At 32.7% G+C, this 130,323-nt stretch overlaps 18 protein-coding genes across 49 annotated transcripts; 9 read left to right on the top strand and 9 right to left on the bottom strand.

Annotated features, from left to right (window-relative positions):
* Positions 1–2,110: 2,110 nt before the first annotated feature.
* Positions 2,111–9,369, bottom strand: LOC103488115 (GATA transcription factor 24-like). 11 transcript variants are annotated; one of them, XM_051082317.1, is made up of 12 exons: positions 9,243–9,369; positions 8,781–9,076; positions 7,611–7,697; positions 7,402–7,535; positions 6,720–6,827; positions 6,464–6,578; positions 6,008–6,067; positions 5,248–5,313; positions 5,092–5,163; positions 4,839–4,982; positions 4,395–4,475; positions 2,111–2,721 (listed from the first exon to the last, which is right to left on the bottom strand). In XM_051082317.1, exons 2-12 carry the CDS (start codon positions 9,054–9,056, stop codon positions 2,656–2,658), a joined length of 1,209 nt encoding a protein of 402 aa, XP_050938274.1. In that variant the 5' UTR covers positions 9,057–9,076; positions 9,243–9,369; the 3' UTR covers positions 2,111–2,655. The 11 variants fall into 11 exon arrangements, 10 of the variants coding, with proteins under 10 accessions (XP_050938274.1, XP_008444909.2, XP_050938275.1 ...); XM_008446687.2 differs by lacking the exon at positions 4,839–4,982 and having other exon boundaries at positions 2,111–2,565; positions 2,652–2,721; XM_051082318.1 differs by lacking the exon at positions 9,243–9,369 and having other exon boundaries at positions 2,111–2,565; positions 2,652–2,721; positions 8,781–9,236.
* A 1,455-nt stretch (positions 9,370–10,824) lies between these two features.
* LOC103488116 (GATA transcription factor 25) lies at positions 10,825–16,473 on the bottom strand. Of its 2 annotated transcripts, none has more exons than XM_008446689.2 (7): positions 15,900–16,473; positions 15,604–15,687; positions 15,388–15,521; positions 15,055–15,162; positions 14,770–14,875; positions 11,216–11,275; positions 10,825–11,109 (listed from the first exon to the last, which is right to left on the bottom strand). In XM_008446689.2, the coding sequence occupies exons 1-7, from the start codon at positions 16,176–16,178 to the stop codon at positions 10,999–11,001; spliced, it is 882 nt and encodes a 293-aa protein (XP_008444911.1). In that variant the 5' UTR covers positions 16,179–16,473; the 3' UTR covers positions 10,825–10,998. The 2 variants fall into 2 exon arrangements, with proteins under 2 accessions (XP_008444911.1, XP_050938281.1); XM_051082324.1 differs by having other exon boundaries at positions 15,622–15,687; positions 15,900–16,467.
* A 4,582-nt stretch (positions 16,474–21,055) lies between these two features.
* Positions 21,056–24,470, top strand: LOC103488117 (VIN3-like protein 2). 3 transcript variants are annotated; one of them, XM_051082316.1, is made up of 4 exons: positions 21,056–21,314; positions 21,924–22,469; positions 22,730–23,049; positions 23,270–24,470. In XM_051082316.1, exons 2-4 carry the CDS (start codon positions 21,952–21,954, stop codon positions 24,079–24,081), a joined length of 1,650 nt encoding a protein of 549 aa, XP_050938273.1. In that variant the 5' UTR covers positions 21,056–21,314; positions 21,924–21,951; the 3' UTR covers positions 24,082–24,470. The 3 variants fall into 3 exon arrangements, with proteins under 3 accessions (XP_050938273.1, XP_008444912.2, XP_016899948.2); XM_008446690.3 differs by having other exon boundaries at positions 21,800–22,469; XM_017044459.2 differs by having other exon boundaries at positions 21,771–22,469.
* Positions 24,471–26,541: 2,071 nt separating this feature from the next.
* Positions 26,542–29,659, top strand: LOC103488118 (double-stranded RNA-binding protein 1). The gene is made up of 3 exons (XM_008446694.3): positions 26,542–26,762; positions 27,244–27,506; positions 28,525–29,659. The coding sequence occupies exons 1-3, from the start codon at positions 26,738–26,740 to the stop codon at positions 29,281–29,283; spliced, it is 1,047 nt and encodes a 348-aa protein (XP_008444916.2). The 5' UTR covers positions 26,542–26,737; the 3' UTR covers positions 29,284–29,659.
* Positions 29,660–30,379: 720 nt separating this feature from the next.
* LOC103488119 (uncharacterized) lies at positions 30,380–31,776 on the bottom strand. The gene has a single exon (XM_008446696.3). It carries the CDS (start codon positions 31,397–31,399, stop codon positions 30,764–30,766), a length of 636 nt encoding a protein of 211 aa, XP_008444918.1. The 5' UTR covers positions 31,400–31,776; the 3' UTR covers positions 30,380–30,763.
* Positions 31,777–33,772: 1,996 nt separating this feature from the next.
* On the top strand, positions 33,773–39,896 carry LOC103488120 (endochitinase A). 4 transcript variants are annotated; one of them, XR_537382.3, is made up of 7 exons: positions 33,819–34,226; positions 34,387–34,579; positions 34,672–34,758; positions 35,235–35,621; positions 37,644–37,803; positions 38,337–39,446; positions 39,539–39,896. XR_537382.3 is itself a non-coding variant. In XM_008446697.3 (6 exons), the coding sequence occupies exons 1-6, from the start codon at positions 34,171–34,173 to the stop codon at positions 39,392–39,394; spliced, it is 1,941 nt and encodes a 646-aa protein (XP_008444919.2). In that variant the 5' UTR covers positions 33,773–34,170; the 3' UTR covers positions 39,395–39,896. The 4 variants fall into 4 exon arrangements, 2 of the variants coding, with proteins under 2 accessions (XP_008444919.2, XP_050938272.1); XR_537381.3 differs by having other exon boundaries at positions 39,536–39,896; XM_008446697.3 differs by having other exon boundaries at positions 33,773–34,226; positions 38,337–39,896.
* A 302-nt stretch (positions 39,897–40,198) lies between these two features.
* LOC103488121 (uncharacterized) lies at positions 40,199–43,431 on the bottom strand. 3 transcript variants are annotated; one of them, XM_008446698.3, is made up of 3 exons: positions 43,190–43,431; positions 41,610–42,184; positions 40,199–40,941 (listed from the first exon to the last, which is right to left on the bottom strand). In XM_008446698.3, exons 2-3 carry the CDS (start codon positions 42,073–42,075, stop codon positions 40,892–40,894), a joined length of 516 nt encoding a protein of 171 aa, XP_008444920.2. In that variant the 5' UTR covers positions 42,076–42,184; positions 43,190–43,431; the 3' UTR covers positions 40,199–40,891. The 3 variants fall into 3 exon arrangements, with proteins under 3 accessions (XP_008444920.2, XP_008444921.2, XP_016900065.2); XM_008446699.3 differs by lacking the exon at positions 43,190–43,431 and adding an exon at positions 42,415–43,047; XM_017044576.2 differs by lacking the exon at positions 43,190–43,431 and having other exon boundaries at positions 41,610–43,047.
* An 8,930-nt stretch (positions 43,432–52,361) lies between these two features.
* On the top strand, positions 52,362–57,288 carry LOC103488122 (argininosuccinate lyase, chloroplastic-like). Of its 2 annotated transcripts, none has more exons than XM_008446700.3 (6): positions 52,362–52,836; positions 53,060–53,440; positions 54,167–54,315; positions 54,810–55,101; positions 55,190–55,354; positions 56,866–57,288. In XM_008446700.3, the coding sequence occupies exons 1-6, from the start codon at positions 52,615–52,617 to the stop codon at positions 57,112–57,114; spliced, it is 1,458 nt and encodes a 485-aa protein (XP_008444922.2). In that variant the 5' UTR covers positions 52,362–52,614; the 3' UTR covers positions 57,115–57,288. The 2 variants fall into 2 exon arrangements, with proteins under 2 accessions (XP_008444922.2, XP_050938271.1); XM_051082314.1 differs by having other exon boundaries at positions 52,412–52,836; positions 55,190–55,358.
* Positions 57,289–57,389: 101 nt separating this feature from the next.
* Positions 57,390–62,894, bottom strand: LOC103488124 (kinesin-like protein KIN-4C). Its single transcript, XM_008446701.3, has 12 exons — positions 62,524–62,894; positions 61,777–61,890; positions 61,584–61,700; positions 61,406–61,486; positions 61,145–61,216; positions 60,952–61,045; positions 60,827–60,858; positions 59,919–59,992; positions 59,191–59,253; positions 58,940–59,084; positions 58,463–58,762; positions 57,390–57,855 (listed from the first exon to the last, which is right to left on the bottom strand). Exons 1-12 carry the CDS (start codon positions 62,656–62,658, stop codon positions 57,847–57,849), a joined length of 1,236 nt encoding a protein of 411 aa, XP_008444923.1. The 5' UTR covers positions 62,659–62,894; the 3' UTR covers positions 57,390–57,846.
* Positions 62,895–67,882: 4,988 nt separating this feature from the next.
* On the top strand, positions 67,883–74,611 carry LOC103488126 (mechanosensitive ion channel protein 3, chloroplastic-like). The gene is made up of 14 exons (XM_008446703.3): positions 67,883–68,109; positions 68,796–69,025; positions 69,121–69,180; positions 69,409–69,566; positions 69,898–70,021; positions 70,110–70,207; positions 70,302–70,415; positions 70,697–70,757; positions 71,028–71,177; positions 71,355–71,465; positions 71,605–71,772; positions 71,860–71,973; positions 72,801–72,857; positions 73,482–74,611. The coding sequence occupies exons 2-14, from the start codon at positions 68,948–68,950 to the stop codon at positions 74,298–74,300; spliced, it is 2,112 nt and encodes a 703-aa protein (XP_008444925.1). The 5' UTR covers positions 67,883–68,109; positions 68,796–68,947; the 3' UTR covers positions 74,301–74,611.
* A 381-nt stretch (positions 74,612–74,992) lies between these two features.
* Positions 74,993–80,388, bottom strand: LOC103488125 (O-fucosyltransferase 31-like). 2 transcript variants are annotated; one of them, XM_051082313.1, is made up of 11 exons: positions 80,115–80,263; positions 79,825–79,878; positions 79,628–79,690; positions 78,810–78,891; positions 78,585–78,655; positions 78,341–78,429; positions 78,019–78,222; positions 76,974–77,238; positions 76,305–76,532; positions 75,959–76,156; positions 74,993–75,356 (listed from the first exon to the last, which is right to left on the bottom strand). In XM_051082313.1, exons 2-11 carry the CDS (start codon positions 79,843–79,845, stop codon positions 75,144–75,146), a joined length of 1,434 nt encoding a protein of 477 aa, XP_050938270.1. In that variant the 5' UTR covers positions 79,846–79,878; positions 80,115–80,263; the 3' UTR covers positions 74,993–75,143. The 2 variants fall into 2 exon arrangements, with proteins under 2 accessions (XP_050938270.1, XP_008444924.1); XM_008446702.3 differs by lacking the exon at positions 79,825–79,878 and having other exon boundaries at positions 80,115–80,388.
* Positions 80,389–81,283: 895 nt separating this feature from the next.
* LOC103488127 (probable ubiquitin-like-specific protease 2B) lies at positions 81,284–91,052 on the bottom strand. Of its 3 annotated transcripts, none has more exons than XM_008446706.3 (16): positions 90,679–91,052; positions 89,497–89,795; positions 89,313–89,403; positions 88,764–88,813; positions 87,401–87,598; positions 87,240–87,315; positions 86,903–87,011; positions 86,580–86,636; positions 86,139–86,270; positions 85,708–85,908; positions 85,551–85,606; positions 85,391–85,484; positions 84,608–84,698; positions 84,027–84,146; positions 82,710–83,129; positions 81,284–82,089 (listed from the first exon to the last, which is right to left on the bottom strand). In XM_008446706.3, exons 1-16 carry the CDS (start codon positions 90,827–90,829, stop codon positions 81,460–81,462), a joined length of 2,775 nt encoding a protein of 924 aa, XP_008444928.1. In that variant the 5' UTR covers positions 90,830–91,052; the 3' UTR covers positions 81,284–81,459. The 3 variants fall into 3 exon arrangements, with proteins under 3 accessions (XP_008444928.1, XP_050938268.1, XP_008444929.1); XM_051082311.1 differs by having other exon boundaries at positions 89,313–89,400; XM_008446707.3 differs by lacking the exon at positions 84,027–84,146.
* Positions 91,053–95,339: 4,287 nt separating this feature from the next.
* LOC103488128 (MADS-box protein SVP) lies at positions 95,340–102,111 on the bottom strand. Of its 5 annotated transcripts, none has more exons than XM_008446708.2 (9): positions 101,953–102,111; positions 101,480–101,674; positions 99,947–100,025; positions 99,231–99,292; positions 99,015–99,114; positions 98,325–98,366; positions 97,179–97,220; positions 96,916–97,082; positions 95,340–95,486 (listed from the first exon to the last, which is right to left on the bottom strand). In XM_008446708.2, the coding sequence occupies exons 2-9, from the start codon at positions 101,659–101,661 to the stop codon at positions 95,468–95,470; spliced, it is 693 nt and encodes a 230-aa protein (XP_008444930.1). In that variant the 5' UTR covers positions 101,662–101,674; positions 101,953–102,111; the 3' UTR covers positions 95,340–95,467. The 5 variants fall into 5 exon arrangements, with proteins under 5 accessions (XP_008444930.1, XP_050938266.1, XP_050938265.1 ...); XM_051082309.1 differs by having other exon boundaries at positions 96,916–97,018; XM_051082308.1 differs by having other exon boundaries at positions 101,480–101,690; positions 101,953–102,075.
* A 5,268-nt stretch (positions 102,112–107,379) lies between these two features.
* Positions 107,380–108,981, top strand: LOC127148487 (uncharacterized). Its single transcript, XM_051082307.1, has 2 exons — positions 107,380–108,472; positions 108,736–108,981. Exons 1-2 carry the CDS (start codon positions 107,759–107,761, stop codon positions 108,895–108,897), a joined length of 876 nt encoding a protein of 291 aa, XP_050938264.1. The 5' UTR covers positions 107,380–107,758; the 3' UTR covers positions 108,898–108,981.
* Positions 108,977–110,781, top strand: LOC127148486 (uncharacterized). The gene is made up of 5 exons (XM_051082306.1): positions 108,977–109,298; positions 109,387–109,452; positions 109,531–109,920; positions 110,008–110,103; positions 110,195–110,781. Exons 1-5 carry the CDS (start codon positions 108,996–108,998, stop codon positions 110,750–110,752), a joined length of 1,413 nt encoding a protein of 470 aa, XP_050938263.1. The 5' UTR covers positions 108,977–108,995; the 3' UTR covers positions 110,753–110,781.
* A 543-nt stretch (positions 110,782–111,324) lies between these two features.
* On the bottom strand, positions 111,325–115,206 carry LOC127148485 (uncharacterized). Of its 2 annotated transcripts, XM_051082304.1 has the most exons (9): positions 115,065–115,206; positions 114,199–114,895; positions 113,973–114,119; positions 113,475–113,906; positions 113,150–113,277; positions 112,833–113,058; positions 112,352–112,759; positions 112,055–112,150; positions 111,325–111,967 (listed from the first exon to the last, which is right to left on the bottom strand). In XM_051082304.1, the coding sequence occupies exons 2-9, from the start codon at positions 114,892–114,894 to the stop codon at positions 111,377–111,379; spliced, it is 2,724 nt and encodes a 907-aa protein (XP_050938261.1). In that variant the 5' UTR covers position 114,895; positions 115,065–115,206; the 3' UTR covers positions 111,325–111,376. The 2 variants fall into 2 exon arrangements, with proteins under 2 accessions (XP_050938261.1, XP_050938262.1); XM_051082305.1 differs by lacking the exon at positions 115,065–115,206 and having other exon boundaries at positions 112,352–112,741; positions 114,199–114,896.
* Positions 115,207–123,192: 7,986 nt separating this feature from the next.
* On the top strand, positions 123,193–124,496 carry LOC103488129 (transcription factor bHLH30-like). The gene is made up of 2 exons (XM_008446711.3): positions 123,193–123,579; positions 123,692–124,496. The coding sequence occupies exons 1-2, from the start codon at positions 123,334–123,336 to the stop codon at positions 124,160–124,162; spliced, it is 717 nt and encodes a 238-aa protein (XP_008444933.2). The 5' UTR covers positions 123,193–123,333; the 3' UTR covers positions 124,163–124,496.
* Positions 124,497–126,440: 1,944 nt separating this feature from the next.
* On the top strand, positions 126,441–129,256 carry LOC103488130 (beta carbonic anhydrase 5, chloroplastic-like). Of its 5 annotated transcripts, none has more exons than XM_051082302.1 (10): positions 126,443–126,655; positions 126,816–126,931; positions 127,009–127,064; positions 127,178–127,273; positions 127,418–127,466; positions 127,630–127,743; positions 127,860–127,913; positions 128,028–128,113; positions 128,194–128,314; positions 128,824–129,256. In XM_051082302.1, the coding sequence occupies exons 2-10, from the start codon at positions 126,851–126,853 to the stop codon at positions 129,034–129,036; spliced, it is 870 nt and encodes a 289-aa protein (XP_050938259.1). In that variant the 5' UTR covers positions 126,443–126,655; positions 126,816–126,850; the 3' UTR covers positions 129,037–129,256. The 5 variants fall into 5 exon arrangements, with proteins under 5 accessions (XP_008444937.1, XP_050938259.1, XP_008444934.1 ...); XM_008446712.3 differs by having other exon boundaries at positions 126,443–126,688; XM_051082301.1 differs by having other exon boundaries at positions 126,443–126,688; positions 126,760–126,931.
* Positions 129,257–130,323: the final 1,067 nt, after the last annotated feature.

Raw genomic sequence — 130,323 nt, 5'->3', positions numbered from 1 at the left:
CTCGGCTATGTGCACTATACCTTGTTTGATAAACCATATATCTTCAGTTAGAAGGTCTGAAGTTTAAATTTTTCACAATGTATCCCTCCATTGTGATGCATTGATACATAATAGAGTCGCACAATAAAAATTGAGCCTTGCAAGATGGAAAAACCTACACCTTGTTCCAAGAACAATCATCTAAAGAGTTACGTGCTGAAGATGTCTTTTAAGGCCACATTTACTTTCCCAAAATCTTTCACAATGTTCACTTTTGATGTTTACTGTCAACATTTACAGTTGATTTGATCCATGAGTAGAGTTAATATATTAAAGTAAGAAACTACAAATTTTGTGTTTGAATGTGGAGAAGTAAGATAAAATTACTCAATAAATTTAAACTTTAATAAATGTTTATTGAGTTGTTTAATACAAACTTAAGCATGTTGGGTCAAACAGTCAAGTCATCTAAACTTACGGGCAAATAGAAGTCAACATCTCAAATAAAATTAGGTAGGACAGTTTCCTCTAACCAATTACCTGTTGCCTTCTCCAATCTTTCATCACTCCGTTTCCCTCTCCTTCCTTTGCAACGATTTCTGGGTGTTTTAGCTTTTTCTCCCTTGAGTCCAGTCAAATTTCAACAAAATGGATGAAAATTGAAAATCTTAAATCTGAATTTATCGTTCAAAATACGAAAAAGTAAAGAGCGAACCCTAACAAGGAAATCAGACTTGAGTCTTTTTACAATCCAAGTCCCGCCGTACAATAATGTAATCATTTGGAGTCGTTTTAAGATTTAAATCATTATAGGCTAAACTTTTAAGACTTGTGCCCATGCGTCAAAGGATTATTGGATCAAGTACACAATTACCTAATCCGATTTCCATGGTTGAAAGGTTTTCTTTCTTTTTAAGTGAGTATCAAATATTATGTGTCATACTTATCAGCATTTGTTTATTTAACTTTGATGAAGTTGAAAGTTTGTGATAAAAATTAATAATGCTAAGTTTGTAGTAATATTGACTATTTTTTAGCTTAACTCTGTAAATAGGACTCGAAATCATAATATTTGTGGATTTGTTATGTTTTCTGTTTTTTTTATGGAATCAGTGGAATAACGTTCAGTTTGATTTTATCAATCAAATTCGTAAATTTGAATAAAGGTTTGCACCCAATACTTGCTCGACTAGATTTGAAAATGGTTTAAGATACAACAAGGCAAAATTCAACTAACAAAACACTCACAATCGTGTCTAAGGATGTATCTAAACCCATAGAGCATAACAAATTTATATATATAAGAACAAATCTTCTTACCTCTAGTACAAGTTTTAAGTCAATTCATTTGGCCCTTGTCAACATTTCAATTACATATTAAAGGCTTAGTTTGGAGTTGAAGCTTTCAAAATATTGGTCACTAGTGAAATCAACACTAAAATAAAGTAAATTAGTTTTTAAAATGAAAGTTATATGTTTTAATAAACGATTAACAATTATAACTAAATACTGTATAATTTTATTTATTGACCATTAAATATACAAATCAATCATGATTTAAAAAGAATAAATTTGACATTTTGGAGAATGAAGATTTATTAGAAAACAACTATTGATTTTAAAAGAACCTGACAAATACCCTGAATTTAGTTAGTTCATTCATAGACCAAATAGACACTAAACTAAAAGTATATTTTACTCAATAATCTACTTTTGTAGGAAATAGGTTTTAAAAATAGATGTGTGATTAAGAACATGATTTTAACGACTTCAGTAATATCAATCCTAGGCACTTAATAGGTCAAAAAATTTTACATGGTAAAGAATCCATTACATTGATATATAAACATTGCATTTAAAAATGTTCCATTAAACCATGAGGCATAGTTCGAGTTCAATAAACTTCATTCGTCAAAATCCAAAATTACGAGTAGCATACAAATTCAAATTTGCAAGTAGCATCTACGCCCATGATGATGAAAAAAATAGAAAAAAGAAAATGTATCGTAAATTTTCCTTTCAATTTATTTATATACATGACCAAACATAAGGGTACAAACTTTCCAATTTTGCTATTGGCAATACTTCATAGCCTACACTAAAAAGGTCTCTGAAGGGAAGTGGTCGTCACTAAAATTACAATTCGTAATGTGCAAATTTATTCTATTAGCAACTGCTCAGGTCATTGTATATAATACTGTCAATTAGAAGCAAAACAAAAGGTCTATCTTAAGATACAAACACCACAAGCATTTGATCCCTTCATCATTATGACAGATAAATTATGGAAGCAGACCTTCCAATAAAATTGAATCAAGAGTAACCCTACCAAATGAATCACTCAGATCATACACTGATGGAAGAACTCAACCTGTATCCCCTAACAACTTGACTCGACAGTGAATACAAACAGTTTTGAGCTGCAATATCAACATCGTTAGAAGTTCTAACGTCAGCTGAGACCAGCATGCGACGTCCCGGTAAAAGATGACCACTGTGCACACTTGAATCTTATGTCATGGACATTTTTTGTAATTATACAAGTCCTAACTGCCACTCCATTGTTGATAGTAATTGTTTTGACATCTAGGATTTATGCGGGCACAAGAAATTATTAACAGCCGAAGTATTATTTGAAATCTCCGAGACCCATTGCCTAAGCAAACGATTACCTTTCTAATCAAAGTTAGTGGGGATGTCTATATCGGTATCCGAAGGATTAGCAAGTTCAACAAGAGGTTCCTGAAGATAAAAGCTAGTATAAGTAATTGAATATCAACCCAAAAAATGCAGCAAATGAAATATTAGAAAGGCTTCTCCATGAAGCCACTTGTTAATGCAATCAAGGTCCTTCGTCTACATCTATCAGCACCAAATCTAAAAAAGTTAGGGATTGGCTGAGCCGCCATCAGATCGTTTATACAAGCAATCTCCTTGGAGAATCATTGGAGAACAACAAATAAGAGTAACAACTAATAGCTTAGTCTAATCTTGTACCAACATCTTTTCAATGGGTTTCAATTCAATTAATACGAGGCTTGCAAGAATTTTTAACACCTGATGTAAAGGTCAGCTGAGCGCCTTGGGATTTACTTTATTTGATTTCCATATACCTGTTATCAGTCATGAAGGTTTTCCTCACGAAAAGACTCTAATCAGAGGCCTCAAGTCACATTGTCTATGAAATGAAAGGGAAGGGGAGCAGCCATGGTACTAAGGTTGAATATTTAACTATTGGGACAAGGATTATTTTGTACCAGAGCGTTGAGTTTCGCTTGTAATAAACTGAATAACACAATAGAGAAGAAAACTGTAATCCATGCTGGAAGAATAATTTCTACATGGGTAATCCATTGGTGATTGGGTTTTGTTAAACAGAGATTGTTAATATCTAGAACTCCATTTTGGACTAATTTCTCTATCTAAATAGACAATGTCTCGACCTCCATTTTGGATTGATTTCTCTGCCTAAGCCCATTGGTGACCTAAAATTCAGAGAAATTCCATTTTGGACTAATTTCTGCATTGTATCATTTCACTTCCAAAAGGAACAGAAAATTTGGAAGAAAAGAAAGATCAAGCATATTCTCTTTATCCGAGGAGGCAGTTCTGAGGCCTCTAGCCTGTCTTAGCTTCCCTTGAATCAAACTTAGTTTCTTCTTACTAATGCATACTACAGTCATTGACTTTGAGAGAACAAGAAATGTAGATGATTAACCTTGCTTAAAAGGAATGGCTCTCGCTTTTCTTTGACATAATGGATTGTTATAGATTCAATGATCCAAGCATACTACAGTCATTGACTTTGTTAAATAGCTTCGTTCCTTTGGTTTAAAATTCTCAAGGATTGCGGAGTTTTCCGGTGATATTGAAACCAAAAATCCATCAACTCAGTATGATATTAGAGGAAATCTTGAATTCAAGCCCTTTAATCTCGTTTCCACTCAAATCCAAGCTCAAGTGAGGGGAGTATTAAAGTTTTGATATAAACAATAATGTATCATGGCCTACATGCGCTTGGGAGTTGATCAGATATTTCATAATTTGAATTTCTTTTATTGTGTATAAATTTAGCTTCTTTTCAGACTATTATTTTGACATTATCTATATATGCCGTTTTCTTAACATAAGAAGAACTGTTTAAGGGTGATGTTTAGAATTTATACAGATGACAAAAGATTTCCAATTCCAAACATGCAAGCAACCCGGATGAGATATCTAAAGCGTTAGAATTGGGTTTGAGAAAGTGTTTCAAGTTAATACACAATTAAAAATAAATAAAAAATAAAAACCAAATAAAAAAATCAAATCATATCCCAAGGAAAAATTAAAATATTTTTGCCCTTGCCAACAGAAAGTCATTAAAATAAATGAGAATTCTTTTTTTTCTTTTTTTGAAATAAAAAAGGCAATACCTGCTCATCATCGTTTGATGAATGATTGACAATTCGCATGGGCAACGAATTTGTAAGGTCTCCAGTGGTTTCATTTATGTCCTGCGCGACAAGGAAAATCAAGTTACTTTGGAATTCCACACTTTTTCAAGTATGAAACAAACTGCTCAAGGATTTATTTTGGTTTCAACTCTGTAGCCCTTCAGATCACTACAAAAACTAAACTCGGAGAGAAACCACTGCCAGGTTTCAAGAACAGCAAATGAACAGAATAATGAAAATATAACATATGTGCAGGTTAACAAGATTCTCATCAATTAAACATCCTCAGTTTATTGATTGAGCGTTCATTTCAAGAGCAAACTAGCTTATGAAATTATGCTATAGAGCGACTAATATAAACAAACAAACTGCAAATCTAGGATAAACTTTTTCAAGTAAGGAGGAATGCATCTGCATAGGAACCTTTGTTGACAAAAGTACAGAGAACAAGATACCAGAGCACCAATCCGGTATGAACCAATTTGTCGACATGAGTAACTGGGTGAAAGGGCTGATTTTCGTAACGGGGATTTGGTAATTTATATCTTGGTGAATGAACGGAGTTACCTACTCCAAGGTAAGGATACATAAAGATCCAACAGAAGAACTTTCAACTGCAGGTAAAAAAAAGGTCATACAAATATGAGGCTTAAAATCCACTAAGATATGGGCATACTTCTTCATCCAGGTCAATGGAAGGATTACTGGAGCCTTCAGTCATGGTTTTACTAGGATCCTCTGGAGTTCCCTGCATGCATATTGTATGCATTGGCTTCCAGATAACACAAGCTGGAAAATGGAAATTATTTAAATGGGGGGAAAGAAGTAGTACATGTTCATCCTGGATGCCTGAAAATTCTCCCTCCATGATTACAGGCTTGACATCCATTGGAGTTTCCTGCAAACCATTGAAGTCATCGGAAAAAACAATGTAGGTCAATACATCAACAAGGAAAAAACACGCATATAAGCTTTCCATGAATCATAATGTACTGAAATTTCAATTATTGGGAAAGAAGAAAAATTAGGCATGCAAAGAAAAGACGTTAAATGAAAATAGTTCTTTTTTATGGGAAATATATGTATCGTTGATAAATAACTAAAAAGTGTGCACACAGACTGCCAGACATGCAAGACTTCAAGCACTAACAAATTGATGAGGGAGTAGAAGATCATGTAGTGAACACGTTCACATTTCACACAATATCGAGAAACACCCTATCAAAAAATCAGTATGTTTCATATTCAGTTTCTAGGAAATATTTACTGTGAAAAGATACTGGCAATGAACAGAAGCTATAGGAATATAATATTAAAAAGCAGCCTTAATAAAAGGCCTTGTGTGCCATCTGCCCCTCAGTACATGGACCTCTTATAAAGCCGGAATCCTAAGCCAAATTAGGAAGAAGCATTTTAACAAGGAAAGAAAGAAAGCAGGAATTCTAAGCCAGTACCCACCAGAAGAAGCCTTTTAACAAGGAAAGTTCGAATTTTGATCAATATCAGACTATAGTAAGTCTTAAACAATGAGACAAACGTTTTCAAAATGAAAAAGGTTGCTTTCTTTAATATCTTTCTTTAATATTACGTACAGGTTCCATATGATCCAGGGACACATTTCTCCCTCCCTTGCTGAGATCTCTCAACGTGCCCTGTACGACCAATAAGCCAGTAAAAAATCAAAAAAGGCAAAATGCCAAAGAAGATATTGCAGAAGAAAAATACCGACAAATACTGCATGAGGAAATAGAATATCTAAAGAATTTTAACCCATAAAGTATTCATGAATTTAACACTGGTACCAGTAACCTACTCCATGTTTCTTATTAAAATACCTTCTCTTCAGACAGAAACATTATTTAAAGGGAATATATATCTTTTGGGAGGCTGCTCCTTGTTTTCCAATTCTTTTTTAACAAGAAACAAAAACTCTCGTTAAAGTAATGAAAAATAGACCAATGCTCAATTTTGGGAGGCAGCTCTGCAGGAATAGGTTTCCCGTTGGAGCAAAATGAAAAAATTAAATCAATAATTCTTAGCATAAAAACCTTGTTTGCCCACATCAAACCACATGCATTGCATAAGGTCCTTGGTCCAGCAGGGCCACGACGCATTGCAGGAGTATTGTTCTCACTAACACCACAGTGTTGACATTTCCGCAAACTGAAAAATATTTATAGGAAACAAATATTGATAGAGGTTTACAACAGCAATAATAAAATGAAAATATACATATCCAAACAATATATTGTCGAGAAAGAATTTCAAATACTCAATGACAACAGACTAAAACCATGAACTCACACAGTTTCTGAACGAGTACCATCTTGGAGGCAACTATGTGCTGACTCCCAACTTGAAGCACCTGAACTTTCTTTTAAGGATGCAAATTGGCCATTTTTACGGTGCATCCTAAAACAACAATGGAAAATAAAATTAATAATTAAACATGTAAATCTATTAAAACTATTTACATAAAGAGGTGAGATATGCTTTTATTATCCCAAAAGAAAAGAGTAATATTAGTTTCTCAAAATAAATAAATGATATAACATAACCCTGGTTAATGTATGCTACAAAAAAAATTACTTCATAGTTATCAAGTTTTGTTCAATGAGAGACACAATTCTAAAAGAAGCAGGACAAAACCCAGGGCATTAAAAGATCCTACTAAATAGGTGGATGTGTTCGCACCCAAGACAAACTCAAATATTGCATGACAAATTTATGATCATTCAGCAGAATTGAAATAAAGATAGTGTCTTAGCTATTACTATCTAGAGGCAAAATTGGTTGCCTTAATAGTAAGAGCTAAGTCCTTCTGTAGTAGAGATCTAGAATTTTGTATTCATAAGCATCTTGTACCAAACATTAGAGAATATGAGAATCGAAACAACCACAGATGCTAATCAATGCTAATGTGCAAAGTAAAATATTCTCACTAAACTTTTGATTCCATGTCATAGTAGCCTATAAGTAATCTTACCTCTGTGCAACCTCTTTCCGTACAGTGTACCTAATTTTCTTGTCGAAACATCTCTCTTTCCGTTTTTCACGAAACCTAACCAGGGAGGCTATTCTCCGTGATAAGTTGGAGCGCTTTGGGGTGTCAACCATACCCTGAAGATGGATGCAAGATCTAACATATGAACAAACCCACATAATATGGAGTAAAATTTCCATGATTTGCATTACCCTGTTATTATGATCATATGGTACTTCCATTGTAGGTACACCTGCTGGCACATCACGCCCTCCAAGAAGTAAGAGCACAGCTTGTACCTGTCACATCAAAACCCAGTCATTCTTCCAAAGAAAACAGACTCCAAAGTATACTGGATTCCAAAAGTAATAATCCCTCCTCAAAGAAACGCAAGCATTCCTTATCTTAACCAAATTGTTTTCTTTAAGATGGAAAACAAACAGTTATAATGAAAAATGTACAGATCAGCTGCTCTTATACAACAGTCAGGTAAAGAGAGATAGATGCATGCATGAGACAAGTCCCAATAAGAAAGTAATACCAAAACACACCATTACTGTTGATCTTAGTCAAAAAAACAAAAAGATTGAAGGCTATTTCAAAAGGAATCTAGGAAATCAAACATACTCAACTAGACCTAGAGAGGAAACCCAATCTTCTCCACATCAAATGGAAGGAAATAGACACAATTGAGTAATTGACAACGGTATGGTAGTTATCTCATTTCTAGGTGCAATAGGTGTTGATCATGTGATTGAGAAGGCAGCCCACAAGTGGGTGGTTATCTCATTTCTAGGTCACCAGATGTGCATGTTCACCTTTCGTTAAATATCCCAATGAAATACAAGAGCGGCTGCGCTTAAAAATTGAGAATTATTATGAAAAGTATCTAAATGCCACAGCATAAAGCTCGTCTGACAACAGAACTTCATCCTACAACGCAATGATATAAAAAACATGACATAACCAGGAAGAGAGAGAGAGAGAGAGAGAGAGAGAGAGAGAAACTAAATCCTGATATCTGCCCATGAATGTACTATATGCCCATTGAAAAAAGTACGAATATTCTAACTGGTCAAACAATTTGAACCTAAAAACATTAACGGATGTCTACCCAAAGTGTCTGTCTCTCTGTCTCTCTTTCTCTCTCAAAGAAAAATATAAACAAAAAGAAATCCATTCAAACACTCATCCAGAAGATTAAGATTGAGACTTATTTTTAACTACTAGGACCTGTTTTGAATAAATTCAGGCACTCAAAGGAGCATAAAGACACGGGTTCGTGTGTTCATGAAAATCTCAACAACTCCAGCTTGTTCAAATTGAACATAACAACGAGAATAAGAGCATATATACGTATAGCAAAAATGCAAATAAGGTACCTTTTCGGGAGTAACTGCGGGGAACACATAAACCTCGCCCTCAAAAGAAAGCGTAAGTTCACTAGTTCTAGACGCCATGACCAACCCCCCATGATTCGCTACGCTCACTGAAGTCATATGAGCTTCTTCGACATCATCCATAACATCGCCGCCGCCGCCGCCGCCGCCGCCGCCACCATCTTCATATTCACCGTCGTCATCCCCCATCATTGAGGGAACTTGGACATGTTCCTGGAAGGGACGCGCTTGCAAAGGCTGAGGATTTGCAGCCGCCATGAATTTGTCCGAAGCCCTAACTGCAACAGAAACCAAGCCCTAACCGTCAACCAGCTTCATGAGACAAAGATGGAGAATTCCATGAAATCTCGAAAATCCATAGTCAATTGAAAATTTGAGCTCGAACAAAGCTTCAGAAACCAAGAAGATAGAAAATTAAGATTAGAAAGAAGAAAAAAAGGCTACCAGAAATGGTTAAAGGATTTGCAAGATATGCCCTTGTGTTTCCTTGGAGAGACTCAAACGGGTAATTTTCAAATTTTCAGTCTTTTATTTGTTTTTCTTTTTCAAAAAAAGAAAAACAATATTAATAATGACGGCGACGGAGATTTTTCAAGTTTATAACATAAATACTGGAGGTGTTATTGTCTACGACGCATACATACGAAATTCTATGGCGCGTTAATCTCCAGCCGTTTGTTAGAGTACGGAATGTGATGTAGAATGGGATCTACGTGATTTGACGGTTGATATTGGTCAGCGGGTGTCAAGGTCGATGGACTTACGCGCCGGCAAAGTGGAATCGTATCGAAGGATTGGCCTATCTATACTCAGATCCAACGGCTGGTAACAAGTACTGAAGACATGGGATAATGTTTTCTGAAATTATTTAGGATATACAAGTGGGCCCTGTTCTTTGATAAATAACGACTTTGCTATGTTTGGTTATCGTTGACTACACTTTGCCCTTTTTTCTTTTTTTCTTTTTCTTTTCTTTTTAGGATAATATTTTGCCATTTTCACTTTTAAGTAATATTTATTTTTGATTCACGAATTTTGCGCCCTCCAACTCTTTTTGTCTTTTGTTCAAATGGCACTTTTTATGTTCCTTTTCGGTGTAGTGTGGCTACCGTCTAATTTTATATTTTTTAAAATAAAAATGTACATGACATATTTTTATTGATCACTAGTTACGTTACATAAATGATAGAAACTACATTTATATTTTTTACCTAAAAGTAGCATGGTGATAATTATTATCACCAAAGAAAATTTCATTTGAATTTTAGTTTTTTATTAATATTGTTATTTTTAAAAGATATTTAAAAATATTATTGTCATGTTACATACAAAAGTAGAGCTCCAAACCAATCTCATACAGGTATAATTGTAAATTTAATGGACACCTTTTTTCTAACTCAAAATTTAGGGGAGTTTAGTATCAATTTAATGAATTTGTGTTTGTAATGTAAAATTATAATGTAAAATTCTACAATAATGGTAAAAATTAAAGAAAAAATATAACATATAATTCATTGATAAATGAAGTAAAAAAACACGAATCAGCTTAGATATCAACATGTTTATATACCACTTAACATTTTTTAAATGATGTTGAGCAACCAAGAAAAAGAATCCATCAACCAGTTTGAAGTTCCTTCGTAAAAAATCAAAATGATTACTTGAAAAGAAAACAATCCAGAAAAATCTTGTTAATTTTATATGTACGAGCACCCTTTACTTGATCGAATTAAGTATATGTTTGGTAGTTTCCACTCTCCTTTATTAGCCACATAATAATCTTAAAAGTGAATATAAATGTTATTAAAACCGCAACTGAATTCATGCTGAAACTTAGCAAATAATAATGATAATAACCTCCCTGTCTTCACCTTAAAACCCTTTGAAAGAAATTATATGGTCAAGTAACAAATTAGTAAACCAAAAGAAAACATAACTCAACGATACTTTGAATAGAGATTCACTTCCCTGAGGTCGGAGGTTTAAATCCACAAATATTAGCATAATTGTAAAAAAAATAGAGCAATTAGTAGTAATGAGGAGACGATCTCTTTCTCGTATTTAATAGAAGGCAATGCTATATCTGTACATTCTTCTACAACCCACGTAGTAAAATTGCCAGAACGAGGGCCTGCTTGAATGAAGCCAGAAACAGCCATAATGGCCTTTTTTATATATATCTGTATTGACAAACGTAATTCTAATGCTCAGCCATTAAAGCAGAGTTATCACCGTTGGAGAAAGAAACGAGATTGCTTGGCGCATGGTTACCATGTCTGCAGTCTAAGTCCTTGCCACCATCACTTTCACACTAAAATGATGAAATTAATTGAGTTGGAACATGGACTACATGCATAACCAGAAAGAATTCTTAAATAATTAAACAAAGATAATGAATTTCTATAGAAGGCAAATACCTGCTCTGCTGGGGTCACCGGATGGTCCTGACTTCTCTTTGGAAGATCCCTTAAAGTTCCCTGCAAGGTTTGCATACACGAAACAATTTAAATTTTGATGATTAAACAGCAGCAGCCAGCGTTGTTAAATAGAAAATTGAATTCTTAGCAGTAGTGATGCTTGGCTCAAACTGTAAAATGAAATTGCCAAATTAACGAGAAAAATGTAGGTCAAGCATTCACAATCCCCGGGGATTTAGCCAGAAATGTTCTTATGGTAGGTAGAGTTTAATATTCTGGCTCCATTAGTAAATTACCTTTAAGAACAAATTAATGGAAAACTATAAAATATCAGCTATTATATATGAATATTGAAATCTACCATAAGATAACAGGGTTTCACTCCGCCCCCGCTCACCTTGTAAGTGCAAATAAAAGAATCACAATTAAATATAAACAATCTCACAATGACTGTAACATTGAAGTGACAATTTAACATAATACATGCATAATCATGTATAAAATATAACCTCAAGATGCATATCAACTTATACACATTTATGTATTAGTGTATTTTTACAAGACCGTAACGTAATAGCAATAATCATAATGACTATTACCATCACATGCCACCGCATAATCTACATGCACATCTGCATGCTATATTAGAAGTATACAGAAGCACAAGAACAGGTCTTTTCAACCTGAGGGTGTTTTGGGTTAAGTTCCCTGACAATAGACCACTTTCAACTGAATCCACCACACAGCACACATTTCCAAATTTTGTGTCTACCAAGACCAATCAGCAGTAATGCAGTAGTTAAGAAACCACTGTCGTGTCTCAACCAAATATACTCAGTTTGAGAATTGGTTCGAACTCTTAATAATCCATTACAAAAACACACTGACAGTTCTCTTATATTATATATGTATAGAAGAGAAATGTATTCAAACACTAGACAGTTCTCAACCGAATGGAAAGCCATGTCTTGGGGGGGGGGGGGGGGGGGGGGAGACAATTTCATTAATAGAATAGAAAGAAAAATAAGTGTATAAAAGGAAACCAATCAAATGGTAAACAAAAGATGTTTCCAGAAGGCAGAAATTGTACACGGCTGAATCCAGCCAGAGTTCTATGCTCAAAACTGAAGTCAAAACCAATCGGGTGAACCCTAGAAAAATTGTATAGAGAGGCCCTCCGAAGAAAGAAGATATGGGCTGTGATAAGGACATCAACAGCGTGAAAAATGGACTTTGCTCCGAAATTCTTTTAAAAAGACTGGAACATCTGGATGCGCTTAAGGTGTTATAAGATTTTGTTCAGAAGGCTCTCATTATGTTCCTTTTTTGTCGCAGGTTGTTTTTGCCTTTTCGGCAGGTGGGGTGTGTTCTGGGTCTTTTGAGGGAGAGGAATAATAGAGTGAAGGCCACAAGAAAATGTAGAACCTAACTGAAGGCCACACCTCACTCAAGACCTCTCCTATCCTTTACAAAAAGTTCCTTTCTCTCCAAACACCCAAACAATGGCATACACCCCAATTCCCCACAAAAACCTTCCTTTCTTAAAAAATAAAGATGAATAATAATAGAAACGTCAGAGCCATGACTTTATAGCTTTTATGTATTTTTCTCTTCTTTCTGGACATGATGAAGGTGTTAAGGGAGTGTCAATCTAGTTGAGGGATGCATATCTCCTAATCCTAGCTACCTATACTATGAGAATTTGTCTCTTTTCATTATTTCAATGAAAAATGTGTTTCCCTTACCAAAAGATAAAGAAGAAAGAAAAAGAAACTTTAGAGGTAAAGAGATTTCTTTTAGTGATGTACAGTCCTTGTTAGAATTTTTTTTTTTTTTTTTTTTTTGGGAATAGATTGAGAGTCTATTATACTTTTTTCACTTCGATCACGAGGTCCTTCCATAAATACCCTCTAGAGCACCCTTTTGTAGTTTGGCTACCTTTCATGGGATTTATTTTTGCATTTTGTTTTTCAATTTTCATTTTTTCTTGATAAAAGTTTTGTTACCCATCCAACAAAAAAAATCATAAACTTATGTTGTCTTTGTTTAATCCTAGAAAGGGATTTATTTTTGCATTTTCTTTCATTTGATTTCAATGTTAGTTCAATTCCCCCCCCCCCCCCCACACACACACACACAAAAAAAAGAAGAAAAAAGAAAAAACCACGGTGAGACACATTGCACATAAGAGTGAGGTAAAGGGTCAAAGTGTAGGATTCTGTAATGGAATGTTATATATAACTCGTCTCCGTTGAAGTAGGAGATGAATTTCTTAAATTGTAACTTGCAAGAAAATATCCAATATCTTTCATCATGCCTCCCATGTGTCCATAAATCAATAAATTTCAGTAAATTCTTTAGCCACTAAAACCTAAAAGCTTTACAGAGAGGATCCCAACAAATTTTTATGCAATTTTGGGAAGTTGCATTTGCTTTAACTTGGGCTTCCTCTCAAGATTTCTCCTCATTTCGACAACTTCTTTTTCTACCCAGTTAAGGAGGAGGCAGCAATAAACTTCAGTAAATTTCTTTTTGCCAAACTTCAAACAGCTATTTATGCAAGTTCAAAATCAATGTAGAAAGTTGCCAGGAAATCAAAATAAGAATTGGAGATTTTATTGGGATAGTGCTAAAATGTGACAACCACGAAATGGAATTGAATTGGGCATCCTTCCACTATTTAGGATGCAAGGAGGAAGGTCTAGGGAAGAAAAGAATTTCCATAACTCAAGGAACATCTAAAGAAACTGCGTGTAAGAAATGAACATTAGAAAGAAAAAAATGGATAGGAGGACTAAACAAGAGAAAACCATGGATAGAGAGAGAAATTATTGTCGAACAATGAAATTGAAACAATGAGCACAGAAGGTAAGGCAATCAAGAAACAAGGGAGAAAATATCTCAAAGAACTTTTAACTAAACCTCTACTAATTATTAAAAGTTCATCAGCTCTTATAGCCCAACAATCCAAATAAACTAACTATCTAACTGGAAAAAAATGATTAACTCAAATAGTACCAAAGAACACCACAACAAGAAGCATCAAAATGGAAGAAGGAAATGGCGAAGAAAGTGATATTCACATAAGGTGGTTAGTAAGGTCATGGAGAAATAGAAAATTAGTGTGAATTAGAAGATTAGAGATGCAAAAACTGGTGCGAGACTGATATAGAAATTGCTAACAACGTCAGCAGTTTTCCTTATGACCAATTACTACTACCAAAAAGGCCCAAAGTAACCTAGACACTGAGCATCATCCCCTTTTCTATTCCCACTCGTCCTAAGTGCAGCTAGAGCCTAGAATCATTGTGCCCCCCATAGAGATCAATAAAAATGGTAAATCTTTAACTCAAAACATCCAAGCAAACAAGCACTTAAAAACAAAACTTCACACGCAAGTAAAAAAAGGTTATAAAGATGACACATCTTACATCATAAGATGCCAATAAGTTCCATGCAAAGGTCTGGCAAATCCATTGCCCAGACCATCTAGGGAAAGTGAAGCTTTCCTTAAAATATAAGTATAAGAAGCAGTATGAAATAAGCATACTTACCCTGTTTGCCCAAAAGAGCCCGCATGCATTGCAAAGTGATCTAGGCCCAGATGGTCCTCGCCGCATCATTGGGGTTGACATTGAACTTATGCCACAATTTGTGCATCTAAAGAAAGCACAAAATTCCATGGGTATAAATAAAGATGTAAATGTGAGGTCTAACATAAAACAAAGAGTACAAATTCTGATACGGAAATGAAATTTCATATTCTACAGAACAGACAGCATTGAAGTGTTAAATGATTGTTTCAGATTGCTATAATTCACAAAACTATGAAAACTCACGAAGTTTCTGGTGGACTTTCATCTTGACCTAACTCTGAGACATTGCCATGGCTATACGAACCATCCGACTTTTTGGAAGAAGTAAACTGTCCTTTGTTGCGTTGCATCCTGCAAGTATGTTGTGAATTTAAATAAGAGATCAAAAACCCAGAGGTCTTTAGAAAACGAAATCTGGGTGAACAAACAACATGCACAAACCAAAAAACTGCTAATGTACAACAGAGAGTTAGATCTAATTGAAAATGTGAAATAGAATGAAAAAGTGAAATCAAAGAATGTGCAAACAGGAAAATACAAAATCCAGCCAGTAACTTAACATGTTCATCGCCAGACCTGAGAGCAACCTCCTGACGGACACCGTATCTAACTTTCTTTTCGAAACATCGTTCCTTCCTTTTCTGTCGAAACCGATTTAACGAGGCTGCTCTCTGAGGTTGACTACTCCGTCCAGGGAAGTCCAAAGCATTCTACAAATTATGAAAGAAAATAAATTGAAAAGAAAAACATAAGTTCCACCGAGAACAATGTGATACAAGTTTCCAGCAGTACCCTCTGGTTTGGATTTACCAAATCCACGCTTTGCTGACCAGAAGATAATTCGCAACCACCCAACAACAGCAAAACTGCTTGAACCTACAAAGGGTAAGGAATGCTATTACTTTACAATTAATCAAACCTCGTGTTCAATTCTCCCACCCCTCGCCGCCGCCACGGAAATCAATGTATTCCGTTCTGAAAACTCAAAACTTCCAGAAATTTTAAGTTTTATAAACGTCCCATAACACCGAAAAGGAAGAACAACAAAATTGAAAACCCAAAAACCCTAAATCTCGTAAACACTATACCTTCTCAGGGGAGACAGCGTCGAAAAGATAAACCTGACCACGGAATGAAAGTGTGAGCTGATTCGAACCATCACTACGCTGAACAGCCAAGTCCGACCCATCACCGGCGGGAACATAAACAGCATCGGGGTTGAGAACCTCGACCATGCCGCCTACTCCACCACCGTCTTCAAGAGAGTGAGCTCCATATCTAACGAGACGATTATCCAAGGGTTCGCCGCTGTCGCCACAGTCGGCGATCTGGTCGCCCATGGTCAACGGTTGAGCGCGTGCGTACATTAACTCTGGCAGAAGAAAATCAACTGGGTTTGGAGCATTGCAAGAATGTGGAAAGAAGGGATGGTCTGAGAGAGAATTTAGATAATATACAGATGGAAATCGAATCCAAAGGAGGAATATGAGAAGAGATAAGAGAAGATTTGTGAGAATGTGAAGAAGACGAGAAGTTTGTAGTTACTGTAGGAGTTGCTGTGTTGGTGTGAAGTGTGGAGTGGAGAAACGAGAGAATGGAGGGATTCGACTAAGGACAAGGGACTGTGGACTGAAGCAAGAAAGAGGATCCTAAATGGTGGCGGAATTTACGAAATATGCCCCCGAATATTGGTGGGTCGTAACGTAATTGACCTTATGATTTATTATTTATTGGTTAAATTATACAAATATCACTCAATTTTGAACTACTTCTCTTTTTTCTTTTTCTTTTTTTAATATAATTTTCGTCTAGAACTTTTCTTTTGACCTTATAGTATATGTTGAGAATTTTATTTTTTTTTCCTTAGAAATATGAACGAATTAGAAATAAGTAAAAAAAAAAAAAAAAAGTGAGTAGGGAGGGCTCAATTTTATCCTAAATTTTTCTGTTTTGTTTTGTATATTTTAAAAATAAAAACTATTTTTTATTGTTTTTAAATAGATAGAAACTGACCAAAATAATAATAGAGATCAATCGATATTTATACGTTTTAACATCAAGAGGTTGCTGATTTAAATTTTTTACTCTCATCTTTATGTCAATATAGATTTTGAGTGTATTATTAGACGTGTACTTCAACCAATATATTTACCATTCTCGATATTTTATGTTATCTTAACTATTTAATATAAAAATTTTATTAATAATTATTAGTATCCTAATTAATTTAATTGTTTGCAGTAATTCATTCATTTATGTTTTATTAAAAAATATGGTCATTCATTTTTTGTTTTATTGATTAAATGAACTATCAATACAACAATAAATAAATTGATGTCAAATTTATTTGATATATTGCATTTAATTAAGTAATTATTTCATCTTAGTTTCTTTATACAAATTATTGAATTGAATAAAAACATTTTATATTAATTTAAACACATACACGTATTTTTAGACCTCTAAATTTTAGATATTCAAAATAATATATGTGTATGTATATATGTATCATTAAACTATATACGAGATATAAGACAACTTCCAAATAACATTTTCTTTTTTAATAGTGGATATGATTACGAGAAACCTAAAAACGATACGGAGAGAATGAGAGATGAGCATGTACAAAATATTAATCGCTTTGGTACAAATTTATAATAAAACAAAAAAAAAATTGTAATGAACCGTGAGAAACTTAAAGAATGACTTGAGGTAAATGTTGTACATACATGTATAAGATGTTAAATATATAATTGCATGTGCATAAAATGTTTTACACGAAGTAAAGAGTATAAAATAATATTTTAGCTGCTTTTTTTTTCTTCTACATAAGTTTTAAATTTTGTTTTTTTTTCTTTTCTTTTAGAGTATGTCATGATTAGTTCTGGATTTTTTTTTTTTTTTTGTGTTATGTTAAACTCAACGGGATAACTTTAAAGAATAAATGAAACTTATTGTAAAACAATACATTAGAATTTAAGGTAAAACTTGGATTGACTGCGTGCACACTGTTTTCATTTTTTATAGCTTAAAAAATATAGTTTGATCTAAATAGTTCAGCCCCTAAATAGATCATATAATCTACTATTCGGGAGACAACTACTTCGTTCACCAATTTGTTTGGGATGAAAAATTGAATATTTTAATGTTTGTTTGATAGGTAATATCCAAAAAAATTACTCTATAAAGATGAAAATCAATAAAAATATATTACAATCATTGCATGACATATTTGTAGATAGTGATTGGTGACATATTCATAAAATTAAATTACAATACAAACAATAATTTCAAAACGTGGTTGATAATAATTTTATAACCATAAAATAATTACAAACACTTTCGAACTTGTCTTTAGGTATAAATTGCGTATGGTCATTGCTTTGTAATGTCATGTCATGTACATAATATACCGTACAATATATATTTTAATCAACAACAAAATTTTAATTTATAATTCTGTAAACCGCAATATGATTTTGTATGGGTATTTCTATTTTTAATACCTTTACAACTTCAAATTTAAAACCCATATGTATTGAACACATAAAAATATTGTTTTTTCTTTTTATATATATATAACTCCAGGATTTGGGTCGTAATATAACATTCGAAAATAATTTTAGAAAACATAATTTAGATTGATCGTCAAATATATTCGTTTGATTTTGTGAACTAAACAATATAAAACGACATAATTTCACTTATGAATCACTGTCAGTGTCTTTGTTACCAGTGAGTCAACGCGACTAAACTTTATATCGACCACATGGAAAACAAAGCCACAAAAACCTTAGCACAAGCTGGTTTTAGAACATATTAACAACTACGAAACTTGTTATTCAAATATTCTTATCCTAATTGTTGTACTAAAAAAAATCATGTCGAATAAAAAGATTTGTGCTAGAGAACAACCATTTAACTATTAAAATCACACTTGTTGTTTGTAAATTTGATATTATACAGATATACATATACTAAAAATCCTATTATTGATATCCTGCCACATCTGCCCCTTTATACAAACTAATATGGGAATATCTACTCTTCAAGTTATGTTTACTAGTTGAACAAACAAACTAGACCGCATTAAATATTTATTTAACTCGACTAAAAACCAAAAATGTAAATTATTTAAAATAAAGTAAAAAAGTTTAGAAGTTGTTTTGGACCGTTGTAGCATACTTCTATTTGTTTTTTTTTTTTAATGAATTGTTTTAAAAATTAAATAATTAAAAAATTAATTCAAACACACTCTAACCCACTTTCTTCTATAAATTGTTATGTTTTTTCACACAATATTCCATCAAAATTGGAAATAATAATTCCAAAAGAGGTTTAATCTATAAATGTATATAGCGTTATCATAAAACAACTTATGTCTATCATCCTTCGAAATAAATAAAGTCAACAATCCCACGTATAATTCTCTCAAGCAACTAATAAATTTTGAATGAGTTTACTTTGACGACTTATTTTAGATGAAATTTCTCAAACACAAAGATATATTCGATAAGATCCAATGATTAAAATGCTAGCATCAACAAAAATATCGATATTTTAATTTTAAGAAACTTGCTAATATGTCATAAATATTATAAAACAAAGAAACATTTATCGCATTTTAAACTAATCCAACTTATTATCAATTATATCACACTATATTTTAAACATATTTTATAAACTTTTTTTTTATTATAAAACAGTAACGTTGACTCATATTTTATATCAATCCAACAACTACATACATTTACAAAAACATGTCCATTTTGTACCAATACTTTTTATAATTATCTATTGATAAAACAACCTAAACTAGAGTTGAAATTAAACTCGATATTATTACTTAACAAGATCCAAATTTGATACCTCAATAATCACTCAGTTCAAATATATTTTATAGTTGTTGCTTTTTTCATCACGTATAACATTTGTTTTTTTAAAAAAGGGTAAGATATAGGAGGGCCATGAAATGGCTGTTGGGTAACTGCATCCACCTAAGAAACGACCTAAATGCCCATACTATAAACCCTAATATTTTGCATGGAAAGTTGAAATGGTAGATGATGCTTATAGGCTACCTACAAGTGGGTCCCCACTCTCAAAAATTAAAGCACTCATCTCCCACACTCCGATCTTAAATGCACGGCAATGATTTCATGACCCACACAGTACCAGCCATATGTAATGCCGCACCATAGCAAGTCACTCCCTCCAGAGAAAAAAAATAATATATTATTCTTTTATTAAAAGAAAAAACCGAAGCCGAAATCCTCGATCACGTCAAATCGTACTACATGGCGCGTGTTTCACCATTCCCTCTTAACAAATAATTAACAAATAAATCAAATAATAAAATTTAGTTTTGAAAAATTACATTTTTAGTTACTTATATCAAATATTATATAGGAATATAATAATTATATATTTTGATACCATATACACTGGTTAAAAACTCTCGATTCAATATATTACTTATCGTAGCTTTTATGTCCACCAAACACATACTATTATAACGAAATTAAAATAATCTATATCCAAATACAAATTATACTATAATAACTCACTACTTGTTCAACATATCCCTTGAATCGAAAAGAAAATACATTTTTGGTTTCAAAACAAGTTGTCATCAATTTTTTTAAAATATACTATTTTGGTTTTTTAATTTTTAAAATAAATTCTAAAAGGTTACTCAAATAACATTGTTTTAAATAATTATATGACATTTTAAAATTTAAAATTAATTTATAAAATCATGTCGTTCCTAAAGCTATTTTTTTAAATTATAAAACGTTTCTTCAAAATATTTCAAAGAGGTATTTTCAAAAAATAGAAAAGTTTGAGAAATTATTTATATTCAATAGAATCACTAAAAATAAAAGTTTTACGTTTTATTTTTATATAAAAGATAAATAAGTTGTCAAATGTTTTATTTTTGATAACTTTTTGTTTTTTAAAATTAAGATAAAAGATAGGTTTCGAGAGTAAAATAGTTTAGAGAGTTTAAGAATGTACACTTTAAAATTCAAATATCAAACACATATGGGAGGATTTTGAAATTTAATTTTCCCTAGTACTTAAAATTCACGGCCATTTCTTCCATGGTATTCACCTATACCAACTCTTGCATTTGTACATTAATGGCAATTTATAATTGTTAGCCCATCTTCTTTTATTTATTTATTTATTTATGTATATTTATTATTCTCTTTCTTACTATTTTATTATTTTCCACTCCGATTCTCTCTCCTTTCCTTTTTTCACACACTCTCTCTCACTTTCAGTTTTCCACTCTCTCTCTCTCTGAAATTCTCCGTCTCCGTTCACTGTGCTTGACGAACTTTATCTTATATCTATTCGCCATTGGAGACCCGTTTACAGTTTTAACTCTACGCAATTTTCATCTTACTTTTCCTAATTTTTCTGTTTCTTCTTCGTATTATTGCGTACAATGAGCGAACCTGAGGAGAGGTTTTCTGGTTTAGATCCAGCTTTCGCGGGTAAGGTCTCTGTTTAAGGTCTCTGCTTCTTTTTCTTTCTTTTTTTTCTTTTCCTTTACAATGGTGCTGATGGATGCTCTCGTTCGTCTTTGCATTTAAACGCTATATTAATATCAATGTCCTTACACCTTCTTGGACAATGTTATTCATGTCGTCTGTCTCTGGCTTTAGCATTTATTTTGTTTTGGCTTTTCTTTTTTTTACTGTCCTTTTGCTTTCGTTTTTTTTTTTTTTGAATTTTTTTAAACCCTTTTTCTCAAACAGTATCTCCATTTTCAATGTGGCTGTTTATCGATATTGTTTTTGATGTGGGGTTTTTCCTTTTTGGCTGTTCTTTATTGTAGGCCATTGCATTACACGATCTATTTTGGTGGATATAATTTAATTCTTTGTTTGGTTGATTTTTGTTCTTTACTTCTGCTTCTGCTATGTGTTTAATTATTCGTCTGTATTCAGTGAACGCATGAGCCATGCTTGTGTTTCAGGTTATGATATTGAGTCTGGAAAAGGAAGCAACAAGATGAGTATGGAAAAGAAAAAGGAAATAATTAATGAGATTGCTCAAAAGTCCAAAGACGCCACTGAAATCCTTAGGTCTTTTACCCGCAGGGAGCTACTTGAGATCATATGTGCTGAAATGGGGAAAGAAAGGAAGTACACAGGATATACAAAATCTCAAATGATAGAGCATCTTTTGAAGTTGGTTTCTCAGAAATCTGAGAATAGTAGTTGTCCTACTCTTGCTTTTTTACGAGACAAAACTCAAACCAGCCACAAGAGACCTCGAAAGGCAGATCAATCATCTGTTGTGCTTTTGAATTCGAATAATAATGCTTCCTTTGAGACCAATGAGGAATGCTCTGAAGTCAAAATTTGTCAGAATGTAGCTTGTAAAGCACCTCTAAATCCAGAGTTTGCTTTTTGCAAAAGATGTTCATGTTGCATTTGCCATTGTTACGATGATAACAAGGATCCAAGTCTTTGGCTGACCTGTTGCTCTGATTCTTCTAATGAGAACGACTCTTGTGGAATGTCATGTCATTTGGAGTGTGCCCTGAAGCATGAAAGATCTGGAATTGTAAAGAATAGTCTCTGTGAAAAATTGGATGGAAGTTTTTACTGCATATCGTGTGGAAAGATCAATGGATTGATGGGGTATGTTATAGTTTGCTTTCTTTTTTTTTTACTGAGTTGATATTTTGAACTGAATTATTGTTTGTCTTGGGTGTATCCTCCAAACGTAACATAAAAGAACCAAATCAATATAATGTAATTTCACATGCAGGCACTATATAAACTGGATCTAATATCTCGAGAAACAGAATTATACTTATAGGTTCACTAGCCATCTTTTGAGCTAATTATATCGATAGTTGGGTTAGTTTATCAACTGATTTGAAAGTTGCTGAATACAGAAGTTGGAGAAGACAATTGTTAAATGCAAAGGAGGCCAGGAGAGTGGATGTACTATGCCTACGACTATCCTTGTGTCACAAGATTCTTATAGGGACAAATTTATACAGAGAACTCCATAAAACAGTAGAATTGGCCGTGAATATGCTGACAAATGAATTGGGGCCCTTAGATGAGGTTTGCTTGAGGACGGCAAGGGGTATTGTCAACCGTTTATCCTGTGGTGCGGAGGTCCAGAAACTGTGTGCTTCTGCAGTGGAGGACTTTGATTCTATATGTCGTGTTCCCTACAGAGATTGTCTGCAAAAGAGAGAAACATTGAGTAAGTATCGTTTCTTTCTCAGAAATAACTGATTTAATCAATTTCTTTTAAATTTGATTCTAAGTCAAATTTGAATTACATGTGATGTCTATTATCAGTGTGATTTTGCCATGATTACCTGGAGCACATACTTAGTCCTTGATTAACGTAGTAATGTCCTATTATCATGTATTAATCTTAAATATACTTTTTCACCATTAATTGCAATTTGCCTTGGCAGACTGCAAGATCCTATTCGAAGATTCTTCCCCTACATCCGTGATGGTTGTGCTGCAGTACGATGATCATTTGGTAAAAGACTTCTTAGGCTGTAGACTTTGGCATCGTAAAGCCAACGTGAAGGATTATCCGGACCAGCCTTCTTTCATTGCATTGAAGGCAGAAAAGAAGTTCAAGATCAATGATCTCTTTCCTTCAACTGAGTACTACTGCAAGGTTTCTCTATTTAGTGGCATACAAGTTTTTGGTGTTTGGGAAGCCAAATGGGTCACGCCCAAATTATCAACGCCATGTCCAACTTTGGGGAAGCATAGAAGTGGAGAAATTAGGACCATTGATCTACTTCATTCTCGGGTGGATTCTAAAGCCAACCTGACGAATCTTCATCCATGGAATGGACTCAACAAGAGCAAATGGGAAAGCCATTACAAAAACTCTTCTCCAAAGAACTCAATTACTCCAATGAAACCGATATCAGTTTGTCCTTCCACGCCCTGTAAAACAAGTGAGACACGCATCCTACTTGGGTTGAATTGCAAAAGGAGAACTGAAGAGTCTGACTACGATTATTCTGTTAGAATAGTGAAGTGGCTAGAACATGATGAGCACATCGATGAAGACTTTCGAGTGAAGTTCCTGACTTGGTTCAGCTTGAAAGCATCAGTAAGAGACAGAAGAGTTGTTAGTGCTTTTATCGATGCATTGATCGACGACCCGCCTAGCTTGGCAGGTCAGCTAAGTCATACCTTCATGGATGAGATCTTCTGTAACCAGAAACCTACTTCTAAGCACGAGTACTGCAATTGGATATAGTATTAAACCTTGTGGGTAGTGTAGGTTCTCTCTTAATAGATTTGAACATAACATAATCTTGAGGTAGTGTGAAGCAAGCAAAGTATGTAGGACTTTTTTTGCGACTAACTGGATGGTTGATTTGGTTAGTCAGTTTGTCTCGAACAATACACGTGAAACTCCTCAGGTTTTAGCTTCAATGTTGTTCTTGGTTTTGGGCTTTTGGAATGTCACATTTAGATGCAATTTATACGGTTCGACATATTGATGAAACAGTTTTTCTGATGTGTCAAACAGGAAATTGTATAGAGTTTTTTCCCCCTCGGAGTTCACGTGGTTAGATTGGTTAGTTTATAACTTGGCTTGCCAAGTGGCATCTTTCTGCCAAATAAATAGCAGGAGTATTTTATGATTATTCTCAGTTGAACTTTGTTTATTTAAAAAAAAAAACAAAATAGTTATTTTCTAATTATGCTCCTCTATGAGTTAGTTTTTTTTTAAAAAAAAAAAAAAATTAAACATTGATCACTGATGACATGTCAATATATATGGCAAATAACTTTTAAAATCAAGTAGTTTTGATATATGATATTTTTTAGTGGAAAATTATTCTCAAGCAGGTTTCCAAGACAGTCTTGGGAAAGCTTACTTTATTTTATTTTATTTTTTTATTTTTTGTATGAGATGAGTTACGTTTGCACATTACTATATTTTACTACCATCATTTACTTTTAGCGATTTAGTCTTGTTGAGAACAATTTTTTATGTGTTTTAAAAATGTGTTTTCAAGTATTTAAAAAATTACTTTTGAATAACCTTTTAGGGACAACTCTCCAAAGGTTCAATGATCATATTATCATATCAGCATGCAGGAGCTTGCTCACGTTTTTTTATGAACAATTTTCCTAGTTGCTTGATCTATAAAGTTATCGTTGTTCCTTTTTGTTTTGGTGTAACTATACTAAATATGCATATACATATATAATTTGAGAGTTAATATGAACGCTACTTAACCATTAAAATATATTGATTTTCATAGTTCCACGATTATTTATATTTAAAATTTAATATTTTATGGTTGAAGATATAATTACGAAATCAAATAGGTCATAGTAGATTAACATTTATCAATAATAGGAAGTCAACTATTCAAGACCGTTGAAAATTTTAGTTTTTTGGATTGTTGTTAGAAATGTATGAAACAAGGTTCTATACATGTACAAATTATTTTAGGGTGATTTTGTATGATTTTAGCGAGTATTAACATGGTAATTATTTTAACGTGTGCTATTTAATAAAATGTTGTTGAGAACTGGGTTTGATTTTTTTTTTTTTTTAATTTTAGAGGGAAAATCTTAAAAAGATGGAGAAATTGCATTGTTTTAATTTACGATCACACTAGTTCAAACTCACATTTTACACCAAACCTATAATTAAAATTAGGCAAAAAAGTCATAATTTATCCATTTCAATAAATAATGGGGAACAACTAATGTCATATTGTATAGGTTTGATTTTAATGATACATTATGTAATATATACCGTAAAATAACACTTTAAAATTAATATTAAAATGTAAGATCCCACAATTTTAGTGGGACACGTGACCCAATTGGTCCTTATGTAGATTTGTTGATTCCTATATTTTCTCACCTTTCTCCAACCTCTCTTCCCTCGAGATCCCTTGCTATGTCTAAAGATTTTTACGCATTGTGCAAGAGACAAAAGGTTTTAGGGGACTTTTGGTTCAAAGTTTTATAAATGCGTAGAAACGAGATGCTTGCAAGTTTGAAAATCAAATGATAAGTGCGTTTGGTTGTACCTATCCAAACTTTATGAAAAAAACTATTTTCTATTTAATTTATAAAACTGGGGTTGACAATCTTATATAATAGTAACAAAATTAATAAAAAAACAAACATTATTAATCTTATATAATAGTAACAAAATTAATAAAAAAACAAACATTATTCAACATATTGATAAAAAATAATTAAAAATCTATTATAATTTTGATCCGTAAATATTTGAAAGTTGCATAATTTATAACTAAAACAAACTGGATAATATAACTAATAGAACATCAAGTGAATTTTATTACAATTTTAATTTTAACTAAATGATACAACATACACTTTTGAATAGTTTATGTTACTAAAAAAATAAAACAAGAAAATGGCAAGTAAGAGAAAAAAAATTAAAATAATAATACTAAAAGAAGAAGTTTGCATGGAGAAAAGATAGTAAGAAGTCCACCATTTTGCAAAGGAAGAGAGAATCCAAGAGTGAAAAGTAACAATAATGGTGCAAAAATAATATTCCGATAAAATCCATCAAACAAACATGGACGTCCAAAAAACTACCACCCAAAGAAACCTCTAACGAAACCACCCCTTATTCTTTTCCTTCAATTCGGGTTATTTTACTGAGGGGCAATATGGGCATTTTATATGAACATTTGTGCCCAAAACTCTTTATCCCATCGAACCCGTCTTATTTTTAGCAATTAGCCCTAGGGCACCATCACCTAGGCTTCGAACTTTGCAGCTCATTTTTTTCGCGTCTACGAACGGAGTGGTTAGCCCAGCCGCACTAATTCCTCTCTGCTCTTCGCCTTTACTAATACTCAATTCTCCTGCTTAGAGAGGATTCTCACCTTTTTCTTCTCCTCAAAGCTATGCCAGCCAAGGACAACTTTCAAGGTATTCCATTTTCCCTTTTCACTTTCCAACAGCTACTTTTCGAACTCGTTTCTGAATTGCAGTATTGATGTTCTTTCAGTTGGATTTCTCAAGAAACTCGGCACTTTTTTCAGATTATTTTTAGAGAATTTTGATAATTTTACGTGGGGGTGATTGATCCTCAATAAGAGAGTATACTGGGCCACTGGGGTAACTGATTGTGTGAGATGGGATGAGAAGTGAAGATCTTGATACAATTATACTACTGTTTTCTTTTTAAAGAATGTGTTCTAAGTTATTTAATTGATTCCTTTGTTTGATGTTTCTGATGTTGTCGTGCCAGTTTTTTTTTTTTTTTTTTTTTTTATAATTTACTTGTTTCTTTTCATCTGTACTGTAACCTAGTTATGAATATAGATTTTCAGGTGAATGATGGGTTATTGTTATCATCGCTATTATTATTTTGATCGCTGATAAGTTGTTGTTCTTTGATGAATATCAGGTGTTTCAAATTGCTATGTTTTCAAAAGCCGACTGCAGGAATATGCACAAAAAGTGGGACTTCCCACACCTGTATACGAGACTATCAAAGAAGGTCCTTCCCATGAGCCAACTTTTCATTCTACGGTGATTGTTAATGATGTTAGATATGATTCTCTACCGGGATTTTCTAATCGCAAGGCAGCAGAGCAGTCAGCTGCTGAAGTAGCTCTTATGGAACTGTCTAAATCCAGTGATCTTAATCCACATGTCTCTCAACCCGTGGTAAGATTTCATATCCTTCACCCCACATCATTTCTTGTTGTTGCTACTGCTGTTTTATTTTTCCTGAACGATCCTATGCAAAGCCCTCTTAATATCTAAATACCAGAGTCCATTGTTTGGACTCATGACTATTTGTTGGATGGTTGTTTTATACTAAGTTTAAATGTCATAAATCGAGGGACAGTTTGGTATTTGACTTTGCATTTATTAAAAGTATTTTAGTATGCAACATATTCAAAATAACAGCGACTATTGTGTGATACAACTTAGATTGCCTTTTAGAACTTGAAGACACATTTGTACAATAGAAAAGATCGTGTTCAAGTATTAAACTTTGATTTCTTCCAAGTCATGGAGAGGGCCTTGGTTGAACTTCTCTGGAGAAGACCTCTCTGCGACTGCTCGTCTTACCTAGACTCAATATCCATACCAAGCTTCTTGGTTATTCGTCCCCATTTAATTCTTATTTAGGGTGCAACATGGTACTTTTGATAGCATTCATTTGGCTTAAAATCAGCCAACCCCTGTAGTCTAGCGATCTTTAACTTCTTTGTGTATCTACTTTTAATGCTTTGAATCCTTTATTAGAGAGGACTTCAAGATCTATTGTGCAAATAGTTTAGTATATCTTTGCTGGATTATATATATAATGAAAATTTGGCTGGTCTTTGGCTGTGTTCTCTTACTATCAGGTTACAGCAGAATTGTATCCTTTTCTTTGGAGTCTCATTTGGCTGAAGTACTTTGATATCGATGACAATATCCCTATTAGTTTAATATTGAAATAATAATAAAGCTTCATTTTTTTTTTGCTACTTCCGATACCCCTAAATAAGGAATTGAGCCTAAATAGTCCCTATTTCCTCTTTTGCTATTGGGCCTTTATTAAACAGATTTCAACAGTCTATAGCTGTGTCTGCTTCTAGCGGGGCAAATGAGAAACTATACTTTCTGTAATAGTAGCATTTCTGCTTTTATTTTATTTTATTTCTTCTTTGACAATTTTGCCTTCTTCCAGCATGAAACAGGACTATGCAAAAATCTGCTTCAGGAGTATGCACAGAAGATGAACTTTGCAATCCCACTATATCAATGCCAAAAAGATGATGGTCCAGGCAGAGGATCCCTTTTCTCTTGTACTGTAGAAATTGGAGGGATCCGCTACATTGGTGCTGTAGCAAAAACAAAGAAAGAAGCAGAAATTAAAGCTGCAAGAACTGCTTTGTTAGCAATCCAATCTTGCCCGAATTCATTGTCTGCAAAATCTGTCAATCAAGTTCAGCTCACTGTGATCCCATCATGCAAGCGAAAAGAAGCAGCAGATTGCTCAGTTACACCAAAGTCCACTGCAGCGCCCAGAGCAAAGAAAGGTCGATTTAAGAGAGGAGTGTTAAGGAAGAGAGGCTTCAGAAATGGATTAGTCAATTTGGACTTTAACAACATTGATAGATCAGCCTTGGAACCTTTTACAACTGAGGCCGTCCAGTTGCCAGGGTATGCGGGACCTGTTGATTTAGCAAAAGATACTTTGCCGAATTCCGAGTCTAGAACGACTGATCTAAGCTCAAGTAACAATGACTTTTTGGTCTCCAACGTCCAAAGTGACATGCCTCCGCACGTAAATAGTAATTTCGGAAATGCTTGTTCGGGTACTCTCAATTCCAATCAAGTAAACTGTGCAACCTCTAACGTTATGAGTTTTCCTCTCACCGATGTTCAACCAACTTGTAGTGAAGTAGGGAATGTGGCTGCTGGAGTAACAGGGGAGCTTCAGTGATTGACAGTGCTATTAAGAGCTAGCTTTGTGTTTAAAGCCACTCCTACTTACTAAATCCGAACGGTGCAATGTGCTTAGCTTGGTTTTGCAGTTTGGGGTAAGTAGTAAAATTGAAGATTCTTGAATAGCTTTACTATTAAAAAGCTTAAGAGGTTGAATTTATTGGACTGAAGATCTGAGATCAGGCATTTAAGTGGCAAATATCCGAGAGCACTTGCTATGATCAGAGCGTTGTGAGATTTAGCTTTTAGTAGAAATCATACTTTGATATTGTCATGGCTGTAGTTTCATGATATCTATCCTTATAATCTATACCTTAACTTCACGACCAGTGTTAATATTATTAATATTATCTAAATCATATCCTGTTTCCAAACCTATTTTTCCTTCCACTTTTGAGTTCAAACAGTTGTGAAGAACGAGTGGTTCGAGCTGTAGAATGTAGAATGGTAATTGGTGTCTTGTTTCTTAGGATATTTTTTACTTCTTCACTTTGAACTATTTGTTTGTGCATTTGGGTGAAAAATCTCTTATTGTTTTTTTAAAACAAAATTTTATTGGTATTTTTAATTTTAATTTGTGGTTACGGAGGACTTGGTGAATGAATGGCGTTGAGTAAAAGCTGAAAAATGAAGGATTGATCTTCATATGACAATAAATTTGAAAAAAAAAAAAAAGAACTATTTTCAAAATATTTTCCAAATATTTCAAACAACCCATAGACAGTGATGTGTTCGAGTAATCATTCTTTTTACTATAGCCTTTATCCTGAAACCCATAATATTTCTTCAAACAGAAATTCGAAAAGATTCTTTGAAGCGGTAATTCAAATTTGGTTGTGTTTGTCAATCAAATGAACCCATGGATGCAAGCATGGCTCATCTTTGAGCATCCAACAATAAATAAAAGTAAAATTTGACCAATACCAAAATTTGATTGGTAATGTTTGGATACTTGAAGTCTCTTCTAATCGAGACAGGTCTTCTAATCGAAAAAGGTGAATCTACTGCAAGCAAAATATTATTTTTCATTACTCATTTGACATTTGAAGCCAAATTTGGGTCGTCTTCCTACAAAAATCAGAATCAGATAAACGTCTTGACAACTTCCGAATTTCATTTCTTGAAGATCAGAGAAGCGAAGCTACATCGAAGATTAACCGTGCTAATTACTAATTTCCTTTCTGGGTTTGTTCCAATCCCTAATTTTGACTAAAACTACGGTAAATCAACAGACTAAATCAAAGACAAGGAAACTAGGCAAATATTAAACCCCATTCAAACGCCTATCATGGAGATGGGAATCGCATCTAGGATTTCATCTCACGAGCCAATTCAGCATCTCAATCGTAATACATCTTAAGGGAAGGCATTAGCAAGAATCAGCGAAAGTGGAGGAGATATTTGGACCTGGAAAAATTGAGAGATGCTCTTATCTTCTAGCGTTGACATTCCATAGATCACAGTAGACATCAGCTTGATTACGACGATGATAGACGTTCCAATGCCTCCCTAGCGTTGGATAATCGTGGTTCGATGTTCAAAGCTTCTTCATATGCTTTCTTGGCCTCTTCTCTCAATTTCTTCATCTCATAGCATTTCCCCAACCAATAGTAGGAATTTGCATTCTGACTCAGTGTCACGGACTCGGTCAAATCAGCCAAAGCCGAGTCAACTAGGGCTCGTCGATTCGTGGACATCTTCAACTCAGCTCGCTTGAACAACGCGTCGCCTCGTTCTTCATCGCTGAGCGACTTAGCGACGAGCGGCGATAGAGCTGTATCGAGCGATTCCAGAGCAGAGGTTTTGAACCCTTGAACGTCGAGAGCCAAAGCTTTGAGGATGTGAGCGGCGGCATCCTTGGGGTCGAGAGCTATGGCCTTATTGGCTTCCGCTACGACTTCTTCTGCTAACGATGTGGCCGAGGAGCGCGACGGAGCAGATCTCGCTCGAGCGAGAAGCTGAGCGCCTCTCACGAAGTGGCGTTTAGATTCGACGTTGGATCGGAAGCGCAATCGGAGCTTGGCGAAGTATCTCTGTGGAATGTTGTGCATAGCGAGGAACATGACAACCATTACGAGGATGAGAGCAATTTGAAGAAGTATGTCGGTCACCATGTTTATCGATCTCTGAACGAACTGCGTGCAGCCAATTCTTTCACTGTGCTTTCGATTAATTCCAGGAATTGGAAGAAACCCGAATCCGATCAAAATTGGATCCGAACGGAGTCAGGGATTGGAGAAGATCGGAGGCTGTACTGCATAGGTCGTCGGTTTAATTTTGCCGTCAACTCTACAGCTACGGTCAGAATAAATAGGAAATTATGATCTCAATCAATTGGGCAAATGTGGCAGTTGCTTCGTTTAAATGATTTTTCTTCTTAAAGTACCGCTTGGGAGATTACTATTAATTGAGGACTAAACTTACAAAATATCACACACTACTAGTTCACAATTAAACAAATAAGAAGTACTATCTCAAACAAATATTAGTTTATTATACTATTCTATTTTTCTAAATTCGTATATACTTTTACAATATCTCATTTAAAATAACTTCTCTTTTGTGTTTCTGTTATATTGTTTTTATAAATGATTTTTAAATTATTATAATATATTTTTACCTTCTTACATATAATTTTGAAAACATGATTTGATTCGATGATATAAAATATATATATATATATATATAAGTGTATTATTGAATCTTTTTTTTAAATAATGTATTTTAAAAAACAAATGTCAAAAATAGGGTGGAAGCCAAACTATTGACAAAAATAGGGTAGTTTTGTGGAAGTCGTGTACCCCGTACACGACTTTGCTTGTGTGGACCCCACTTTCTTTATTTTAAAATTTAAAGATATTGAATATATATATTTTTTTATTTATTTAATATTTAATACGTGGGTCCCACAGGTTTTTAATTTTTAAATTTAAAGATATTATATATGTGGGCCCCACCCTACCCCATCATCTTCTCCACGCCGTCCTCCACGATCTTCTTCTCATCCCTCTCCATTTTTCCACAGCGATCGACTTCTTCTCATCCCTCTCCATTTTTCCACAGCGATCGACGCACGATAGGATGGAGGACGGCGGCGATTGAGGCGAGGAGAAATCGAAAAAATAGAGTGGAGGACGGCGGCGAGCGACGGGGTACACGATTGAGGCGCGCCGCCGTCCTCCACTCTATTTTTTCGATTTCTCCTCGCCTCAATCGCCGCCGTCCTCCATCCTATCGTGCGTCGATCGCTGTGGAAAAATGGAGAGGGATGAGAAGAAGTCGATCGCTGTGGAAAAATGGAGAGGGATGAGAAGAAGATCGTGGAGGACGGCGTGGAGAAGATGATGGGGTAGGGTGGGGCCCACATATATAATATCTTTAAATTTAAAAATTAAAAACCTGTGGGACCCACGTATTAAATATTAAATAAATAAAAAAAAATATATATTCAATATCTTTAAATTTTAAAATAAAGAAAGTGGGGTCCACACAAGCAAAGTCGTGTACGGGGTACACGACTTCCACAAAACTACCCTATTTTTGTCAATAGTTTGGCTTCCACCCTATTTTTGACATTTGTTTTTTAAAATACATTATTTAAAAAAAAGATTCTGTATTATTTATTTATTTTTTTTAAGAATAACCCTTATATTAAATAAATGAAATAGGAGGAGACCCACAACGTCCATGTGTTATTACAAGATAGATCTTTTAACTACAAACTGAATAATATAAAGCCTGAAATATTTAAGAGGGTTCGTATTTTTTTTTTTACCAATACTAATCGGTAGAAAGCTGGGTCCATAAAATCAGAAGCCTAAGTCTCAAAAACTTCTATTTGTGTTTGTCCCATAAACGTCCAAAAGTAAGTTTGCAAAATGGCGAACCAAAAGTACATTAAGTTATTTTTAGTGATAAGATGGTTTATTTCAATGTGAGTTTGAAATAATTTTAAAACCAATCCCAAATATGTCGAAGAATATGCATATAACTATAAAATGTTTAGCTACAATTATTTATAAAAATGTTAAAATGTGGTATTTTCGTAATGAATTATATGATTTGAATCCGACATAAATGGTGAATCGTCATTTATATTATAAAAGTTTAACTATTGATTGAAAATATCAATATTTTTGTTCATGTTTCTATAATTTTGAAACTTTGATTTTTTTCGTTAGTCTTAAAAGAAATTATATATTAGTTTATAACTATTTTATGAATTGTAACTTATATGTTATTAAACTATAAAATTAGTAGATTAAACAATTTCATTTGATGTTCAATTGTCTTTTGTTTTTAATATTTGAATGTATAGTAGGTTTTCCACATTTAAAATTTAAGTCAAGTTTAAAAATAAAATAAAATATTAAAGAATTCCGACCGTAGTTTTGAAGTTTTAGTTTTAGTTTGATCTAAAATAATCTTCGAAAAGTAAATAATAAACATAGCCACGGTTGAAATCATGGAAAAAGAAAAGAAAAAGAGAGAGAAAAAAAAAAAAAAGCAGTGGGAGTTTATTTAATTTTTTAAAAGATGAATATGGAATTAAAACAAAAGAAATAAAACCAAATCTCATAGACTGTCGTGAATGGCATTGCCGCGATTTTGGTTCAATAAACCATATCGGTAGCTGTTGCCGGTTTTTTCGAACGGCGGCGGGAAGACTCAAACTCTAAATTTCGCGCGTGAAACACACGGTCTCCGACGATTGGCCAGGATCTCTCTATCTGTATTCATCGGCCGACGGTGAATATTTACTCTCTGGTCGGACATTTTTCCCTCTTCGACTGAATCCTTTGCTAGGGTTTCGGCCGATTGTCAGAGATAGCGATAAGTAATATTCGGTTGTTGGCTCATTGTACGACATCGCATCTAGCAGATAATGAAGCTCAAGAAGCAATCTGTCACCGAGAAAGACTTTTCCACTCTCTTACGGAGGTTAGTGATTCAATTTCGTTTGTGATGAAAGAAGTCGTGGATCTCACTGACTGTGAAAGGAATCAATAACTATCCCAAATATTGTTGCATGTACCTGTTAATGCGGAGAATAGTCGTGTAACGAGTGATCTGCTTATTTGGGATTCCTCGTGTTGGACAGGTACTCTCCGACGACGGTGCTGGCGTTGTTACAAGAAGTGGCACAAGTTCCAGAAGCGAAAATTGATTGGAACGAGTTGGTTAAAAATACTTCGACTGGGATTTCGAATCCCCGGGAATATCAGATGCTATGGCGGCATTTGGCTTATCGTCATGCGTTGCTTGATGATTTAGAAGATGAGAAAGCACCTTTGGTCAGTGGAAGTTGATTTTCATGTGTTTTGCTTTGTCTTGTCTGTATTTCTGCAATTTTCATTGATACCTGCAATTTCAAAATTGCTTGCAGGAAGATGACAGTGACTTAGAGTGTGATTTGGAGCCGTTTCCATCGGTCAGCTGCGAAACTTTGACAGAGGCTGCGGCGTGTGCAAAGGTAAGTAATTTAAATCAGCCTCATATTTTGGACTTCTTGCTTGGTTTGATGGAAATTTCTTTACCAATGTTTATTTAAATGTCCTGCATATTCGCTCCCAAATATCAATTGTCTGTTTTAATCTTCATCTAGGAAGGCCTTAACTTTGTGAGGGCCAAAAAGGAATGCTTTTAAGAACCTTGGAACCTTTTCTGTGATCAGAACTTGAAAAGGCTGTTCACAATCTCAAATGTATTGATATAGGTGAATACTTGGTGGGGCAGAGCAGATTGGACTCAATTAAAATGGAAAATTTAATTGGCAAAAATATACAATTTAGCAATTTTATCGTGTGTGGATTAACATGGGTGTTCGATGCATCTTAAAAATGGTTATATCATTCATAGAAGCTAATGGTTTGTTAGGTAATTTTGCTTGACAGTTTCAGCTTTTAATGTGCGAGATCAACTGAACGTATGGAAAATGACTTCTGTCAGGTGTTTATCTCTTCTGGTTCTCCAAGTGACTTGAATGTTCCAAACAGTAGCACAATAGAGGCTCCATTAACTATTAGCCTACCTAGAAGTTACACGGATGGAGTTCAGTTTGAAAATGTAGACCCTGCTTGCTCTATAAAAGGTGAAATCATCACGGTTCCTGTTTCTGTTCAAAGACAGCCAGTCCTTGCCCCACCATCTGCCGAAGGATTGAATACAAATGGACCAACTTATGGCAACAATGCTTCTCGAAGGAAAAGAAAACCTTGGTCGGAGGCAGAGGACCTTGAGTTGATGGCTGCAGTGAAGAAATGTGGTGAAGGAAATTGGGCAAACATCATACGTGGAGACTTCTTGAGCGATAGAACTGCTTCACAGCTATCTCAGGTTTTCTTTTGTTTTTCATCTTCATCTATGTTTGATAACAAAGCATGCTTTAGGCAGCATTTACTTATTTATCTCACTTTCTTATTACAGGCCATTATTATCACTTTTTATGCGGATAAATACCTAGTTTGTTATCTACTCGCACAGGCTTCAATTTATAGCATTTTAGGAAAATGTTCAAGTCCCATATTATTTCTATTATTTAGCAGTTTCAACGTTCAACTCTGACTTATGTATTGTAGCTTTCTCTATCCTAATGCCCTGGGTCATCTACCAAAAGTGTCATCATGGTGTTTGCATTTGTCTAACTATATGATGGAAGCTAAATGAATTGTGTTGGTTTGGTTGGTTCTAATACTAAGTGTGCCTGTTAGATTTGTTATTCAATTAGTGAATAATGGGGTTTGTGATGAATGCATTATACTAAGAAACAGAAATGCTTGAACATCTTGAAAATAGGAAGCAACTTAATAAGGTTTTAACTTATTAGGAATGTGTTAATCGATTATTCTCCCTCATTTCTGTGGTTGGTACTTGGTTTATGCTGTTAGTACTTAGGTGTTCCCGGAGGACTTTTTAACACAATGATCCTTACTCGAATTGTTAGTAAAAGAAAATCAAATTGCACCCCTTAAGGATTCTGGTTCTATAATTCCTATTGGAAACTTAGAAATGTCATTCCAATTTCACAATTTTTATTTCTTATTCATTGTTAGCTTATCTGGGCTAGAATTTTATGGTTAAGTTGTGCATATTGCAGCAGTACTATGGTCACACAAATAAAAACTCTTTTAATCATTATTGTAAGGGTCATGAATTGGTTTGTTTTGTTGTATTTTAGAGGAATATTTGAATCATATCCCTTGGTGCCATGAGTTTGTAAATTCTGTTTGGAGTTATCTTTTTAGATGTTTGGTATTTTGTATGCTCTCCATAAGCATATTACTATGATTGAAGATTTTTTGGACAGAAGGTTGCTTTTTATGACTTGCTGGTGCATGCGATCTTATTGAGTTTGTGGGATGATCGCAATGGTAGAGTTTCTAGAGGGGTGGATAGGTATCCTAGCGAGATTTGGTCTCTTGTTTGCTTGCATGTTTTGGTCTTCGATTTCAAAAGGTTTTGTAATCCATATGGGCTATTTTGCATAGCTGTAGTCCCTTTTTGGCCTGGCCTGGCTTTTCATCTGTGAAGCATGTTTCCATTTATTGTAGGGGTCTGACTGTCAAATCATCTAAAAGGGTCTGGTTTTAACATAAACTCAAAATTTTCTTTTCATTCTTTACTAACTCTTATGCAAAGTATTATGTTGACTTTAGGAACCTTATATCACTCAACAAATGAGTGGGAAGTGAAAATGAAACCTCTTGTTAGATCTAGTAGTACTATTATGAGATCTTATTATCTATGGTTGACATGACTCGTCACAACATACACATATTTTCTGAGAGGATACATTATTTATTATCACTGAGTTTGTTTTGTCGAATTTAGTTCAAATAAGCAATTTATTTTGTTGTTGTTGTGTTTGAGTTTTCTTTACAATAAAAAATAACTAAGTATTATTTTGTAAATCGGCCTTGCCAATTTTACCTCATCTTTTTTGTACTTCTCTCTTGGTTAATTGCTCCAGATGTATATGGATGGATGCTCCACAATTTTTTCCATTGCTTAGTAACTAAATGTTTATAAAAATTTTAACATGTTTCCTTATATTCTCGTTAAATCTTAAAGATGTTGCATGCCAATGGTGGTTAACCATGACTTCCAAAACTCATTAAAATGAACCGTCCAACAAAATTGACCATCCGTTGTCATCTAGTCAGGCCAGAATCTGGGTTTGACCCAGTTGTCCCGGGTTCAAATCCCGGCAGCGGAGTCTTTTGTCGAGATATTCTTATAATTCTTACAAATTTCCTATCTGGTTTGTAATGTCTTTGATATAGCAGCCATTTAGCCTATGCTCAAGTCTCCTATTAAAATTTACCTTGTCTCTGAAGTAGTCCAACTCTTTTCCTTTAGAGATGGGCAATTATTAAAAAGAAGCATGGAAATTTGAATGTGGGTCCCAACACAGCTGGTACACAACTATCTGAGGTGCAGCTGGCAGCGCGTCATGCAATGTCCTTGGCTCTTGGCCATGTTGGTAGTCTGAAAGCGGCAGCTCGAATAAATGGCTCAGGTAACTACTGTCTTCCATGTCTCCCATAGGTAACTATCTCCAATAGGTTCCTTGCTTTAAAAGGGGAAATTTAGTTTTCCACTTAAAATTGAGATAAATGGGCTAATCTGGAAAATTTTATTGAATGTTCATGCATTTTATCTAGTTTGTTGTAGATTATTTGTTTGTTCAATGGAACAAGGGTTTATCACATGAACATTTTAGTATGGGAAACTCTAAATTGGCATTTGTTCGTTGGCATTTATTCGTTCAATAGAAACAAAGATGTCTTACCTGGACACTCACGAATATAAAAAAAGAAAAAAAAGAATAGTTCACCTGTTAATGGTCACGTGATCTTTTTTCGTCACTAGACTTTGACGTCGCTGCATATCTGACAATTAATGTTTGTGAAGAGAAGATTCATACTCCTGTTGTTAACACGATAGATTTCTGACTTCTAACGTTCCTCATTTTCACAATTTCAATGTTCTCTTTTCTTTTCTTTTTTTTTATCTCATACTTTTCTATTTTCATTATTTCCTAATGGGCAGCCAGTACAAATACGATTGGTAATGGTAGTTCCCTTACTACTGCCACTCTGGAACAAATGCAAGATAAATTACATCAAAGCCCTACTCATGCTAAACCATCTTCCATTGGATCGTCGAGTCTAACAACTAAAGCTCAAGTTACCACATCCAAGAAGATGATCTCAAAGTCTTCTTTTGATTCAGACTGTATTGTTAGAGCTGCTGCAGTTGCTGCTGGGGCTCGCATCGCTTCACCAGCAGATGCTGCATCTCTACTCAAGGCCGCCCAGTCGAAGAATGCCATCCATATCATGGCCAAAGTCCCTGCTTCAACCAAAACACCCACTCCTGGCAGGGGGCCTAACCATTTAGAAGCTCATCCTAGTATTAAGTTACCCAGCCTCTCTAACACCCCCACAGTTGTGCCATCTCTATCTCGTGGTGGCCCCGTGAAGATCACATCTCCAACTACTGCCAAATTATCAAGTGTGCCAACAGACCAGAATACTGCTGTAGCCTCTATCACTGCAGCTGCTGATTCATTGTCAGAAAAGGAGATCAAGATAGCAGAAGAAATAAGAGGCCGCGGTTTAACTGGTGTGCAGGCCACATCCCAAAAGGCTGAACCTTGTCTTTCCAAACAATCATTATCTGGGAGAGTTCAAGAAGAAAAGCCCGCTGACTTAGGACCACCGTTAAAAAGACAATTATTATCTGGGAGAGTTCAAGAAGAAAAGCCAGCAGACTTGGGACCGCCGTTGAAAAGACAAGCTACTGAGACTAGTAATTGCAGTAGTAGTTCACAAAACATGTCAACAGCTGATGGCGATACTAAAGTTGAAACTTGCAATCAGGTGGAAGAGAGACAAAAAAGCAATGCCAATATGGTTCCCGGTTCCTCAGATCAGCAAGGAATCGTGAATCAGTCACAGGTTGAGAGAGCTGAACCGCAGGACATGGACACTGATAGTAATGGAAAGGATAGACTTAGTACGAAAACAGACAGATGCAGCGAAAATTCAAGGGGCAAGGAGGCTGCAAGTGAGGTTTCGGAAGGAAACACTAAGCTTGAGGGCTAAATTTATCCTACTCCAGATGGTGGGATCAATTTTCCTCAGATACTGCACACAGGTATTCTCGGCAATTTTCCTGTCAAGTTTATCAACAAGCATAGTCAATTAACTGTTTTCGAACTAAACGTGAGGCTTCCTCTTTGCTAGAAGTGCACTTCTGTTCATGTGATATGTTTCTCTACTTGTATGCCCTCGACGAACATGGTGAAGCAGCAGTCATTTGACCTGAAAAGAAAGGAAGAACAGTAACATATAATCAGAAATATCACATGTACCTGTATTTATTTTGATTTGTTATTAAACTCTTGTTTTAAATATGTTTCTAAATTAGCCTTAAAAAAGGTGTAACTTCGAATTCTTCTGCCTCGTGACTGATCCTTGTCAAGGTCTGGACTCAAGGTTTGCTGTTAATATGCTAACATGGCAAACTTGGTATCACTGTTTTGTCTTGAGTTCAAATTATGTACTTAACTGTAAATGCATTACGAAAAAGAAGTGTTTTATACCATTTGTGGAATGAGAGAATCGAACTTATGTCAAAAGTTGATAATACAAATATCGCAGTGAATTGAATTATGCCTACTTTTTTAAGTTAGTATTTAATAACTTTTAACCATTGGGAAGGCTCTTCTTCACTAGTGTTTTTGGGAGGGGTGGTCTCAACCTCTTGCCCTTAAGTTGTTCTTTTGATTTCTGTACATTACATGGTTGTTTCTTATATATGTGTGTGTACTATTTTCTCTTCAAAAGAAATTAAAAGACGTACAATGATAATTACAGAGTTATATTTCTCAATACAAACAACCAATATAAGAAAGGAAAATTAGTTCATAGGTTTTAATGCTATACATATACATATATTATATATTAAAGAATATTACATTGAATGAGGATAGAGATATCTACAATTTTCATGCCTGCACAGCACAACTGTGTTACTATGTACAACAAATTTTACAAATGGGTCCATCCTTTAGAGCAACATTTTAGATGAACCAAACCCACTCATCTCATATTTACATCACTGAACCATACATAAATGGACTCACTATTTACACCAACTTTTCACATGAATTTAACACTTCCCACTTTATACATAAAAACTCCAGAGAATAACAAAAGACCTCCCACTTCCACTTCCACCTCTTCTTTAATATTCTTTTTCTTCAAACCCCATGGCTGGTTGGCTCAACCTTTTTCCTCCTCTGTCTCCCTCTTCCACATTTATAAAGGAGTCTCAAATTATTAACATTCCACTTTTACAAGCTTCATCCCGGGTGAGGTCATATTCTTTTTAAGTCTCTCTTTTTAAGAGCATAATATGGTCAAAAAGAAGATGAGAATCTCCACCCACTGTCCAATTTGCTTCTCAGCAAGTACTGTCAAAAGAAGCCAGAATAGATAGTATTCTATATCTTTTTCTTTTTTCTTTTTTGGATTTTTTTTCAGTTTTTTTAAATGGCTATATATCACAAAATGGTTTTCTTTCTTGGAATCAGAGCATTAGCAGTTCTGAAGAGAGGACAGCCACTGTTCCATATATTTCTTGCTCTCTGTTCCATGGAAAAGTGCAGACATAATCAGCTTAAAACAAATGTACAACAAACCAAAAGGAAATTACAAATGTAGTAACTTATTTTTTAGTATTATTCGCATCGGCTTTAACATTCACTCAATATGAAGCCAATCAGAACAAGGAAACTCCAAATATTGCCGCAAAGGCCCAAAGCAAATAGAATACAATTCTATTAAAGTCCTACTGTGGTTATTTAGAGTGTCTGTAAGGGAGCCAGGAGGTTTATACACTGAAACAAGTTGAGTTTGATTCTATCATTCTACACTACCAGCATATAAACCTATTTGCTTACACAGTTTTAGTACATGATATCTTTTTCTCATGCATTATTATTCTATTGAGAATGTTTCATGTAATATTTCTTAGAGATGAAGTTTCACAACGCCTCCTGATGAGCATGATTCCTAAAAGAAAATAGCCTCATCTTCCTATAAATAAGGGTCTATGAATATGAGACACAATTACATGAAAATTTTTCCTTGGGAATACGTCTATCTGATTTCCAACATTTACAGTATAAGTTGGATTGTGGACAATGAAGTTAACCGTTTACGAAAGAGGACTAGAAGAATCTTTTGGTAGACAAAAGCAATAACTAACACGCAACACCAACTAAGTGCAAGCTTGAGAAGAAACAACTCTTACCAGCAGAAAAGCTGTCGTTGATGTTCCCAACGGCACTTAAGATACTATTCTTAGTCTCGTCCACAAAGTCATTGTAAATGCGTCCATAACATGGAACCAGCACAGCAAAACTGTTATCTGATTCATCATCGCTCTGGAATCCAGGTCCATGGGGCTCCGACCATCCAATTGACCAATCTGAATCATCAGACTCAGACCCTGAAACACATCCTCCATCAGATGGAACAAGAACAATGTCGTATTCCCTATCAACTTTTCTCTCTTCTCGACTATGCCATTTCCTCTTCACCCTTCTAGATGAGGATGATATGTTGGCCCCATTAACTAAAGGAAATTTTAGAGTATCTGTTTCCCGGTTGGCTGTATCTAATGAAGCATTTAAAGCAGACCCACCATTAGAGCTTCGAGGTTCTTTATGCTTCCCACTCCATAACCACCACGAGAGTTGGGGAAATGCCACAGACATGTGTGAGAGCAATTTTCTTTACTAAAAAGTACCAACTTCCTCCAAAGAAATATAAGCTAATCACAGGTGGATTCTAAAGTATGAGAGGTGAAATGGAGCAAGTTTTTCCCTGTTAAGGATAAGATAGCAGGAAGAAACTGAACAATCAAATTGCGAAACGACAACAAATGAGATTGCTGCAATCATAGATCGCCCATATTAACAAAATGAAGAAACAAACAATCGAATTTCATCACATCTAATGTAGCATAATTGACTAAACGCTGGAGTTTTGAATGTATCCAAAGGATCCCACAAGCTCAGGAAGGAAGAAAAAGAAGAGAGATAACTCTGTTTTACCTTACTTCAAGCCTTGAAAATCAGGAATCATCTAAGATTCTTCAAGGCTTTTGACCAAGTTTCCAGATTGTAGAATCAAGACAGAAAAACATGAAAAAATAGCTAATGAAATATACATATATAACTTTTAGGATATGATTACGAATGACAAAAATTTCTAAATCCAGTTGCCCAATCTATATAGAAGCTTTCACAGAATTGGAAAAAGATAAATCAAAACAATAACCACTACCGAGAAACCAACTTGATAAAATCGAGCTGTGTCCAAAAAAGGAAACACGCCTTTACTAAATTTATCTCCCTCAAAATTCACGATTAAAGCCATGAACAATCCTTTTTCCCTTCTTCCATTTCAAGAGATTGCTTCTACTCAAAAAGTCGGCTACATTCAAAGAACCTACAATTTAATATTGTTTCTCCATAAAAAAAAGGACAGAGAAAAAAATTCAAAAAAAGAAACAATCACGTTCTCTTGTTCGATTCAGACTCATTCAAGCACTGAAAATTTAAACAAACCGACAAATACCTCTAAATCATCAAAACTCTCAAATTCCAAACACAAACAAAATCTCAATTCAATTTCTTCATGAAGCAACCTCCTCCTTCTCCCACTAGTAATTGACTTTCCGAAAACTTGCTTTTCAAACATTGCAACCGAAAGTAACCAAAAAAAAAGAAATCCAGGAATCTTAAGCCAAACGCAGAATCAAACCAATAATGATAAAGCAATTAAAAAAAAAAAACTAAAAGCTGAAGAAGAAACACAGAAATCTACCTTAACGGAGAAATTTCGAAGCGAAAGACTGTTGTTGTTCTACAAATTGAGGACTCAAATTCAAATTGAACACCACAAATTTTCAGCCAATGGATCGGGAAAAAAAGAGCCGGGAGTTGCAAAGCTGTAGAAGATTTTGAGAGGAAGGATTTATTATTTTGGCTACAGTTCGGATCCATGGATCGGCTTGGCTTCCTCCACTAATCATTTGACACCAATCAAATTTCCTATATTAAAATATTAAATTGCGTTTACGTGGTGAGAAAGGCTGCAATAAAGGACGTTATCCCCTGCAAGCAATAGCCACCAAAGTCAATATATTGTATACACGTGAACGGATGAGATTCAAAGAATAAAATGTTTCGGAAGAATCCACGTCATGGAGGAGACTACATTTTTAGTACTGTATATTTGGGAGTAGATGAAAAGAAATTGGAGAAAGTTATTGCCAGGTCGGATTTGTGGTGCTGGCTTGCTGGGGCCATATGGTGCCTGCATTACTCTTTTAAATAATGTCTATGTAATAATAATAATAACAACAACAACAAAAACAAAACAAATGTTAAATTACAATTCTAGGTCTATGGTATTTTTTTAGTTCTAAATTTCTAAATTTCTATTAATCTATTTTACTATATTGTATTTGTTGAGAAAATAAGTTCTGAATTTGTTAAAAGTTGAAAGAAAAACTTATTGATAGACATCTTTGAATGTTGAAGAACCAATTTTGGTTTCAAGAACTAAACTTAGACGTTTAAATTATAAATTTTAATTTTATATATTATATTTAATAGATCATTAAACTTTAATGTTTATCTAATAGGTTTTGCGGTTTTAATCTTGTTTTTTATACATTTTTTTAATAAGTTAGGAATGTTTTACCCTTGTTTTTAATAGCTCCGTAAAGATTAAAATTGTCAATTGAGTCTAGAAACTTCATCTTCGTGGTTATCTAATAAGTCACTTTAGTAGATATATAATAAAATTTTGTATCTAAGATATTATTTTTCAAATTCGTGCCAATAATTTTATAAATCTAGAAAGTGTCAAATAAAACATAAATTAAATATACAAAAAATTAAAATTAATTAAATTTTAATTGATTATTTTGCACAAATTTAGAAAAAGATAAGTATTTTCTAAATTCTTATTTTAATAAAATAACAATAATACTAATAAAAAGAATTTAAAAAGAGTTTTATTTTTGAAGAATTTGACCAAAAAAATTGCGTGCCACGTTGGTCAAGTAACATAAATTCGGTGCATAAACTAATAAAGTAATAACTAATAACTATTCCACACGCAGTTCTAAACAACTTGGGGTAAAAAATGTAGTTTAAGGTATTCAGAGTCGTAAAAGATCAACTAAATTGATTCAACAATTGGTTTATAATTATATATTTATTAGTTAATTCAGTTTAATATAATTAAAATTAAATAATAATAATTATTAATCTAATTTGATTCGTTAAATTGGCTGAGAAATTGTGTTTTTCTCTTCTTCTTTTTTTCCCTTCAACCATTTTTTTCAACTTATTTAAACCCGTAGTTTGCGCAATCAGTTTAGCTTATAAAATAAAAGAAACTCGAATCTTACACTAAAAAATAAATTAGTTGGTGTGAGATAAATAACATTTTTTATTAAATTATTTATTAATATTCTTTTCTTTTTTGAGAGATATATTATTTATTAATACTTTTATTGTAAGGTCAGAGAACTTCTCTTTATTGTATAATCTGCTCCATTCTAGGTGATTAGTAATTTTGTTTTGAACTTTTGATCATGTATTGAAATATTTTGTTTAAATACTGTTTTTCAAATAATTTTTTCCTTGAAAGATCAATGGTTGAATTATCATCAAACTCCTTGAAATATACCATGATTAGTGTTATAAGAAACAAGACAGATTTTTGGTTTAGATCCCTTATTTGCATCATTAAGATAGAGATTTGAATAGAGAAAACGTAATAATGATGGTAAATTTGTTTGATATGGAAAATAATATGATGACAAAAATAGGATCAAAGTTTTGTACATCTAGTACAATGTTGCATCTCAAAACTAATTGATAATAATAAAGTTAAGGTTATATGTACTTTTTCCTCGATTCAAGCTAGGTTTTTTTTTTTTAGAACGATTACATTAATGTATATGTAGTTTTACGTTCTTTAAGTTGGTTTAACTCTTGTTGTTTTCTTAATCGTGATAGTTATAATTTTTGTTTCTTTTTGACATCTGGTTATGTTATCTAATCCATAATCATCCCAAACACACATTATACACTAAACTAATATAAGATTAGTGATTTTAGCAACATTTTTAAAACAAGCGTAAACCAAGGTAAGTAGTTGCTAAAGAAAAGAAAAAAAGAGAAAGAAACGTATTACATGGAATTCGTTGTTTTCTTTGAACGTGTCTTTATCCTTGTCCTTTTCATTGATTAGTTTCAAAGGAATGAAGGAGAAAAGGAAATTAAGAAGAAAAGAAAACAAAGGTCCCTTTGCCTCCAACAATATTCCAAAGGGCATTTGATGTATTACATTTGCAAGTGTTAATGAAATAAAGGTAATTATTATAAAAACAATATTCAATAAAATAAGACATTAAAAATTATATTTATTAGATAATATTCTTTTAAGTACTAAAAAATGCAATACTTAAAAGTTGACAATTTAAATTAAATGTTATATGGTTTGACTCTAAAGTTACATGTTGGTCGGATATGGTTATAAAGAGCTGGCTAGTAATAGCCCTTTAAAATAGTTATTCTTTTCTAATCTTAATATTTTTAGAAATTTAACGTTTAAATGTGTTTACATGGAATGGAAGAATATCGAATCTAGAAGACTCTCGAGATGATTCGCATATAAAACGAGTTAAAACAAACCAATTTGGATCAAATGACAGGAAAATGACCAAAACATCCTTAAATGACCTAATGTTGCTTCACCAAGGGTGGTGTGTATAGTAGGCATTTAAAAATGACAGTGTTCCTACACTATCCTATGTTATCATCGTATATATTCATCAGATGTATACATTGATACATTAAATTCCTAAAATCTAGTCTAGTTTGGGTCGAAAAAAATAGATATTTTATGAAGCTATTAGTAACTTTGGTGTCAAAGGGTAAGAAATGAAGTGCGTTAAGGTTCATAAGTCAAAAATCTTCTTCGGATCAAGATTCACAATTACAAAAAACCTGAATCACATAAATAGTTTTTACTAAAAATTACGTGTAATACTTCAAATCAAATTGTTGTATAACCTATTAAATAAATGAGTTGTAAAATAGTCCAATTACTACAATAATTACTCAAAACAATACTTGCAATCACTTCTTAACTCTATATTAATTGAAGTATCGTAAAGTGTATACTAAACTTTCACGTCTCAACTATCGAAAAAAAATAAAAAGAAGGAAAAACCCTTTATTTTTATCATTATTATTTTAAATACGTTAATTCTCAAAAAGACTCTCAATTACATCATAAACCATGGTTTTTGTTCATTCCAATTGCCAACAACTATATACAGAACCTTCCACTTTTTTGGTTTTGACTAAAATAATTATAATCTGATGTGTCCAACAGAAAGAAGCTTATCTTTCTCTCCACTTACATTGGAGATTTGTATAGAAATGGCAAATTGAGCCCATTAGGGCCCATATAACTCTTACAAATCACAAACTGACAACACATAACTCCATTTTTTATTATTTTGTTTTTTTTTCCCAATAAACTTTGTAAGCAAAACCGTCACAAATAAAATAATAAAACAAAAGAGGGAGGAAAATAATAATAATAATAATAATGGAAAAATATGTTTTCGTGGCTAGGTTTTTCGTCGGTTATTTATTTGAGCAGGTTAGTTCATGATCGGTCGTGGAGTGTGTTATTTTATATGTTTGATCTTAGTATTATGACAATAGTATGATTAGGATTTTTCTAATTCTAGTACTATGATAATAATTGCTCTCACTCTTCTTTTTCCTCTTCCTCACACTCTTTTCTCTCGCTAAGTTCCAAATATTTACCAAATAAAAGTAAAAAGTCAAGTTAAATCGTAAATCCTATAGCAGCCACTACAAAAGGAAGCAACATCGACAAAAATTGAGATAATAATTTGCATCCAAATGTACATTATTATTATAATATTATAAATCACTCGTAGTCTCTAAAATGTTTCACTTTTATATTTAGATTTTATTTTAAGTTTAGCTTATTTTTGTCTCAAAATAGTTTAAAACCTTTCAGAAGTAAAATTTAAAAGGTGAAAAAAAAATTAAAAGAAAATCAATCCATTATAGTTCTATTTTAAATAATTAATAATAAGCGAAAAAATAAACATTTTAAAATATACAAACAAAAGACAAATTAAAAATCGTTATATTTTGAAAGTTGGACAAAATTGTACTTTTCTTCTTTCTAAATAAGATTAAAATCTAAGATTTTTTTAGGCCATCCAAAATCCAGAATTTTCAGACAACTACAGGCAGGCGTTAGCTTAGATTTGGACTAATTTTGTATGGTGGCCTTTTAAGGCCCAAAACAGGGGACCCACCCTCCATATGATTAGTTTTTTCTTCATCGCAATCATTCGTCGTGGGCCACCCTTTCTCATGTCTTTACCAATCAACCAATGCCACGCGGTGGTTTTGTTTTTTATTGTACAAATGTTTTGATTTTATTGACGTCCTAAATTGTAGCCCACATGTTTTCTCCTCCACGATAAAATCCTACTCTACATGCCGTAAGTTTGAAATGGAGTGTCTGGAACCTATGACTAGAAATGCGTTTTAGGATGTGCTTTGGCTGTGTGGGTTGGAATGATTTTGGATTAAAAAGGAAATAATCGATATTAAATAAGGAAGAAATAAAATTGATTGACACAACAAAAAAAAGTAACATGCTTGAAGCAAAAATTTAATACCTTACCTTAAGGTATGTTTGTGAATTGTGGTGAGGTTTTAGAAGGAAAAGGACTAGCTGTTTGGCCCAAGGACCATGATAAATGAATATTAGGGTTATCTTAATCTTCAAATAACCCTATCTTTTTCTCTATTTTATTCTTTTACAATCCTACATTACCCTACTCATATAATCCGATCCAAATTATATTATTATTTTTTAAATTACTACAATCATAACTCTTTCCCCAAACACATATTATATAAGACTATGATTATCATAATTCTAAGATTATTATAATCTTTTTTCCCCGTAACTCATTCTCTCCTCCAAATGTATCCTTAGAAACAAGATTGGTACGAAGAAGAGGGTTGGCTTGAGACTTGAGCTTGTGATAATGTGATATGCCTCGACCAAAGAACTTAGCAAGAACAGCCCACACAACCTTAATTGTATTATCTTATAACCGAGTCAATCTTAAATTAATTAAAAGAATTATGTTTCAATATCTTTTAAAAGGTAGTTATTTTAAACTGATCAATAGTTATTAATGTTGAATACTAATAAAAAAATTCAAGTTTTAACTTGTAAATTTTCAAACCTATGTATCAAATTGCCACAAAATCTAAATCTCAAAATCAAGACTATAATATTTTGATTTTGAAATCTATAACTAATTCAAAATCAAATTCAAACTTTAACCTATTACAAATATAACATATTTAAATCGATAAACCAAATAAAAATTAAAACTCAAACCTAACCTTAGTTTAAAAAAAAAAAAACACTCAGACCTAAATGTTATTCCTTTTAATTATTATTCTATTCGAAAGGATGAGGGGGACAGTTTCGTGAAAGTAAATAAAACAAAATATGACCATAGGTATTGGTATATATACTTCTAGTTAGGTACTTTAAAATGTCAGCCCATCATTTTGGGCTTCAACCTAAGGCAAGTTTCTTTAAGTTTGCCACCCTCCAAATATGACCATAGTTTTTATTTTATTTTAGTATTCCAAAGTCCATCACCTCTTTTTTGACTCGTTTTATTCTCTTTTTCTATTTTTTAGGGGTAAATTATTATGATCGTTTTATTTTTATTTTTTTCTTAATTAGCCCATGTGGATGGATTTTATTCTTCTATTTTTCTCATTCACTCGTTTTTAGGAAAACAAATCGGTTGTTTTTAAATCCCTGTTTTTTTTAATGAAATTATATTTACAATATATCGTGTTCTTAACATTTTAAATTTTGTTTCTATTTAATTTTGAATAATGGTATAATTTTATTTTTATATTTGAGTTTTGTTTTAAATTGATGGTAGGTAACATCAATTATTTTTCTTTTTAATACACTTTTATTGAATGGAGTCAATGTGTGTGTTAAAAGGTTATTTAATAAAATGGGATTTTCTTAAAAAAAAAAACTATTTACACTCCATTGAAAAAATTACAAAAAGACAAAATTTATTACACTTCATTTTTTATTAAGTGTAAATATTTTGTCAATTTTTCTATTTTTGACAAAACAACAAAAAGTATATTTTAAAACTTTGTTACATGTTATTCAAAATGTCGATACTAAAAAGTAAACGTTGAAATTATTCAAAATGTTGATACTGAAAAAGTAAATGTTGAATGTATTATAAATATTAGGTAAATAGATGCCTCTTATCCATTAAATTTATTCTCCATATAGTCATGTGTTACTGTATCTCTCATCCAACTCCTATGTCATGTATCTTGAAAATGTCAATTCTTAGTGGTCATGTATTTCATATCTTATTTGTCAAATTAGTTATAAACCGTCACACTAGATGGATTTTGATGAAGTGATACACATTGGCAAACTTTTCAAATAAATGGGAATGAAAATCAAAGAGATTTTTCTAATTTCTTATTTTATTTATCTTATTTATATATTATGTTTTATTTATTTTAATATTATATTTTCTCAATTTTCATATTCTAATTATGTCCGATTCTCACACCACAGTCAAATTTTATACCTTTATAGAAAATTATGGCCATCGCTATTTACTCCTTTGCCTCTTAGGTGGGAAAAGGTTTTGTTTTTCTGAATAAGCACTTTAGCTCAACGGGGGAGACCACAAACACAATAGACAAAAAAAAGACAGAACAAACGAACAATTTCGTAATTTGAAAAAAAAAATATTATTTAAATATAGTAAAACAGTACAAAAATATTTATAAAATATTAACATTTATTTTTAATGGATCATTAATAAACTAAGATCATCAATAAATTATTATATCTTGCTATACTTCAAAATACTTTTAGAAATATCATGATTTAAAATAATTTTTCTATAAAATCTAGACTCTTACACAATTTTTTAAAAAAGCCTTTAAATCAAGGGCAGGAAAAAGAGAGAAATAATGGTACACTGGACATGCACTTCAAAGAAAGAAAATAATCGAAATATAAACTTTAAATTAAATTACAAACTTAATTCTTTTAGCTTTTAAGTTTTCTCTTGAAGTATTTAATAAATTAATACATCTCTGGATTTTTAATTTCATAACTTTTAATTGATTTCTAAAAACTTAGGAAAGTGGAAAAAATGTAAAATGGGTAAGATATATACACATAGTCATTTTTAGCTTTTCTTAATGATATTTTGTTATTTGCCTAAAATATTGTATAGTTTTTAATTATACATGAAAATGTCTCAAATTTGAATCTTTAATTTCATGTTCATTAAGTTTTTTTTTTTCTTTTTTTAACTTTTTTAAATGTTTGATAAGTTTTTAAACTTTAAATTGTATCTCAAATATAACTTTTAATTATCTTTACAAGTATCTACTTTTATTTATTGAGTAGCAGTTTTAAAGATAATAATGATTTGTATAACAATATTTTTAAAAATTACAAATATATCAAAATTTATTAGCGATAGATTTTTATCGTAGATAGATTTTTACATATCTTGTTATATTTACAATTTTATATTTTAAATTTTTTCCCATATATACTAATATTTTGAATGTAATTGTTATATTTGAAACAAATCTATCTATATATTTTTTAAAAATCTAAAGACTAAATAAGGTTTAAAAGTTTGATTGTTTTTCTTTTAAGAAATAGTGGACTAAGTCACACACCACAATATATCAATTGGTCAAGAAATACTCACTTTTTCAAAAGGTTTTTCCTTTGTTCCCTTGTTTTGATAAATGCAGTCAGATTGCAATAAAGAGGTGTAGACTTAAAAAGGACAAACAAATCATAAAATAGAAGATTAAGGACCAACCATCCGAATAATTAATTAGTTAGATTTAAATCTAACACCTGTTGTCTATTTGTATATATACATGTGCGAGCTAAGTTCATGTTGGCCTCTCATACCATATTTCATAAAAGGAAAAAGAAAAAAACAATAACAATCAACCACACGGTACAACTTAAAAAATAAAATGGTTGAACAAAAAAACTCACGTATCAAACCATATATATACCACAAAATTTGATTAAACCACATGGCGAGAGTATAAGAAATTAAAGTCCTACCGTCCAAATTTGTACGTTTGATTCTATTTGTTGTAACTTTTCTTCCCCTTTAGTTGAGGACAAAATAGACATTTACTTCATTCTGTCCTAAACAAATATCTTTAATTTGTTTATGATAAAAAAATTATAACTAGTTAAAAAAAAACAAGGAATAAATGAAAAATCAAAGACGTCTAACTTTAATTATTATTTCTCAATTCAACTTAATTTCTTGACTCTTATGAACATAAATAATTACTTTAAACAATAAAATTTCTAAAGATATTTATAAACATAATAAAGTATCATAATTTTATATATAATAAATTAAGATAAACTACTATTTATATTTATAATAATATTATCCTAGTTCATTTTAAATAGATAGTTAGATAGAGAACAATTCATCTGAAATATTTTCTAACAGTTTTATTATTTAAAATAAATTTTTATTTAACCTAAAAATTTTAAATTTTAAATATTTTATTCATTTTAATATTTTTTTTTTAAATTGTCAAAACTAAAAAAATCGACAAAATATTTATATGTAATAAAATTTTGTTTTATGAGTTTTTTCAAAATAGTAAATTAATAATTTATTTTTATTTTACAGGATAAAATAAAAATAAAAATAATTAGATTTGATTGATCGAAAGTATAAATATTCTATGAAACGTTGTATATTTTTAACATTTACTTTTTTGTCTACCTACCTTGAAAAAAAGAACTTTTTAATTTTTACTATTATCTTGTATATGAAAGGAAAAATGGATTCTGGGAATTTGGGATTATAGATCAGTTAAACGTTAGCTAATTTCATGCTAAAAGGGAATTAAAAGAAGTGAAACGGAATCAGAGATTCAGGACAAATGTACCTAATAACTTTCCGGCAGGTGACCACCGTTAGGCAGACCGCCAGCAGCACTAGGGCTGCAGAACAGAGCCGCCACCTTCTTATAAAAGCCTGACACTATCACTTGATTCTTTGCTCACTTCACTCGGTCATGACAAAACTCGATGTTCAGTCCGCCTCTCAGGCTACTGGAGCATCCTCCGCCGCCTCCAAGCAGCCCGAGGCCAAGGAAATTAAGCTATGGGGAGGCCGCTTCCAGGAGAGCGTAACAGACGCGGTCGAACGCTTTACGGAGTCGATTTCCTATGATAAGGACCTTTACAAGCATGATATCCGTGGCAGTCGTGCTCATGCATCCATGCTCGCTAAGCAGGTTCCGTCACTTCTCAGTTTCGTTTTGTGATTTTTGTGAAGCTCTGTTCTGTTTTGTTTCCGGAGAGGAACGTTTAATGTTCAGTTGTGGCGTTTGTACTACCCTAATGGAACTGAATCGCGACGATGAGCTGTGGATTTAACTCTAAACTCATCTACTATGTTCTGGAAATTTGTCAGTTGCCATGTGCATTCATGATAGTGGTGCGTGGTTCTGGTTGCAGGGATTGATGAGTATCAGTGACAGGGACAGTATTCTAGCAGGTCTCGATGAGATCGAGAGGCGTATTCAAAATGGCGAGTTCGTCTGGAGAGCTGACAGGGAAGATGTTCATATGAACATTGAAGCTGCGCTTACTGATTTGATTGGCGAGCCTGCTAAGAAACTGCATACTGCTCGGAGCCGCAACGACCAGGTAGCGACTGATTTTCGCTTGTGGTGCCGAGATGCTATTGATTCAATAGTTGAGAGGATTAAAGATTTTCAAGTTGCAATGGTAGACTTGGCAGTCAAGAATGCAGGAATTATTGTGCCAGGTTATACACATTTGCAGAGAGCACAGCCCGTCCTACTTCAGCATCTTCTCTTAGCATTCGTTGAGCAGGTACCTTACTATTATTTTAGCTCATCATCTGAAGCTGTGACTGCAATCCTAAAATCAATGGTTGCTTTAGTTCTGCAAAGTGTTAGCTGCATGGTTTCTATGTTCTATCTTGCCTGAAACTAGGGATAATAGTCATGAGACTTGGAGAATGTTTGGGATTGATTTTTAAAATCACTCCAAATAAAATTATAATCATTCATAATTAGTTTAGATGGTATGAAAATCACGTTTAGAAGTGTTTCAAACATTGAATTGATTTTGAATGATTATAGATGTGTTTGAGAGTGATTTTGATTTAGACAAAACTGATTTTAACCCGTTCTAAAATCATTCCTAAACGTATTCTTAATAAAGGCATCCTTGTCAAAATTGATTGTGTATGTATGACTACTTTCACTGCTGAAGCTTTAACCGCCTCGCACGAACTTTCAGTCCTCTTTATAAAACGTTTTTCACATTTTCTAACTTGATATGTTGAGATATTTCTTCATCACACTGATGAACTCCCTTTAGAGACTGATTGATTTAGCTACTTATACAAAATACAATTCCAGATTAGCATTTTAAGAGAACGATTGATTTGCGATGGGCTTAACGGGTTATCCTTTTCCTAAGCTTAAATAACTAATCCTAGTCCTAAGCTAGGATTAACAATTGCTTGTAATTTACTCTTCCTCAGACTTATAGAAGACTGATTCTGAACAAATGTCATAACACGTTTTGCAGCTCGATAGGGATGCTGGTCGTTTGCTGGACTGCAGAGCTAGACTGAATTTCTGCCCCTTAGGAGCTTGTGCTTTGGCTGGCACTGGCCTTCCAATTGATCGATTCATGACATCAAGTGCTTTAGAATTCTCATCTCCTTTGAGAAACAGGTCTGTTAATTATTTCTACTTGGTGATGCGAATGGCTAGAATATCTTAGTTTTCCCTGCTGCTGGGTATAATTCTGAAATTTGTTCTTTCCTGTGGTTTGTGTGGGAAAGCTGGAATAGATGTTAGGTCTCTTGCATGTTTTGTTTTTGTTTTCTGATTTAGACAATTATGTTCGTTTCCTCCCCATTCTTTTGATAAGTTTTTTCTCTCCCCATATTTCTTCAAAACACATTTCAACTCCAACCCAAAGTTTTTGAAAACTAAAAAAAAGAATAATGGTAGTTATTAAGAGTAGGTAATAGAGCAAGAAAACTATAAATAGGAGTATAGTTTATAACTTTAAATTTAAAAAACACACAACAAAAAACAAAATAGTTATAAAATGAGACCTTTTTGTCGTTTGCATATGTGATATCAACTATATCTTTAAATTCATCTCCACTGATTCTGATGTCGCCCTGTTGAATGACTTGTATATTTCTTGTCTCGAATAGTATTGATGCTGTTTCAGACCGAGACTTTGCAATTGAATTTCTTTCTGCCAACTCTGTTATGGCAATTCATCTTTCTCGTCTGGGAGAGGAGTGGGTATTGTGGTGCTCTGAGGAATTCGGATTTATCACACCCAATGACGCTGTTTCAACCGGAAGTAGCATAATGCCCCAGAAGAAAAATCCAGATCCAATGGAACTTGTTCGTGGAAAGTCAGCTAGAGTCATAGGTGATGTAGTAACCCTTCTAACATTGTGCAAAGGACTTCCTCTTGCATACAACCGTGATCTGCAGGTTTGAATCTTTCGATAAGTCTAATTTTCTTTTCAGAACATTTCTTTCACCTTCCATGAGATTCAATAAGCTGTTTGTGTTGAGACAGGAAGATAAGGAACCTGTATTTGATAGTGTCAAGACAGTTTTAGGAATGCTTGAGGTTTCAACTGAGTTTGCACGAAACATTAGCTTCAATCAGGACAGAATTAAGAAGGCCTTACCTGCGGGTCATCTTGATGCAACCACACTTGCTGACTATCTCGTGCATAAGGTTAGTGTATTCTGTCATTTACTTATCCTTGAAGGGAAATTTTTGCCACTGACTACAGAGTAATTATTAAATCACCCATATCGATTACCAAGTGCATAACTCATTGACATAAGACATACATTCTTTACCAAAAAGTTTAAGGATTCTTGAACCTTTTTTTCCTGAACCCCATTATAAATTCACCAATCAACTAAAAAACTTTAGTTTATGATTAGGGAGGAAAGAACATTACAACAGTTCAAACACAAGATCTCTAGTTACAAGACGATGTTAGATACCAATCAACCAAAGTTTAAATACAACATTTAGCATTTGAAGACAGTTGTCAGTAGTAGCTTCTATTTTTGCTTTGAAAGATTGTAATCGTGCATGCATGTGTAGAGTATGCATGTTCTAGACGAGGTTTAGGTTTGAAATACAAATTTTTGGACAAATTGCAACCACCGAAACTTAAGTACGGTGTTAGTTGTTATTACACCCTCAAACTTTCAATTACAAAATTGTGGTGCTCAAACTTTAAGAGTGTTAAAATTGGTCCTTCAATTCTACAATAATTGTAAAAATTGGACCCAAAGTGATAAAAAGCATATTACAAATTCTATAATTATGCAAATTTTTTAGGACATTATCGTAACTACCACTATAATTAGGGCAGTTTTGAAATTTGCCTTAAAATTTTTAAACAATTGAAGACAACGAACTCTAAAGAATAGCATGAATTTTTAAATTTAAAATTCTGAACAAGGAAAAGTGATGGTTAGGAACTCTTGAAGCTGACTTTTAAGTTGGATTAGAAATCTCAATTATTTTGCCACCAACTTTTTCATCCTTCAATGAAATATTTCTTATCTAAAATAAATTTAATAAACATTTTCTCGATCATTATCTATATTGGAGAAAAATTAATGGTAAAATGTATGTCCACGGATCTTTTTCCCAGTGAAGCACGTATTTATTTCACATTGTTTAGATTAAGAAAAGATTTTCTCAATCTTATCCAAAAAACACATACCCCGTGGTTGCAACTTGCAATATGCCTTCATATGAAAATTGGGGTTTTAGATAGAGTATCGGGAGAATCATTTACTCCTTGTCACCAAGGTTTAAATCTCACGTCCACAACTCTATAACATGTCGATGAAAGTCTCAAGGTTCCAATTCCTCAAAAATGTTAATGTTTTTTTTTTTAAAAAAAAAAATTAACTTAAATATTGTATGCATTTTTAACAAAGTTCATATTATAAAAGATAAGTAATGAAATATGTTTCAATATTTTTTCTTCAATTCTCAATGGGTTACTTGACATATTTTGCGGTTGTTTATTACATTGATTTGTAAATCTTAAGATAAGACCATGGGTTCAAAATCATTGCTCATAACATTCATGATTTTAGAATAATAAAAGAACAAGTTTTACCGACTTTTTAATGTTAGAACAGAATTTTTTCACATTACACATTCAAACACCTCCTAAGTTCTAACTCTAAGATTTCATTTCCTCTCATTAACAGGGAATGCCTTTTAGAACATCTCATGATATTGTAGGCAAGTCTGTTGCTATGTGCCTTGGAAAGAACTGCCAGCTTAAGGACTTGAGTATCGATGAACTACGAACTTTGAGTCCAATCTTTGATGACGATGTTTACGAATTTCTTGGAGTAGAAAATGCAGTAAACAAATTTTCGTCGTATGGCTCCACGGGATCCGAATGTGTTGCCAGTCAACTCCAGTATTGGATGGAAAAGCTTGGCCTTATTTAGTCAATAGAGAGAGTAGGGTATGATGAGTTGTCTCATGGAATAGGGCTTCAGGCAATGAGTAGAGCAGAATAAAGTTAAAGTAATAATTATTTTCCTCTGAGCATAACTGTTTGCTATGTGATAAGTACGAATAACTTTTGGGTTTTTAAATTTGATCCTTATTTTGAGCTTAAATTTGCAAGTTGCAAGTCTTTCTTGTGATGATGACAATTTCATCTTAGGAGCTATTCCTTTTAAGACCTCGATATTAATGTGACATGAAAAAGAAGAAAACATGAATAGAATACCACATTGACTCTCATGTAGGGTTAAAAAACCAAAATTATATTCAAGCAAAGGTGCTGCATAATATTACAATTAAAATTGATAGGAATCGAAAAAAAAAGAACCAAACTTGAGGTTTAACAACAATAAGAAAGAATCAGCATCACCATGCAGCATTTTGCATCAAATCAAATGGTATCGATTAATCAATGGCTCAAGTAAGGGACGAGGAAAGTCAGCAAGCACTCGTTTTTTAGAATTAGCGCCAAACTTTGAAATGAGAAGAATTTTCTCATTTTATATTGGTGCAAAAGTCTAAAAATTATAGGTCTCCTGTGCAAGTGTTTTTTTCGTTGCTTTAGTTTTGTATACCTAACATAGGGAAGATGGATGGGCTACGAATCAACAGCAAGAAACTGAATTGTATAGCCTCCCCAACGCCTACGACTTTGGCTTGTTACGTTATGCCTAAGTTGTCTGCAGAGTACAAAATTTATGTTAGGTTTAGTAATATTAAGCCTCGGTTGGTAAACATTTTATTTTTAAATATCAACACTATTTCTTTCTCAATTTCTTACAAATGACATATTTTTAAAGGAGTTGATTTTTTTAGCCAAATTTCAAAAACAAAAACAAGTTTTTAAATTTTTTTTTTTCTTTAGCTTTCAAACTGAGTTGGATTTTGAAAACATGGGTAAAAGAAAGATTACAGAGTCAAAGTTAGAAATTTTGGAGGTGGAAATTGGGTGTTAACAAATTAATTTTCAAAAATTAGAAACCAAAACGCCAAATGGTTATTCAAACACAAGGCCTTGGCATTTGGTTTTTGGTTTTTGTAAATTAACTTAGTAACATCACATTCTTGTCCGTTTATTATGTGTTTTGTTATTTAGATTTTAGAATTATTTTCAAAATCACAACCAAAATTTTTAAACTAAAAGAAGTTAGTTTTGAAAAACTTGTTCATATTTTCGTATGAAAAATATTGAATAGAAAATTTGAAGAAAACAAATACAATTTTCAAAAACTAAAAAACAAGACATCGATTTGCACAAGTAATATAAGAATAAAAGTTATAACTTACCAATACATTTCTTATGTCAGATAAAGGCTTCATCTCACCCGGTTTCTCATCTCTATTGCTTCTATTGCTGCACTTTCCAACCGCACAGCCACATAATGTGCCACAGCTCCTTCCAGCTGATCGGCATTTGCATTTCGTTGTCTTGCACAGTGATTTCTTGCTGCAAGAGCAGCATTCTGCCTTTGCACTTCTCTTTGTCACGGCGTCGAACCCTGACTGATGAGCTTCTCCAGCTGCATCGAATTCCTCCAATAGATTATTACTCCCAACGCTAGCAGAGGAGGTTTGAGCGGACCCGTCCTGATGATTTACAATTTTCAAATATCAAAAAAGTAAATCATATATAACTTCATGAACAGTTTGAGAATTCGTATATATCATATATGTTTGTTATTCCATCTACTGTTCATATGAAATGAGTAAGGTAGCTATAATAAAGCTCGAGAAAAAGCAAGTCTTCGAGCCAAATGCACTGACCTTTGGTGTATCCTTGTGGATTTTGTTGACCTTCTGGATCTGCATTTGGTTAAACAAACCACTCAATATCATCATCTGTTCCTTTAGTTCGTTCATATCTTGATCGTTCTCCAATATGTTGACATCAACTTCCTGTGATGGGTACCTTGAGAAACAGAAATGAAAATGTCAAGGAAATTCTGGAGAAGTGAGAAGCAGTGGTAGGTCTCAATGAGAACTGAATTTCACAACATTTCAAAACATTTATTTACCTTGATTTTTCTTGCTTCAGCGCATCTGCTTCTTCCTGAAGTTTTGCAATTTCCTTATCTTTCCTAACCACGTAAGATTGTAATTTAAACATCAAAAGTCAAGTTGAAAGCAGATAATAAAATATACAAATTGATCTGCGTTTAAGTAATGAGAATGTCAGTGCAGAAAGAAGATAAATGAGTTACTTTTTACATAACCAAATGACTAGAAGCTTCAAAGCATGCGTAGCAGCATTGATCAAAATACATACATACATACATACATATATATATATATATATATATATATATATAAAATATTAAATCTGCAAGTTATAAAGTTCTGGCCAAATGGAATAGGGTGGTGACAAAATTGGACGTATCATAAAACATCAAAATTACTTTATATTTTGAACAATAACAATTCTCTCATTTACTCCATCATCAAAATACTATTAATCATTTGTCGATATGAATATAGCTCAATGGATAACAATTACCATCACAAAAGTTGATAATATACGATGGTAAAAAAAAATCATTCAAATTTATATATATAAAATAAAAATAAATAAAAAAGTCACTAATGTTCATCAAAAAAGCACTGGATTCAGTGTCAAAATCACATATTTCATAACATTTGAAATGATGCAATACAGATGAAATCAGAAATTAATGAGGAAATGAACAAAGCACAAAAACCAACTTTGATAGATCGAAGTAAATTTTAAAGTCAACAATATACTCACTCTTCTATTTGATACTCGTACTGGGAACATAACTCATGTAACTTCGCTGTGACTTCAAATTCATTCTCAACATACTGCACAAATTTCATGGCGTTAGACAAGAATTACCATGGATGTAATCTTGACTTCTTAATTCAATCACTTTCTTGTGGATTCTGATCATTCTGCTCAACTTAGAGTATGGGACAGAAACTTAATCCAAAAGTTCAAAGAGGTACGACCCTTCGGGGATATCGAACAAAACTTGAAAAGGTACACTAACAAACAATAAGTTCTTTGACAGAGAAGGGACATCAACTTTGGGAAAGAAGATGACAGGTTCCATCAAATTACAAATTATTATAGAATCGCAAAATACTATTGCTAAATACTTGGTAAACTGTTGTATTAGCCTTTCCTCTATCATTATTATCATTAGCAAAATGATCCCCAGTTCAAAGAAAAACAAAGTCATATTTCGTATTGCAGTGTTCTAAGATATGTATTTGCTACCCAATTTAGAAACCAGATATTAATAATCAGTTCAAACAATTGTTCAAAATGTATAATATAATATATTTATAAATTATAAAAATAGTTTAAGTTACTAATTAAATATTAGGTTGAATCTCCACTATTTTTAGTTAATTTATGAACATGTTTTATGCTATAAATTTTGTTTAATAATTATTTTACATTTCTAAATCCAAATTCTAGAAAGACTGAAAACAATATTTTCTGACTTTCTCTATTTGGATCAAAGAATTCAAAAACAGTTTTTTAGAAAATAAATATGTCAAACAGATATTCACTAAATTCATTTAATAAATCGATTAACCTAAAATAGAATTGAGATGCTGTATCAAATCCAACATACTATTGAGTCATATATAGACACGCAAACATGAAACTCAAATTCCACCAATTACCTGCGGAGAAGTAATATTTCCATGTTTAGCACCTACATATGGTAATCCAGAAAGAAGAAAGACAAGTCAATACGGTTAGGTAGAGAAACAAACTTGATTAGAAAAAATGTAGTCCACCATTTAACCTGCTCTTCTCTGTGCAGAAGTCCTTCGAGATTCCAAAAGGTTTCTCATCCTTTTCGTAACTTCAGAAGCTTCCTCTGTCTTCCGTTGCAAAACCTTGAGAGGAAATTTACAATACATATAACAAAAAGATGTTATATAAAAAAAGATTAAAAGTTGGGAACCCAGTGGATCAACTCTGAAGAAATGACTTACCATCTTTAATCTCTGGTTTGCAGTTAGGATCTTATTCATCTCATGCTCATTTCTTCTATTTTCTCTCTTAAGCTGACAGCACATCCAAAAATATTGTTAGAATGATAAATTAAGAGACAAATAGTGTAAAGGGCAATTGACACATGGATATCGATAGCAGAGATAAAATCATCCAATAAATTGCAGATTTTCAATTTAAAGGAAACGTGTACAGTCAAGATTAGAAAACGAACGATGATATAGTAAATATACTTAGCATACCTGAAGAATTTCCTTTTCCAATGAACTTTTATGTAATCTGAACTGCACGGACTCTAGCTTCATCTTACATTGCAGTTGAACCTGAATGAAACTTTTCCATTAACAATTAACGTAAACAAATAGAACAGAACAGAAGAGCTTTACATTAAGCATAAATAATATAATGCAGTAATTTTACCTTCTGCGCTTTCAAACTCACGATCTCGAGATCTGTCTGTTTGGTTGCTACATCTCCTTTTTGCCTTCTGGTTGAAAGCTGAGATTGAACATCTAGTTTCTTCTTCAGCTCTGTAACCTGCGAGAGTTTAATTAATGTTACTAGTTAATTGACGATAACCAACATGTGACCATAAGAAGAAATCAGGTTTCACCTGATCTTCAAGGACATCCAACTTCTGAATATAACCTTCTCTGAGCTTTTTAGCACTATTCGCTGCACTTGAAGTAGCAATTTCTAATCTGTCTTTTAGATCCTTAATTTCCTTCTGCCAATTTTTAGATGGAGAAAAGTGAGAAGCAATGACCATGTGCTTGGTTGCAACGACAAATTATAGGCATGAGCAACAACCACGTTCTTCCTCTCGAAACCAAAATTGTTTCAAAATTATGGTAACATATGAGCTCTTCTCCTAACATGTTTTTTCTCCCTTGCAATAATAATACGAACTCATCGTTGCATCAATTTAATCCTACTGAGAGAAGAACTAGATTCTGTAGATCAAGAAATCAAAACAATCCATACAAAGTAGAAGAAGCCTAATTTATTGAACTAGAATAACATAAGCAAAGAAAATCTAATTTCAGATCCTGAACATGAACGATATTGGATGTCATCTCATTCTTAGTTCAACAGCTGCAAGATACATGAATGGCAATAGTGCAGTGACGTTTCCTCATCCTCAGCTATTAAAATTAGAGAACCGCTGATTTTTCGATTAAAATCATTCTCTAGAAAGCAATAACAGTAGAAAGTCAGTCGATCTTATCTTCTCACAACGTGTGACTCTCTACCTTCCTGAGTTGCTTATTTCACTACCAAAGTACGTTACATCAAACAAATGGAACATTAATCCAACTGTTTGCTCTCTAATTTTTGAGCGATTAAAAAGAAAAACAACCTGAAACGCTTCATTTTCACGCGTAAGCTCGAGAATTCTCTTTTCGTAGTCTTTACAGTCCGTAGCCGAAGTGACCGAGGATGAGGAGACATCGGCTTCGTCGGAATGCTTCGATTGACGGCTTGATTTCCTCATTTCTGCCGTCGGCAGGTTGATTGATGCAATGGATCGGTAAGAAATGGAAACTGAAAGCCCTAAACGGCCACTCGCCTTGGTAGCTGCGGACACAGAGATGTCCGTTGTAAGGTGAGAGAGGGATTTGAGGATTTTGTTTTCGGTTCTCTATCACCGATCTTTTTATTACCCTTTCGAAAGATGATAGTGTGATTGAATTTTGCGATGGAGGGAAAATTGGCTCAAATTCAACTTTTGCCACGTCACGGTTTGTGTTTCCTCCCCACGTGCCACTCCGGTAGGGGTGTTTTCAAATAACCCAACTATCAAACCCAATGCTTAGTTGGGTTGATTTACAGGGGTTTCAAATATTACAGCCTAAAATAAAATATATGTTTCTAAATTTTTCTCTTCAATTTTATATAAATATAGACTCTAAAAGACCAATCTATCTATCTTTATTAATAATAATATTAAAAAATAAAAATAAAGAAAGCTGATGAAGATTTACATTTATTAAATATCATATGTAAATATGGTATGTGATTAATTTTATTATAGTAATATTATAATCAAAATTACTCCTTTTTTTTTTGTGATTTTGTTCAAAAATTATTCACTTTGTTTGATCTCTCTCTTCATCTATTATTTCTTATTCGGTTGATCTCCTTCAAGTTCTCTATTGAGTAAGAGTTTATGGCTATATACAAAATTTGTTAGAGTATATGAAAAATATATAGTATATTAGATAGTTCATACTTTAAACAATTTTTAGGGTGGAAATATATAGTATATAATGTAGTCCATGCTTTGATTTTTTTTTTTTTTTTGGTATATGAAAAGTATATAGTATATTATGTGGTATATGAAAAAGATAAAACATGGGAACGGAAATGTGAAAAAATTAGATGAAATTTTAAGATATTCGTGTAAAATTATCTCTAAATATTTCCTTTTATTTTTTCCTTTTCTTCTTCTTCTTATTATTTCATCATAATTAATTTTAAAACACATAATAATTTTTTTAAATCGTATATGGCAAAGATGCGAGGTGGTGCAAAATTTGACTGAACTCTTTGTTCTTCGTCGAGGTTGAAGACGATGCCACCATTTGTGATATTAGAACTCAAATCATTGCTCACCAACGCAACCTCCCTTCTCACCATTTGATCTTCATTCCCAACCATGATCTCAAACGTCTCATCAATGATGAAATCTCGCTCGTTGATTTTGGCATACATGATGGCTCCAACATTTGCATATTTTTCTTTCCCCTCGATGACGATGATGGTGATAACATTAAAGCTCTCTGATTCTTCTTTACTTCTTATTCCGGTGTCAGATGAAAATTGATGATGTTTTACGTGGTAATAAAAATAATATTGATGACTTGTTATATGGTTAAATTTAATAAGAACAACATTTATATATTAGAAGATGTTTTATTTGATAATAATTGGAAAACTACAATAAATAATAATGTAATATTTAATATAATTAAAATTGTATATTAATTATTAGCATAGGTAAGTACAATAGTAAATTACATGATAAATTCAATATAGCTTAAATAAGGAAATATTTTGTATTTATTTTAAATATTATTTATAATTAATAATTATGATAAGGTTATAATTGTCCTCAAAATATACAAAATCCTAATCAAGATAATAAATTTTATTTTAAGACATTAATGAAATTTCCTAGCAAAACTATGTTCGATAACTTATACATACAAGTTGGATTGGGTCAAAAGTTTTAATATTATTAAAAATATATGTTATAACTTATAATATCTCATATATATTTGTAATATGCGTTGGATTCAGATATTTAATATTTGATTTTTATTAAATTTTAGTTATTATTTAAGCATTTTAAATTAGTAAAAAGTATACTCGGTAAATATAAAACAAATTATCTGACAACTCAACCCAACTCATATTTTATTTGAGTTATTTATATTATTTGAGTTGTCAATTTGACAATTGAAAATTTTGGATTGGTCCAAAATATCTCAAACACAACTTATTTACACCACTACACGTCCAAGAAGATGGGAGATTCAATTTTGAAATATCGAACAATACTAAGTAAAATAAATACTTTTGACATATTTTGGACAATAACCACTCAGACTTAAAATACTATTTAAAAGTTATTATAATAAATATTTCTTTAATAACTGTATGGAGTCTATGAAGTACTTTTTTATCGACTACGCTATTTTTGTGAAAATTAATTAAAATTTGTCATGTGACAAATATTTTTATTTTAAAAAATTTAACATCATATCAAACGATGAAGGAAGATAGTGTGGAAAATTTTCACTACTTTGATAGTTTTGTAATTTGTCTTTATTGTATTATTTGGTTTAACATGTTTATTGTAGTATGAACATGTTATATTATTGTAGTATGAACACTACATCTGTTATGGTACTATGGCAAAATGATTAATTTTGTGTGCACTAACCAAACTCAAATTTGTATTAAATCTAGTTTGTAAAGTTATTGAATTTACGAAGAATTTTAATTTACTTTTCGTTAAAATTGAGTGTGAGTCGACCAAAATTGAATTGATAACAAAAATTAGATTACACGACATATTGACTAAGTTTTCAATGTCCAAACCGATTAAATCGAAAGTTTACCATAGAACTTGGTAAACATGTGAAAATTGACAAGTTCAATGATAGTGTTCGATTTTTTTAAACTATGTTAGTATTTTTAGAGAATAATATACGGAACGAGCTACTTCTCAAGGTTATTCATGGTTAATTTCAAAGCTAAATTGCTCTATTTATATGTATACGAATTTTATTTAAGCAAAATCGAGCATTTAAAAAATATATTGATTTTGAGGAGTATTTTGAAAAATGGAGACAAATTGTTCTCAAATATAGCCGGATGAACAAAACATTTACAAAAATATCAAAATACCTTGGATAGATATTAAGTAGTTTATCATCTATCACTGATGGATGTATACAAGTGTCTGTCTATCACTAATAAATATTTGAAACAAATTTCGATGTTTATTTTAGCCAAATTTCAATATGTGGCTAATGTAGTTAATTTGTTCCCTTTGTAGTATCTTGTCTTGGATATGGTGTTGTTTTCCATAGTTGTTTCTTTCTTGTTCATCTAAAACCTTCAATTAAAATAAAATACCACGTGAATGCTAATTAAAATTCCTATGATAAATGGGAGAATTACAAGAAAACAGTGTAACAAATCGTCAATCAAAATTTCAAAGACATATAGCATAAGGTTGAATTACATTATTAATAAACTTATTAGAAGTACAAACATTAAATTTCAACCTTTAGAACATACAAAAACAAACCAATTCCCAAATTTTGCATCTCATGCGACCTGTCAGCGTCATCCTTACTTATCTTAAGTTATTCCCATAAAGCTTACTCATATGCGTTAACTTTGAAGTTCTTATGATCAAACCATTGAAAATAAAGGTTACCTTATTGGTATAAGTAAAGACTCTTATATCGATTCATCCATATCTTCATTTTCTTAAACTCGACTGATATACTTTTAGTTTTCTTCAACTTTCTCCGGACTAAAATTCAAGTTTGGTTAAGAAAAAAAAAAAAAAACTAAATGTCCCATTCCTATGATGATTTGGATAAGTGCAGGACAAAATGATATTTTAGAATAAGAAAATTTTGAAATTGTTTTTGTCAAGGAAGAGATGGAAATGAGATAAGCCATTGAACTTTGTCTTTTCTATGGCAGCCCACATGGGAAGAACCGAAGAAAAGATTACTATGAAATGCTTTGCCGTTGAGTCTCACTCCATATTCTAACGCGCCAGAAGCTAAAACGACGACGTCGACACATTGACTCCGTTTTAAGGCGCAACGAAAAACGTGGATCTAAAATAATTTGCCTACAAATCTTCACTACACCACTTGGAATAACTGAATACTCAACAAAAATATCCACAGGAAATCTGAATTTTTTCTTCACTGAAAAATTAATTTAGTCTTATCCTATCGAAATATTTCCAACCATTTTTTTTCTATCCAATACCAATTGTCAAAGTAACAAATATATTTCAAATGCGTAAAGGGATACACGGTTTTGAAAGCAAAAAAATTCTATATTTAATTTTTGACACTAAACATCTTTTCTCGATAATCTATATAATAATCTATCCATTACCACGTTTATATTGAGCTCAAACGACTCTTCATGATTGAATCGATGAAATCTTCATAATAATAATTGTTTTCAAATAATGTTATTAACAAGATGTTCTTGTACTTGATATATATCAGTGGTATTGACATTGAACATAAGGAGATGTTATAATTCTTCTTTTGTTTTCTATGTAAATCGTGCGTATACATGAGAGTAAGGTTCGTGGTTTTATTGATAATCATGACATGATTTAAAACGTTTTAATATTTTGTTTGTAGTGCTTTTTTCTTCGAAGACAAAATAGTAAATAAGTTGTTTGAGTTTTGCGGTACAAAGCAAATACGTTCAAGTGAGTTTGAATGTATTCGTTTTAGAGCAAACTTGTTTAGCCTAAAGATATGAAGTTTGCATTTAAGGTTCACAGCTGGGTTAATAAGTATATTTATTAATTTAGTTTTCAAAATCACGTTGAAATATCATCTTGGTTTCAAACTTTAAAATTTATTTAATTTTAGTCGTTATACTTTCAATAAATTTTAAATTCAAAATTCTTCAAATATTACTTGCAAAAATTGATTAAATAATAAAATATTTAAAAAAAATTATAAAAATAGAATATGTGATAAATACTATTATCAAATTTATCAAAAATTTTTTATAGATATAAATAATTTATCAATTTTTTCTTAAAATATGTAAATATTTTTTTTTTTAAAAATGGTGATAACCATTGTACACCTTTTCAAATATAAATATAAAACATTAATATAATTTGAAACTTTACCATATTTTATAAATATATTAAACAATTTTATTATTTATAATAATTTTTCTGGCTATTCTTAAAAAACAAACCTTAAAACCTATTAACATAATAATTAAAAGAACTTAGAATTAAACAGAAGTTGAAGATAAAAAATGTATTTTAACATAATAACAATAATGATAGCAAAAAGAAAAAGAAAGAAAAAAAGTAGATAAACTTAGACACAAATATCAAGAGAAGCGAAAGGAGTGCCTGGCAAAATGGGAACCAGAAGAGACACGCACAAATACGAACCTTGACATCAACCAAGCTCCAGCCGCCACATAATTTTACACCGTAAAAATATTAATACCAATTTTGAATTTCAATCCATTTTCATTGGTCCATGCTGGCATTTCAACCCCCTACGGTCTACGCCGACGGCAATTTTTCTTCCATTTCCACCTTCTTCTCAACGCTACTTTCCCGGTTCTAGCTTTCTATTTAAAGCAAATCCGATAACCCAAGATTTCCGATACTTCTTCTCTTTTCTTTATTCTCCAGGTAATGGTTTATAGGATTTCAACCTCATTTCTACCCGAGTCTTTGTTTTTCTTTTTAATAATTTCTTAATCTGTTTGAAGTTTATCTCTGTTTGTGTTTGTTGAATCATCGATAATGTAATTTGTATGTTTGATTTCAGTTTCTGTTATTTTGTTCAGAAGATTTGGTGGCGGAAATGGGGATTTTGCACTGAAAATGTAGCCAAGGATTAGGGAATTTGAAATATTAGGGTTTTTTTTTTTGTTTTTTTAGGTTTACATTTTAATTTAATGGATGGATCATGGATGATGTCAGGATTTGAAATAAAATATTTGGGGGAAGTTATATAACTTTTGATCGCGGGAGTTGATTATTATTATTATTATTATCATCATCATCATCATCATTATTCCTAATGTTCACTGTTTCATAAAGCTACTAATACTATTACAATATTTTTTTATTGTCAGTTTGAGTTTGTTTCTTTCAGTTATTTCTTTAAGTTTAGCCTTTTATCATTGATATAATCCAAAATAAGTATATGTATATGTAATCTCCCTAACTTCTCATTGCATCTGTCTAAGAAATATTGTCGATTTCATGGCGAATGTCTTATTGGAGAAAGCTGAATCATCTTTGTGAAATTTGTTAGTAGATTGTTTTCCCTACTTGCTGGCTTTAATAAAATTACCAATTGGTTATGACAGGTACTTGACATTCTACTGTATATTGCTGAGCTCTGAACCAAGAAATCGCACTACATAATTGAACCCCTTTTACGGGGTTCAGTGTACAAACTAAATTAATCTGGATTGGGATACTATCATCTGCACATTGCTATTTTCATCTCAATTCAACAATGGTTCATCCTGGTTCGACCCAATTTTCACATAAATTGGGGATTCAAAGTGTTCATGGATGCAATAAGTTACATATTGTATGTCATTCACAAACTTTTGTTTGATTGCTCAGTGCTCTCATTAAAGGCTGACAACTCTAATTTTCATTTATTGATTTCAACTCACATTGCAGAGTGTCAAGGGAAAGACTCGTCTACATCTTGTTACTGTCGTTCCTACATCACATGGTCTGGTATGGATGAAAGGCATTTGAAATTTTACAAATACTTTTTTGTTTCTGCATTATACTGTCTAAGTGAGGATTACATGTAGAAGAGTTGCTCTCTCTCTCTTTCTCTCTCAGTTGTGTATTTGGAAGCTCATAAATTCCTCTGAGTTCTCTTAGTGGGTGAAAGTATGACGATTTCAAAATTATATGGATGTTTGAAACTATGGATAACTTTCTTCTTTTAATTGTCAGAGGCACAATCCTGGAAGTCTTCAGCTCTTACGGAGTGTAAGTCGCCCAATGTATCCTGTGTCTTCCAGAGCAAATGTTTTTGTGTGTCGATCTGTTCTAGAATCAGGTGGCGGAGCTGGGACTGCTGTTCTAAAGTCTGCAGCTGTGGTTTTGACGAGGTATGATTTCCTTTGATATAGAGTTCTATTGCAGAGGAAAGAAAATGCATTTCCTTTTGGAAGTAGTCTATCCCAACCGTAAAATTATAATCTGTCTCATGCTAGTCTTGGTAAGCTAGTACACCTTGTTGCTTTCTGCATGCATTGATGGTTAATGGTGCAAATCGCAGTCAGTTAATTTGTATCTTAAATATCCGTTAACACCATTTTGAATGGAATAGCGACTATTTGAGATGCACCAAATACTTACGTGGTTTACTATGCCATTTTGTCCATCACGTTTTTCTGTGCTTATCATATACTGATCCTGTTTTCTGGAATTTTCTTACAGATCTTGTGATGCCTTACGTAGCAGTCCTCTGTTACTTAAATTAATTCCAGCAGCTTGTGTCATTGCTTTTGCTGCTTGGGGTATTGGACCTCTTATGCGCTTGGGGAGGATTCTATTTCTTCATGTATTTATCTTAATATATAATTTTATTTTATTGCACTAGCGGAGCAAACACCTGATCAGCCTGATTAGTTATGCAAATTTTGTAACAGGAGCCAGATGGAAGTTGGAAGAAAAGTAGTACATACTATGTTACGACTTCTTATGTTCAACCTCTACTGCTATGGACTGGAGCTACGCTGATCTGCAGGTAAGGTTATATCTGCAGTCTGCAATATTAGGGCAGCTAATCATTAGTTTGGCTGATGATGATCCAGTTTCTAACTATACCAGGTTTGTTTCAGGGCATTGGATCCAGTAGTTTTACCATCGGTAGCCAGTCAGGCTGTCAAACAACGACTTCTGAATTTTGTTAGATCTTTGTCTACTGTTCTGGCATTTGCCTATTGTCTATCAAGGTGCATAGTTTTGGACTTCAGAATTTCCTTTGAATTTTTTGAATGACTGATGTTCATCTATAATTTAAATGTTGCTAAACGGATTGGATTACTGATGTTTTAAATTTTGCATTTATTCTTCAAAATTTGCTTTCTATGCTTGCTTGATTGCATGTTTATAAGATAATAACCTTATTTTTTCGTTCATCTTCTGCAATGGATCATTTACCCTTGTTAATTGTTTGTGTCTGATTGGACCATATCATGCATTTTGATTCTAATGGGCCTTAACCTTCATGCAGCTTGATTCAACAAGTACAAAAGTTTGCTTATGAATCAAATGACTCAAGTGATGCAAGAAATGTATGATATCCTTTCTACATTCTAACCTGTTCCAAGTTTAAATTAGTTGACGCCTGCTCACTATTAATCAATTTCCAGTTAGAACAAAGGTAGTTTATGAACTTGGGATATTCTTGGATGGATAACTTAGTGGTGGAGAGCTAAGTCATAGATTAATGCTACCAACTATACTAAATAAAATAAACATAATTACAAAGTTAACAAATATATGCCTACATCACATGGATAGCTTTAATCAGTCTTTTTAAACTTGACTTCATTTTTCTATAGATGGGCTTTGATTTTGCCGGGAAAGCTGTTTACACTGCAGTCTGGATTGCTGCCCTTTCATTGTTCATGGAATTGCTCGGCTTTTCTACTCAGAAGTGGCTCACTGCCGGAGGTCTCGGGACTGTATTGCTTACTCTTGCTGGTCGTGAGGTAAACCTTTGTTCTCCTACGCATTGTTGTTGATGAACATTACCAGTATGATTTTACAATACTTTTTGGGTTCATTGTAAAATTTGCCATTACAATTCCCCCAAGGCACTGTCTTCTTTCCATTTATTAGACGTTCTTTCACCAGACAAGTTTATTTCTTAATTTTGATGTATGCAGATATTTACTAACTTCCTTTCAAGTGTAATGATTCATGCAACACGACCGTTTGTGGTAAATGAATGGATTCAAACAAAGATTGATGGATATGAAGTATCAGGAACGGTTGAGGTTTGTATCTTTTCTACCCCATTTTCACTGTAAGAAATATGTTGATAAGAACAGAAGGGAAAACAACATACTGATTTGGTTTTAGAATTCTCAAGCTTTGGTTGATTTTTCTTTCTGACATGGATTTTTCAAATGCAAGCATGTTGGTTGGTGGTCGCCAACCATCATCCGAGGCGATGATCGTGAAGCGGTCCATATTCCTAATCACAAATTCACTGTTAGTATTGTGAGGAATCTTACCCAGAAGACTCATTGGCGTATCAAGACTCATCTTGCCATCAGCCACTTAGATGTCAATAAGATCAATGTGAGAATCAATTTGTCTTTCACACTAGTTTACGCTAGGTTCCTTTCATTAAGCGCTGTCTAACAAAAATTTGGTTTTAATTTCCAGTATATTGTAGCTGACATGCGCAAAGTTTTGTCCAAGAATCCTCAAGTTGAACAGCAAAGGTTACACCGTAGAATTTTTTTGGATAACGTCAATCCTGAAAACCAGGCTCTTATGGTACGGATTGCCTCCAATTATCTTCCTTCTGTTTCATACTTGTTAATTCACATGTGCAAGATTGTGATCAGTGAAATCAAATGTTTATTAACAAAGTGGAAGGGGAGAACTTAAACATTTGATTTACCGTAAAATAAAACGAAGACACTTGCATCCCAAAAGTGGGAAAATAAAGCCACCTAAAATAGAGTTTCCAAAAAGAGGGTCCAGATAGTAAAAAACTTTAAAGAATGTGTAGCTACGAAAGAGTTCATTGTGTGCAAATCCAATTGGAAGCACCATAAACAACCAAGTCAAGACAATTGGACATATCTTTTGGACGTCTTTGAACACTGTTTTTATTCCCAAATTTTCCCAAGGATAGCAATAGCATTTTCCTATAGAATTTTGCTTTTTTCCTGAGATTGTGACCAGTTTACCCACGAAACTTTGGTTACTTGATACGATGCATCTATCATGACAATTTCTTAATCCGGTTGCAGATAGCTTTAGAGAAGTTATTTTCTTTTATTCATGCTGTAATTACTTAACATATTGTTCTTCTCTAAAAAAAAATTACTTAACATATTGTTGATTGAGAACCAAGTATTTTAATTCATAATATTGGGTTTTTTTTTTTTGCAATTTTGATGTAACCAATCTGGTCATATTTCCCAGCAAGTGAATCTGAAATGCTTTTTAGAAACTATAGTTTTACTCCGTAGGGCCGAAACATTCGCATGAACTCTTGCCTCCATTGTTTCATTGCAGGATGTGCTGTATTTTCATTATTCTTCTTATCTTTTCTTCCTATAAAGTTCTAACCAATCTCCCTACTGTTCCTGCAGATCATGGTTTCTTGCTTTGTGAAAACTTCTCGTTTTGAAGAATACCTGTGTGTGAAGGTACGACTGCTTTTTGGTGTTCTAAAACTATATGCTATATTGTTGGACTGGAACAATTTTTGAAAAAAAAGAAGTTTTTTTTTTCAAAAAAATGAAGTTTTTTTTTTTCAAAAAAATGAAGTTTTTTTTTTCAAAAAAATGAAATCGACTTTTCTTTGAATAGCATAGGTATTTAATTGGCAATTATAAGAAATAAAAACATATTTATTGTCGATAGAATCACTTTTGAAAATAGACCAATCACTTTTAAATCAATTTAGAAAAAGAATGTAACATATGATAACCTTTTTAATTTCAAAGTTTTTCAAGGTTATTCGAAACCCCATATTCAGCTAACTTTTATTTATTTTGTTTTTATAATTATCTTTTATGCTGACCCTCACCTTGATTTGGACATAGCTTTTAGTAGCTAGTCTCTATACTGATATAGGTTCTTCTGTTCAGTTGAGGTCTCCTTTTGTACTTTGGCTCCTTGTTATTCGTTTCACAAAAACAATATGCTTCACACCTTCATTAGTTTTCTTGCACTTTCCTTTTTGGTGTACTTTGGAAGAACTCACCTGGACTTGAATGTGGCTGTGGTTATTCAAGTATCTAAACTTTCAGCTGCCAATTGTTGTGCAGGAGGCAATTCTCTTGGATCTTCTCAGAGTTATCAGCCATCATAGGGCCCGGCTTGCCACTCCTATTCGCACTGTTCAGAAAATATATGGCGAGGCTGATTTGGAGAACGTACCATTTTCTGAGACCATGTATTCTCGTTCAGGGGCTACTAACCGTCCTCTGCTTCTTATTGAGCCATCTTATAAAGTCAATGGTGATGACAAAACAAAAGTCTCTAGTCGTCCCACTCGTTCATCAACTGAAGAAAAGGAAGCCAAACAAGAGGCAGTCTCGACGTCAGGGACAAAAGCCCCCGACACAACTGGACCAACTTCAAATCTTGATATGAAAGCAGATGATAAAAAATCAATTTCTCCATCTGGTACTACACCTAAGCCTTCAGCCCCCAATCTATCAACCGGCAGTCCAGAACAAAGCAGTGCGGAAAAGCCAGTAACAAGCAATGAGATAAAAGGAGAAAAGAAAGATCTCTTGGGACTGAATTCCAAAGACAACATGCCACGAGGAACTCCGCCCAAAAGATCGCCTTCAGCTTCCAGTCCTGGGAGCGAGAAAGCTGATATTCCTTCAACAAGCTCGCAAAATAAGCAAGATGGGGAGAAGACGTCTGCATCACCATCAGTGGTGAGGCCACCATTGGAGGAGAATATTGTGCTGGGAGTTGCCTTGGAAGGTTCCAAAAGAACTCTTCCAATTGATGAAGATTTGGATTCAAAAGAAATTTCCACGCAGAGGAATGGGAGTGAGTTTCCCCCCAACAGTAAGGATTTGAAAGATGGTCAAATGCCTGCCGTTCCAGGTGCGACGAAAAATGATTGATGAGTTGAGGCACACTACGGTTGCTTTCTCCCAATTATTCTTCTGATTTTTGAAGCGATGCGCAAATGAAATGCAGGGCTGCATTTTTAAGCAAGCATTTTGCAGGCTCGCTAGTGTAAAAAATCTGTATCTTGTGATCCAAATGCAATATTGGCCAACGAAAGTGTACACTATGCTGACTTTCTCCCCAAGAAAGAGAATGGAAAGTAAAAAAAGAGAAGGGGGAAAATTACATTCATCATTTTGTTCCTTCCGTACAGTTCATATTCTTATAGTTAAATGATATCCCAGGATGTCTGGCATTTCATACATTTGAACTAGCGAATGATAGATTTAGCAAACTCGAGTTAATCAAACTCGAACAAGAGGGTAGAGGCTGAAAGATGAATAATATGATCGTGGTGAAAGTAAGATTACATGAATGTTAAGGATAAGTAAAATACAATGAAACAAGATGGCCACAACTAAACTACCCAATGGGGAGAATATTATCCGAAAAGACTTTTAGCATGAGCATATTACAATGACGAGCATAATATCTTTTTAATGGAAATAAGTTTTTTCTTTTAATGCTCGAGATACAAAGTTCGAATTGCTATGAAATAATAAGTACAAAAATGTAGGGATTGTTAGCTGCAATGGAACATCTCAAATCGTTAGGTGCAATGAGATATGTCAACTAAGATTCAACATGCAATGAAGATAGATATTTCATTATTGGGAATCTTTTAACATCAAGTTATTGAAATACTAGACAAAGGCAGACTTCCCCAAATGAAATAGAACAGTATAACATTCGAAATCAATACTCGGAGCTAAGTAAAAGAAAATTTACATATGTGGTCAAACATTAGGGCACATGCAATCAGGAGCAGGATAAGTGTATATGGATTGTTTCTCTTTTCTTAACCTGATCTGCCCTTGTCTATTTCTATGTCCGGTGAGAACAGCCTTCTTGAATTCTGACCATTCCATGCTCTTATTGAGGAACAGCTGTCCTAACAGTACCATGTTTGGCCTTATGGTTTTCATGTTCAAGTATGCCCGATGCCCCACCTGATTATATGAAAACAGTTCACTTCCTTTTATCAGTTTGAACCTACAGAGCATTTTGCACTTTGGCAATGTAGTTAATTAGATTGGTTATGATGCTACTATGTTGGTTTCAGGTTCATGCATGTATGAAAATTGTACTGGACTAAATTATAGAAAATCCCCTTTTTAACTTGGCTATTTGTGAAGAGATACTCTTAATCTTTCAAAACTTGCAATATTACTTTTGACTGTTTATAAACTTTTTAAAATTACCATTGAAATAGAAATCCTTCGAAATGAGAATTCAGATTTGGAATGAAATGATGGTGATTGAGAAGGAAAAACTTGAACTGTCATGTTATTTTAAGTCACCGTTACATTATTTCGAGTCTAATTTTTTATCTGACATTCTCATGGATTTCTACTCTAATTATATTCTTCAAACGTTTAGGAAAGCTTAAGGGTAATATTGCATGTCGAGGAAGTAGAAATTTTTTAAAAAAACAAAACTGGGGATATCTCTTATAATTTAAACCTATTGTAGCGGTAGCTACTAGCTATCACATTTTTCTCATTAGTTTCCACCGAAAAGCATAGCAAGAGCGAGGAAGAGAGGCACTCACCAGAGCGTTGTGCATGTTGCCAGGCGAGGCAGAAATGAAGACGTCGCTGTGCAAGCTTACATAATAGTCAACTGCAGCTGATAATGATGCTTTGCCTGCTACACCAGCACGTTCCATGGGAGAGGTAAGGCTTTTCTTATCTTCCAGGAGCGGGAAAACTTTGCGCAAAGTTGAAATTCTTGCTTCCCCACCATAAACCTGAAATAGACACGGCCATTTCCAAAACCTAAGAGAGAGCTCACACTGCTTAGACGTCAAAAGAAGGTTTCTACAACACAATTATCAATTCCCCTAGATTTCTGTTTATAGATTATTTGCCAATTCCTTGTAAAGAAAAAAAGTTGACCTCGTGTATAGCAAGATAGACCCGTGTAGTATTGCTAAACCCCAGAGCAGCTAGCACCAGTCCTATTTCTTCAGGAGTCAAGGGGCAACGTCCCTGATATCTCAACTCTTCATCAGTGAACTGTGAGTTAGGAACCCTTCCCTGCCAAATCACTTGACGATATTTTGCAAGAGCCAGTCTCTCAGCTTTGCCCCCACCAAACTCACAAGCTGAATGAGCAGCCATATCCTGCAAGGATGATTTGTAGAGATGACATCACAGATTCAGAGTACTACTGGAATTGAAACTGCTAACTGTAAAGCGTAAGATGTTTTATAATGCCCCAGTCAAAGCAAATCTAAATTAAATGAATTTGCTCCTAGAAACTAGTTACATGGTGAAATACTGTAACAAAAGAATATAGCATATCATTGATTGTTGCAATGTGGATATTAGATTGAATCCAGAACATAAAGCCTCACGGAAATTTCAGTATTTACCCACTGCATCATGACTATCCATATCATCCAAGATTACAATTTGCAAGGAAACCTTAAAGACTCCTAACAGATAATAGCGTATGCTCAATGAATGAGCTGAGGAACAATGGAATAAATTCTAACTTATGGTATTAAAGGTTAATTTATGACGTTCAATAGTTCTTTTAAAAAAACTGGGCAAGGTACTGACCTTATCGAATCGGAGATGCAACACAACAAATTTCCCACCTTCCAATTTTCTTTTCTCGTCTTCTAGTAGACTCTCAACTCTTTCTGTTTCCTTTTGATTTGAAGGGTAACGAAGGCGATTGATGATGGTATCTCCTAATTCAGTGATACCACGAACAAAGGCCAATGCCTTGAAATTGACTTTGCAACGCAAATGTTGAATCTCAGTAGGCAAGTCGTTGAAAGACAGACGATGAGAGAATGGAGAAATAGCAGCAATCCCGTAGCTGTTACCAATTGATTCAGTCATTCCAGCTCATATCCTAAATGTAGTTATTACACAAATGTACAATACTAAAGAAGAAAAAAACAGGCAGCACGTGAGAGAGTGGTGTAAAATGGATTTTCTTGATACATGAGAGAGTGGTCTTGGAAAATAAGTTCGGGGGGGGGGGGGGGGGGGGGTGTTCAAAAGTTGCTAAGAAACATCCCTCTGGAAGAAGAGACCTGTTCAAGTAAATTGGTATTTCATGTACTAAGTTTTATTAATTCATCGAAAGCATAAGAGAGATCTTTGAGTGACATTTGTGGCGATGGCTTATTAAAGGGTAAATATTGCAAAATCTTTTAAAATCTAGGATTAAAATTGCAATACTTATCCATGTTTGGGATGCAATTTGATTAAATTGAAAGTCTAGGGTCGAGATTGATAAAACTTAGACACTTTTAGTGGTAAAAATTGATTTTTTTTCCTATTACTTTCTTGCAATAAATTCCTGTTAACACATATAGTACTTTATTTGTATAAAGTCTTCTCCCTAAAAGAAAAACTTTTAGCACGCTCCAATATAACAGATAAATAATAAAGAAAGGTCATGTACTGCTTAAGCAAATTCCAATATAACTGAGTTCACTACGACAACTAATGGGGTAAGAGTTCGTGTTGTAACAATGAGAGCTTATTTCAACAGAAAGTAAGTAGTGATCAAAATGATGAAAATACAGTAGTTAACAACTAACATGTGAATTTCGTGCAATCAAATATCCTCATTACGGCCAGGACTTACCTTTGCAATACGGGCAAGACATTTTCCAAGTACCAGTTTGCAGAAGCATGGGTGGGAGCAGTTTTAATTCTAGTATTGCGGATTCCAGTAGCATAGTATTCCCTAGTGCTCCAGGAGTATTCAGTAGGCAGCTCTTTGACTATTGATATATCATCACGTAGGACATCAATAAAGTAATCGACATCAAAAATTTCTCCAAACGAACTGGTCAGCAAAAAAAAACAATTTTAGCAAGTCTTTCCTGGAAGCCCCCCCCCCCCCCCCCCCCCCCCCCCCCCCCCCCAATTGTCAAAAGAAACTACGATGAACTCATTCCTAGTACCTTGAATCCTTCCAAACAGCATTAATTTCAAGATGAGGTATGATCAATGTGGCATTCAGTATTCGGGCAACAGCAACTGCATCACAGATCTTTCACATGGTGTGTGTGTGTGTGAGGGGGGATAAGTTATTATACAGCTAAAGAAGCCTGAAGGATAAAATGTCAATGAATTGGGATTGGTTTTACATTTCATCCATAGTTTGGAAGATGGCGATGATATTAACAAAAAAGAAAATATACATACCCCCATTCTTTGCTGATTTAATCCTCCATCTAAGAACACTTGAATGTAACCTTGAGATTTTCTTCGTGATACTGCATGGTATCAGATGCGTGTATATGAGGAAGGAGCCATCTAAGAAGTGCAGAAGCAAAAAGTTGTGAAGAATTCCGCTCAAAAATCAATGTAGGTAAGCTAGAATAAGGAATACTAAAATTCGAAATTCGGCCTTCAAGTCGTATTACTCACATTCCCTTCTTGTAGGCTTCAGACAAGGTTTCCATCCTTGATTCGACAATGGAGACCATATCTCTTTCTGGTCTTCAAATGTCTAAAATGTCAAAGACAGACCTCAACGTAAGAAACACCATAAACAAAAAACTTCACTTAATTATCTAGTCTCATTTGATAAGGATTTCGGCCTCATTGATAACCATTTAGTTTTTGAAAATCGTGCTTGTTTTCTCACTAACTCCTTACCATGATTTTCAAAAAAAGTTAAACCTACAAATAGTCAAACAATACTTCCATCTATAAGTTCCTATATTGTGTTGTCCACTTTCTTTTCATGTTTCAAGAACCAAGCCAAATTTTGAAAACTAAAAAAAGAATATTTTAAAAACTTATTTGTATTTTTAGAATTTGACTCTGAGTCCAAGTGTTTAAGTATATAAGCTTAAAGACTTGGATTCTAAAACACACCCCTAAACAATAGATATTAAAATAGAGAAACTCATAGATAAAAGTAGTATTTATAAGCTTAAATTTTGCAAAAAAAAAAAACTAGAGGGGTCTTTGGCTCTAAAGAGTTTGTTTAGAGAAAATCATAGATAAAAGTAGTATTTATAAGCTTAAGTTTAACAACAAAAAAGACTAGGTCCATGACTTAAAAACATCAATTTTATGCTCTATTAACTTCTTACACCATCAACTCTACTACTCCATAACTCCACTTTATCCCAAAACACTTCCTAAATGATTATCCAACGTGGATAAATATTTTAATCTTAGAAAATGGAGATGGTTAAAACCCTAAAAGAAACAAGCAAACAAAGGATGTTACTAACCGTGATACGATGCAAAGCACTGTCCAGCAAAATCGTGTGCCTCGGTTTTGGAGAAATCCACTCCTGTTATATAAAAGAATATCAAATAATTATATATATAAAAATAACCGTATGCATTACTACCAATCTCTGCCTCTGTGATTATCGGATACGGAAGAGGAAGAAAGAGAGAAAAAGGAAAACGAAAGACTATAAACCAAAAAGAAATGCAAAACCATCCGTTTTTCGAGTCAAAAAATTGGAGAGAACACCTATAAAGAAATAGGAATAGAAACAAGTCAATATGAAGAAATTTAACAAAGGACTTCAGAAACTTCGCTCTAAAAGAGAGTCCAATTAAACTATCTACCGAACTCGTCTATCAAAGAAAATCCTAGGTACAATTAGGGCAAGCAAGCAACAGATTTCATTATAAATTTGCAATTCAAAATAAGACGAATCATTGACGAATCGTAGGGAAAAGGATAACATTAGATGAAGAACGTACAGAGAACAAGGAAGGCGAAGCGCGACCCAAAGGATGGAAGAGATTGGGGAGAAAAAGAGGAAAAAGAAGAAGAAAAACAGCAGCAAGAGCGGCTCTGTGGGATTGGTTCCGATGAGTGTAGTAATGAAGCTCCATTGTTGGTTTCTTCGAGATCACAGTGAAGGTGAAGACGACTCGGAGTGGGGACTGGCGTAGCACAAAACAGTTTTTTCCGTTTTCCGTAAACGGGGAGTGACGGTGGTTGCCGATGCTGACTTGAATTTTGGTATTTTTGAGAAATGATAAAAAGTAAATTAGATGCTGTTTTTCTTAATATTAAACAACAAAAACATATAAAATAATAGTAAATAATAAATGAAGGTACGGTTTATAAATCAACTAGATTAAAAATAAAAATAAAACCAAACTAGACTTAGTATTTGAATTTTGAGATGCATATTTGTTAATCCACTTTCAAAATTACAAATTCAGTACTTGAACTTCTTATCTTTTAGAAAAGATTTACTATTTGTTAGACATAAAAATAAATTTTTTTAGCTTCATTAATATGCAAAGAATCCAAAAAAGTATGGAAATGAATATTCATTTAGCTAAAACAACTAAAATATGATTAAAACAAAAATTACAATAGAGAATAATACTTTTTGCTACTTGAATGATAAATTGTTTTAATCAAATCTTCGTTGATACAACTCCATTTTTTTGAATAATCACTCGTCTCATATGTTTAATCATGTAAATATAGTAAATTATTAAAACATATTTACTTTTAAATTGCCTAACAGAAACTTAGATATTTTTTGTATGTAATATTTTGATAATATAAGAAAACACACGTAAGAGATCCTAAAAAAGAAAAAAGAAACAGGAGAAACAAAAAAAACTAAGGGAAAGTGAGAGCTAAGAACAAAGTAGATATTTCATATCTTTAAAATGACATATCAAGTACTTTATAGTACGAGCAGAGATGAAAAATCACACGTGCCATTCCTCAAAAAAAATCGACTCACTAAAGAGTAAAACGACACCTTATGTTTCTTGCCTAGAAGAATAACAATAGCAACAGTTCAATTTTCTAACAGTTTAAGGAAGCTTTGATTTCTTTTTTTGGAAAAAAAGAGAATAAAAGTTAAAGGAAGAGAATGGAAGCAACGGGGATGTTGGAGGTGTAGAGGAAATAAAACTAATCCTTGATATAACTAACATGAACATGGGCACATCAACCTTACCCAAATGAATTTTCTATCGGTATTTTAATTAAGTTGATATGGAGCCATAACAATATTGACAGCATGGCAAACCAAACACTAGTCAAATTATCATTTACAAATATAAGGGCAGCCTTTCATCTAACATCCGACAAACCTTCCCTTACATCGTTGTTACTTGCTTCTTCGTGGTGCGGGGAATGCCTTGGTTTTTTGGCAGGGGGTTGCACGTCTAAGTCCACCTGTGTAACCGAAACAACCACCAGTGCGTCATCATGTTCAACATCTGTGTTGGTTGTTATGTCTTTGTCTAGATGCAACGATGCAACAAGAGTCTCTTTATACATGGGATCATCAGAACTGATATTTTCCTCGTTGGTATCTTGTGAAACGAGAATTGGATCAACATCTTGCAACGTGGTAGTGGCAGACGTAGGGCATTCTGCTACAGGTTCCAGATTCTCCTTCTCGATCGTTTGAGGCCTTTTTCTGTTCCCTTCTTCATTGTTACCAGGACTTGTTTCCCTGATATTGCAACGTTCAATGATTCCCATATCTTCCAAATCATCTGGCGGGGATGAGGCAACGCCTCCACCATGCTCTGGTTGAATAGACATGCATAGGTCAAAAGCTGGGTCGGACTCAAGACTTCTTGATGAACATTGAAAACGACAAGCTTGAGATGTCATTGCATCAATTGGCTGCAAACCATCCTGTTCTGGAGGTAAGTACATGAAACGGTCTCCAGTTTCTGCATCTGCGTCCTCCTGTTGATGAGAAAAATTTTTATAGCATCAGAGCTGACAAGCATACTTACAATTGTTCTCTACGGGAGGTTTTGGAAATGGTATCATCTAGAACTAACGCCCAGGGATTGCTTGAAGATGACGAGGAAATCTTGTCTATTTTTCCTAATATCCTTATCTTTGATATCAGCACTTGTATTATTTCCGAGGATAGTCGATATACATATATGAAAAATACTTAGGTGCATCCTATTAAATTGCCTAATTATTGTTTGCCACGTGCCAAGTTTACTTTACTTCTTCTTTTAAAATATTTTAGTTCTTTTTATTTGTGTGATAATCATGAGATGCATAGAGATGGGTGCATTCCAGAATAGATCCAAGTATTATCCTATATATATGTAATATACTAGCATCCGTAAAGAAACACTAAAATGTAAATTAAACGAAAAGATTTACGTTGATTTGATTTCATCAGTGTTTGGTTTCAAGTGTTTAATTTTGAAAATAAATTTGAATGGTTTAGCAATCACTCAAAATAGCTTTTACGATTTTTTTTAAATCATATTTCTCTAGTCAATCCATTGAGACCATCAAATAATCCTCCCAGTTTTCTTAGATGTTATGAGAAGCGAACATACCTCCAGCACAGTACCATTTGAATCAAAATACGATGATGTTTGAGCAAAAGATTGATAGTTTCCCAGTAACGATCCATTAGAGGCGCCTGGTTCAAATAATTCTCTGACAACCAAGCCAGAACTGTCAATAAAATGGTTGTGTCGGTTGGAAGATTCAGATAATAGAGTAATTTCAATGCCATCAGCAGCTTGTGAGCTTGACAAATTGTTATTGAACGCCACGGCTGGGCTTCCATTTTCCGGAAGAAACTCCACACCAGTGTCATCCTCATTACTGGATGGAAATTTAGACAAGAGTTCATCACTGCAAGCAGCTGTGGACATTTCTCGAGATCGGTTTTCAAGGATTTCAAAAATTAATCTCTGTATTAAAGTTCGCTTGAGGTAGGCCTCAGCAGGTGGGAACCAATCCACATTAAGCTGGGGAGATTCATTCAAAATAAATCAAATTAGATTTTAAATGTAAAAAGCAAATCCGAAGAAATATTATGTCATTTTATGAAAAATCATTTTTGTGAATTTTATAACTCTGCACATAAGCACAAAAACGCAGAATACACTTAAAAGCTATTTTATCTTTCTAACATTCCTTCGTTGACCTACAATAACAATTATAGAAGTTCAAATGTATCTTCAAGTATGATAACTGCGAAACATGTCATTTGACCTACTTAGTACGAGTCATGTGAATTGTGATCTTTGAGTCATGAGTGCTTTCAGTCAGAGTGAGATCAGAGACGGCACAACACATGCCATTTCAGACCGCTAGTCCAATTAACAAAACAAAAGATTCCTCTCCTTTCTTCCTCAAGGAAAAGTAAAAGATCTATTAGAAGGATGAATACATGTGGAACAAAGGCTTCGAGGCAGATGTACGACTTGGACAATAAGAAATGAAATAAACACAGAACAAGAATTCTTTGAACAGCATCAATAAAGAAAATAAAAGGAAGAAAATTACGTATTATAAATTAGAAATAAACCAAGAAATAATAAACCCATCTCAAGCATCTTTTGTGCAACTCGCAAAATTGATTGAGAACACTCCCTTTAAAATTGGATGCCCTTTATTTTAGACCCTCCAATTTAGACTCAGAGACCTATCAGCTCAACCAAAAGGCCTTCAGTGTGTTCTCTTTAGTTGGTAATGAAGTTCTTGTTAAAAAAATTTGAGAAAGTTAGTTTGTACCAGTATTGGTATTTGCAAGGAAAACAATTTATTAGGTGAGGTGGTTAAGTAGAAAATTAGTCATATCTGACAATTACAAAAGTTGAAATTCTCGAACAAAAATAAAGGGTGCAAGGCAAACAACTTACAAATTTTGAAAGCTTGGAGATTTTGAACGGGCTGAAATCAAGAGGAGCTTCTGCCAGAAAAAGTTCTAGATAGTGGAGCAAAAACAATCCACAATCAAATGAATTTTCCTGCTGCGGAAGCTGACATGGAACATGTAGGACGTGTAAGACAGACCCCCCAAAAAAGGAGAGATAAAGAGAAAATGAATGTAGGACAACAATATTAAACATAAGGTGTTAACAAAAAGGGAATCGGTCCGTTCAGGTTACATGGGGCTTGAGGCATGATTAGTGGCACTATGACTGGAGCTTAATCTCTTGATTAATCCCTCATTTTCAGATAGGGATAGAGTTATGTGGCAGGCTTGTTTCTTTGCTGTGGTTATGGGAAGAATGAATTCGAGAGAAAAAGTTGAACTTTTTCTTTATAGGGAAGCTAAGAGGTCACGGTGGAGGTCTGAGAGGTTTGTTAGTTTTCATGGGCATTTGGTATCCTACATTTTTGTAATTTTATTTTCAAGACTGAACTGCTAAGTGAGTGGACTCCTTTTTTGTGGATGGCTTTGAATTTCAATACAATGAAGTTAACAGCCAGAAAATACCTCTAATGGGAGAAACCGAAGGTTCTTAAATTTTGTTGAAATATCTTCAGGTGACTCCTTGTTTCTCTCTTTCCATTCTTCCAGCAAATAACTGTCATATATTGCACCATGAGGACCCAGTGATTGAGCAGGAACTTGCATAAGAAATAAAATTAAAACTACAAAATGCAGAAAAGTTGGAAAATTGGAGCTGGCTCATTTTATAATCCATAACGGTAACAAAATGCTAAAAGTAGAAAGGGTGAAACACAGTATCAGCAAATTACTACAAAACATTTTCTATGTGATAGCAAGGTGCCTTCATCTAAAATATCAGAGATAGAAAAGAATACAAGGATAAGATTTCAACTAAAAGGTTTATTGTGTTTGCTTGGAGTTGGAATGTCCTAAAAAGGTCAGATCCTTAAACTTTTAGAATTAAAAATTTAGTCCTTAACCTTTTGAATTTTTTAAACTTCATGGACATAAAATTGAAAGTTGAGAGACATATTAGACATGAAATTAGAAAAAAGAAATAAAAGGCAACAAAAAATTACTTAACAGAAGACGAAAAAGAGGTTGGTTGCAATATGCAAAAGAAGGCATGTACAGAAAACACATCTGAAGTTTGCATCAAACATTTCTCTGTAAGGAAGAGACTAATTCTGTATTAGTAAATAAAAATGAGACGCAATGTCAAACTAACCATGATAGAAAAGATTAACCCCCTTTTTGGATAGCTTAGATTCACTGTTCAAACTAATAAATTGAACTTCATACAAACTTAAGAAAACAAAGGAATACCTTTGGATGAGATTTTTAAGACCTCCATGACTTCCTTTAATAGAATCCATATGCAATATACACGGTACTTTCATCGACTTCATCAGATCTTCATCTGTAACAGGACAGAAGTTATGACAGATGGGAGACCATATATTGGCCCAATGAATGAAGAACTTACCGCTACATCTAGCCACTTCACCCGGGTGGCATATGACCATTAAGCTCCAGTGAAGGCTGTTAAAATATACATGCAAAGTTGAAAAAGATACCCATTTCCAGAGATGCCGAGTTTATGAAAAAAAGACAAAAATCTTTCTTGAAGAGAAGAAACTTACTTGAAGTTTATAGGAATGAAGATATAATCCTTATCAAATAAATTCACTTTCCGTGTCCATTTCCGAACACGCAGAAAGGCCGCTCTGCCATCCGAAGCACTAGATGGATCTTTGTCGAGGTCTGCCAGCTTCCTAAAGAAAAAACTATTGAAGAAGTGAAATCTATGCTTCTCCTTGGGATCTATCTGGCTCTTCAAGTACCTGCCAATCAATTCCATTTAGAAGGGCATGGTCCAATATTTGCAATAAAAGTTTGTTAATATGAAAACCAGTCATCCATGCAAGGTAATGGTGAAATTTGAAAACAAAAGAATTGTGGACTAGAACTTTAAATGAGAAGCTGAAAATCCCAACAACGCTAGGAGAATATACAGGGGGACATCTCTGAAAGTAACAGAATTCAATAACAATCACTATATAATTTGACTCACTGGATGTAGAAGTCAATTATTGTATCATTGACAAATGTCTCTGGTTGCAGCAAGTCAACGTCTCGCTTACTAATAGAGACGGCATCTGGATCTCCTTTGGGATAGACAACTTCTTCAAAAGGTTCATCAAAGCTGCAAACAGACTAATAAAAATTGGAAGGAAAAAAAAGGTGGCCACCACCAGATAATATACTGAAGTTCGTGTATCGATCATCTAGAAAAAAGAGAGCATACTTTACAATTACAAATAGAAGGTGAACAAAGATTGGTCTGCATGTAGGACATTTCAAATCTCATAGCATAGTAAACATGAATATTTTAATCAAAATTTTAAAAAAAATGAATAGTTTAAGAAGTAGATATGAATAAGATTTCAAATAACCTAAACAAATGTTTTAAAACATGAAGACTAGCTAAAAAAGAAAAAAATATTCCACTCACTTGGGGAAATAATGTCTCTGCCCACCCAAATCATCATCGTCAGTTCCTGTTCCCACACTACAAGACATATTAGAGGAAAACAATAAATCAATGACCAAGGGAGGTCAATATATGCCAAATGGAATCGCAACAAAAAAATTTGGCGAATGCAACCAGTGCATGCATGTCATCTGAGAGACATATTTTACAGATAGCCATCTCAACCATGAAATTAAGACAGTAAATCGTGAATTCTTTATAATACGCCACATTAACTGATGTATTAACGTGATGCCAAGTTTAGAATGACAATAATGTAATGACACGGAAAACAGATAACTTACTCAAGAGAAATATTCCAAATAGCCATGTATCTGGAATCCAAAGATTTGATTTTTTGCTGTTTCTCAGGCCAGTAAGAATCAACAAGAACAATCTTCACTTCCTTAATGCCTGAATCAAGTTCATAGGCAGTACATATTCGTTAAAACTAAGACGATAAACTTTTTTTATCACATTATTGAGAAAGTTGAAAGGACACAAGAAAAAACCAACGTAGTCTTGCAGAAGAATGTAAATGTAGTCCATAATTATAAAAAATTTACATTGAAATACTATCAATTTTATGCAAAGATAGTCTAAGTTCAAAAAGTCAATATATTCTTGCAGACATCCACTAACCAGAAGTGTCACACGCATTATCACATTCACCAGCATCCTTCGATATAACATGGAGCTTGATCATCACATATTCAACCTGTATGCCAAAAGAAAACTGGAAAATCACAACAAAGGGAACTCAAATATCCTGAAATTTAATTTCTAAAAATATAACCACTCACCCTTTGAAAGCACTGAGACTCAATATGAATGAGATCATCAACTCTCCATTCAAGGTTAAGGAACTCATTGCTTCCATAATCAGCAAAACCATTAATTTTGATGCCATTATGTGAAAAGGTTAACGATGGACTGGCACAGTAAAAATCTCCACATACAATATAATCAGGATAAAGGACAACCTCCTCGTTAAGATCATCCTATAAATTGAAAGGAGGAAAGATTGAGTACCCAAATGCATATATTCTAGACAATTAAATTTTGTGACTAGAATCTGCGTATGGGATTGATATAATAATAATCTTCAACAATAATAACTTATTAGTATTATTTATTAAAAAAATCTCCAAGAAGCATGTTCCACTGAAGTAATCATTGCTACATCCTATTCCTAAGTTGTACAAAATTCTGAGTTCTATTACCCCCCAGAAAAGGTGAACTTAGACATTTCAGAATTAAAATACAAACATAACTTCATAAAACACTTCAATATCAGAATAAGCACATCTTCTTGCCTCGTGATGGTGTTCTCAATCTAAAGCTTTTGCCAATTATTCCTTTTAAATCACCGATTAACCCAAAAGCTTAATTTAATGGTTGAAGGTAAATTTAATTATATCATTCAATGCTTTCCTTCACTTGTGGGCTTGAAATATGAAAGACTCGGCAAGTGGAAACCAATTCTAATTGGGGAGAAAATAACATTGCAAGGCTTGAACACTCCTCCCTGGACAACTTCGGTATCCTACCATTTTTAAATCATCAATTGACCTAAATGATTAAATTGATGGGTGAAGGTAAATTTAAGTATATCATTCAACAATTCCATTCAGGACATTTGTTTGAAATGTAATACTTTCATTAGTTCAGCTTAATTTACGTTTTTATGCCTTTGTATTACTCGATATGTATCCTTGTTAATTTTGTTGTTCTTAGTATCCAATATTTTGGAGAACTAGATTCTATTGATCTTATCAATGAAAAGAATTGTTTCAGTATAAAAAAAATAAATAAGTAAAACAATTTGATATCAAAGAAGATGCATAATGTTTCTATTTCAATTTTTTCTTCTTAACCCAACCAGTGTTTTTCCCTTCAAACGCTCTCTGTTAATAAGACGAAACTAGTTTCCTTCAAGATAAAAGATCCTTTGACGTGGACTGATAATGAAGAATTCGTAACATGTACAAGCAACATGAATACCCAGGCAACCTAAACTTCTCAGAGAAATAGTTAGACTTTAAAAGTCCTGGATTCCGGGTAAACAAAAATGAAAAATTGTAAATAAGTTTCAGGAAAAATTTAAGACATGAGTGCATGGAATGTTTCTTTGTCTGTTTAAAGCATCATAAGGAAGAAACTTACCTTTTCATTGTCAGATGAGCAATTGTCCGAGGACTTCCCGTTCAACAAAACTGAAAATTATCCCAAAAAGTCATAGTCAGAAAATGAAATCGAGTGAGTTATGAGACTTAATTTGAAGACAGGTTTATTCCGGGCAACTCTCGCATGTTATATGTGCTGCAAATACTGGAAATTTCCGTCTGTACCAAGCTGGATAACATATTAATGAAGATCTATTGTCCAATTTTTCAAATTGAAGAGGGAAATTTAAGTTTATTTTTTCACATTCCTTTTTCCAGTTGAACAGGGCAATAGCCATTCATTGAAAGATTTGAACAGAGAAAAGGAATGATAAACCTTCAAATAGGAGGAAGAAGACTAATCAACAAAGCCATTAGAAATCTGCCCTTAATGTTCAATCAGTTAATTGAAGGGTTTTCTTCTTTCTTTTCTTTTCTTTCTTTCTTGAAATCAATCCCCTTTCAGAATCATTCTTATTGATACATTTTACTCCATTTCTGGGAAACAACAACCAAAAGAATGTTGAAGTAAACAGCATACAGAACATACCACCATCCTCTACAGTTTCTGAAGGAGGGCTCATTGGAGAACTCCCTTTCATGCTTCCATTAGGATCTGAAAGTCCATCAACATGCTGCTGCTGTTAAGTATAAAAGAAGTGTTAATCAAACATGACTCATACTCCTATCTATCTTAAAAGAAAATAATGTTCAGAAAGCAGAAAGTAAAGTACTTCAGCAGGAAACTCAGGAAGAGTGCAATTTAACCCCAGGACAGGACTTTGAGAGCTAGATACAATCTTTCCAAGTTCAGAGCACTGACTTTGGGTCACATGATTATCTATTTGCATTAGCATATCTTGGGAATGGCAATTCACTTTTGATTCTGTATTGGCATCCGATCGATATTTCTCTTCTTCCATGACTTGTTGCTCTTTAGTTGTGCTTGAAGGATTACATGAAATTCCATTGTCACAGCCAAGTTTACGTTCGTCCAAATCAACATCCATATGTGTATTTTCAATCTCCTTCCCTTCAACAATGAATCCATTGGTAAAAGTTAATTTACCTTCATCAATTTATAAAATGTATGACCATAACAAAGAAACTAATTTTGAAGATGGCCAAAAGAAAAAAAAAATGGATCACTGTTCTGCAGTAGCATTGTTGTACGGATATTCATTAAAGAAAGGGCACAAAAAGAAAGCAAATCTGATCACTTAGATAAGTGCAACTCGTAGTGAGTACTGAAAATAACACAACAGCATAGATTAACATCACAATCATTTATGTTTGTTTTCAGATAAGGATATATTCAAACTTGAACGGAAATAATTGCCTTAGCAATCTTCGCTAGTTTATGATACCAGTGTAAACACATCATCCGTTCCTTTTTAGATGAATAAATATCATTCCAGAAATCCTCTTTCCGACGTGGATCTCCAGAGCGGTCAAACTCATAACCAATTACCTCTTTTGACAGCGTACAAGTTAGCCGCTAAGTGCGGGAAAATGCACTTTAATTCCCCATCAGAAGTAAGCAAGCACTTTGCGATAATACCAAACTAGTGAAACCCCACAGACAGTTCAACATCTCGCCAGATAAATTATTTTAACTCACTGGGCTACCATTCAATAGATGCAATTGACCAAAAGTCGGCCACAAAGAGCCGTTCAAATACTCCAGACAACTCCATGTTCTACCTAGGGCAAAAAACAAACGGAACCAATATCGCAATCAACTTTCACTACGCATAACTCCACAAAACCCCCGTAATGCCTAAATCATCTATACCAGAGAACCGATACTCTGTTTCCAATCAAAACCAAAGACCCGTATCCAACTATCTTCCACAACTAATTGGAAACAACTAAAATAACGAAAAGGAAGTAGTTTAAAGTAGAGGAATACGTACCACATTCGAGAAATTCATACTTGAAAACAGCGTTAGATTCGAGATTAGGGTTTTTGAATTTGGTGAGGTGCTTCTCGGAGATCAATTCAGGAAGCTCGTCTTCTTCGGTGAAATCGAAGACTTCAAGGCCTTTGATGGAAGCGTTTTTCATGGCGAAAAGAGGGAGGAAGGGAAGATCGTTGAGTTGAAAACGAGTCAAAAGGGAAACTCAGTGTGTTGACATTCTTAAATCAAAGCGCAAGCTCCGTATGAACAGGGGAAGCAGATTTGTGTCAAAGCTTGGGTTGATGAGAATGGAACCAATTAAGATGATTCAGCTGGCTGCTATCTCACGCCTTTCTTTCCTCATTTAATTTTTAAACCAGTTTTTCTCTTGGGAAATTTCCGTAGGGGGAAAGTCATGTTATTATAGTATACCTAATATTTGTACTCAAGCTTCAAATTCATAACTCTAATTTATATTAAAAGTAATATTTATTTAAACTTTCACTTTTGACATACTACTCGAGTTTTAAATTTGATTTTAAGGTTAGTTTTGAGAGTGATGTAAGTATTTTTAAATTATTTTAGTTCATCTCAAATGCATTATACTTTAATAGTAAGTTAATCTAAACAGTAATTAATAGTCTCAAATTTATCGATATCACTATTCATACGAGGTTTTATGAGAAATATAATTAGTGGAATTGAATTTTGTATATTAATTGATATAGTGAATACAATTTTTAATGTTTACTCTTTTGATGTTTTGATGCTTTCTCTCGAGTACAAATTAAAGTTAAAACTTTGTGATATTTGATTTCAGGAAGCTTCAATCTTCTGAAATCTAATGAAAATTTAATCTTTCAAGTATTCGATCTTCTCAAGTCTGCAATTTTCTAGAGCTTTAGTTATTCCTTCAATCCGAAGATCAAAAAATAAATGTCAAATGTCTCTATTTATAGAGAAATTTTATAGGTTTTAGGTGGGCTTGGAGCCCATTTACTTGTTGGATCCGGGCTTATGGTCATTTGCTCGGTGGGCTCAACCTCATTATTTCATTGGTCCAACTTTGGCCCAACTTTTATATTTAGGGCCTAAATTAAATTGGATGGAAGAAAACATAATTATCCAAACTCAATCAAATTACGATTATCGACAAGAAGAATAACAAAATTAGAGGCTTACTTTGGATAAATGACAATTTTATTTTTAAATTGACAAAATAGCAAAACATAAAAATTTTAAATAATAAATAAGAGAACAATGCCTTAAATGCCCCTGCCTAATTGAAAAATGTGATTTCTAAATACATTTCTAACAAATCCACAAATACTTTTAATACAAACTATGCACCCACATCCACAAATACACTATAATTAACGGGAACTATGCACCCACACTTGGGACATGACTGCTCGAAGATGGAGGCTTCTTCAACGGCGAAGAGAGCACGCCCTGGTGCGGTAGCATGCTACGGAAAAGGATGGATGGTGAAACAAGCTTCGTGCGAATGAGAGATCGTGACGGCGGTTGGGTTCGTGGAGATGTGACAACGGCAGGAGCTTTGTGGACAAACACCGATTGGAGCAGGCACAATCCACTCGCTTCAGATTCGGATGTCGCGACACAGAGGAGATGGCTGACGAAAAAGGGAGCAGCTCGGAATGTGGCAACTTGGGCTAATGACGAACGGAGAACTAAGGTGACGATGGCGGCTTTGACGGACGGAGGGAGATTGTCGCGCGGAGATCTCAATGGAGAAAAGAGAGGCAAGGGCGGCGGCAGCCGTGTGATTTCGAAGAAGAAGATGAGAGTGGGGGGCCTGCGGCTGAGATGAAGAAGATGATGATGAATTTAGGGTTTTAAAAAATATATAATAAATAATAATATTCATATTATATTATAATATTATAAAATTTTTATATATATATATATATATATATATATATATATATTTCTTTTCCTTCCCAAACTTAAATAAACACGCAACAAAATAAATTATCTAAAATTAATGGATTGTACATCATATTTGGCATAATTTTAGGAATTCAATTTAAGAATCTAAAATCAATACATTGTATTTTGTAGCCTAAAAATTAGGAAATGTTACAACTAATGACATATATTTAGGGATTGTTCAAACAATATAACATTTTTTTATTTAGTTAAGAATTATTGTTTACAAATACACTGTATTGTGATATTTTGTTTGATTTTTTTTTATCTCAACAAAGGGCAGAATCTTAGGAATTAACTATGCAAAATTAATGATTTTTCACAAATAATTTAGAAAAAAAATGTTAAAATTAAAAGAATGTAAACTTAATTTATTAGGTGTGTTTTTTTTGTAAATAATTTAGAAAATAAAAAATGACGAGAATGGGAGGTTGAATTTTGGCATAATTTTAGGGACGGGTTGAATCTTGAATTTAAACTTAACTAATTTACCAAAGATAATTATTTGCATTATATTTGCCATGATTTTAGAGAATGATTGGTATGTGATGAGTAAAAAATTGAACCTTTAAATTCTTTTTATGATTTTAGGAAGGATTCAATTTTGAATGTATAATTCCAAAAAGAAAAATATTGAATATTTGAAATTCTTTTTTGTATTGTATTTGGCATGATTTGAAGGAGGATTGAATTTTGAATCTAAACTTAAACTAATTTAGCAAAGATAATTATTTGCATTATATTTGCTATAATTTTAGGGAATGATTGATATATATGTGCGTTTAAAATTTGAATCTTTTAAATTATTTTTTTTGTTAATTTTTTAATATTTTTGTTAATAATTAATTGTTGCAATTTTTACCATGATCTTAGGGAGGGATTCACTCTTGAATGTATAATTTCAAAAAGGAAAAAAATGAATATTTGAAACTCTTTTTTTGTTAATTTCTTATTTTTTATCATCATAATTAATTATTGCATTATATAATTTTGAATTTATAATACTTTGGATAAAATATTAAATACTTTAAGTTATTTTTTATTAATTTGAAGGTAAAAATTGAGATGTGATATTGAAACCAGTTGAATATGTTAGGAATCTTTAAATAATATAATAACTTTTTTATTTAGTTAATAATTATCATAAGTGGATGTGTTTATAAATACACTGTAATCGTGATATGTGATATTTTTATTTGATTTTTCGATCTCACAAGATACAATTGTCATATGTGGATGGGTAATTTCGGACCAAAAAAGTGGAAAAATATTTAAGACAATTAGTTTTGTCATAAATCAAATTAAAATAACAGTTTGCTATTTTTTTTATTTTCTATTCTTATATTTGTCATTTCCACGGATTCCCCTAATTTAATTTGTCGAAATTTCTTGCACAACAATCCCATCATTTTTTTTTTCTTTTTGTTATTATTCAATTTTCTCTATGTTTTTTAACATGTGCAATTTGAATGGGTAAGGTACACTAAGCCTTTGTTTCATGATTATTTTTATTTTTATCGCATCTTTTTTCTAAGCCGTGTTAAAATTTTAGGAATGAATGACTAAAACCAACACTTTTAGAAGTATAATAGAATTACCAAAACAAATATTTTGAAAACAGCAAAATGCAACTTATCGAAGTTTGATGGTATGGGTGCTAAGTTGACATTTTTTAAAATACAAAAGACAAAAAAAGAATTGCATTGAACAAGCAGTATTCAAGCCCATTAGTTCTGAGTGACATAATGCTATATATTTTTATACATATACAAATACTTCATTTAGTTTACACACATTTCAATTAATCTTACATAATAATCAAACTGAGATTACAACATTTTAGATTTAAAGGATACATATATGATATTAAATTCTAAGACCCCGGCTTTACAGATTAGCATCAATACACTTTGTGTTTAAAAAATAAATGAAAAGGCACCCTTAATTTGGTATATGCATAACTCATGTTGCTTATAATTTAATTTTTTAATTATTTTCCTCTCCTAATCCACTTCCGTTCTTCATCTTAAAATTAACCTTGTGTAGATTTTATTGGTAAGATAAACATACAAGGGTCTAACCAAAAAGGTATAGTGATCTTTCTTAATTGTTGATTATATCGTCTCATTTATTTTTTTATTTCATTTTACACAATGTAACCAATTTCTATGTTTTTAGTGGAAATTTAATCTTTATACTTCTTAGAGTACTTTTTACTCTTTTAATAAATCTTTAAAGGTCTTAATTTTGACCATAATTAATTATATAATAATAATTTGTGTGTAAGAAAATATCATAGAATATATTTTTAAATTTACATATCGTAGATAACCATATTTACTATATATGTTGTTATTATAAGTTCGCTATAATAAGAATCATTATTAGTACGTTAATGATTCATTCTCAATTAAAATATTTTTTAAAGTACTTAAAACATTTATCCGATTGAAGGTGGTATTAAAATTGGTTTAGTTATTTTTATTGATTTTTGAATTCAAATTGTAAAAATAAGAATGGACGACCAATTACTTATACTAGATGTTACTTCTGAAATAATAATTAATACAATCTTTGTCTATTCACGATTGATTTTATCATAATAAAAAATAAAAATATGTAATTGACTAAATTAGAATTGCTTCTCATTGTATGCAAATAGCTTCATTAACCTAAGAGGTAAATTTTAGATCAAAAGGTAAAACTTGAAGATCTGTATCCACTTACTAAAATCTTTTAATGAATTATATTAAACAGATATTTTATATAATTCCAACAATTCATTTTCATTTGTTGCATTTAATCTTTTACTATTTTGCATCTTCTTCATCCCTCGAAAAGTACTTCTGCCTCAATTTGGACAAGGAGGCCTGCAAAAACAATTACCCATTGAGAGACAAATTAATTCACTAAAACCATCAATAACATACAATTATAAATAAACAAGTAACTAATCACATTAAAAATCTTCCCTCAAATTGAAATTTTACCTAGAAAAATTGTCTAAATATTTACGTTTACGATAAAATAAAATTGACTAAATTCGAATTCAATCTCCAAACTTTAATATTTGTATCTATTTGCCCATTAAACTATTAAAATCATAGACTTAGACCAACTTAGCTTCTTTCTTTTAAATATATGAATGTTTCTAGACACAAAACTCAAGTTTATACCAAATACATCATTTGTTCTAAAAAATTTAGATATGTTAAAACAAAATATTAAAAGTTTAATAATTACACATATTTTTTCATAAATAATAGACAAATATAGACATTAGCTTTAAAATTAAAATGATAATATGACCTTAGATTTTTTAATCATTGAAATACGCCATTAGATGAACTATTTTTAAATTTGACTCAAATAATAATCTATTGTTGTTGTAGTCATAAGGTTTTAAGAAATTACTGTTGCATTTATGTGTTTAATTTTAAGAAATTTTACAACTGCTTGAAATAACATTTAAAATGTATTTCAAACAACTTTTATCCAAATAGTTTAAATGAAAATGATTTGAAAAAAACATGTTTTTCTTAAGTCAATCCAAACATAACCTAACCTACCTATCTTATATGTGTTATGTTTGTATCAACTCAATATCAAAATTAAAATAGATAGACTAAAGTGTTTACATGTAAAAATGACCATAAACCTATACTTAATGTCAAAAAAAAAAAAAAAAAACCCAAATTACATTCGACAAACAACAAATTAAACAATCACAAAATGAAAACATATATAACAAAAAAATAATGATAGTCTCAAACTCAAAACCTACCTTCAACTTCGATTCATTAAATTATGTAATTAACCAAATCTACCTCTAAGCAAAAACACAAACTATGTGCTCATTTAATTAAATACAAAAAAAAATGTTTTTATAATAGAATAACTGTGGGGTGAGATATTGAACAAAAAAACATACGTTTAATTCTTTATAAAATTGGTAAACATAATTTACAATACATACAACGTAACCTATAGGTTTATACTAACCAACCACAAATAACCTACACACTAACAACAAACAAAAGCTCAAGTAATTAATTGGTTGACCCAATAATGAAACTATTTTAATTATATGATTGAATCTACGGAATAAAATATTGCAATTATCTTGAAATTTAACATTGACAGATTATTCAAACAATCAAACAATTTTTTTTTAATCTAAATCTAAGGATTGATTATTAGGAGACAATCGAATAAAATTTAATGTGGTTGGAAATTGCTAACCCATAATTCTTATAATAATTATTATTAAAATGCGAAAGAAAGAAAAGAACGACTGACCCTAATTTGAGAGAGGTGTCGGAGCTGTCGTCGTCGGCAGGAGGGCCGCTGTTGCAGCTATAGACGTTGGCGGCGGATTCCGACGAAACTCCTTCTTCCACCACTACACGAACGTCGGAGGAATCCACAAGCACAGCCATTAATCTCTCATTCGACAACCTTAACATCTGCCAATTTTATTTTCTCATTTATTTAACCATAAATATTACTTTACTGTTTCCCTTTTACATTGATAAAAATGTTTATCAAATTATAATAATTACCTGCTGTTTAAGCATCTTATTTTCTTCCATCAGCCTCGCTCCCTGTATTATTATTATTTTTTCATTGTTTGAAATAAATAATTCAATATTCAGTACTGCATATTTATTACTCATCACTGTTTTTCTTTTAAGGATTAAACAAAATACTAATTAAGATTTTGATTAATTAACTCATACGACAGTCAAGGAGTGGAAGTCAATTTTTTCATCATACCGGTAGAAGTCCAAGCCAACTCGACAGTCAAGAAATAAGAGTGAATTGGGTCAGTTTAACTTGTTTGAAACTCTTTTGAGAGTTTTCGATTTAAATTTTTTCCATATGATCAACATTGCCCAACGACCCTTCTCATTCTTCAAATGACTTCAATTTGATCGATCAATTTAGTTTTTTTTTGACCCATCACGCTTATCCCTTAAGACAAATATATACGGGTCATATCTATTACTTGAAAATTGATATACATCCCACAACCCCACATTATACTATGGAGGTCAAGAGAAATATTTTTTTAGTTTAAATTTCTTGGTAACACCTTCATTGGCCTCTTTCTCTTAGAACTGGTTATGGTTTTTAAAACTATATGAAATAAATATTAACTTTCTTTCAAATTTCGTAATTTAATCAATAAAAATATTTAGGGTATGTTTGAGGTAGAGTTTTAAGGGAAAATGATTATAAAATTAAGCCAAACAATGTTTTGTCTAAGAATTTTGATAAATGGGGATTAGGGTTATCCTAATCCCTAAATAATCCTATCTTTTGCTTTCTTACCATCTTACATTACCCTATCCAAATAACTCAACCCAGATTCTATTATTGTTTTTTAAATTACTACAAAATCCTTCCCCAAACACATATTATTATAACATTTCTATCATAATGCTTCCCTTAAACACATATACCTTTCATATTATTTCCCCTAAATACATATTACTATAACACTATTAATAATAATCTTTCTCCCCAAACACATGTTATCACAATACTAAGATTATCATAATATTTTCTCCCATAATTCTTTCTATCCTCCAAAGACACCTAAGATTATCATAATAAAATGGTTTGGAAATTCTTAGATAATCGTATAAAAGAATTAAGAAGAAAAATTAGAGCAAAAACTTAATGCTTCTAATTAACTTAATTACCTTAAGCTCAAGCGCATCAATTTCACTCATAATCTTCTTTTCCTACAAAAAATATAAAATCAGAACCTCATGTTATGATGAGAACTCTCCAAATAAAAGTATATAATCCTCCTTAACAGTATGAGAGAAAATAGGTTAAAAACACTTTTTTTTTACCGACAAATTTAATCATCCACCCTCAAATTTATAACAATTTAATCCTCAAAATTTTAAATTTTCAATTTATAACAATTTAGTCCTAAAATATCTAAACATATAACAATTTAGATTATATCATTATAAATTTCATAAATTCCATCCAAATCAAGGGAAAATGTTTCAATCGAGAAGCTAATTATCACAATCTAATTACAATATGTTGATTATTTTAGTTTGAATTATAATAATAGACGTGTTCAAGATATAAACTATTTTAATTTGAAACAATGTTAATGGTGGCTAATTTGAAACTTTTTAAATAGTATTTACCGTAATAAGTAGCGGTTATTATAATTTTAATTAGGATGATTCGTACTCCAATTAACTCATAATGAATTTATTTTTATAGGTGATATTGATCAACAAATATTCATCGATTTTTTTAAGGAATCATTATAAATGTAAATTAAACGTATTAAATTGTTATAAGTTAAAGTTTTAATTAACATTTTTGTAAAAAATTCGAGAAGAGAAAAAAGAAAAGTTAGAAACCTTGGTGTGAAGAACTCGTGTGAGACCAACTTCAAGCTTTCTTTCCAATTGCTTCAAATCTTCTAAGTTCAATCCTTGAAGATCCTCTCCCCTCATCTGCCTAATTTTAACATTTTTTTTAAGTGCATAATATTAATTAAACTTAATTAATTAAATATTAACCTAAATTAATTAAATTAAATAATCAAAGTAAATAAATAGAAGAAAAAAAGTTACCTAAGTTGTTGGCTCATTTCTTCAACTTCCTTATTCAATCGGACGTGGTTGCTATCTTCAGCCTAAACTTCACAAACAATATATTCTCTTTATTACAATAAGTTTCAATTATATGATTTTTTTTTTCGATTTTTTCTATAAATAAATTGTGATTGTTTTAGTACATTTATTTTTGGAATTAGTGAAAATCCTTCCAAAACTTAAAATAACAACAATAATAATAAATGTTCTCTATCAATTTGATGCCTAAGGAGTTTTTTAAAATTTCAAATTTTTAAAATTAATTATTCTTATCAAATATATATTTGGATTTTAATGCTAAAGAGATATTAAGTTAAATTTCGTATCTAAATTTTGAAAGAAAAAAAAAACCTAAGGGACGAATAAACTCAAAAACTCCAAATTTCATAAACTAAAATTTTATTTTAACTTGAAAAACTATTATCAAATCAACTTCAGATGTCCATGTACTCTTCTTAATTTAAGGTGCTATTTTTCTTTTCAATCAAACAAATATGTTAAAAGAGATCAACTAAATAAAAAAGGAAGAAAAAAATTAAGTTTCACAGAAGAGTTTTCGAATTTCATAAAGCGTTCAAAACTTAAACTCAAATTAAAATTTAGGAATAGTAATGTATGAGATACACATGGAAATGATTCAAATTTTCTAAACAAGTTTATTAGACACGAACATAAAAGTCATACGAACCAATTACCTGCAACCCGATGGATGGATATTCCAACTTTCCAAGGTTACTAGAGTGCAAATTATATCTAGCTATAACATCTTTAATGCTGCATCAAATTATATACATTTATAAACATGAATTATACTAATGGGTAGTTTAAATAATGTTATAAATTTAGTCATTCAACTACATTTTTGTCTATTTCAATTTTCATCTTTAAATTTTCAAAAAAAATTGATAGGTAACGTTTCATATATATATATATATATATATATATATATATATATATTATAACTCAAAATTAAAAGCTTTTCAGAATTTATTAAATAAATTTATAATTTAACTTTAATTAGATATATAAACTAAATTTCCTTATATAAACCATTATGTTTGATGAAGTTTTAATTTGGTAAGTTGGTTTAGTTTGCAAGAATTTTGGAAAGTTTATAGTTAATTTTATCAATTAGGTTGAAATTTAAAAGAGATATGATAGGTCAAAACATGAATGTCAGTTAATTAATGTATCAACAACACACACTTCCATTTGATTGCATAAGAAAGGGGAAAGTGGCCACCCACCCATTATTTATTGTTCCTTTAATTATTTCAACACTTAATTATTGCAAGCTTAGATCATCATTTACTTTTGCTATTTAGTTGTCTTCTTATGACTTAAACCGTGCTAAAATAAATATTAAGTTCTTGATTTTTTTTTTCTTTCCTTTCAAAAACTAACTTATTATTTGTTAAGTTAAGCACTTGAAAAGCTAAATTACCAAATCATGACTTGAAAAGCGATTGAACAATTTTAACTTAAGCATTCAAAGTTTCTCTATCTTTTAATATTTGGTATTTTGAAAGATTACACTTAGTTTTGCTCCTAATTTATTTACAATGATAGTGATGTCTATTTGGTTCTAATTTTTTGTTTTTGTAAATTATGATTACAAGTACTACTTCAAACCTTCAAATTTTGGAAACTTGTTATTTGAATGCATAAACATCATACTAAGAAGCCAAGAATAGGTTAATATAGATTTTTAAATTTATTTTACAAAGAAAGGTGTTATAAATTTGTATGAATATAATTTTTATTCTTAATGACATTTTAATAAGTTGTTCTTGAATTCTCTATTAATAATTGATAATATTTAGAGAAACAATGTAAAATGATGTGTATAGTACTAAAAAAAATGTGATTTTAAATTTAATGAAATAAGTACACATTAGGTTACATAATTCAATCAATAAGTCGAACCTCCTTTTAGAAAAATCCAACATTTGAAAACGAAGGATTAATTTTAATCCTAATTACACCAATTTATTTCATAGTAATCACGTAATTCCAATCTAATTTTTTTTGTTCTACTTAAAAATCTCAGTACAAATTAAAATTCAAAAAACTAAATAAAATTTGAATCTTCACTTACACATAAACAGAAAACTCATGAAAATAAAAGGATTGTGGTATTTAATTTGACAACATATTGTTAAACATGTATGGTTTGATTTACGTGGGTCCATGTAATTTCTTTTATCTAATCTATTGATTATTGTTACCTGGAGCTAGAATACTCAAAGAACTTTCCGGTGGCAGAGAAGACGAGGAGCGCAACTTCGGCGTCGCACAGGACTGAGAGCTCCTCGGCCTTCTTCATAAGCCCTCGCCGTCGCTTAGAGAACGTGACCTGCCTCGCCGTTAGGTTATCAATCTTCTTTATCTTGATTTTCTCCCTCGCCATTTCTCAATTTTGCCTACAACAACATTATTCTTTTTAAAGCATAATTAAATACGTTTTGCTGGGGTTTTTCTTGAAACTAAAGAGGGAATTAAAAAACAGAAAACCCTAAAGAGAAAGATTCTGAATTCAGATCTGAGAGTGGAGAAATAGAAAAATAAAATAAAATTGGAAAACTAATTAAGTGAAGTAAAACTGAAGTAGATGAAAAAGAGGAAGAAGAGGAAGGAAGTCTTGAGAAAATAGAAAAATAAATGAGGAAAATAACGAGAAAAATTGTAATTTTGATTGTACCTTATGATATGGGAGGAAGAAGAATGAGAAGGAAGAGGAAGGGTTCAAAAATGAGGATTAGACTATGACGTGTTCGGTTTAAGGAAAGAATACATTCCCATTTATAGCCAAACAGTCGCCAATTCTTTTCTCTTTTTCTCAAAATTTCCCAACATTATTATTATTTTTTCTTTTTTAACTTTTTGTTTTGTTTTTTATTTATTTATTTATAAATGATAATGATATATAAAAACAAAGAGAGAGGTGATCTGAGAGGATTTACAAAACGTGGGTTCAGTCAAAGACCTTATCTTTACTCGTTTTCGAAGTGAAAACGAAACAGTCATTCTTTTTCTCTCTTTCAAAATAATAATAATAATAATAACAATAATCAATAGTAAAATGTACTTTAGGATTTGTCTATTAAAGATGAAAAAAATCTGAGATGATTTTTTCCTTTTAAAATTTTAGAGGATTTAATCAATAGTGATAAAAAAAAAAAAACCAATTTTTTTCTTCTAAGGATTAAAATTGTGAAAAAAAAAAGCAAATATTTATGCTTTATGAAAAAATTCATTAAAGATAACAAAAATCTGTAAGTGTAAATATTTTGAACTCTGCCATTTTTATTGTTTTTCTTGTTTTTTAATCTAATTATTTAAGATGATTAGTTAATATTATAAAATGACAAAAAAAAAGTGAATCTTTAAATTTAAAAAAAAATAAAATTAAAAATGTAAACATTAAAAGTCAAATTGGTACAAAGGAAAATTACAGGAAATATCGTATTTGAAAAATAATCTAAAAATATAACAACTTATGTGTATACAAATGTTGATTGGTGAACTGGTAAAAAATTATAAAATTTCAAGTTTACTCTTAGATGTAAATGTTTCCATCATTAATTGCAGCTTTTAAATATAACAATTGATAACATATTTCTCATATTAATTTCTATCAACGATCATCATGATAGAAGTATTAGCTAGTACTACCAACTGATTGAATTTATTGAACTTAATAAAGGTATTATTATAGCAGAAACATCGATAGCAACTAGATAGTAGACTGTCAATTTTTGTATTAGACGTTAATTTTTTATCTTCAACTAACTTCTTTGATTTTCTTTTTTAATTTTTATATCATATAATACAATTGTTTTATTGACACACACACATATATATTTCTTAAATATTATTTGTGGAACTAACCCTAAAACACAACTGGAAAGTCAGGATGTTATATTTCCAAAACCTAAAATGTAGTCTATTTGTTTTTTCTTTTTTGTTTTAGGAAATGGATAAGAAAATGATTTGCAGTTGGCGTGGAAAGGGGTGTTTTCCGTACAAGGCGGCCATGCTGCCCGCTGCCCGTCTGAGGACCGTGTACTATTTTTCTCTGTTTTAGGTAATGATTTTATATCGCGCGATATTTACATTTCCCAACCGCAAACTCATAAATTTATCGTCCTTTTCCTTTCTCGCGAACTTTTTATCTGTTTTTTTTCTTTTTTTTGGAAAAAGGTGATGTTGTAAGTTGATGTTTCTTTTTCCTCAATAAACTTCCATATCAGATGGACGGTAACTTCCCGGTACGATTCCTTAACGGCGTGTATCGTTTTATGTCCACATGTTTATATCCTCTTATCCCAATCACTCTTCCGCGTGGGCCTAAACCAACAAAATATCAATTTTTAGTGAGTTATATGTGTGTTCTATACACAAAATGATCAACATCCGGTTCATTCACATGCCACCGTGAATTATCGCTGTCTTTGTTTGATAACTACTTGTTTGTAGGTTTTTGGAAACTGATCAAATGTTTTTATTTAAAAATTTTAGCAAATTTGAATTAAAAACTCTTCTGAGACAATAACTTTTAATTTTTATTCATTGAAACCTTAAAACCAACTTATACACTCTGTAAGATAGAATGAACGCCTTCATTTTGATGTCACTGAGATGGAACTCAACACATGAGTTATAGTATTCGATATGGCTAATCCTGAAAGAAATGCAAAGATTGAGACTTAATTTAGAGTAATCTGATCAAACTACTAAAGAGGTGGGACTAAAAAGAACCCTAATATCACACCATAGTCAGTATTAAAAGACTACAAATAACTCTACTTAAAATGTCATAAAAATATATCAAATTGAAAAACACCGACATTGCATCCAAAATTATTCAGTAAAACCTAATTTAATGTAAGAAACCATTTTTATCATCTACTCTCAAATTCTTACTGTGATTTACATATTTGTTAAGTAAAATAGTTGAATTGTTGTCATCTTGGAGATCATTTCGTAACCATTCGAACATTTGGTTTCAAAACTTCAAAAACGTATATATCTATACAAAAAAAAAAAAAAAAAAAAAAAACTAATTATCCCACATGATTTAAAATATATTAAAATTTTATCTTGAAGTACAATTATCAAACTTGTAATTACTTGTATGATAGTGACTATTACTATTATTTTGCACTTTTGGTTGCCTTCCCACCTACATAAAGCGAATGCTATTTGTTAACGAAATTGAATGCTTTCCATTTGTATCTATACCATTTATTTTTCTAAGTACACCAAAGTTAGTGTCCAGGGAATCGCATGATTCTAATTCGACCACGTACCATTGTGTAACATTTTCTTAATTCAAAAAACATGTGCTCCTATTGCTATAACAACGAAAGTACATATTCGTTTGTTCTAACTTGTAAGGACATTACTATTATTACTGCATTATATCATAAAGTAAATGTATAATTGTAGAAAATTAAACAGGGGCAAATTTGTCAATGTCCAATTAAAATTATTCATACCTAATTAGGGTGCAAGCGCTCCTTAACTCTTCTAAGTTCATTTTATTTTGTAGTGGTAACCCAATTATCCAACAATATGATACATTGTTTATCGTCTTTGTCGTCTCTTGAATCGAAGATCCATGATCTTTTGTATTTAAAGGAAGTAAACGTATTTGGTTTCTTTCGCCTCTTTATTTAACAACTTTTCTTTTCTCGTTACTTTTACTCATTAATTGGTTTGACAATTTTTTTAAAAATATACACATATGTATGTAATTAAAAAACATCATAGGTAGTTTCTTTTAGTTGGATAACATTTGTATCCTATGTTTTCAAATTCTATATTTTAACTTTTAAGGTAGAGTCAATATTGGGAATCTTCTCTTAATTATTAAATAGAAATTGATGTTGTAATATATTTTTAAAAATTATTTAAACTGAATATATTGTTTTATTAAATTTATTTCTTTCGTGTGTAGTTTTCCTCTTCTTTCTCAAATTTATCGAAATTGATACACCAAAATGCTATCGAACCAAAACATCGTATACCAAAAGTGTACTTTTTGCTGCACAGTCCTTAAGGCCATATTCCAAAATGGGAGTGTCATCTACTATTTGTCTTCTTTTTGATACAACTCAACTCGGTCTTGAGAATGGGCCAGTTCTGAACGAGGAAGTGGGCCGTATATTTTTAGTTAACGGCCCATAAACAAACGGGATAAGTACGACCATGGGTGGACTGGCATATTGGGCTCGTGAAAGACGGCCCAAAAAAATGTTTCACGGAAAATGCATAGACAGTCTCAAAGGGTGTGGAGTTGCAAAATTGCAAAAGAAATGGAAAGGGACAGAAATGTAAATAAGGGCAGGGAAAGGGATCAGTTTTCAGAGCTGGGCATCTTGTTTTACCATTTGTCGTTTTTTTAATTTTGGTTCAAATATTATTTTGATATTTGTATTTTCGACTTTCCACTTCCACTAAGTAATTATTGGTTTATTGTTAGATTGTTTAAGAAATTTTTGTTACTACCTATTCGAATTACAATATTGGAAAAATATTTGAGTCTTAAATTGGTCAAAAATGATAAGCTAATATAATTTGGATGGTGATTTTAATTCTAAACGAAGAGTAGGCAAATTGTAAAAGGCATCCATTAAATATGGGTGTATAGCTGAAATTACACCTTAAAATTTTAAGTGTAAAAATTTAACCTCATCATAGTCATATGTTATTATAATTTAATCGTAATAATTTGTTTTTGAAGTATAGATTATTTTAATTTGATTATAATATTAAGTGTTTGAGATATAAACTATTATAGTTTGAAAAGAAAGTAGTAAACAGTAACAACGATAAATGTAAAATAGTAACAACTATAATAAATAGAGGGTTTTGATAATGTTAATTGTAGTTATTTAAAGAGTGCAAACGAATATCATACTTTATTGTAGCAAGAGATATTACCTTGATATTGGATAAATTTTGCCCAAAACCAACCCTTACAAAATAATTTTTAAATTTAGAGATTCTAAAAAATAAATTATGTCTATTGTTTTGTCATGGTTATGGTAGTTTTTACGATTTGTCGAAACATATATATGTGGAAATAAAGTTGGTGTTTCCACAGACGACATGACGTTACCTTGATGCTAAATGTTGCAACTTCGTAATGGGCCACATGTCGTCCAAACACAAACACACAACAACCAAAAATTCAAAGGACTGGATATTTTATATTTTTTATTTCAAATTACACACATTTTTCCATTTTAATTTTCACAAAAGAATAACAAAATTAAAATTATATTTAAATTTCTTTTTATGAAATTATCAATAGTTTATAAGATATAATAAAATTTCTAATTCTATCGACGATAGACATCAATAAATACTCATAAAATTGAACATATTGAAATTCGATGAACTTATTAAATATTAGAATTTTCTTAATATAAATTAAAAATATTATTTAAAAAGAAACAATTTATTTGACACCAACTCGATATTTTAGAAATTAAATTCACAATTTAATTTTAGAAACAGAACAAAAGAATTAACGTTGCCAATGACATTAGGGTACAATTTTTGGTTAAAATGTATAATTTGGAAATAATTTTTGGCCTTCTATATATAGTTATTGAAATTGAAAGAGAGATGGGAAAAAGAGCAAATTAATTGGAGCATAGGGACCACGTAGCAAAGGTCTTGGGTAGACAAAAATATGGGCACAGTGTAAAAAAGCAATCTTTTTAGTGTTGCAAATAGACCCTCTGAAAAAAATTTGTATTTATTTTGGAATTATGTTTTGTGTTGGAAAAACAAAATTAAAAAGAAAAAGAAAAAGAAAAAGAAAACCCCTCATTTTTTACTGTTTAATTCAACACTTTTTGTCCCCTTCTTGTTTCTTCCTTGGCCTACCTTTTTCTTCTTTCTTTTTCCTTTTTAACTTTTGATAAATCCATTTTCTAATTTCACTTTATTTATGTAATAAAAGTAATGTATTCGTTAAATTTAGTATCAATTTTAACTTTTTTTTTTTGTGCACATTTCTCCTTATTTGACCAATTAAATTCTATACTTCCACATGTTATATAGTTTCTATTAGAAAAAATGTTGGGAAATTGCCAAAAATAGGTTAAAAAAAGAGATTTAAATGAATTTTGGGACAAGTTTTCAAAAGAAAGACTTTTAGGACAATTTGGGTGTGAATAGACAAAAATGCCCTTCATTAAATTTCTATCGCTCTCTATTGATTGTTTCGCCTACCCACGTTCGCTTTCCCTTCTCTTTCGCATAGAACACCTGAAGTAAAAAAAAAAAAAACATCTCCTTTCTTTGGCTTTTCAAATTTCCCGCTCTGCTCTTCGAAGATACTCCGACTGTTCGTCTGTCGTCGGTCCTCCAGTGCATTTCGTCGCTTCTCCTTTTCGAACCTAAGAATCAACTTTGAGCGTGTTCTCTTATTTCAGTGAGTTTTATCTGTAACCCATTTTCAATATATTTGCTTTTTCTTGGCTTGAATCATGACATCGACTTCAACATCGACCGACGGACCCTTCTACAAGATTAATCCTTCCCATCATTTTTATTCCCTAGTAAGCTGTTTGTCTCATTTGGAAAAGACAACACATAATATTAAGGCCAAACTCAAACCCGATCAATTAGCCTTATTTAGGAAAACAAAGTTTGGGCACTTTTTGGACCTAAATATTGTCTTCAATGGGCCACTCATCCACTACTTACTGTTAAGGGAGGTGGAAGATGAAGGAAAGGATTCTATAAGTTTCCTACTAGGGGGCGTTGTTTGTACTTTCGGTAGGAGAGAGTTTAACATCGTAACTGGACTATGGGGTCCTAAAGAGGACTATATTCAGTTGGGTGGGAACAGTCGACTGTTGGAGAAGTTTTTCAAAGACAAGGACTGTGTTTACGTTAGCGACTTAGAAGATATATTTTTGGAATACGAGGGTGATGACGATGATATCGTCAAATTAGCTTTAGTCTACTTTATAGAGATATCTTTGTTGGGAAAAGATAGGCGAACCAAAGTGGACATTGGTTTTTTGAAGATTGCTGATGATTGGAATTCATTTAATAATTATGATTGGGGTCGGATTGTTTTTGTACGCACGCTAAGTGCATTGAAAAGAGCCTTGGACAAGCAATATGCCAAGGGAAAGAAGAAATCAACACAGACAAAAAAATATACTATCAATGGATTTCCGCATGCATTACAGGTATTTGACTTCTTACTTCTTACTTCAAAACTTTAAAAAGATCGTTTAGTTATTTGAAACGATCGTTTAGTTATTTTAAACGATCGTTTAGTTATTTTAAACGATCGTTTAGTTATTTAAACGATCGTTTAGTTCTTTTTAACGATCGTTTAGTTATGTTAAATGATCGTATAGTTGTTTTCAAACGATTGTATAACCACTTGTTTATATATCTATATATATCTTGTGGCACTTTCTAAACTTGTTTGTCAAATGTGGAATAGGTTTGGGCATATGAGTCTATACCAACCATCATTGGATGTGGTGTAGATAAAGTAAACGATCATGCCATACCACGAATGCTGAGGTGGGTGTGCCAACAATCACCAAAGTCCCAAACTATAAGCCAGGTGTTTGACTCGCCAATGGTAAGTAGCAAGCAATAGTAACTTACTTAAGGATCGCGTGATTTTGTGCTTATTTCTTTGTCCTAAATACATTTGCCTTTTTCTATTTGCAGTTTATAATTAAGGCGGTCATTGAGATGACACCTGAAGAGGAGCAATTGAAAATTGCTTCAGGTGAACTTTTTGAAAACTTCCGCTCATCTACCATTATTCAGTCGAAGAATGGTGGTTCAAAAAGAGTACGAGAAGTTGTTAACGATGAAGATGAGTTGAAAAAGAGTAAGAAACAGAAGTCCAAGATTAAGATGAAAAAGGCTATTCGAAATCTCCAAGATCGAGTAGCGGTTGTTGAAGGCCAACTTAATACTATAAAATCCGATATTGACGAATTGAAGGGCCTGATGTCAACCATATTGAAGCACATTGGACTTCAAAGAAAGGTTAGGAATGAAACTGTTAAGTGTATTCACGTTAGTTGTTTCATATTTGGTAACCATGTTCTCGCTAATTCATTTTGAGGTTCCATAGGGTGACGAAGGGGACCACAAGGTGTCCGAAGGCTTGGAGGATGAACACATTGAAGTTAAAAAGAAGGTTTGGTTCCATGTTCATGCTAATATTGATGTTTAATTTCTATCATTATATACACTAATGCATTATGAGCTTCCATAGGGTGACGAAGATGTGTTGGAGAAGAAGGTTGATATTGGTTTAGAGGAGCCAATAGATGTCGTTGACGATGAGGACGTCATAGAGATAGAACCATTTCCCACTCAACGACCACACGTTCGGCCCGCCCGTAGGAAGCGTGCAAGTGTTTACCTATCAACCCCATTCACAACTCTACCTAAACGGTCTCTGACATCAACCACCAGCACCTCTGAGTCTGAAGCAATTGTTTATGATCCTATGCACAAAATACTTGACGTCCATTTAGATAGACTTCGAGCGTGGATTACAGACAAGCGTACAGACGATGAGCTGCGTGAAACCTTTCATGGGAAAAAATCGAAGGCTTTTTTCAGAGACTTGTTTATGTGTCGCCGGTGGTTGTCGGATGAGGTATGGGATTATCTTATCATTTATGCAATTATAATTTTATCATTGTTATGGTTCTATACATTTACTGCTTACTTTTGTTTGTATTAGCATTTGGATGCACTTTTTCTTTTCATTCGCTTGAAGATTAAGGCAGCCGGGATACCTTCTTCTCAGAACTTCACAACTGCGGACACAATCTTTATGGTTTGTAATCGTCTCGTTACTTTATGTATGTATTTGCGTTTGATATTTGTCTTTCGGTCTGATATTTGCGTTTGTATGTTTTTCTTTGCAGCGCATTTTAGTTTCGAAGTGGCCCCTATACAAAGAATGTATTAAAGAGAATCGCCCGTTTGACTGGGACGAAGAGTATAGGTTGGTTGACTATGTTGTCGGGTCAAAAGTGGACTTCCAAGATCCTTGGGCAAGTGTTGATTACGTTTACTCTCCATTCAATGTCCATGGCAACCATTGGGTTCTATTATGCTTGGATTTGGTAAGTTGTCAAGTGAAGGTATGGGATTCGCTTCCGTCACTTACAACTGCCGAAGAGATGACAAACATATTACTGCCCATTCGACAGTTGGTGCCAAAGTTGTTAGATAGTACTGGCTTCTTTGATAGGAGAGGTAGATCATCGACATACAAGGAACCTTGGCCAGTTGTCATTGTTGACCCAATTCCACTTCAACGAAATAATTGTGATTGTGGCGTATTCGCAATTAAGTATTTTGAGTACATAGCTGCTGGTGTTGGTTTAGATACATTATGTCAAGAAAACATGTCATACTTTAGAAAACAATTAGCATTTCAAGTATGGACCAACCAACACTCCTATGTATTGAAATATTAACATAAATCACAAGTATCAATTGGCTGTTCTATTATTGTGTATGTTGCATTTCAATTAGTAGTATCGATTATTCTCTATGTTGCAAAACTACTTGTAGCTAAACGATCGCTGAATTTTTTTATGATTTTAAGAATATCGTTTAGACTTTACCAAACGATCGTTTAGACTGTACCAAACGATCGTTTAGACTTTACCAAACGATCGTTTAGACTTTACTAAACGATCGCTTAATATTTTGACGTTTATTAAGAAGATCGTTTAGACATCGTTTATTAAGAAGATCGTTTACACTTACCGAACGATCGTTTAGACTTTACCAAACGATCGTTTAGACTTTACTAAACGATCGCTTAGACTTTTGACATTTATTAAGAAGATCGTTTAGACATCGTTTATTAAGAAGATCGTTTATACATATGTGCGCGATGAGTATTTCTCTACACGAATATTTTGTGATATGTATCTAAACGAATACAAATATTAACTCAAATATTCTTTCTCAATTTTGGTCGCGTTTAATTGAAAATATCACAAAGTATTTATTTTATAACAAAGTTTAAAATTATAATATGTTATTCTCTCTATAAAAATTACATAAAAAAATTATATAAACGAATACAAATATTAACAAAAGTATTTATTGGCCCAAAGTTCCAGCACATATTGTTGTCTAAACAGTTTCATGTTTGGCACAGTTAGACAACCAAGGTCACTAGCAGTTACAAGGCATTCAACAAATTTGGTACAGAAAATTCCACAATCCAATGAACGCCCTTTCTGTAATGTGGCCTTCGATCTGCGTATTGGCCAAGGGCCATATGTGAAACGATCTGAATGGAGGTTGACTCCAATTGCAATCGCGAGTGAGGCAATGCATCGTGCAGGCATTTGAAGAGCTTCATCAACAAGTTTCTGCTCAACATAATTTGGCATTGAGTCGAACACGTAGATCCTGCATTTTCTCATATCAGCTGCAATAGCCAACCAGTGTTCTTTTATGTTGATGCAGGTAATCACGTAGTTGACATCTCCCCACCCTGGTATGTCGTTGTAATCACCAACAGCAGTGTTGAAATAGTATTCGACATCTTTTTCTGTCCATATACTTAGGTGTGCTGTTGGGTCTGTCCATTCAGCTTTCTTATTATCTGGTGTCACCAGATGAGTATCAAAAATGTGGTTCCAAACAATGCAGTCTGGTTTATTGATTCCAGTCTTCAAGAACAAGTCAAAATTTAATCAGAATATAATGATGCAGTTTAACTTGTATACAAAAAAAAAAATTAAAGAATAACAACTTACCAGAAAAGAGGAATGTAATATTCTAAAAGAACGCTTGCAATGGTGCTTGAGATGCAACATTTTATTCTGCAAGTGGGCGAATAGCAGATCCAATGTCTACAAAGAAAAAATAAACGATCGTTTAATGAATGAAAGGAGAGGATAAGCGATCGCATAAGAAATGTACATGTGATCGTTTACGTAGTAAGCGATCGTGTAATATTAACTTAACGATCGTTTAGTTAATAGAAGCGATCGTTTAGTTAATAGAAGCGATCGTATATCAAATATAAGCGATCGTTTGGGAAGAGTACTTACGTCTCCATGTACCCATGTGTTTTCTTCAAGCTGTCTGAAAAAGTCTTTCTTTCTGGTTGTGGAGACTACTTTCCTTTCTTCATGGGTTGTTTTTCTTGATTTTTTCCATTGCAAGTATTCCTTCCATAATTTTGGATCCACTTTCCACATCGGATTATATGGATCTACTTCTCTGATTTCCACATCTGGGACAGGTGTTGTAGATACTGATATGATCTGAGCAGATGTTGTGGGTGGATTACCTTGTTCATCTTCATGTTGCACCTCTTTATTTGCTATTTTACATAGCTTTCTTCTCTTTATTGGTTTTTCTTCCACATCTTTATCAGGCACAGTTACTGGTTCTTTTTCAACCAAAGTAACTGCTTCATCATTTTTTTTCATCTCAACCTGTTTTTTTGTTGTTTCCTGCAATGTAATCGTATTAAACAAGTAACAAACTATTCATTCAAACGACTACAAATTTGTTGTGTATACATACCAGTTGAGATTCTTCATTTACAATTTGTACAGTTTGATCCATTGGAGCCAATTCACAAAGTGCAAGAGGTTGGCTCACATATGGAAGGGTAGTAATCATCTGTGGCAGGTCTGATTCTTTCTGAATTTGATGACTTAGACTATCCGATATATCTCTTATAGTCATTAGCAAGTCTGCATCCCTACCGTCTATGCTTATATCACTACCACGTTCCTCTTCATGTTCCCTAAACAAAATGAGAAGAAACATGAGAATAAGAAAAAAAAATACAATTGTTAGGTATTTATAAACTAGTAAACAATGAATGAAATGTTAACCTTTGGGTTTCCTCTTGACGTTCAGTATGTTGTTCTTCAGTAGGTTGTTGTTGAGTATGTTGTTCTTGAACAACATACTCATTGTCATTCTGATCAGTATGATCATTCCCTTGATTTTCAGTTTGATTCTAACAAACAAATAAAAACGAACATAAAATTAAAAAAATAATGTATTGTTAAACCATCGTGTATATAAAAGTAAACGATCGCGTAACTTTGATAAACGATCGTCTATCGAAGTTAAACGATCGAGTAACTTTGATAAACGATCGTCTATCAAAGTTATACGATCGTTTATCTAATGTATGATGAAAACAAATTTTACCTGGACCAATCTCTCCAGCATCTGCTTCATTTCATACAGCTCCAATGACTGCTTTGTGATTGTGTCATCCATCCTACAGACTATAGAAGTCAGTGTGGATAAATCCTTACGAACTTCTTTTATTTCCTTCTTCAGTTTCTTGTAGGATTTTGAATGACTTCGTTCTTCTTTGTCATTGGACTTCTTTGATCTGAAATGTTTCTTCTTGGTGATTGGATGCATTTCAGACTCCTCAGCCACTGTTTGACTTTGTTCCCTTTGGGGTGAGAGTTGTTCTCTTTGTGGAGATGAGTCTGATTGCTCCAATGATTTGTTGTTCATTGCTCCAATGGATTCATCCTCCTCCATTTGCATGTTATCATCCCCTCGAATTCGACTCTCCATGAAAGCCTTCTCTTGGGTTGACATCTTGAGTTTAGGTTGAACAACAGTCTGCAATGTAATTGTATTATTGGATTGTGTAATTATATTAAACGATGACTGACAGGTTTTACTTACATTTTTGTTGTCGAATATGTTATTCTGCAGCATTTTGTAAGATGGAGCTTGTGTACAATTCCATCTCAATATCCTTGGGATTAATCCCTTACTGTTTCTTGTGGCCAGGTGCTCATTTGCGGTTGAGAGTACTTCATAAGCCCACACCTACAACATTTAAACAAATATGTTAAACTTTGATGTTCAATTGGCATTTACTTAAAGTGTATGAAGAAATAAAAATCACCTGAAAAGCAAGGACGTAGCCTTTGATGTTATAGTATGACACTGCTTTGGAACTTCGTGTCTTCTTCAGCTCGTATGCTTCTTTTTTGCCTTGGAGACTTGTCTTTAAACTGTTGAGCAGACGAGTGTAGAAGAAAGTTGACCAATCGAAGCTTTTAAATGCTTCTTCATCATCAACTCTTCCCAAAATGTCCATGTCAAACTGTGTTTTCTTATCCTTCCCGACCATCACAGTTTCTATAAAGACGGCCAAGGCGACCTTCACAGCATCGTCATCATTTGTAAACTCAAAATTCTTGAAAATTTCCTCAATTTCCAAGCATGTTATTACTTTCTTATTTTCTGATCCGAATAGAAGACTTTGCAGTCGCTTGCTATCGCAATCTTTCTCCAATGGATTGTTTGTTGGCCACAATCCAGTTATGATGTTGAATTCCTTTTGGGTAAAACGGACGTTCTTCCCTAAAACCGAGAAACAGATTCCATCTGCGTTACCGTCTTCAGGTATCTGCCTCAGCAAGAAATGATGGATCAACTGGCCGTTGAATACCATGTTCACATTCAGCAATGGACCAAAAATTGTTTTTTCGAACATTTGCAGCTGGTCCTTGGTCAGTTTATCCTTAATAAGACTGCCAATCTTGTGCACTTGGCATGACACAGTGGCAGGGAAATACTTTTCGCTAGGTACAGCCATCCTGAAATGAATATAATATATTGAAGACAGAAGTCGAACCCGAAACCCTAAACGCTTCACAATAATAATATAAGAACACAGTGATAGTTTTTGAAGACAGAAGTTGAAACGTTTGAAATATAAACAAAGGAAAAGTGTAACGTTATAGTAGGAAAAGTTCGGGAAAATACCTTTTAACGTTGACGAAAACTATGGACTGAGACAAAAATGGTCTGAGAGAACAATGGACTGAGAGAAAACGAAGGTGTGATCAGTGCGGTTGTGTATTGCGTAGTGACGAAAAACGAAAAGTGAGAAGGCGGAACGTATATATATATCGGTCGTTTTTACCAAAGGGGCAATATTGTAAATTCGCATACTTTTTTTGAAATGTTGAATCGCGGTTGTAAACAATTCGCGGGTGTCTTTCGTTGTTTCAAAAGATCGTTTAGTTTATGTAAACGATCGTTTAGTTTTTTATAGTCGATCGTTTAGTTAATTTCAAACGATCGATTGGTTGTTTTAAACGATCGTTTAGTTTTGTTCGACCAATCGTTTAGTTTTGTTTAACTGATCGTTTAGTTAATTTCAAGGTATCGATTGGTTGTTTTAAACGATCGTTTAGTTTTGTTTGACCAATCGTTTAGTTTTGTTTCACCGATCGTTTAGTTTTGTTTTAAACTATCGTTTAGTTGTTTTCAAACGATCGTTTGGTTGTTCTTAACCGATCGTTTAGTTATTTTTAAACGATCGTTTACATATTTTTAAACGAACATTTAGTTATTTTTAAACGATCATAAAACCAGTGTTTGTGTTCTTAAATGAATAAGTCAATCGTTATTTTCGTCTTCTTCATCCATTTGGACGCACAGAAAGTAAGAATGTTGGGACAAATCATTAAGAAAACACATCATTAACAAACATTCATTAATTAGTGTAATACTTGGTACATTGGTAGGGAAATTTCTAATCTTGTATGCTCGACTTGTCGGTATATGAAATTGGATTGGTACACGTTAATCTGTTGTGACCTATTTGTTTACACCGACCACACTTATGCAATTTCGGAGCTTCACCAACACTTGGAATCCTCTTTTTCTTCGGTCGACCAACTCTTTTGACTACTTTTGGAGGTAAAACAGTCATATGTACGTAGTCTTCGCTTGTCTTCCAATCTGACTGATTCCCAACTGGGTAGACGGCCTCCGCATATGCAGCCAACAAACATTCATTAGTGTAATAATTAGCACATAAACTATAAACATTTATATTACGAACCCGTGCTGCAGCAATGGCATGTGAGCATGGTAGTTGCTCAGCTTGAAACTCCTTGCAAGTGCATTCTTTAGTCTGAAGGTTTACGACCTCCTCCTTATCTAAATCTTTGACATGAAATTGGTAACAGTCAATTGGGTTGACCTTCATTGTCAAAGCTCCTTCTTGTTTCTTTTGAATAACTAACTCTGCCCATTTGGTCAATGTAGACGTCACTTTAATGCCTTCTTCTCGACGCTCCCAAAACCAACGTTGTAGCAAAGCTCGAACATTTTCAAGGAATGAAGCAATAGGCAAATCTCTAGGTTCTTTCAGTATAGAATTCATGGACTCCGCTATATTTGTTGTCATCATGTTATACCGTCTTCCTGGGCAGTGAACACGAGACCATCGTGCTATTCCAACATCATTTAAATATTTCCCTGAACCATTAGGAAATGAAAGAAGATGTCTCCACGCTTCAACAAACGTTGATTCACGATATGTTCTCGATGCATTATAAAACAAAGTAGCAACCGTGTCATTCTTATATTTATCATGCAAATTTTGACTCAAATGTTGGACACAAAGGCCGTGGAATGCAGATGGGAAAACTGATGAAATACCCTTGGCGAAGCATGTTTTCCGATCTGTCACAAAGCCTAGATTAGGCACCTCCCCTATTGCACCTTTCAATTTTTCTAAGAACCACTGTATTGAGTCATCTGTTTCTCTATCAACTACTCCAAAGGCTAGAGGATAGATCTGATTGTTACCATCTAAACAAACGGCCACTATCAACTGACCCCGATATTTGTTCTTAAGAAATGTTCCGTCCATGACTATGACCGGTCTAATGCAATTTAAGAATCCTCTAACACATGCACCAACAGCCATAAAAAGATATTTAAAGAAACGATCATCTTCGAGTTCCATGTGAAATATTGTACCTGAATTTGTAAATTTGAGTGCTTCACCATATCTACGCAAAAGATTATATGACTCTTCAGGAGACCCTCGCACTCGTTCATATGCATTTTCTCTGGCACGCCATGCTTTCTCATAACTCATATTTATGCCATAGTCTTGCCTCATGTCTTCTATGATATCACGTGGTTTGTATATGCGACCGGGCCCCTTGAATTTGGACTTGATTAATTCTCCAACAACCCAAGATTTTGCTTGCCTATGGTCACGATTCAAAAACTCAAGAGAACATGAATGAACTTTCACATACTTTTTAATCTTGAATATATTTGAATCCTTCAGTCTAACCGCTCGCAATCTCCAACCACACTTGTTGTCGATGCATCTAACGAAAAGAACCTCTTTTGTAGACTTTTTTACTACAAACTGAAAATTTTTTTTCATTGCCAACACACTTAATCTCATTGACAAATCTCTCTTGCAAAAAAATATTTGTCCTACATCCAACTCTTCACTTGTAGAGCTTTCTTCCGACCAGCCACTTCCTTTTGTCTTCAACTTCCGACTAGAGGACCTGTAGTCAACTTTACCTTTTCCTTTGCAATCTTTTGTAGGAGCATCTCTTTGTTCTGGGATGTCAAACAATTCATTGTACATCTCAACTGACTCCAATGTAAAAGTATCATCTATTGAATGATATGACTCATATGATTCCCATATAGCCGAATTGGTCCCTATCATGTTATGACACAAGCCACCCTCGACTTCACCAATATCAACTTCATTCTCATCTAATCTATCCATTCCAATTGGAGGAGGATGAGGGTTTAAATTTTGAACTTGGTTGCTCCCAGATACTGAATTGTAATCTTTGTTTAACACTTTCATGCTTCGATTGCTTGTAGGCTCAAACGATAGGTATAGGGGGACCTCCAATGGATTTTCACTAAGAATATAAAACTTCAAATCACGGTCATTGCTTAACTCAAATGGAGGAGCTTCCTTTTCCCCTTTGATCTCATATATACATCTTATCTTTATGTCAAACTTTGTAGGGTCAACTTCTGCAAGGTCATATAGTTCAGACTGTAAATCTTTGTGTGTTATTTCTTTAGGGACAACAATGCCTTTTAACACTCCTCCTTCATATTTTCTTCGTCCCTCATCCCATTCACCACCGTGACGCACTAAAATCCGAACATGTGCCATCCTTAAACTACCTTAAGTACTTTTGTATCTTAAAAAATTGATTTGAACTTAAGAACCTACAAAATGCGTGCAAGATGTAAAGAAATGAATTAGGAGGTGTACCAATTTGATTTTGAAATAAATAGTGGAAGTTTGGAACGTGCGAGATGTGTGCGAGATGTGTGCGAGATACGTGCGAGATGTGTGCGAGATACGTGCGAGATAAAGCATGAGGGCCTAAGAGAGTTACTAAACATGCAAAGAATAGCTCTAAATGGATTAGGAGGTGTACCAAGTTGATTTTGAAATAAATAGTGAAAGTTCGGAACGTGCGAGATGTGTGCGAGATACGTGCGAGATACGTGCGAGATAAAGCATGAGGGCCTAAGAGAGTTACTAAACATGCAAAGAATAGCTCTAAATGGATTAGGAGGTGTACCAAGTTGATTTTGAAATAAATAGTGAAAGTTTGGAACGTGCGAGATACGTGCGAGATAAGTGCGAGATAAAAAAAAAAATGCGAGATAAAAAAAAAAACCTTAATTCCTTCTATTCCTATTGCTTACTCCTCCTCTATTTGATCCAACTAAATCCTCATCCTCTAGTTCAATTCATTTTTCACTAGCCATTGAACATTGAACTTTCTAAGAACCTAAAACCAAAATTTGACTAAACTAATTTACGGCAAATAAGTCCAATTCCAAAAACCAGACAATTACGGATGAAAATAGCACCAAATACCCTAACAAACATTTACTTACAGCAGATAAATTGAAAATCGGTTATACATGAAACTCACCTAAATAAGACGCTCGAAGTTGATTGAATGGTCCGAATAGGAGCGACGAAATGCACTGGACAACGACCGACGAAGGGCAAGCGACGAAGGGCAAGCGACGAAGGGCAAACGACGATGGGCAAGCGACGATGGGCAAGTGACGATGAACAACTGACGATGGCCGGAGTAGGTTCAAGTGTTCTACACGAAAGAAAAGAGAAGGGAAACGGAACTATACGCGAAAGAGAACGAATCAGAGAAGGGAAAGCAACGTGGAAGAGGGAAAGGAAAGGAAGGGCATTTTTGTCTATTCACACCCAAATTGTCCTAAAAGTCTTTCTTTTGAAAACTTGTCCCAAAATTCATTTAAATCTCTTTTTTTAACCTATTTTTGGCAATTTCCCAAAAATGTTGGAGTTTGCTTTATTGTAATGTTTTTTCTTTTAAAAAGACAAATTTGTAACTTATCTTTTGAAATTTGCCACGTCATTCCACCTTGATTATTTGAATTAACTAAAGAAAAATTGTTTTATTTAAAAAAACCATTTATTTAATTATAAAATATGTTTAAAATACAATTTGAAATCTTTTCATAACCTATTTATATAGAATAGAGATAAGGAGTGAGAAAATATTGCATACGATATTTAGTTTATATATTTATATTGAACAAACCATACATTAAAAAAACTTAAAAAACATGTCATATTGTTTATAAGATATTGATGGATTATCATTCTTTCAAATATCAATTCATTTTGAAATAAAAAACTCATTATTATCTAATATGATGTTATTAGACAATATAAATATACCATGTTTAATAGATTAACTTATATTTAAAAGTATGAGACAAATTACATATTAACTTGATATTAAGTAGTTAAATATGTTCGAAGGATTAGAAAAACGGCAAAACGATTTTAACAATTTCACAATATAACTTCCAAATATACATCAAATAATTACTATTTTAAAACTAGTCTGAACAGGCTTGCAATTTTCATACACATTCAATTCACATCTTGTCATCTACACATTTAAAAATTCATACTTACATTTTAAATATATATATCAACATTGTTAAATATACTGACAATAGCAATGGCTACCCCAAATTGTAGTACACAGTACATATAGTCCAAAGGGGCCACAAATTAAGAAGGCTGATATATATACACCATACATATGCATGCATGCACACATCAATAAATAGTATAACTTAACCTTAGCTTTTTTTTTATTATTTTTATTATATATATATATAAGTGATTTGTATCCTTTCTCTTCACGTCCATGAATTATTGTACCCACTTTGCAAATATATACTTTGTGTCTTATATCCATCTCCAAGGATTGAGCTTCATTATTTTTCTGAAGTAATGTAAGTGTGAGTTTCTAAATGCAGTGTGAATTAAGGTTTAGTTACAATATATATTTGTTATTAAAATTATACAACATTTAGTTCGAGACTCTAGGGTAAGTGTAAAACTATATACATTCTTAAGCAATCTAAAAAACTTTGTTTTATAATTATTTAAATAATTTACACTGTATATATCTCGTACAATTTCTAATTTTTACATATTGGTTGTCATATAATCGTCATATTTCTGCAAGAAACTCAATTTTTTTTTTGTTATAATTATTTATAAGTATATGGGGAGTTATTAATTTTTTTTTTTTTTATATGTATAGGTATATGTTTATACATATTAATTTGGAACTCAAAACCCTAAAACTAAATTTCTTCATATAACCAAAGCATAGAAAATGAAGAAAGAGGATAGGGGGAAGCATAGAAGTATGTTAATATTCTGTAGTGCAGAGGGTCAGACTGCAAAGCCATCAGAATCAACCTGTTAACGGCTGTCCACAGTTTTTGTTCTCTGCCATTCGGATGTTGATTTCTCACCTTCCCTTCAATTATATATCATTAATCCATCTGTGGGCTCCACTACATAAAAATCATTCCTAAAGTACGGTGATAATTGTAATACTAATTGTTATACTTTTAATAATGTCTGTGAAGCAGGAATGAAACCAAATATTGTAGAAATAAAGGGTGTTCGGGAGCACAGAGAGTTGAGGACAAATAGAAAAAAAATGAGATTATTAGGAGCGAAAATGGTGTGAAAGAGGATTGCATTGAAAACTACTAATTTGATCGTGAATGGTTTTGGATTATATTGCAGTACAAACTCAACCCATTATGCATCTTCAAACAATCTTTTATATTTTCAATGATATATATTGTCCAAATGTTAAATATTTCTTAAAATTAACATGCATTTCATACAATAGAATTAATCACTTTTACCCCTTTTAATAAGTGTTGATTCATCGTTCCTCACTTATATATTGAAAAAGCATCGATAAAATATGAAATTAAAAAGCATGGTTTGAATAACAAATATTGTAAAAGATTCTCGATATATATACACAACTTAATACCATTGACAATGATACGTGGATCTTTTTTATCCTATACCGTTATTGGTTTGTAAGGATTGATGATATAATGACAATGTATATTTTGTGTGTTTTTTTCGTTGTTAGCCTTAGTCTAATATATATTTTATATTAACATCATTTGTGTTGTACACATAACTATTAGGATGAAGAGTTGATCGATCCCTTAGTTATGTCCATTAACACTAACTATCTCACATCTTATTGTTAACATACATGTAAATTCGAACGGTTTATGTCTACGATTACGTCAATGTAAGATATTTTAAGGATTTGTATATCACAAAAATATCAAAACCATAACAAAATCTCTCACCAAGGCGGAAAAGAAATATAATAATAAGACATTGTTTAATGAGGGGACAGCCAATGCTGGGGTGTTTCACTGTTTTTGGATCTAAGTCTAAGGCATTAGGTGGGGATATTTGTTGCCACTCTTTTGGTGTAAAACTAAAAAGATGTTTTCTTTTTTTGAAAAATAGAATTAAAATGATAACTACTCAAATGTTAAATTATATAAAACTTCCATGGATTTATTGGTTTTATTTACCTCCTTAAATTTAAAAAGTTTAATTTTAATTGTTTAGACGAAATTTGAAAGTCTTAATTTTCAATATCAAATTACGAACGAAAAGTTTGTATTTACTCATGTGTTGCTTAAAAGAACAATTTTATTTTTAAAAAATTACATTTTAAAATAATTTTATACACAAAATTAAAAGTATAACCGATTATATAAATAAAATTTTTATATAGGAGTATGATTACTACATGACTAGTGATTATTATTAGTATTAGTACAAAACAAAACTCGAGCTATAATTAAACGAATTTAAGGTAAGTATTCATACTTTTCTATTACAAAATAACATTTTTCGTTACTCATTGGTATTTCTAAAATTAAAAACAAAAATTAGGTAATGTTAAGACAACGCAAGTACCACACTCTCACACATTCATTGTAACATCAATATATATATTTAATGACATGTAAGATCCAATGTCGTTAAATAATTTTATCCGAAAGAAAAATTTTCCAACATAAATAGTATCATATAAAATTTACATGACATGAGACAAGTAAGATTTACATTTAATCATCCATAAGGGAAAAGAAAAACATGAACATATTTGTAGGTTTAATATGAAAAGATGTTTGGAGTTTCTTTATTTGAAAGTTGAGGATGTTTGGGGTTGGAAATGTGAATAGTGGAAAAATATGGGTAAAAAGAAAAAAAAAAACATTGAGAGTGGGTAAAGGTAGTTTGATTGTGTCGGTTGATGATGTTCCTTGTCGCTTTTCATTTCCGAAAAAATAAAATTATGAAAAGAAAAGCAGTCGGCGCCGCCGTGGCTTGGGTTGCCGCGCGCCTGCCGGTCCCAAAATTGTTTCTCCCTTCTCCATAATTCATATCATTATGTTTTATCATTGAAAATGATTGCACCCACGTTTCTCATTCCCTTCCTTACTCACTACACCCACTCTCTATCCAATTCATTTGTAAGGAAGGACAAGGATGTAAAATCCCACCAACTATATCAAAAAATTTGAAAATAAAACTTTTGGTCAAAATTTCCCGACCTTTACACCGTTATTGGTTAATTTTTTTTAAAAAAAAAAAAGAGAAAAAAAAAGCACCGAAATAGTTTCTCTTTATTTACATAAATTCTTTCTTTCAGTTCACACTTTCATTTCCAACTCTGCATGTTCCATTTCTTCTTCCTTCTCTCTTCTCTCCACTTTCATGGTTTCCTCTATTCTCTAACAATCCCCTAACTAAATTCTCCATTCCTTGCTTCATCGTTCAAACGATACGAACAAATCGATCCATATTCCAGAGATGCTTCCTTTTCAGACTCATTACGGATTCCAGAGCAGTTGGTTGAGTTATCACAACGTCGATCATCTCAAACCATCAATGTCCACTGCCGGTTGCTCGATCGTCGACAATGCTGCAGTTTCACCTAAAGACGAGAAGAAATCTACGGAAGCAAGTCGAAGTCATAAGGAAGCTGAGAGAAGACGGCGACAACGAATCAATTCGCATTTAGCTACTTTCCGTACACTCCTTCCTAATACTACTAAGGTAATCGTTTACTTCGTAAAATTGATGTGTGCGTTTTGCAATGTTGATGTTTGATTGACGAATCTTTGAAGTAAAATGGAAGATTTGGATTGATTTTACGCTCTGTTTGTAGACGGATAAGGCGTCGTTACTGGCGGAGGTGGTGAGTCAAGTGAAGGAGTTGAGACGGCGAGCGACGGAGGTTGCACGTCGGAGTACAGAACAAAGCGGCGGTGGAGAGATGGTGTCGTGGCCGTTCCCTAGTGAGGAAGACGAAGCGACGCTATGTTACTGCGATAACGAGAATAAGGTAATGAGAGCGACGGTTTGTTGCGATGAGCGGTCCAGTTTGAACCGGGATATGATGCAGGCAATCCGGTCGGTTCAGGTGAGGGTGGTTCGGGCTGAGACGATGACGTTGGGGGGGAGGACGAAGAACGTGGTGGTGATGGAGTGGAGCGGCGGCGGTAGGGAGAGGGAAGAGGAGTTTATGGGTCTGAGACGGGCTTTGAAGGCCGTAGTGGAGAATCGGGCCCAAAGTGTTTTGGGTAATAAGCGGGCCCGGGCCTGTTGTCCAATGGAGGATACGATTTTAATGTGCTGACGTGGGCGATTGGAAGTATGCGTTGGAATTGAGGTTTGGGTTTGGGAATCTTTTTTATATTTATTTTTATTTTTATGGTTTGGTGAAAAATGGAAAACGAGACAGGCTCTAACTTGAGAAAGTGACCGACATGTCGTTTGTCGCACGAAAGACGACAAGAAAGAAACACGTGTCCTTTAGGTTGGTGAGTAATTTTTAAGTGGACCAATTTATCTTCATCAAAACACACTCTTAGTTGGATTTGGTAAACGACATACCACTGTGATTAAAAGCACTTTACCCACTGCACATGATTTTGTTAAATGTGATTAAAGACCTTTTACTTCTTCAACAATTTTTCAACAAAAACTGAGAATATAAAGACTAAGTAGATGTTTGATAAACTAGAATAATGTAATTAAGAAAAAAGAAGTTGGATTAAAAACAACGCAAATAGAATAAGTTTAATATTACAGTTTGATTCAAAACACTTTATTCCATCCTTGACTATGGAATTCCAAACTCATTCTAGTACGACTTCCAAAACAGTTAATGCGAACTGTTCGAAACATACAACGGAAAGAATTTAAATTGTAATGCTAAATTCATTCTGTTTTTCTAACCTTCAACTCAACTTACTTGTTTTCGTTATTTGATTGTTTCATTAATCCAAATTAGATGCCAACCTCCCAAACATTTAAAAATAGTTACTGAAAATTGCAATTCACGGGAAGAAGAAAAAAGCAGAAATGAAAACCATTAGTCCACGCGTTAGAGAGTTTATAGCCCAACGTCTCCTCTTCCTCCTTATCCTCATTAGTCCATATCTCACCCTCAATCATTGATATTACTTTTCCCCTCTCTCTTTTCTTTTTATATATTAGAAATATGTATTTTTTTTTTTTATAAACAATATAATCATTAAACTACAAATTGGGTACCTATAACAACCTCTAGTTTTGTGTCTTGCTCATTCTTTCTATAAAAAAAAAAAATTGAGAAGGTTAAAAAGAATACAAAATTATAGTTAATAAACATTTGAAATTGAAAGTTATTGTCAATTCGACACAAAAGCTTAAGCTGGAGTTGATGCCAGGACATAAACTATAAAAAACGTCAAAACAAGTAGAAATGAACTTTAATTAGAGAGGAAAGAACAATGTAAGGATTTGAATACAAGACTTTCTTGGACCACATAAACTAATATCATATTAAATCAGTAATTCGATTCAAAAGCTTAAGACAAATTTAATACAATATCTAATAAAAACACTTCTTTTAATAATACATATAAAATTTTCAAAGTTGATTGTGCTTACACTTAATTTAGAATAATTATATGTTGAATGATCTCATGTAAAATTACACTCAACTACGAGAATATAAAACACCGATATAAAAAATCACAGTTAGTTTAACAAAAAAAATTTATTATAAAAAACAAACTATTTAGACTTCGTGAAAAACAAAATACATTACAACTAATTATAACTTATAAATCTTTTGTCAATTTCTTTTTGTTTTGATAATTTCCTTTTTTTTTCTTTTTCTTATTGCTTAGAAAAATATAAAAAATTATAATTTGCTTGCCGTAACGTTCACGTAGCGTGCGATATCACGTGCGACATTCCCGCCTAGTTGGAGGATGGAAGAGATTTCGTATATGAGTCATCACTATATTTATCCTCACCTTTTTTCTTCTTCTTAATAATTATTACATATTATTTGAAAGTAATGTTTTTTTAAAGGACTTTACAAGTGAGTATCCATAGTTGTTTACTTTATTCTAAAGTTTTGACATTGTATAAATTGTAAATTGACGTCCAAATAACTATTTACGTGTTTTTATTTGTGTGCGAGTATAGGTTTATTATTTTATATAATATTAAATTAATATTTTTTATCACTAAAAATTATTTTGATGTTTCCAAATGGAAATTCAAATTGCTTTATTTAAAAGAAAATTCTTACACTAAAAAAAAAATTAAGAAAATTACCACATCAATTTTTTCATCGACCAAAATAAAAACTATAACTTTAACATATAAGTAAAATTTCGAATGGGTTAGTAACACACAAGGCTACTAATATAAACTGTTTGTAAAAACATTTAAGCTGTAAAATTGATGGGGTGTGATTAATCTTTTTCTTCTCTTTTGAGTTATGCAAATAAACAAAAAAATTTGAAACATTGGAAAGAAAAATTATTTTAGGGATTATGCTATAATTTAACATTTAGTTTAATATTTAAGAATCAGCCAAAGATGCTATAAAGTTTACCGGATTTGAAAAGAATTGGAGTACAACAATGGTTGAGTACCTGAGTTGGCTTGATATGAATTTCTATATTTTATCTCCATTAAAGTGGGGATGGATGTGTATGGATAAGCTTGAGTTGAAAGGAGACGAATCGTCATAACAATTTTGCATATATAAAACGGGAAGACAAATGTAATAACAATTGAATAGTGAATATAAGAATCTTCTCAAGAAAGTCCGATTATTTTCAGTTGGGTAAGGCGGGAACCGAAATGGGTCGATCAATTCGTGAGTTTCTTTACTATATTTTCATTTGTCGAATTATTTTGCTCTCTTTCTGATTGTTGGCTAAGTTTCAGAATCAATCTCCATGAATTTCTGCCTAATTTCTTTGCGGAATTGTCATTGCTAATAGGCCCAAGAGCTTTCTGGGGTCTCCTGATTTCGGAAATGGTTGCGATTAGACCGACTTTAATTCACAAGAATCCATTCCTTTTCTCATCCTTTTCAGTTGGGAGAAGCTCTCTTTCTGTGAGTTATTTTGTTCCTGTGTAATTATTTGATGGAGTTTTTGTTTCTTTATGGAATTGGGAATTTTGGATGAATAGGTGAAGGAAGAAACTGACGAAACACAACTGGAAGTGCCTTCTAATCGTATTCACGAGTGCGTTTTTTGTTTCTTTTTTCTGATATTTGTGTTTGTTCTACCGTACGAATATGTAATGGGAAATTCGATCAGTTTTCTCTTCTGGGTTCTTATGGTTTCTTTTCTATTAGGTTGGAGGTGAAAAATGTGGCTAAATCGAAAGATGAACATAAGCTGTTTGATGAAATGCGAAGGAGATTTTTGAGTTTTAAGAAGCACAAGTATTTGTAAGTAGTAGTTGGTCAATGAATGAGCAAATCTTAAGGCTGTTTGTATGGATAAAGCAAAACGATGGGATTGTTTTTTTTTTTCTTTGTTCTTCTTTTTTTTTTTTTTTTTTTATTTAATTCAAGGGTTTCTTTTTGAAACAGGGAGCATTTGGAGCATTTTCAAGCTCTTGCAGAACTGCAAGCCCCTAAGGTAATTGAGCAAGATGATGAGCAAGACCCTTCGTTTTTTCTTTGATTCGTTTTGCCTTCTTGTGTTTTTGTCCTGTTTTGACTATCTGCCATAAGTTAAGAACTTAAGTTCATTACTTTAAAATTACCTTGGATATTTGAACACAAGCTCACAAGTAGAACAGTTCATGGTGATTTCTTGTGTGGATTCTAGAGTATGCCCATCCAATATCCTTGGATTTCAACCTGGAGAAGCTTTCATGGTTCGTAACGTAGCAAACATTGTTCCGCCATGGGAGGTATGAAGTATTGTACAAACCTCTTGCATATCTAAGTCAGAATTGAACGTTGTTTTAGCTGTCTTCAGACAAGCAAAGAACTAATTTCAAGTATACGCATTTTACTTCTTGTACAGAATGGACCAACTGAAACCAATGCAGCTCTTGAATTTGCGGTGAACACACTTGAAGTACGTTATTTTCCTTTCTTCTTGCAGTCTGATGTGACCTTTATAAACTCTAATTCTTTGCATAAGAGTGCATTTATATCATGAATTATTAAGAGAATCAATTTTATGCTCAAGGTTGAGAACATTTTAGTCATTGGCCACAGCAGCTGTGCTGGAATTCAGAGCCTTATGAGCATGCAAGATAATGCAACTGACTCAAGGTTTCACTTTCTTCAACTTCCTTGTACCTTATATATCTGTTTTTCCAGCACGTATTTGTTTTTTGAGCTGTAATTTGTAGCTTATTCTGCCATGGTAGCTTTGTTCATAAGTGGGTGGTGAATGCAAAAGCAGCTAAATTAAGGGCAAAAGCTGCTGCTGCACATCTTAGTTTTGACCAGCAATGTAAACATTGTGAGAAGGTACTAGTGACTTTTTGCCGCAAATATGAACCACACGATCTCTGTTTGAATTTCATTCATCTTTGACAGTTGAGCTTTTAGGTTAGAATCTGTTACTTTCTTTTAATTGGTGTGCAAAGTTCAAGCTATTCATCAAAGTATACAAGTTCTTACTCTATTACGGTGCTGAGTTAAAAGTTTTTTATATTTATTTTAAGGTTCACATACCATTTTGGGTCTAACACTGCTTTGTACTTTTAAATGTCTAAATTTTGTCTCTGGTGGTTCTATAACCTTATAATTAGTTTTCACTTCTAGTTTGAAGTCAATTTCTATCAAAATTGGTTAAATAAAGACACAATGTGAATGTGTTATCAAAATTAACTGTATGAAGGCCAATTGAGACTAAACTTACTTTTGGGAAAGTTAATCATAAAACAGCCTTAACAATAATTGAGTGTAGTAGGATCATTGTGCAAACTGGCTCGGGAGATTACTAACCTCGATGATTTTCCCTTTTTTGCCACCAGGAATCAATCAACCTTTCATTGAAAAACTTGATGTCGTACCCATGGATCGAAGAAAGGTTAAAACAGGATTTGATTTCTGTTCATGGAGGATACTATGATTTCTTGAATTGTACATTTGAGAAGTGGAGTCTTGATTACAAGAACACCAGCAGAGTTGATAATGATGATGACGACCGTCTATGTCATATTAAAGATCAAACAATTTGGTGTTGAAGATCATCATCCCCTCTGAAAACTCTGCTGAAGCCATTAGATAAACACAATGCTTTTGTGAATAATAATTAAAGAAAATCAATGTGAATGTAATTTATAAAGTTTCTGGGAAAGAAATTGTATAATAAACACCGTCTTGAGTTCTGAATGTGGATCCAATGATATGTATATGCTGTCTAAAAAAAATAAACCTATTTTGTAGGGTAATCAATTTAGTTAACGTAGTGTTTTAAGAGTATTAATTTGATTCTTATGGTTTCTAACAAAGTTTCAGAATCATATGGTAATATATTTTTGTATTGTAAAATAAATTCTGATAAAATTATAAATTGTCATGTTGTGTTACTTTAATTCTCTCGTTCCCAATATACTCCAAGAGAGGTAGGATAGAACCATAATCAAAGGAGCATAGTCGGAGAGTTGGTGAAATCAGAAATGATTGGGCCATCCAACCCAAAATGCCGTCATAGGCTAAGAACTTTACCACCTCTTCTTGGGCCCAACCCTTGTAGGCCCATAATTAGAGGTAAGTACGACAACTCGGCCCAAAAGGTATTAACTTGAGCAACGACGATTTTATCTGATTTTAGTAATTAAATTTGATTAATTAGTGCTTAATGATTGTATCCTTTATTTATTTATTTAGGCTTGTATATGCACTGCTTTTGATATGAAGAGTGCAATAGAACTTTTTGAAATATTATTTAGGCATAGAATAGAACCTTATTCTTTCTTCTTTCTTGTTTCCTTTTAAGGATAAACAAAACTTGCTGTCTCAACATTAAGAATGTTTCTTTTTCGGGCTACCATTTTATCTTAATCTCAAAACTGCTGCATCGATTCCTCTTTAAGAAAAAAAAAAAAAGCTATTAAGTTCAGTTTTCTTTTTAAGTTTTTAAAATTTATTCTCTATCCCTTTTAAATTTCATGTAAAATTTATAGGCGAAAATAATGTATATGAACTTAATTTTTGAAAACCAAAATTGAAAATTAAATCTTTCTTTGACAACACGATTTGATTTTTAAAAATTAAGTTCACAAACAAACACCATTTTCCTTTATTATTTTTATATTCAATTTTCCTCTACTAAAAAACCAAACTGAAATTATAATATACGATAAAACAAAACAGAAAAATGAAAAAGGAAATGGATCTGACAAAGCTTAAATAATAATCAAATGGAGACTCAATATTATTCGTTACTTACCAAAAATGGAATAAAGTGTATGGAAAAAAGTTGGTAATGAGCTCAAAGAGAGTGTGAAGAGTAGTGAATACGTATCTTT

This window comes from Cucumis melo, chromosome 3 (assembly GCF_025177605.1).
Source record: "Cucumis melo cultivar AY chromosome 3, USDA_Cmelo_AY_1.0, whole genome shotgun sequence".
Lineage (NCBI taxonomy): Eukaryota > Viridiplantae > Streptophyta > Magnoliopsida > Cucurbitales > Cucurbitaceae > Cucumis > Cucumis melo.
This window is presented reverse-complemented; position numbering and strand designations above follow the sequence as displayed.

Coding starts and splice junctions, on each gene's coding strand:
- LOC103488115 (XM_051082317.1), bottom strand. CDS start 9,056: ATGGCGGCTGCAAATCCTCAGCCTTTGCAAGCGCGTCCCTTCCAGGAA. Junction 5,164..5,247: donor CAGGCATCCAGGATGAACAT/GTACTACTTCTT, acceptor ATATGCATGCAG/GGAACTCCAGAGGATCCTAG. Junction 4,476..4,838: donor CTGTACTTTTGTCAACAAAG/GTTCCTATGCAG, acceptor CTTGTCGCGCAG/GACATAAATGAAACCACTGG.
- LOC103488116 (XM_008446689.2), bottom strand. CDS start 16,178: ATGTACGCACGCGCTCAACCGTTGACCATGGGCGACCAGATCGCCGAC. Junction 14,876..15,054: donor GAAAGTCCACCAGAAACTTC/GTGAGTTTTCAT, acceptor TGCTTTCTTTAG/ATGCACAAATTGTGGCATAA. Junction 11,276..14,769: donor GGCTCTTTTGGGCAAACAGG/GTAAGTATGCTT, acceptor CAAACCTTGCAG/GGAACTTTAAGGGATCTTCC.
- LOC103488117 (XM_008446690.3), top strand. CDS start 21,266: ATGAGCGAACCTGAGGAGAGGTTTTCTGGTTTAGATCCAGCTTTCGCG. Junction 21,315..21,799: donor TTTAGATCCAGCTTTCGCGG/GTAAGGTCTCTG, acceptor CTTGTGTTTCAG/GTTATGATATTGAGTCTGGA. Junction 23,050..23,269: donor GCAAAAGAGAGAAACATTGA/GTAAGTATCGTT, acceptor TTGCCTTGGCAG/ACTGCAAGATCCTATTCGAA.
- LOC103488118 (XM_008446694.3), top strand. CDS start 26,738: ATGCCAGCCAAGGACAACTTTCAAG. Junction 26,763..27,243: donor AGCCAAGGACAACTTTCAAG/GTATTCCATTTT, acceptor GATGAATATCAG/GTGTTTCAAATTGCTATGTT. Junction 27,507..28,524: donor CACATGTCTCTCAACCCGTG/GTAAGATTTCAT, acceptor GCCTTCTTCCAG/CATGAAACAGGACTATGCAA.
- LOC103488119 (XM_008446696.3), bottom strand. CDS start 31,399: ATGGTGACCGACATACTTCTTCAAATTGCTCTCATCCTCGTAATGGTT.
- LOC103488120 (XM_008446697.3), top strand. CDS start 34,171: ATGAAGCTCAAGAAGCAATCTGTCACCGAGAAAGACTTTTCCACTCTC. Junction 34,759..35,234: donor AGGCTGCGGCGTGTGCAAAG/GTAAGTAATTTA, acceptor GACTTCTGTCAG/GTGTTTATCTCTTCTGGTTC. Junction 35,622..37,643: donor CTGCTTCACAGCTATCTCAG/GTTTTCTTTTGT, acceptor CTTTTCCTTTAG/AGATGGGCAATTATTAAAAA.
- LOC103488121 (XM_008446698.3), bottom strand. CDS start 42,075: ATGTCTGTGGCATTTCCCCAACTCTCGTGGTGGTTATGGAGTGGGAAG. Junction 40,942..41,609: donor CAACGACAGCTTTTCTGCTG/GTAAGAGTTGTT, acceptor TCCATGGAACAG/AGAGCAAGAAATATATGGAA.
- LOC103488122 (XM_008446700.3), top strand. CDS start 52,615: ATGACAAAACTCGATGTTCAGTCCGCCTCTCAGGCTACTGGAGCATCC. Junction 52,837..53,059: donor CATCCATGCTCGCTAAGCAG/GTTCCGTCACTT, acceptor TTCTGGTTGCAG/GGATTGATGAGTATCAGTGA. Junction 54,316..54,809: donor TCATCTCCTTTGAGAAACAG/GTCTGTTAATTA, acceptor TGTCTCGAATAG/TATTGATGCTGTTTCAGACC.
- LOC103488124 (XM_008446701.3), bottom strand. CDS start 62,658: ATGAGGAAATCAAGCCGTCAATCGAAGCATTCCGACGAAGCCGATGTC. Junction 61,487..61,583: donor TGAGTTTGAAAGCGCAGAAG/GTAAAATTACTG, acceptor AGTTTCATTCAG/GTTCAACTGCAATGTAAGAT. Junction 59,254..59,918: donor TACGAGTATCAAATAGAAGA/GTGAGTATATTG, acceptor TTACGTGGTTAG/GAAAGATAAGGAAATTGCAA.
- LOC103488126 (XM_008446703.3), top strand. CDS start 68,948: ATGGTTCATCCTGGTTCGACCCAATTTTCACATAAATTGGGGATTCAA. Junction 71,178..71,354: donor TTACTCTTGCTGGTCGTGAG/GTAAACCTTTGT, acceptor TGATGTATGCAG/ATATTTACTAACTTCCTTTC. Junction 72,858..73,481: donor AAGAATACCTGTGTGTGAAG/GTACGACTGCTT, acceptor ATTGTTGTGCAG/GAGGCAATTCTCTTGGATCT.
- LOC103488125 (XM_008446702.3), bottom strand. CDS start 80,249: ATGGAGCTTCATTACTACACTCATCGGAACCAATCCCACAGAGCCGCT. Junction 79,691..80,114: donor CTTCGCCTTCCTTGTTCTCT/GTACGTTCTTCA, acceptor TTTATATAACAG/GAGTGGATTTCTCCAAAACC. Junction 78,892..79,627: donor GTGCTTTGCATCGTATCACG/GTTAGTAACATC, acceptor TTGACATTTTAG/ACATTTGAAGACCAGAAAGA.
- LOC103488127 (XM_008446706.3), bottom strand. CDS start 90,829: ATGAAAAACGCTTCCATCAAAGGCCTTGAAGTCTTCGATTTCACCGAA. Junction 89,796..90,678: donor GTATGAATTTCTCGAATGTG/GTACGTATTCCT, acceptor TCATTGTTGAAG/GGAAGGAGATTGAAAATACA. Junction 86,271..86,579: donor CAGAGACATTATTTCCCCAA/GTGAGTGGAATA, acceptor GTCTGTTTGCAG/CTTTGATGAACCTTTTGAAG.
- LOC103488128 (XM_008446708.2), bottom strand. CDS start 101,661: ATGGCGAGGGAGAAAATCAAGATAAAGAAGATTGATAACCTAACGGCG. Junction 99,115..99,230: donor GAAATGAGCCAACAACTTAG/GTAACTTTTTTT, acceptor TGTTAAAATTAG/GCAGATGAGGGGAGAGGATC. Junction 97,221..98,324: donor TTGATGCGCTTGAGCTTAAG/GTAATTAAGTTA, acceptor ATAATAATACAG/GGAGCGAGGCTGATGGAAGA.
- LOC127148487 (XM_051082307.1), top strand. CDS start 107,759: ATGACATCGACTTCAACATCGACCGACGGACCCTTCTACAAGATTAAT. Junction 108,473..108,735: donor GATTTCCGCATGCATTACAG/GTATTTGACTTC, acceptor AATGTGGAATAG/GTTTGGGCATATGAGTCTAT.
- LOC127148486 (XM_051082306.1), top strand. CDS start 108,996: ATGACACCTGAAGAGGAGCAATTGAAAATTGCTTCAGGTGAACTTTTT. Junction 109,453..109,530: donor ACATTGAAGTTAAAAAGAAG/GTTTGGTTCCAT, acceptor GAGCTTCCATAG/GGTGACGAAGATGTGTTGGA. Junction 110,104..110,194: donor CTGCGGACACAATCTTTATG/GTTTGTAATCGT, acceptor TTTTCTTTGCAG/CGCATTTTAGTTTCGAAGTG.
- LOC127148485 (XM_051082304.1), bottom strand. CDS start 114,894: ATGGCTGTACCTAGCGAAAAGTATTTCCCTGCCACTGTGTCATGCCAA. Junction 114,120..114,198: donor GCTACGTCCTTGCTTTTCAG/GTGATTTTTATT, acceptor TAAATGTTGTAG/GTGTGGGCTTATGAAGTACT. Junction 113,907..113,972: donor ACATATTCGACAACAAAAAT/GTAAGTAAAACC, acceptor ATTACATTGCAG/ACTGTTGTTCAACCTAAACT.
- LOC103488129 (XM_008446711.3), top strand. CDS start 123,334: ATGCTTCCTTTTCAGACTCATTACGGATTCCAGAGCAGTTGGTTGAGT. Junction 123,580..123,691: donor TCCTTCCTAATACTACTAAG/GTAATCGTTTAC, acceptor CTCTGTTTGTAG/ACGGATAAGGCGTCGTTACT.
- LOC103488130 (XM_008446712.3), top strand. Junction 127,274..127,417: donor TTTAAGAAGCACAAGTATTT/GTAAGTAGTAGT, acceptor TTTTTGAAACAG/GGAGCATTTGGAGCATTTTC. Junction 127,467..127,629: donor CAGAACTGCAAGCCCCTAAG/GTAATTGAGCAA, acceptor CAAGTAGAACAG/TTCATGGTGATTTCTTGTGT.